Source organism: Salmo trutta, chromosome 29 (genome assembly GCF_901001165.1).
Source record: "Salmo trutta chromosome 29, fSalTru1.1, whole genome shotgun sequence".
Lineage (NCBI taxonomy): Eukaryota > Metazoa > Chordata > Actinopteri > Salmoniformes > Salmonidae > Salmo > Salmo trutta.
The window spans coordinates 34,922,711-35,056,877 of record NC_042985.1 but is presented as its reverse complement, the minus strand read 5'-3'; the positions used below and the strand labels follow the sequence as shown (position 1 = coordinate 35,056,877).

General features: G+C 44.3%; 1 protein-coding gene and 1 long non-coding RNA gene across 7 annotated transcripts; both read left to right on the top strand.

The window, feature by feature from the left end:
• Window positions 1-15,211: 15,211 nt before the first annotated feature.
• Window positions 15,212-106,551, top strand: LOC115167467 (protein MTSS 2). 6 transcript variants are annotated; one of them, XM_029721893.1, is made up of 16 exons: window positions 15,212-15,800; window positions 27,333-27,394; window positions 27,604-27,677; window positions 88,276-88,360; window positions 90,269-90,360; window positions 90,708-90,782; window positions 91,732-91,740; window positions 92,603-92,760; window positions 94,852-94,959; window positions 98,594-98,691; window positions 100,364-100,496; window positions 100,642-100,716; window positions 101,139-101,288; window positions 101,793-101,969; window positions 102,357-102,522; window positions 102,719-106,551. In XM_029721893.1, exons 1-16 carry the CDS (start codon window positions 15,732-15,734, stop codon window positions 103,492-103,494), a joined length of 2,307 nt encoding a protein of 768 aa, XP_029577753.1. In that variant the 5' UTR covers window positions 15,212-15,731; the 3' UTR covers window positions 103,495-106,551. The 6 variants fall into 6 exon arrangements, with proteins under 6 accessions (XP_029577753.1, XP_029577754.1, XP_029577751.1 ...); XM_029721891.1 differs by having other exon boundaries at window positions 15,213-15,800; window positions 100,277-100,496; XM_029721894.1 differs by lacking the exon at window positions 91,732-91,740.
• LOC115167469 (uncharacterized) lies at window positions 42,512-59,878 on the top strand. The gene is made up of 3 exons (XR_003870491.1): window positions 42,512-42,522; window positions 50,443-50,445; window positions 59,779-59,878. It is a non-coding gene; the product is annotated as an uncharacterized LOC115167469 (long non-coding RNA).
• Window positions 106,552-134,167: the final 27,616 nt, after the last annotated feature.

The following is a 134,167-nucleotide window of genomic DNA, read 5'->3' as shown; positions in this document are numbered from 1 at the left end:
TCAAGGCAAAGGGTTGCTACTTTGAAGAATCTCAAGTATATTTTGATTTGTTTAACACTTTTTTGGTTACTACATAATTACATATATGTTATTTCATAGTTTTGATATCTTCACTATTCTTCTACAATGTAGAAAATAGTCAAATAAGAAAAACCCTTGAATGACTACGTGTGTCCAAACTTTTGATTTGTACTGTATAAGTATTGTTTTTATCTAGTCGGATAAACACTCCAAACAGCCTACCCGACACTCGGAGGCGTACGCACGGTCCTAAAGCACATGTTGCCTCGTTTTGTATCACATTCCAATGGTAAAACTGGTAAAAATGCCATTTCAGAATATGGGGGGGCATGTACCCTCCATCCCCAGTGAAACTTGCGCCCCTGTCCATTTCTATTCTCAGAATTGATAAACAGGACTATGACTCACAGGTGTAGCCTACGCATTAAAGATTAGGACAATCAGGAAAGCAGAAAACAGGAAAGGATGTAGGTACTTCAGACTCAGAGAACAACAGCTAGATGGTGTAGTTGATGCAAAGAAAAAGGTGTAATAAGAAATGAGTGAAGAAGGAGAGAGTTTATCTGTCCAATTGTCCCAGGGGACTAGCAGTATGAAGGTGACTCTGCCTCCTGTCCTGTAGAGGGTGTTGTGTCTGTCACCCCCTGGGCTGAGCAAATCTGTTCATTCTTCCTAGTACTCCTCTCCTTGTGAGTCCCTGCCAACCCAGCCCACGACAGGATGGAACCCATAGCGCCACATCTCCTCCGGTGATGTCACTTCCTGTTGTTATCTTAGGGGTCAGATGGACAGATGGTCAGCCATAGCATCTTACTTCAGCCCCTTTCGGTGTGTTTAGAGTACCACTTTCATCGCTTTTAGATGTGTCAAATCATGTAATATCTTCCCCTCAGAGGAATTGTTAAGTCATGGGTTTTGGGGTCAGCTGGCATCTGACCTTTCACCCTCAGTATCTTCACTTGCTGTTTGTCTCGCCCTATAAGGTGACTCTGATGTGAGTTACAGATGTCAACACTGGGTCAGAGGTCAGAGAGTTAATATAGAGATCAAGGTGGCAAAGGTGGTGAATTATTCTAACTGGCCAAGTAGGAGCCCTTCAAGGTCAGTCAAGGTCAATGAGGGGTTTTGTTGCTTGTCTGATTTCAGATTTTTAACTTCAGGTTCAAATATAATGAATGACATTCACTTTCACAATCTTCTGGTACAGACAGATCGTTTGAAGAGCTTTTGAACCTGACCGTGATCTCAAATCCATCATGTTCAATGCATTACTGAAGAATTAATTTTGTTGACAACAGCATGATAACAAAGTAAAAAGCCTGTGTCCTCATTAAGGAAATCCAAAGTGCTTACTTATCCAAAATAAAAAGTAAACTAAATGATTCAGGGTTCCTGGCTGGCAGAGGGAAAGTGGGGGGCTATATTTTCACAAAACATGTTTTGCTCCCATTTCGCAGAAAGACTTAATCCTTTTAGTGCCTTTTATCGTTCACTCTGTGGGACTAGCAGTGGTACTTGTTGAAACAGATATAGTACATCTCATAAGGTGTTATGACACACAAAATGAATTAGAATATACACTCAAACAATTACATAAGGAATCTTTGACATACTGTATCATTTCACTCACAGTGTCGGCATTGGCCTGCACTTTCTGATGAGCTGAGACACGCTGGTTGAGTGACTGACTGAGTTGTTAGAATAAGTCATTGTCTTTATTTCATGGATGTTTTTCCATAGCTGCCTAGTGTTGAAGAATAGCAAACCACTGGTTGTGGGCTTTGGTCTAGTGAGACATAAACATTTGGTGTACAGGCTGTAAATCTGCATTTCTGGTGATGGCTTCTGTGTTGCTCCTGTTTTAACCCCCGCCTTCACTACCACCACCTTCAAACAGGGTTCTGAGGCCATACAGGTCTGAGTTTGATATGGCTAATGTACTGCAATTGTTGGAATTTGGGTGCTAAGAGTAAGGTAATATGGATGCAGTAGTGAAATAGTAATACCACTATTGTCATCACTTATTTTGAACCATAGAATTTACATGAGGTTGAGCATCCCCAGATGATTTCTATGTATACCTAAGACACTATACTTTGTGCATTTTGCTGATCGATTCCATTAGACAGGAAACATAGCGACTGTCTCAATAGAGTGGCCCCTCTGTTGTGGGTTTTACTTGCCACTGAGCCAGGGGGCTGTGGGTTGCTGTGTGTTGTCTGGCTGGCTCTCTAATGCTGCCTCCTCCAGGGATCCACCAAGCCTTAGAGAGAGGAAAGGAGATGGGAGGGGAGAGGAGAGGGCTAGTTGGGTGACTCATCCTGACCCACTTAAAATGGTGAGGTGGGTAAGCTGGGATAATGCTGGAATATGGTAATACAGCCTGTTTCCTACTCATACAGATAGAAGGGAAAAGGAGTTTCCATTCTTCTAAAGTACACATTTTGAGGTGCAACTGACTCACAACCATTCTCTTTTACAACCATTTTCTTCTAAATGGGTGAATGGTTCGAATTTGAAGCCGTTCCTTCTCACCATTGGTTTTGCACATGACACTGTATGTCAGTGTATATCTGAAGCATTCTTAAAGTTCCTAGAGGACCCTTGCTGATTTGGCCTGTCACTTCACTCTCCAAAAATAGGAATTCAAATGTAAACAGAAGAGAGACATGAAGGCAAGAGCAGAGCAAAGACCCTGTCAAAGTGCCATCTTACTGCTCTCGTCACTTGTCCAGAACCACTAATAGGGTTGTGGTAAAACCAGAGAGCAAAAACCATTACATTATAACACATAAACTGCCTCATGAGCACAATAACAATATAATACAGTGCATTCGGCAAATGTATTCAGACCCCTTGACTTTTCCACATTTTATTACGTTACAGCCTTATTCTAAAATGGATTTAAAAAAAATCCTCATCAATCTACCCCACAATGACAAAGCGAAAACAGGTTTTTAGAAATGTTTGCAAATTTATACAAAAAAAAGAGATACCTTATTTACATAGGTGTTCAGACTCTTTGCTATGAGACTCGAAATTGAGCTCAGGTGCATTCTGTTTCCATTGATCATCCTTGAGATGTTTTTACAACTTGATTGGAGACCACCTGTGGTAAATTCAGCTCCGAGAGAGGATTGTGTCGAAGCACAGGGTACCAAAACATTTCTGCAGCATTGAAAGTCCCTATGAACACAGTTGCCTCCATCATTCTTAAATGGAAGAAGTTTGGAACCACCCAGACTCTTCCTAGAGCTAGCCGCCCGGCCAAACTGAGCAATCGGGGAGAAGGGCCTTGGTCAGGGAGGTGACTAAGAAGCCGATGGTCACTCTGACAGAGCTCCAGAGTTCCTTTGTGGAGATGGGAGAATCTTCCAGAAGGACGACCGTCTCTGCAGCACTCCACCAATCTGGCCTTTATGGTAGAGTGGCCAGACGGATGCCACTCCTCAGCAAAAGGCACATGACCGCCTGCTAGGAGTTTGCCAAAAGGCACCTAAAGGACTCAGACCATGAGAAACAAGATTATCTGGTCTGATGAAACCAAGGCCTGAATGCCAAGCATCACTTCTGGAGGAAACCTGGCACCATCCTTACGGTGAAGCATGGTGGTGGCAGCATCATGCTGTGGGGATGTTTTTCAGCGGCAGGGACTGGGAGACTAATCAGGATTGAGGGAAAGATGAACGGAGCAAAATACAGTGAGATTCTCAATGAAAACCTGCTCTGGAGTGCTCAGGGCCTCAGACTGGGGCGAAAGTTCACCTTCCAACAGGACAACGACCCTAAGCACACAGCCAAGAGGATGCAGTATTGGCTTCAGGACAAGTCTCTGAATGTACTTGAGGGGCCCAGCCAGAGCCTGGACTTGAACCCGATCAAACGTCTTTGGAGAGACCTGAAAATAGCTGTGCAACGACGATGCACATCCAGCCTAACAGAGAATGAGAGGATCTGCAGAGAAGAATGGGAGAAACTCCCCAAATACAGGTGTGCCAAGCTTGTAGTGTCATACCCAAGGAGACTCGAGGCTGTAATCGCTACCAAAGGTGCTTCAACATAGTACTGAGTAAACGGTCTGAATACTTATGTAAATGTGATATATTTGTTGCAAAAAAATACAAATAAACATTTTTTGCTTTGTCATTATGGTGTATTGTGTGTAGATTGATGAGGGGAAAAAATTATGTTAAACATTTTTTAATAAGGCTGTAACGTAACAAAATGTAGAAAAAGTCAAGGGATCTGAATACTTTCCGATTGCACTGTAAGTGTTGCTGGGAAATAAGATGGGAGAAATTATCATCATAGCTTGTATGGTATCATATTCCATAAATAGTCTGCTTGCTAGAAGCCAGTCTGTGACCTGTCTGTGTAGTGTCACACAGACTGTGGTAACAACCCTCAAAATGAGACTGAGGTTTGCTTTGGCTCGCTCACATTGAACCGTTTCCCAGAAATACTTGACATATTAAATCGTTTTTATATTACTTTTCCCCATCCTTTTAATGCGGCCTTTTAACGGGTTAGGGACATAGGAATGTTCTGGAGATGGTGTTTTTTGTAGTCACAATTGATCTGATTCAACTCTGAAAACTCTGTTTGTGTGTAAGTGAATATGCGTGATCGATGTGTATGAAAAAGAGACGAGGAGTTCAGTGGATTCTCATGGGATTTAACAAGATAAGTAGATTTCGTGAAGTGATTGGTTATTTGATAGATTCTTGGGAAGACGCTACAAGCAGTCTGTAGATCAGTGTTTCATAATCCTGGTCCTGGGGACTCAAAGGGGTGCACGTTTGTTTGTTTTTTTACCTAGCACTAGACAGCTGGTTTAAATGATCATCTCATCATCAAGGAAAGATGGTGGATAAATGCTGTTTAACATTGGGGAAAAAATCACAGTTCCAGTCTGCTTAAGTTGTGGCTCACTCATAGGCACCAATGCCATAGAAGCTGGGTCTGGTCTGCCTAGTTCTTTTTCCATCAGAAAAAAAGAGCGAGGTAGATGTCTGGCTTCCTCTTCCGTCTCTGCATCAAACTTGATTATTTGAATCAGTTGTGCAGTGCTAGGGCAACATAACAATTGTGCACCCCTTTGGGTCCCCAGGACCAGGATTTAAAAACTCTGCTCTGCAAAATTGTCAAACACACATGCGCATACGCACAAACACACAAACACACACACACACACATATTTTTACAAGATAGTGTGGTCATACATATACACAAAGTTTAGGTCTGAAACCTAAGCCTGCCTTCTGACCTGTGATATTCTAGACACATCTAAATGAAGGGATCACTATTTAAGACGCAGACATTTTTGGCTAAACCATGTTCAAAAAGTGTTTTAAATTGACTGTCTTCATGCCGACAATATCAGTAAAATGTTGATAATTTGATGGATGGAAAACATACAGTACAATGTTGCTTTGTTGTAGTGCATTTTCCCTTCTTAAATCTAATTAGCATGTGATTCATAGTCACAAGTATTTCACTATTGATATAAAGGTTAGGTGTCAGTTCCTGCCTGTTCCAGCACATTCCAACATATTTCTACCACTTGATTAAACATCCATTTAACATCTAGTCCAAATTCATTAGTCAAGAGCTCTCATATTTACCCAGAGCTGAGAGGAACTGGCCTTTCAGGAACTCAATCTTTTAAAATATCCCCTTGAAGAAGCCAATTCACTGTAAAGGAATTCAGAGAGACCTGTGTATATTGATTTATCAAGGTGGGATATTGAGTGTGATACCTGAAGTCTACTTCAACCCTCAAAGTGCTGGTGTTACATTTGGGGGAAAAGAATCCAGATGATGTGTGTGGTTGGCAATTTCCACCTATCATCTCCAAGACATGTTCAGACCAGCAGAACAGCTGGCTGGAGTGTTTACGGACATATTCAATCTCTCCCTATCCCAGTATTTTGTATGTTGTCCCCGCTTTAAAATGTCCACCGTTTTTCCTGTACCCAAGAAAGCGAAGGGACCTGAACTAAATTACTATCGCCCCATAGCACTCACTTCTTTCATCATGAAGTGATTTGAGAGAGTAGTTAAGGATCATATCACCTCCACCTTACCCGACACCCTAGACTCAATAAAATGTGCATACCGCCCCAACAGATCCACAGATGACTGAATCCCCATTGCTCTGCACACTGCCTTGGCGGAGTGGTGCCAGGAAAATAAACTCTACCTCAAGACAACAAAACGAAGGAGCTGATTGTGGGCTACAGGAGATAGCAGAGACTACAGGAGACAGCTGAGAGCGCACGCACCTATCCACATTGACGGGGCTACATTGGAGAAGGTTAAAAGCTTCCAGTTCCGTGGCGTGCACATCATTGAAGACCTGAAATGGTCCCTCCATACCTTCAGTGTGGTGAAGAACCTCAGGAGGCCGAAGAAATTCGGCTTGGTCCATAAGACCCGCACAAACTTCTACAGATGCACCATCGAGAACATTCTGTCATGCTGTATCACCGCCTGGTACGACAACCGCAGGGCTCTCCAGAGGGTGGTGCAGTCAGCCCAACAAATCTCTTGCGTCACACTGCCTGCCCTCCAGGACATATAAAGCACCTGATGTCACAGGAAGTCCAAAATGATCATCAAGTACCTCAGCCATCCGATCCACAACCTGGTCACCCCACTACCATCTAGAAGGCAAACACAGTACAGGTGCATCAATGCATGGTCAGAAAATCGATTGAAACGTTATGAATCGTAGGTTCACAAATGTTTTTTTGCTCAAATGACTTTCTTTCTACCTTCTGAAAATACCCCTCATGTAAGCATGTAATTATATATATTTTGCATGCCTAATAAACCCAGGCAATATCAGTAGCCTAGTCATACTGCACGCTGTGTGCAGCTATTCCTATTCCTGATCTGGCACATCTGTGTGTCACCTTCAGCATTCAAATGTTTGTAAAAATGGCTTGCGCAATATTAAGCTTTATTAGTTGAGAGGCAACCAATGTAATTTGCTCGGTCATTTTTGCTCTTTTGAAAATGGTGTTTTACCGGAATGAAAGTACCCTAAGCTACCGCTGGAGACGCAACTCTAATCTGTCTATACAGGTAGGCTACAAGCTACATTACATTTTATTTTGATTGTTCAGCTTCACCATCAGCAATAGTTTTGATAGTTTTGCTTGAAACAATCAGTATATATAATGGGAAACAATCAGTATGTATTATGGTCATTTTTAGATATGCAGTACATGGTAAAGTTGATCATTTCATAACATTTTACATTTTACATTTTAGTCATTTAGCAGACGCTCTTATCCAGAGCGACTTACAGTAGTGAATGCATACATTTCATTTTCATTTCATACATTTTTTTTTTCTTCGTACTTGGCCCCCCGTGGGAATCGAACCCACAACCCTGGCGTTGCAAACACCATGCTCTACCAACTGAGCTACGGGGAAGGCTATAACGAGGATGGAAATCACTTTTGCAACCGGCATTGCATGGTTGAAGCGAAAGGAGAAGAGAAGCTCACTCCAATTCCATCAACTTCCAAATTGTCTAAACCATTCAACACACAAACACACAAACGCACACACACACACACACACACACACACACACACACACACACACACACACACACACACACACACACACACACACACACACACACACACACACACACGTCAGCTCAGACAGATCCAGCTGAGAGAGGCCCAGCTCATGAGCTCCATCAGCAGCAGATTGTAATTTACAATGGAAAAGGAATGTGTTTATGCAACAAATGTTAGTGAAACTAATTGTATCGCATCGTACCAAATCGCATTGATTCGTTCCTCTTATCAAACCGAATCGCACCGAATCGTTTCAAACAAAAATGTATCGTTCCTGTATCGTATTGGAGCCCATGTATCTAGATACGTATAGAATATTCTTGAAAGGGAAAGATGCACGTCCCTACTGTCCATACTGTCTATACACACTATTTACATATACTCCAGAATTTTGGATTATGTGTGTATTGTTATTGTATTGCTAGATATTACTGCACTGTTGGTTAGAAACGTAAGCATTTCGCTGCACCTGCGATAACATCTGCAAATCAGTGTAAGCGACCAATAAACTTCGATTTGATTTTCAGACAGGCGTAAGTTACTACTATTCTCCCTCTGAATCCCCTGAAGTCTCTATTTGGAGTATGTGACAGTTTTGTCGAAGTGTGCTCATGTTAGTCCCGTTCCTGATTGTGTAATGTCACAGTGCTCGTGTCATCATCTGCTCAAAGGAACAGACATGAGGAAGGACACTTCCTCTTACTCACAGTTTACTGTGACACTGCATGATATCACAGGAACACTCTCCTTTCCTGTGCCGTTCACCAGCTGCTCTGTTGGACTCCTCTATCGCTTTTTAGTTCAATATTATTTTTTACTCTATAAAGCTACAATAGTTGATTAAGTTTAAACATGTTTACCTGCAGGTATCACCATCGTACATGCCACAAATGAGTGGCATGAGTGGCAAAGTCTGGTTCATCCTTGGGAGCAATTTCCAAACGCCTGAAGGTACCACGTTCATCTGTACAAACAGTAGTACGCAAGTATAAACACCATGGGACCACGCAGCCGTCATACCGCTCAGGAAGGAGACGTGTTCTGTCTCCTAGAGATTAATGTACTTTGGTGCGAAAAGTGCAAATCAATCCCAGAACAGCAAAGGACCTTGTGAAGATGCTGGAGAAAACAGGTACAAAAGTATCTAAATCCACAGTAAAACGAGTCCTATTTCGAAATAACCTGAAAGGCCTCTCAGCAAGAAAGAAGCCACTGCTCCAAAACCGCCATAAAACAAAGCCAGACTACGGTTTGCAACTGCACATGGGACAAAGATTTTTGCAGAAATGTCCTCTGGCTGATGAAACAAAAATAGAATTGTTTGACCATGATGACCATCATTATGTTTGGAGGAAAAAGGGGGAGGCTTGCAAGCTGAAGAACACCATCCCAACCGTGAAGCACGGGGGTGACAGCATCATGTTGTGGGGGTGCTTTGCTGCAGGAGGGACTGGTGCACTTCACAAAATAGATGGCATCATGAGGAAGAAAATGGTGTATATATTGAAGCAACATCTCGACATCAGTCAGGAAGATAAAGCTTGGTCGCAAATGGGTCTTCCAAATGGACAATGACCCCAAGCATACTTCCAAAGTTGTGGCCAAATGACTTAAGGACAACAAAGTCAAGGTATTGGAGTGGCCATCACAAAGCCCTGACCTCAATCCCATAGAAAATGTGTGGACAGAACTGAATAAGGGTGTGCGAGCAAGGAGGCCTACAAACCTGACTCAGTTACACAGCTCTGTCAGGAGGAATGGGCCAAAATTCACCCAATTTATTGTGGGAAGCTTGTGGAAGGCTATCTAAAACGTTTGACCTAAGTTAAACAATTTAAAGGCAATGCTACCAAATACCAATTGAGTGTATGTAAACTTCTGACCCACTGGGAATGTGATGAAAGAAATAAAAGCTGAAATAAATAATTCTCTCTACCATTATTCTGACATTTCACATTCTTAAAAAAGAAAGTTGTGATCCTAACTGACCTAAGACAGGGAATTTTAACTAGGACTAAATGTCAGGAATTGTGAAAAACTGAGTTTAAATGTATTTGGCTAAGGTGTATGTAAACTTCCGACTTCAACTGTACATGCATAATCTATGAGCAGAAATACCGTTTTACCTCAAAAAGTCCCTTGCTTTTCTAGAAGCTGTGCTGTGCCATTTTCCCTACATTTCCCCCCATGTGGGCCAGACCCCTAGCAAGTCAAGTTCTAGCCAATGAGCTTCAGCCCCTGCCATTTGAGTGACAGCTAGCAAGATGCACACACAGCAGAGCAAGAGAGCATTGACGTAGTGTACATATCTGCACATGTGTCATAGTAGCAATTTTCAGAGACCACTTTTGGCTCGTGAGTGCTACTTTCATAACTACTGGCTAAAAGGTATACAAAAGTACTGGAGAATCTCTTTCATCTTAGGAGACAGCCTCATCATACTTACAACAGACTGTGCCCAGGTGGCCTGTGACAAGCCTTTACTCATAATTGTCACTTCCTCCCTCTCTCTCTCTCTCTCTCTCTCTCTCTCCCTCTCTCTCTCGCTCTCTCGCTCTCTCTGCCTGTCTTTTTCACTGTCTTGGACCCCTGGTGTGTTATCTGTTAGAAATTTCAATGGAATGTGCAGAATATGTTATCACTTTACCCTCCTCCCTGGCCCTGTCTTTTTCCCTCTGTCCATCTGCTCCCCATAAACATACAGAGAGGGGCAGAACAATGGAAGACTGAAGAGAAAAATAGACTTGGAGAAATGAGAATAAGTGAAGGGTCAAATATATAAGAGACTAAATGGAAACAATAAGAAGTGAAGTAAGGACATGAGACAGGCCGAGCCATGCTTGAGCTGCTGTATGGAGATGTGGATGTTGGATGCTGAAGCTTGTGTTTTTAGGGCATGCTGAGTAATGTGGCAGAGAGAGGAGAGAGCAGGAGGCAGAGAGAGAGAGAGAGAGACCCTGCCAGCTCAGGGGAGAAGGGAGTTCTGTTGGCTCTCAGTGGACATCAGGACGGCCCTACCATCCCTGACTCCTGTCTGTCATTCAGAGTGAGGGCACTCAGTAGGCATGACCCTGTCCTTTAACACTGTATCAGGTGCCCCAGCTTCTGCATACCTTGGCTTTACATCTTGACTGGTCATGGCCAGATCTCATAATGGCGTATCTCATTACAATTTTGACACTGAAATTAAAAATATGAGTCATAGACATAGTAGTAACTCTGAATTCACGGAACTGTTATAGCTTTGTGCTGTGTTGTTTAAAAGGCTATCCCCTTCGACAACCTAGTATACTACTATACCTTTAAACAAATATTTACTGTTCAATTAAATGGCAAAATGATGGCTTAAATACCATGTAGTTAAAATGTATGTTATTACATCTATTTTTATCACACCAATATATTTTCATATAATGGTGTTGGAGGGGATGGCTGCTGTTTTAAGGGCTCCTAACCAACTGTGTTATTCTGTGTGTTTTTTACCATTGTTTGTACATAATGTTTCTGCCACAGTCTCTTATGAACGGAAAGAGTTTCTGGACATCAGAACAGCAATTACTCACCTCGGACTGGACACTTTTTTTGTAAATGAATCAGAGGCAAAAGATTTACGGCTCCTCCCGGTCCAGGCCCAAATCCCTGTCATTCGCATGAAGAGGAGACGCTGATACATTGGCCGCAGATCCGGGTGCTTGGTGAGAATTCGTCAGTGAGTGGATAATCCGCCTTTACAATCCATCCTATTGGCTGTCATGACTGTCCACGAGAATCCAAATAGATCAGATCAGGTTTGCAATGAATAACTTCAATCAGACCCCCTCTCACTTGCAGAGGGGGGAGGAAAGAACCAGACAGGATTAACAACTCACATCCTGTTGTAAATCGAGGGGAGAAGATTCAGGTCTCCCTCTCCAATATTCACTAAAGGAATGTCATTTGTTTCAAGAGACTTTTCCCGCTGAAACTCTAATATGTTCAAAAGCGAATACTGGAACAATATTTCTAACATAGAACGTGGGGAATGGTCAAAGACAATCTATTATGACACTAAGGTCATTTTGTTTGTTATTTTGTGATGTTATTAAAAATGTTATGAAGGAAATACTGTAACTTGGAAAGTATACCACTACATGTATGAAGTTTCCACACTATGTGTTGTGCATGTAATAAGAACAATTATGAAAGTGTTTTTGTTAAGAGAGGGATATGATTTGAGAAACTATAAGAGATACTTATTTTACATAAGTTTGTACAAGTGACAAGTCACGCTCCCGAGTGAGGTCAGAGAGCATGTCAGCCTGACGGAACTGCCCCTTTTGAACAAACTGTATAAATGATGAGTAAAGAAATTAACATACTAGACCAGAAAAGCATTAAACTACAGCTGCACATTTAAAGTGGTTTGAACTTTGAATATCAACACGAGATAGAGACGATAAACTCACCTCCTGGAAAATCACTGGTATGGCTGATTAGATGTCCTAAGTAAAATATCTTTGAAAGCGAATTTAAGTAGGATCATTATACTACTCTGCTCAAGCCACCGTATTAAGCTACTCTCATCACCCTACTGGGAACCATCGGCACGGCTGGCTAGCCTATCTTCAAAAAAGCATCTTCAAGAGTGAATGGAAGGAAAATAAACTCTGTAGTTTTGTTCAGGACTACACAACAAGTCACCGGATACCGGACAACTACAGAGAAGAACAACAGTAGAAGACTTGTTGGAACCCTTTTGGACAATCAGAGCCTTACAAGAGTGCCACGAAAGGCCCAACTCCCTTTTCAAGGCAGCCCTGTCTATCGAAAGAGATCCGGCGAACCAAGGCATTTCATGTAAATAAGTTCATGACTTCTTACTCAAAGCGGGTGGCGGTTCTTGTGCAATATGGTTACTGTAAGTGAGAGTAGTTTCTGAAAGTACCAAAGTTAATGGCACAACGTCTACTGAAGGTGGCTCCTCTCCCTGTTCGGGCAGCGCTCGGCGGTCGTCGTCGCCGGCCTACTAGCTGCCACCGATCCCCTTTTTATTTTTGTTTGGTTTTGTCTGTCTTGTGTTATCACCTGTTTTGAGTTGAGTTCGTTAGTGGGGTATTTAGTCTAGCTTTCTAGGTTTAGGTTTATGCGGGATTGTTTGTGTTTCCTGTCGTTGGGTTTTGGGGATTGTTTTTCGCTCTTGTACTTTGTTGGAAGGACGTTTATCCTGGGCTGTGTCCCGACTCTGTTGACGTGGATTTTTTGCCTAGTTGGGTTTCCTTGTTCCCTGCCTAGTTATAGCATTTTTGGACTCGGGAAAATAAATACGTTCTACTACGCACCTTTGGTCTCCTGCGCCTGATTTCACCCCTCCCTCACTTCTAGTGCATCTTGACAGTTAAGTGTCTCTGTCCCCCTCTCTCCCTCTCCATCTCTTTTGTAACAAGCAGCCATGTTGTTGTCATTCCGCTAGGGACCTGTTTTTTGATGTATTAAGTGTGTATGTTTATCCTGTGTTGCCATTTAATTAGCTAGTAAATAAATAATTAAACCAATTTGTGTAGTACTGTCATGTCTACTCCCGCTCCTCCCCTCCGGCGTTCGCCGTAGCCAGTATACTAACCACAGGTCCTGAGATCCATCATTATGCACACCTGGCATCAATCATTACGCGCACCTGGACGTCATCATCAGGCACACCTGGACTCCATTACCTCACTTATTACCTCCCCTATATCTGGCACTCCCTTAGGTTCTTTCCCCAGTTAGTATTGTTTATGTGTTTATTGTCTATATGCTACTCGTGTTTGTTATAGTTTTTATTTATTTTTGTATTTTAAAATTTTTTATTTATTGAATATTCGAAACATACAATATACTTACAGTGAAGCCGCTCAACAACTGCATGATACCAGTCATCCAACAGATTCCCATTCAGAGCGACACACAGAAGCGTCCAGGGTCAATGCCCTGCTCAAGGGCATGTTGACCTATCTACCACCAGGCCAAAAAACGTGAACCTGAATGCTAAGCTACAGGACTGTTTTGCTACTGTAGCACAGACTGGAATATGTTCTGGGATTCATCTGATGGCATTGAGGAGTTTACCACATCAGTTACTGGCTTCATCAATAAGTGCATCGGCAACGTCGTCCCCACAGATGACTGTACGTACATATCCCAACCAGAAGCCATGGATTACAGGCAACATGAACACTGAGCTAAAGGCTAGAGATGCAGCTTTCAAGGAGTGGGACACTAATCCAGATGCTTAAGAAATCCCGCTATGCTACTTTCTGTAGCCGATGTGAGTAAGACCTTTCAACAGGTCAACATTCCCAAGGCCGCAGGTTCAGACAGATTACCAGGACACGTACTCAGAGCATGCGCTGACCAACAGGCAATTGTCTGACATTTTCAACTTCTCCCTGACCAAGTCTGTAATACCTACCTACATGTTACAAGCAGACCCTGTGCCCAAAAACACCAAGGTAACCTGCCTAAATGGATACTGCCCGGTAGCACTCATGTCTGTAGGCTGGTCATGGCTCACATCAACACCATCATCCAAGAAACCCTACACCCACTACAATTCACATACAACCCCAACAGATCCACAGACGACACAATCTCTATTGCACTCTCTATTGCACCCTTTTTTTACGCTGCTGCTACTTGCTGTTTATTATCTATGCAAAGTCACTTTACCCCTACCTACATGTACATATTACCTAAATTACCTTGACTATCCTGTACCCCCACACATTGACTCCTTACAGTTACCCCTTGTATATAGCTTCATTATTATTTTGTTCCTTTTGTTTATACATGACTTTCTTTTTTTTGCCCCAAATTGCCTTACTTTAAAAAAAATGCATTGTTGGTTAAGGGCTTATAAGTAAGCATTTCACTGTTGTATTCGGCACATGTGACAAATAAAATTGTATTTGATTTTAAATGTCATAAAGGTAGGCAAGAGACCAAATCCATTACCACAATGTCAATGAATGAGGCACAGGGAATGAGTGGAACATTATCTATAATACAGAGGAGGATTGACTGTGTGAATATGCAGAAAAAAGTTCTCTATCCAAGAACGGATGAGATGATTATAATATAGTTACGCAGTGGACTGCATATTAACTCAGATATTACACTGTAGACTAATTAATCAAGGTTTAACGACCAGTCTACAAACGGGTTTGTCTCAGACAGCATATTTTTGTTTGTTTAGGTTTAACAATCCAAAAGGCTATTCAAGGCCCCATTGGTTTTTATATCAAACATAATAGAAAGCATGTTTGTTGATCCTGTAGTGTTGTGTAATAGCCACAGTGTGAAACGCTCTAATTTGAACCACAATTGAGGCATCACAAAGAATTTCCCCTGCGCACAGGCGCATTCGCCATGCGTCTCCATGCCATTGTTTGCTGGTAGCTACATCTATTTGACGTTTCTCCGCTATTGCATTGAAATGTTTGATGGTCTAGTCTGTCTGTCTGTCTGTCTGTGTGTGTGTGTGTGTGCGCGCATGCACCCCCACGGTTAACCCCTCCCTCCAAACACCACCTCCATGTGACAAGAGAGCTGTCCGGCCCCTTTCGATTCCCATAGATCGAATTACTGGCTCTGCTCAATCCGCCGCACAGCCCCACTGCCTCTTCTCCAATCACCGGTAGCCTCGTGCTCCGCGGGTAGGCCTGTTCACCAACCTACTGTCTCACATTTTGATACATCACTCCGGAGCTATTACCTCTCATCAACCCAACTCGATTTTTCCTTGCTATCCGAAGATGAGAGTGTACATCGCGGTGCCCTCTGCATGCTTTACCTCCTAACTCGGGCTCAAGACCCGCAGCTGGGACCAGAGAGAGAGTGACCTCTCTCTTCTCATCATCATCACTCGCTTGGTGTTCTACGGACACGGGGAGCGAGCCGACAGTCGACAACAAGAATTGTACCGGTTTTGTGTATCCTTTCTCTTTTAAACACACGTCCTCATCCTGTCTTTCACGCTGGGCACAGACAGGGAAGGAGAGAAGAACAAGGCTCCGCAATCGCTATTTCTACCGTGGAAATACATTTGGTGGGGTTTTGTGCCCTGTCCGTATTTGGTGAACCCTGGATTTAGTGAACATGGAGACGGTGGAGAAGGAGTGCGGGGCGTTAGGTGGACTATTCCAGGCGATTGTTAATGATATGAAGGTAGGTCGGGCATCATTATTGCTCGCAACATTATTCTTTTTTTGCCTGCATTTGTGAGCTGCTTGTTTTCACCCTCGAGGACATGGAACCGTTATTCTGTCACAGTGCGGCGATAGGCCACCTGATAGTGACTTTCCCCAGCAAGGTTTGCGCATTTGTCGCGTCATTGCTTTGGAAATGTTGTTTTGACAGCTACTATAATTGAATCCAATTGCTCGATCACCGTTGCATGTGCTATGTGTGTGTCAGAGCGTTGGTTTACTCTGCATAGATCAGGTTAAACCTCGTCATCGTGTAGGCTATGACTCCATGTGTGTGTTAGGGTAAGCATGTGTATTCGAACACGATGTGGATTATAACCATATGGAAAATGTATGATTGAATAAATGTGCATGTATTCAGCTTTTATTAACACAAAATAAATTAATGTTAAACTCAGATTTAACCATGCCATCTTCACGTCCCATGCTTTTTTTGTTGCGTGCCGGTAATAAAAACCGCTGTTATGAGCTCTCCCATTTTGTAGAAAGCAGCACCATTGATTTTCTGCCAAGCTGATTTTTTTTTTTTAAAGAGACCGTGTGAGGCAAGCATGAGCACCTCGAAAGCCATCACGCGTCCAGTAGTGCACACCACTGTGTCTGTCTGAATGGCCCATGGTGTAGACCTAGCCTGCTGTATGTTCTGGCCTTCTTCTCTGGGTAGAGCAGCGATGATCCAGATGAGAAGACAGCGAGCCAGACTCCTAGCCACACCCACTGTGACTAACCAACAGATTATTTGGCACACTTAGTATGTGGACAGTCTTACTCTTCGAACAGGAAATCATAGCGCAGACTTGGGACCAGTAACATGACTACCGTTGTTTCCATCTCATCATCCGTGCCTTTTCTTTCCACTGTGTGAGAAATCGTGGGTTTGAAGCTGCATCAAGGGATTTCTATGCCATCCGGGTCCCAGTCTCATGTGAATAAGGATGGAGTAAAGCTGGTGTTCTGAATGCTTATTATTCCTGCACTGACCATCTGTATCTGTGAACATCATAGGGGGTTTGAAGGAGCTAGGGACACGTCAAACTACAACCTCAGATTAACAACATCCTAAAGGAAGAACCGTGACACCCCCCCCCCCCTCTCATGGTTACCTCTCTCTCCCCCACATCCACCATTCTCTCGCTCGCTCTCTCTCTCTCTCTCGCTATTCTCGCTCTGACACACTCATCTCATTCATTATTTTTAAAAACATTTCCCATCATCTGATCTCTTACACCATGATGGAGGACACTAACACATGGGTCAAGTAGTAACTTCCGCAGCGTCCATCCTCCATTGGTCACTTGGCGTCTCAGGTTGGCCATCGCAGTAGTCTTTAGTGGGTGTCCCCACAGCAGAGTGAGATGCCACATGGTAATATCTCGAAGCCACTGGCTGACTGCTGTGCTCTCATGTAACCCCAGACAACCTCATGACAACCTCATGACAACCTCATGTTGTCACTAATGACCCACCTCTCAAAATACTGCTGTTGTTGGTGGCAGAAGAGAGGAAAACACACACACACACACACACACACACACACACACACACACACACACACACACACACACACACACACACACACACACACACACGGAGACCCGAGGATACCCTGTTGTTGGACAGGGATTGTCATGCGAGAGGAGGGCCTCAACTTCTTGTGTCTTTATGGCTGGCTATGCTTAAGATGTTATTTGCGCCGAGTTTAACAGTGTACTCAGTGCTGTCATGCCGTCTCTGAACAAGTATGATCCTCTCCAGCTGATGTGTGCCCCCATGACGGCTCGAGACAAAACATCTCTTCACTGAGCAATGAAATGCAAATACATTGAATGATGCGCTATAGACTTAACACCTTGGGGAATGCATTCCTTACGTGTGACAGGTCACGTTTACATATGCGTGCGATTGATCCATGTCCCGGGTAAAGTGTTTCAACCCGGAGGAGGTTTTTCCCCTCCCTCTGTCCCTCACTATCCCTTTGTTGCAGGGGGGATTGACACCCCCATAGGGCATGCCCAGTCACTTCTCATATGTGTCTCCTCTCCTAGAATCACTGGCTGTTTACCAGGCTTTCCCTTTGTTCACACTGCAGCAGACATGCCCGGTGCAATAGCCGGCAACACAACTGCGCTGAAGACGCAGTCGGCTGCATGCAGGACACCTCTTAATTCTACGGTACGGCGCGACACAGCAGCGTGCCGCCACGAGTGAACCGGAGGCCTCTCTGAAATTAGCATATACGGTACACGAGTCAGATGTTTCACTGAAAAGGAATGCACATTACAACCATAATGACATCAAAGAGACCCCCGTCTCCCCCTCTGTTCTCCAGAGAGAGACCCCCCCCGCCGCCGTATGGTATAATGTGGAAGAGAGAGTGAGTAGTCCTTTGTTTGCACATCTTACTTCATGACTGTATAGGTGGGGTGTGTGTGTGCGCCCCTTTTAAGGAGACAGAGACGGGAATACATGTGTGTGAGGGGGCTGGCTGTCTGGCAGTGTAGGCTACAGCCCTCAGGGCTATGTCTAGTTATTACATGGTTATTATGTGTGGTGACAGAGCAAGGATGGAGGTGATTTTGATTTGAAAGCACAGGGTGTCACATTCATGGTCAGCTTGTCTCTCTATAGGCTGGCCCAGTGTGTGCTGACCACACGCTCAGTGCAGTGCCAGTAGAGACAGACAGAGTCGGGGGGGGGGGGGGGGGGTACCTGGGACTAGAGTGAAGACGGGAGGCAGGAGAAGTCCATGACATGGTCTGTTTGCCAGCTGGACTCATCGTCTGTTTACATTCTCAGGCTCTGCCACACTTCTTTCCAAGGTGTGCATACCAGTCTGTCTCAGACAGGCATGCTGCCTTCACACAACAAGACCCGACCATCTGGCTCAAGAGTGTTTATGTGTGTGTGTGTGTGTGTTTGTGCACCAGACTAGTCTGGAATGATTGCCTTGTCAAGTTGTGTGTCTTTTTGACGATTCCTAGTTTGTGTGTGTGTGTGTGTGTGTGTGTGTGTGTGTGTGTTATTGGTCATGTGGTAGTCAGATGTTTATTTTTCCTCTGATTGTCTTCTTTGTAGCTTGTGAGTGTTTGTCTATGTATAATGTTGTGTCGTCTCGTCTTTGTGTCAGAGTGGCAACAACGTTAACAAACAGATGAATGTGGCATGAACCACAAAGCTTGTGCTTTCCAAAATACATGCAAAGTCTTGACAGTTTCTTCCCATGAATTGAAACAATCCCATGCAAGTGCTGTGTGTGTGTGTGTGTGTGTGTGTGTGTGTGTGTGTGTGTGTGTGTGTGTGTGTGTGTGTGTGTGTGTGTGTGTGTTGTCTGGCTAACCTGGGGAGATCCCACAGCATTTCTCAGAATGCGTGTTAACTGCTGCACGTGTGATCCATTTCTGGACACTGCCTTTGGGCCGAGAGGCAGAGGACCAGAGAGGACAGCCATCCTCGTGACTCATGTGTCCGTGCTCCCCCAAATGATCACCCCTTTGTAGGGGCCATTGATGCCATGACAACGTGCAGGGCCCCGGGTCTGTAAATGAGCATGTGTTCTCTGTCTCTCGTTAGGCTCGTTAGAGATGAATCGACTGGTTTCAGATTGAGAAATCACATTGGGACAGTGCCAGTGGTTCTCAGTGCAGGCTTTGTCGGGCCTGTCAGACTCATCTCATCACATTCATTTGTTGACTGTAAAACCACTCAGCGCATTGATAAGTAAAGAACGGGGGAAAGAAATGGTTTCAAATCAATTTTTTTGCACCGTAAAAAAATACAATCTACCTACTGGAGGAACAAAATCCACTCTCCACTGTTCTCTCATGCAAAAGTATTTAGTGTGGTTTTCCATTCAGTATACCCCTAGATGTTGCTATGGGGCTTACTGACAATGTTTGGGTCCAGGCAAAAAGGAGGATGATGCTGACCCATATCCTCAAGTACACCCCGACCTCCAACAGGACACATCTGCGTTCCTCACTGTCTCTGCATGATGGACAGCCGTCGGCGACCGTCCCCACCAATGAGAGTGTTACAAAATGCTACCTGCTTTTCCATCACAGACCTGTCATGTATTTTAATGCCACGATATACAGTATCTCAGAGTGGTGGCAGTATCTCAGAGTGGACCTCAGTGAAGACTCCCATTTCAATTAGGCTGAGTGGCGCACCCACAGCCACTACACACATGCAACATTGGAGACCTGGGACAACTAGACCTGGGACGGAGAGGGAGAGGGTGAGTTAGGGAGCTAAGATGGACGACTAGAAGAAAGAAGGGAGATGATGGTAAGTAAGGACGAGAGAACATATGAGAGAGAACGAAAGGCCCAAAGTGATACAGAAAGAGACAGATATAGATTGAGAGCGAGACCGGGATGGAGAGAGAGAGAGAGACAGACATGGAGGAAGAAGCTGTGCCTTTTCATATTAAGCGATTTCCATTATTCATTTCTGCAAGGCTGCAGGCTGCTGTGGTAAATGGTGAAGAGGGAGATTACCCCCCCCCCCCTCCATCATTCATTTACACCAGCGAGTGCGATGTACTGCGCGGGTGGGGGTTATGAGATTGAACCAAACTTGCTATTTTTATCAAGCCCCTGGCAGTGCTTGACACTACTGAGACACACTGAGCAGCCCAGGCCCCAGCCAGAGACACCCATAGTCATCAACCTCCACCGGCCATCCCTCCATCTCTCTGGGTAGCTCAGCTCACCTCCACCCTCATCTCCCGTTTTTTTTTTTCATGGCTGAAGAAACAAAAAGCAACGAGAAATTAGTGGGAGCATTGGGTCTCGCCTTATCTGTTTGTGATATCTGAGAAGTATAAGGCCAAGCTCAGGAGAAGGTAGCAAATGCATTCACATATTTCAAAATTCTAAAGACATCAACAGAGACTATGATTAACCTTGTCCCACAGTAGAAAGGCCTGGCAGGATAGTTTGGTTTTTATTACTATGTTTAGATTGGTAAGATCGTCTTCCTCATAAATTATGCAACACGCAATCGTTCTGTTTCATCTGACAACAACTTGCTGCCTGTATCCTGATGTCATTTGAGAGCAATGATTTGCCAACATGATGTAAAGGTAACCTAAGGCGTCTATTTGTGTATCTATCGTCAGGTAAGAACCCAGCAGTGTATTTAGTCGGTGTGGAGCAACAACGGTGGGGACAGAGTCAATAGTATTCACGTACAGTGCAGGGGGATGGAGAAGACTGGATCCAGAGGTTATATTTAGGCAATTTCACAGTAACAGAGTTATGCTTTGACTCAGATTTTTCACTTTAAAATGTAAGCCAAACAAAAACCATCGATTTGAAAGTTTAACAGACCATACCACTCTATGCACCAGGACTACTTTGAACAATTTACACAGAACATTTCACAAAAACACATTTACTGGAAGAACAGTGCAGAAGCAAAGTTCAACCTCAGTTTTCTATGTGACCACATTTTCCAAAAACTCTGTTAAAAACCCAGTGCAGTCAAACATTAGATTTTTACTATGTTTTATATATATATTTCCACACTATGAGGTTTGAATAATATTGTGAAAATGATGATATTTCCCTTTAAATGTAAGAGCTGTTTGAAAAGACCAACTGAAATTTCCTGTTTTGGTGGGTTGGAGTTTTGGCCTACCTGGTGACATCACCAGACAGTACATTTGTTAATTGACCAATAAGAAATATTGTTCTAAACCTCTGCCAATAACAACTAGTTTTCAGTTATACCCTCCCCACTCCCAGACCGTCCTAGCAAAATTCTTGCTTGACACATTGGTCTTTGCTAAGAAGTCATTTTTGTTTATTTTTGACCATTTTAATTGTTACCCAAAAGTTATTTGATATTGAGATAAAAATGTTTACATTTTCAAAGATTACAATTCAGACATGTCTGCGGAAAGAATGGAGTGTTAGCTATGACATGACACCTTGAGTTATTGAACTACAGTAGGTGAAGTGGATTTGCATCCAGGAACAGAATTATGGTAACTCAATTACATCATGGGTCCCTGATGTGTAATATACAGAAATGCATAATTATGGATATGAATAGCATTCGCTTCATGGTGATGTATCCTGAATAGGTATAGAAAGGTAGAAATATGCAATATCCTTCTTTTGCATATTTGGATATTATTCTACAGTCTAGCTATTATTGTACTGTAATGTACTTTTAGTTACTGTACTGTTCTGTTCTCTACTGTGCTCTACTGTACTGTACTGTACTCTCCAAACTTGTGAAACATAGACATCTATGACTGGTTCAGATTTGGTCCTGCCAGGGCGGACTGACCAAAGTTCAGCTACGTTTCAACGTCCGTGGGCGTCCGGTGTCAGTCGGTGTTCAGTGGGTGAGGATGCTTGTTACAGTAAATGGAAAGAGGGCAGGTGGTAGGTGTCAGTCGGTGTTCAGTGGGCGAGGATGCTTGTTACAGTAAATGGAAAGAGGGCAGGTGGTAGGTGTCATGGTAGGTGTCAGTCAGTGTTCAGTGGGCGAGGATGCTTGTTACAGTAAATGGAAAGAGGGCAGGTGGTAGGTGTCATGGTAGGTGTCAGTCGGTGTTCAGTGGGCGAGGATGCTTGTTACAGTAAATGGAAAGAGGGCAGGTGGTAGGTGTCATGGTAGGTGTCAGTCAGTGTTCAGTGGGCGAGGATGCTTGTTACAGTAAATGGAAAGAGGGCAGGTGGTAGGTGTCATGGTAGGTGTCAGTCAGTGTTCAGTGGGCGAGGATGCTTGTTACAGTAAATGGAAAGAGGGCAGGTGGTTGGTGTCATGGTAGGTGTCAGTCAGTGTTCAGTGGGCGAGGATGCTTGTTACAGTAAATGGAAAGAGGGCAGGTGGTAGGTGTCATGGTAGGTGTCAGTCAGTGTTCAGTGGGCGAGGATGCTTGTTACAGTAAATGGAAAGAGGGCAGGTGGTAGGTGTCATGGTAGGTGTCAGTCAGTGTTCAGTGGGCGAGGATGCTTGTTACAGTAAATGGAAAGAGGGCAGGTGGTAGGTGTCATGGTAGGTGTCAGTCAGTGTTCAGTGGGCGAGGATGCTTGTTACAGTAAATGGAAAGAGGGCAGGTGGTAGGTGTCATGGTAGGTGTCAGTCGGTGTTCAGTGGGCGAGGATGCTTGTTACAGTAAATGGAAAGAGGGCAGGTGGTAGGTGTCATGGTAGGTGTCAGTCAGTGTTCAGTGGGCGAGGATGCTTGTTACAGTAAATGGAAAGAGGGCAGGTGGTAGGTGTCATGGTAGGTGTCAGTCAGTGTTCAGTGGGCGAGGATGCTTGTTACAGTAAATGGAAAGAGGGCAGGTGGTAGGTGTCATGGTAGGTGTCAGTCAGTGTTCAGTGGGCGAGGATGCTTGTTACAGTAAATGGAAAGAGGGCAGGTGGTAGGTGTCATGGTAGGTGTCAGTCTGTGTTCAGTGGGCGAGGATGCTTGTTACAGTAAATGGAAAGAGGGCAGGTGGTAGGTGTCATGGTAGGTGTCAGTAAGAGCGGCGAGAGGTGACATTAGCTGGAGAGAGAGGGAGAAGAAAGAGAGAGAGAGAGAGAGAAAGAGTTGGAGACAGGGAAAGTGAGAGGGAGTGGTTGTCCAGACTGTTTTCACAGTTTTGCTTTGAGTACCAGATGTCAGAAAGAGGGAAAAAACCAACAGTTATGAGCTGAACATAAAAGTATGCCAGTGGAAGGGAGGACAGTAGCAGATGACCCAACTGTGGTTTGTGTAATTTTGTTACTTTTTTAATTACTTAATAATTCACAAACAAAACAAAATGTAATAATTTAATAAACAAAATTGGTATCAGTAAAAACACTATAACTAATTCGTAGGTCTACCTTTACTTGTTACTTCTGTGAACTTTATTATCCTCCCTCATGAGGGAGAGAAAAGAGAGAAAATATCTTAAAGATATGCAGGTTTTTGGTAATGGAATTACAAGGGACAAGGCAATGTTTCTTAAAGTTACAGAAGGCGATCAATTTCCCGTAAGAGCAGAGGCACGCAATTGTAGCTCACAGGCACTTTGAGATTCGTCACGGTGTCTATCCTCGGGCAATGTAAAAGTTACTGAGAAAACTCCAATCCAGTGTTTGCGCTGTTCATATCAGTAGCGGAGACATTCTATCTTTTGTCCTGAAACTTGACATAACACTTAGTGCAGTGGAGGCTACTGAGGGGAGGACGGCTCATAATAATGTCTGGAAAGGAGCTAATGGAATGGCATCAAACACATGGAACCCAAGTGTTTGATGTGTTTGACACCATTCCACTGATTCCCGCTCCAGCTACTACCACAAGCCCGTCCTCCCCGATTCAGGTGCCACCAACCTCCTGTGACTTAGTGAACATTTCTGTTCAATCAAACGTGTCATGTGCATTGCCTGCGTCCAGCAGAACACATTTGGTCTGCTGATACGGTAAAGCCCTTGGAGGAGTCTACTTTCCTGGATCTAAGTAGCAGGCGCTCCCCTGATCTGGAGATTACGCAACGCGAGGTAGTAGACGTTGTGGTTGCCCGCGTTTGTACGCGTAGCTCCGCTTCCAATTACTTAATGAAGCTTAGCCGTATGCGTCTATCAGCCCTTCCCTTCCCTGTCTGTGCCCTGTCCTTGTTCCGTCAGCCTGTAAAGGGGCTTCTTAGTAAGCTAGGGAATCACCATTGGTTCCTTGTCTCATATAGTTGCTATGGAGCGAATGTCGACTGTATCCTTTCCAGCACATCCAAAATGGGAACTATTATATTAGCATAAAGAACTGTGAAATTAGCCTCTATTGTGTGGATGGTTTATATCTCTTTAAAAGTCTGAATTGGCCCGATTTTAAAGAGCTGGAATTGGGCTAATCCACGGTTTATGTCATCCTCCAGAGAACAAAGGAACAAAGAGATGAAGCTGTGAGCTTTTCATTTGCTCAAGTAAATATGGTGGGTTCGCTAAAACAACAGGACAGAATTCAAGTCCGCTGAGCACAGATATAGGCCACTGGACTGTAAACTCCCCAGGGAGAGTTCCACAGAGTCCAGCTAGCCCATCATGCAACCTACCACCTTTAACCTTTTTGAGGAGTTAGCGAGAGCTGGTGGAAGGGAGAGTTAATGCGCTGCATGTCTAGGGGTAGTCAGGCATGAGATGTGTTACTATGGAGTTTTCTGTGTGCTGTCACTACTGTGAGGATGTCTTTATGTGCAGAAGAGGAAGTGGTGATGCAATAGCATGTTATCAGTGGCTGAGGGTCCTTTTGAGGAGTGGCAGCCAGCCTGCCCTGGCAGAACACTGTCACTCACTCTAAAGGTTCCATCAACTTTGCAGTTATGTGATGCTACTGTTTGTATGCCTTGACTTCCAGCGACGCAAACAGCAATGCAATGTCAATGTAATGTGATGTGGACCCAGAGTGGCGCAGCGGTCTAAGGCACTGCATCGCAGTGCTAGAGGCGTCACTACAGACCCGTCACTACAGACCCGGCTGTATCACAACCGGCCGTGATCGGGAGGCCCATAGGGGGGCGCACAATTTGGCCCAGCGTCGTCCGGGTTACGGGAGGGTATGGCTGGGGTAGGCTGTCATTGTAAATGAGAATTTGTTCTTAATAAAGGTAAAAAAAAAAATGCAGAAAGATTTGTTTCTTCTTCCTTTTTGTTATCTTTACTCTGCATCATCAGTCTTCCTCTGCCTCTGGATTGTTTTCTTTTTTTTCTGATTAGAGTGCACCTTTTAATGGCTGTTTTTCCACTTGGTTAAGCTAAAGGAAAAATAGCCTGCTCTCTTTACCTGGGAAGCATCCAGGCGGCTGGATGGATGGAGAGAGGTACTTATCCCATTGTTTGTGGGTCATGTTGCAAGTCGAGTAGGAGTGAGTGAGTGATTCATTGAGGAGGATGGGAAATAAAATATCCCCAGGCCTACAATGAACCTAATAAACAATCGTTACACTATCAGGCACCGCCAGGATCCCCTCAATTGGATTAAAATGGCCTAATATGGTAATGAGGGATGGGCTGGTGTGATTGTAATGGAGAGGAGTCGTCGCCCGCTCCGTATCTCCTATCCAGAAGGCCTCTCCTGACAGACGTCAGGCTTGCAACATTGCAAGATTAGAGCACTTCAAACACAGACGGGGGACCGCAGGGAAATGCTGCTCTGATTTCGGACCAAATTAACACCAGGAATGAGACATCAGATCAAAGGGCGAGACGCCCGCTGTCGCCCACTGTAGCCCCCGTGACATCCCTGCTCCTCTGCTCCGGTCGGGTCCTGTCCCTTAAATGCTCCTCTTCATCCTCTCTTTCCTGTCTCCCTCTCATCCATTCTCTTTCCCTTTCCACCATATCCCCCTTTCCCTTCTCTCCGGTCTCTTTTGTCTTTCCCTCCCGCTATCTCCCTGGTTCTTATCCCCTCTCCCCCTCTCTCTCCCTGCATGCTGGGGGTTTGGAGACGGCGGGGGGACTTGGGGGTACTTGCTCATGTAGATCTCCAACCCCCAGCTGTGCAGTGGAGTGAGGCTTATTTCAGCCTTGGACACACAGCGGTCTGATCTGCTGCTCTCAAATCCGGGCCGTAGCGTCTGACAACAAAGGCAGAGAGAGGCGCGGAGGGCTCGAAACACACTCTGCCCTGCAGGTAGAAGAGATGTTATAGTCAACATGTAACACCATGTACTCACAGGAGGTTGGTGGCAGCTTAATTGGGGAGGACGTGTCCGTGGTAATGGCTGGGGCGGAATGGTATCAAACACATGGTTTCCATGTGTTTGATGGATGCCATTCCATTCACTCCGTTCCAGCCATCATTATGAGCTGTCCTCCCTTCAGCAGCCTCCACTGCATTTACTACTATTTACCTTGTGGATCATTTGTGTGTGATAATGGGTGTGAACAAAGAGGAAATGACACCTATATAGGGGGAAAAAAAGAAGAGAACTTCACACGGTCATTTTGGGGTGCAAATATCGTGTTTGATTTGCGTTGCCATTCATTGCTTCCTTTGATATCTGCCGGTGCCGGGGGCTGGTGGAAACAGAGGATGTGTTGCCCAATCACAGACAGTGATGACTCAGACCAGGGAACACAGACATTTTAGCCAGAATATTCTGCTCCTCACGGGAGGTGCAATGCTGCACGTAAAGTGCTTATTTTATATTACACTCTTTGTAAAAAGGGTTCCAAAGGGGTTCTTTGGCTGTCCCCATAGGAGAACCCTTTGAAGAACCATCTACACGGAACCCAAAAGGGTTCCACCTGGAACCGAAATGATTCTACTTGGAACCAAAAATGGTTCTTCAAAGGGTTCTCCTATGGGGACAGCCGAAGAACCCTTTTAGGTTCTAGATAGCACCTTATTTTTCTAAGAGTGTAGTGCGCATACACAGATCTAGAGCATACAATGTGAGTGAAAACGGTCAAAGGTCCTGTTTGATATTTGTACAGATCATGCACCCGTTGCATTGCATAATGTCCTTCTAACGTGTCCCTTTTTATTTATTTATTCCCAGTGTTCATACCCAGTATGGGAAGACTTCAGTGCCAAGGCCACCAAACTGCACTCCCAGCTCAGGTAAGCCCCAGCCACTGTCCTGTGTCTACTAGAGCTGTGCCCGTCAATGAGAATCCCAGCCAGTGCCATTGACAACCATGTAATCCCCCTCTGTCTGTTCTGAAGCGCCAGATCTGCTGACTATGTCTGTTTATGTTGAAATGACTGTGGTTGTGAACCGGTGCCAATCATGTGTCTGTCCTGTCTGCTCTGTCCCGCTCTGCTCTCAGGACCACAGTGCTGGCAGCAGTGGCCTTCCTGGATGCCTTTCAGAAGGTGGCGGACATGGCCACCAACACCAGAGGTACGTGAGCTTCCAGATGTGTGTGTGTGTGTGTGTGTGTGTGTGTGTGTGTGTGTGTGTGTGTGTGTGTGTGTGTGTGTGTGTGTGTGTGAGCGAGCTCGCTCTGAGGACACGGGAGTTGATATGTGTGTGTGTGTGTGTGTGTGTGTGTGTGTGTGTGTGGTGTACGTTTTGAAATCGTCTGTGAGTGTGGGGATGGGGGTATCCCAGCTGATTTGGGTTCATCTTTGAAGGGCAGCCTTTCCAGAGGAGGATAGAGAGACAGATTTGTGATTAGGGGATCACTCCTCCTGTTGTTGTGAGGACAGATTGTCATGCACGCATCTAGTTAAAGATTCCACAGAATGAAGTGTGTGTGTGTGCCTGTGTGTACGTGTTCCTTTAGGTGAGTGAATAACATCAGTTATACTTGGATATGAGTTAAGGGAACAGATCCTCTTAGGTCACACTCCGTGCCAACAGGGATGGGATTTTATTGACAGTCACTTGATAAGATGTTATCAGCTTTAATACATTTGTTCACTGTTTCAAAAGTTGCGTGATACCGTGCGTGAAGTTACATTCTCTGTGAACTTTGAAGAGTTTTCATCCCTGAATTAGCTGTGTTTAGGGAGCAGAGACGGAGATGAATGGAGCATCATCCCACCGGATAATGTGAGGAGCGGAGAACAAAGGCTTGGTTTATGATACAAGAGAGAGAAGATGTGGCAGGCGGCTGGGCAGCAGGGTTCTTTTTGGCTGGGGGCTCTGGGCATTGTTAGGAGACTGTGCTGAGCTCCTTTCAGAAGCCTTACTAGGGGGAACACTCAGCCTTGTTTTATGGCATGAGCAGAGGGACAATACAGACTGTAGGCCTTATAATGAAGCTACATTTTCTAGGGATATGGAATACTGGGCCCTATTTGGTGTGGCTCTTGTACTCTGTGTGTACAGTGTGTGTGTGTGTTTATGGGTGTGTGCCTGTGTGTGTGCGTTTGTGCGTGTTTGCCCCCCCCCCCGCGTGTGCATTTGTGTATGTGTGTGCAAGTGTATGTGATAATACAAGTGTGTGCATTGGTGTGTGTGTGTGTGACCCCACCAGGCGTTGACATTTTTAATGAGCTGACAGGGTTGGTTGCTTCCTGTCTGGCCTGTAAAAACAGTGAGGGGCCACATCCTAGTGATCCTACATCCTCCAGAGACCACAGGGGCCCACCTAGGGCAGGACACATACACACACACACACCGCTGGGGACAGAGGGAGGAAATACACTATAGTGTAGGAGAGGAGATGTAGGAAAGGAGAGAGAGAGAGACAGGAGGTGCTTCAAGGACACAACGAGATGGAACCAGGTATTATGTCAGAGACAAAAGAGGAAGGAGATTGAAGATAATGTCCTTTTTTCCTCTCTCTCTTTTTGCTGTAGTAGAAGAGTGTGAGGATTCAGCAGTAATGTATAGAGTTTAGAAATCTCCAGTGTGTGTGTGTGTGTGTGTGTGTGTGTGTGTGTGTGTGTGTGTGTGTGTGTGTGTGTGTGTGTGTGTGTGTGCGTGTGTGTGTGTCTGTTATTCCTGCCACAGTCCAGTTGTGGCCGTGACTGTGGCAGATGCTAGCTGTGATTATTGGAGATTTGTGGTGGGGACCGTGGGGGCACTGCTGCCCCATCGAATGTAGGTCACAGACCTGTGTGTGTGGGCTCCACATGGCTCATCCATGACCACACATACACACACACACACACACACACACACACACACACACACACACACACACACACACACACACACACACACACACACACACACACACACGCGCACAGCTTCAGCAGACAGGCACATCTGTACCGTATGTTTATCTGCCGCGCATTCCAACACGCTGCATGAGATGTTCTCCCGGTAATGGAAGAGATATGTGGTAACCGCATCATACAGTAGGGTAACCGTTCTCAGTGCAGTGACTCAATACAAACGCACAATTATCCCTCTGACTGCCTCGTGTATTCTAATAGACCTTTCCCATGAACAAAGCCAGTTAGATGGTGTCTCTTAAGTAATTGTCCCTTCTGGCCATTTAGAATATGAATGTCTCTCTGTGTGTGTGTGTGTGAGAGAGAGAGCTTCGTCTGTCTGTCTGTCCCAGCCCCACAGGGCGAAGACGCTCTCTCTCTCCCATGCTCTGTTCTCAGACATACAGTACAGAACATAGAAATAGTTGGTTCTAGTTCCGTGCTACAGAACCAGCCTCTTCTCTCAAGGAGTGGTGATGTTCTGTGGTTTTCTGTTCTAGAACAAAAAAAACTAAAGAAACAAGCCTCAGGTCCATGTGGAGCTGCTGAGCCCAGTTCCCTGCTCCATGGCCATGCTCTTGGCCTAGCTTGTGCTGCTGAGCCCAGTTCCCTGCTCCATGGCCATGCTCTTGGCCTAGCTTGTGCTGCTGAGCCCAGTTCCCTGCTCCATGGCCATGCTCTTGGCCTAGCTTGTGCTGCTGAGCCCAGTTCCCTGCTCCATGGCCATGCTCTTGGCCTAGCTTGTGGCGTAGAGGAAGATGTTATGCTAAACCTGATCTGGATCCCCACAGGTCTAGCTGTAACACATCTAGATGTTCTGTAGAACGCATACAGGTGTTGTGTGGGGATGGCGCTGGAGCGAGCAGGGGCTAACAGAGGTTGCCCATTGGTCAGGGGCCCTATGTAGGCCTCTTCTCTGAGGAGACTGACTGCCAACTAACAGACTGCAGGATCAAACAGGCTAGACTGGACCGCAGACAGGACCTAGAGGGAGGTATGGAATGAGACAGAGGGGTGCGTGTCTGAATGTTGACAGTAGAGAGCGGAGATATGGAGCGAGAGAGGGAGCTATGAGTGAAGGAAAACGTGAGTGTCAACTCCCTGACAAAGGGCAAAGTTGCGGAGAGGAGCTTGTATGTGTGTTCAGATGTGCCCCTCTGCCCTCACTTACCTCACACTTTACCCGGAGCAAACATTGGAGGTGGGAGGGGGGCAAACACACACAAACACAAACCAGGCTTTCATCTTGCTGGTGGGGAGGGCGCTGTGGTCTGGGGTTGGTGGTTTGGGGTAGGGTGGGGCATGCTTCCTGTCTCTAATAACCGGTCCTCTGCCTCTCATTGAGCAGCCTTTTACTACTCATCTTCCTCCTCCTCTTCCTCCACACAGATGCTTTCCCTTTGCACTTTTACTGTTACTTTTCTTCTCTCTCTCACCCACACAGGAATTACTAATTATTTTGAGTGCACATTCTCTTTCTTTTTTTCAAAACAAATTTAATTTGCCAAACCCTCTCGTGGAATGATGGTTATTGAGAGCTATAATATGTGCCAGGGTGAGAGACATGACCACTGAAAGGCTGAATTAACAATGGCCACCACTGAGATTGGAACCAGTGTGTATGGCCCTGTTCGAAGCTGATAGCCTTTTTCTGTCGGATAAAAAGTGAATTCATTTCAGAGAATACAACTGACAAAAGCTTTTTTGGCTCATATTCTGTGCTCTCTGTGTACACATCTCTCTCTCTCTCTCTCTCTCTCCAATTCATTTCAATGGGTTTTATTGGCATGGGAAACATATGTTTACATTGCCAAAGCAATTGAAATAGATCATAAAAGAAAAGTGAAATAAAGAATTAACAGTAAACGTTACACTTACAAAAGTTCCAAAGGAATAGAGACATTTCATATTATGGCTATATACAGTGTTGTAACAATATGCAAATAGTTAAAGTACAGAAGGGAAAATAAATAAACATAAAAATGGGTTGTGTTTACAATGGTGTTTGTTCTTCACTGGTTACCCTTTTCTTCTGGCAACAGGTCATAAATCTTGCTGCTGTGATGGCACACTGGTATTTCACCTAATAGATATGGGAGTTTTTCCAAATTGGATTTATTAAGTCTTTGTGGGTCTGTGTAATTTGAGGGAAATATGTGTCTCTAATATGTTCATACATACATGGGAAGATGGCGCCGGAGAGCAAGGCTGACGTTTTACGTATTCCTAACCAATTGAGTTTTTTTTGGTTTGTTTCTGTGCATTGTTTGTAACTTATTTTTTTACTTATTTTGTACATAATATTGCTGCTACTGTCTCTTATGACTGAAAATAACTTCTGGACATCAGAACTGCGATTTCTCACTGGCAGAATAATTTTTTTCCTTTAACGAGTCCAACGAGCCTGACGTGAATGATATACTGCTTTCCCGGGATAATAAAAATAAAATAGATGACCTACGCGGAAGATTAAACTACCAACAGGACATTCAAAACTGTAATATCTCATGCTTCACGGAGTCGTGGCTGAACGACGACATTATCAACATACGGCTGGCTGGTTATACGCTGTATCGGTAGGACAGAACAGCGGCATCTGGTAAGACAAGGGGCGACAGACTATGTATTTTTGTAAATAACAGCAGGTGCACGATATCTAAGGAAGTCTTGAGGTACGGTATTGCTCGCCTGAGGTAGAGTATCTCATGATAAGCTGTAGACCACACTATCTACCTAGAGAGTTTTCCTCTGTATTTTTTGTAGCTGTCTACATACCACCACAGACTGACGCTGGCACTAAGACCGCACTGAATGAGCTGTATTCCGCCATAAGCAAACAGGAAAACACTCACCCAGAGGTGGCGCTCCAAGTGGCCGGGGACTTTAATGCAGGGAAATTTAAATCAGTCTTACCAAATTTCTATCAGCATGTTAAATTTGCAACCCAAGGGAAAAAACCTCTGGACCACCTTTACTCCACACACAGAGACACGTACAAAGCTCTTCCTCCCCTCCATTTGGCAAATCTGACCATAATTCTATCCTCCTGATTCCTGCTTACAAGCAAAAATGAAAGCAGTGACTTGATCAATAAAAAAGTGGTCAGATGAAGCAGATGCTAAGCTACAGGACTGTTTTGCTAGCACAGACAGGAATATGTTCCGGGATTCTTCCGATGGCATTGAGGAGTACACCACATCAGTCATTGGCTTCATCAATAAGTGCATCGATGATGTCATCCCCACAGTAACCGTAAGCACATACCCCAACCAGAAGCCATGGATTACAAGCAACATCCGCACTGAGCTAAAGGCTAGAGCTGCCGCTTTCAAGGAGCGGGACTCTAACCCGGAAGCTTATAAGAAATCCCGCTATGTCCTCCGACGAACCATCAAAGAGGCAAAGCGTCAATACAGGACTAACATTGAATCGTACTACACTGGCTCTGGCGCTCGTCGGGTGTGGCTGGGTTTGCAAACCTTTACAGACTACAAAGGCAAGCACAGCTGAGAGCTGCCCAGTGACACGAGCCTAACAGACAAGCTAAACTACTTCTATGCTTGCTTCGAGGCAAATAACACTGAAACATGCATGGTAGCACCAGCTGTTCCAGAAGACTGTGTGATCACACTCTCCGCAGCCGATATGAGTAATACCTTTAAACAGGTCACCGTTCACAAGGCCTCAGGGCCAGATGGATTACCAGGACGTGTACTGCGAGCATGCGCTGACCAACTGGCAAGTGTCTTCACTGACATTATCAACCTCTCCCTGTCTGAGTCTGTAATACCAACATGTTTCAAGCAGACCAGCATAGTCCCTGTGCCCAAGAACACTAAGGTAACCTGCCTAAATGACTATCGACCCATAGCACTCACGTCTATAGCCATGAAGTGCTTTGAAAGGTCTGTCATGACTCACATCAACACCATTATCCCAGAAACCCTAGACCCACTCCAATTTGCATACCACCCTAACAGATCCACAGATGATGCAATCTCTATTGCACTCCACACTGCCCTCTCCCACCTGGACAAAAGGAAAACCTATGTGAGAATGCTATTCATTGACTACTACTCAGCATTCAACACCATAGTGCCCTCAAAGCTCATCAATAAGATAAGGACCCTGGAACTAAACACCTCCCTCTGCAACTGGATCCTGGACTTTGTGACGGGCCGTCCCCAGTTGGTAAGTGTAGGTAACAACACATCTGCCACGCTGACCTTCAACACAGGGGCCCCTCGGGGGTGTGTGCTCAGTCCCCTCCTGTACTCCCTGTTCACTCATGACTGGACGGCCAGCCACGACTCCAACACCATCATTAAGTTTTCCGATGACACAAAGTGGTAGGCCTGATCACCAACAACGACGAGACAGCCTATAGGGAGGAGGTCAGAGACCTGGCCGTGTGGTGCCAGGACAACAACCTCTCTTTCAACGTGATCAAGGCAAAAGAGATGATTGTGGGCTACAGGAAAAAGGAGGACCGAGCACGCCCCCATTCTCATCAACAGGACTGTAGTGGAGCAGATTGAGAGCTTCAAGTTCCTTGGTGTCCACATCACCAACAAACTAACATGGTCCAAGCACACCAAGACAGTCGTGAAGAGGGCACGACAAAAACAATTCCCCCTCAGGAGACTGAAAAGATATGGCATGGGTCCTCAGATCCTCAAAAGGTTCTACAGCTGCACCATCGAGAGCATCCTGACTGGTTGGATCACTTCCTGGTATGGCAACTACTCGGCCTCTGACTGCAAGGCACTACAGAGGGTAGTGTGTATGGCCCAGTACATCACTGGGGCCAAGCGTCCTGCCATCCAGGACCTCTATACCAGACGGTGTCAGAGGAAGGCCCTGAATATTGTCAACGACTCCAGCCACCCTAGTCATAGACTGTTATCTCTGCTACCGCACGGCAAGCTGTACCGGAGAGCCAAGTCCAAGAGGCTTCTAAACAGCTTCTACCTCCAAGCTATAAGACTTCTGAACATTGAATCAAATGGCTTTCCGGACTCTTTTACACCGCTGCTATTCTCTGTTGTTATCATTTATGCATTGTCACTTAATAACTCTACCTACATGTACATATTACCCCCACACATTGACTCTGTACTGGTAACCCCCCTGTATATAGTCTCGCTATCCTTATTTTACTGCTGCTCTTTAATTACTTCTTACATTTATTTCTTATTCTTATTCATATTATTTATTTTTATTAAACTGCATTGTTGGTTAGGGGCTCGTAAGTAAGCATTTCACTGTAAGGTCTACACCTGTTGTATTCGGCACATGTGACTAATACATTTTGATTTGGCAGGATGTTAGGAAGTGTAGCTCAGTTTCCACCTTATTTTGTGGGCAATATGAACATAGCCTGTCTTCTCTAGAGAGCCAGGTCTGCCTACGGCGGCCTCTCTCAATAGCAAGGCTATGCTCACTGAATCTGTAGATAGTCAAAGCTTTCCTTCATTTTGGGTCTCTCTCTTTCTCTCTCTCTCTCTCTCTCTCTCTCTCTCTCTCTCTCTCTCTCTCTCTCTCTCTCTCTCTCTCTCTCTCTCTATTTATTTATTCTTGGCCCCCACAGTAGAAGCACTAAAACCTGGGGCTATCCCAAAAGCCTCGCTACCCACAAAGATTGGCAAAGTAGCCTGGTCATAAAGAGTCCACTCAGATGTGCTCAGTGCAAGATGAGCTTGTACACGACTTCATCTGGGTGTTTTATGGCCTGCTTGCATGAGCTGAATGGGAGGGCCTATAATGAACATCATAAATCTGATTCATACACTAGGGGGCAAAATGACTCCCTCTAGAAGGCAGAAAAAACATGGCTGCCAGCTCAGCAAATGGTAACATGGAGCCTAATGGAGGGAATGAGGAGCAAAACGGTGTGTGCCTGTGTGTGTGTGTGTGTGACCTCTAAAGATTGTTATTTGTTTTTATTTGTCTCTCCTGTTCTAACATTGGCTTGTACGCTAAATGCAGGCTGACATTGGACAGTCACTCAACTCGTGAGTATGTAGTCAAAGACATCACATACAATTGGAACAGGTTGTGTTTCTGATTGCTTTAGCAGTTAGACATATCTAATCCCCAAACATTTCAATGTCCAAAGCTGAGTCCCAGTGTAGCTAGGCACCATTATATCTTTCAATAGCGGCTTTATGACTGGAATACACTTAGACTGACATGAAAATGAAGAACACATTCATTTGCAAAGAAAGGGATGATTACAAAAGGCACAGACTGGGTCTGTGCAATTTGATTTGAAGGGAGAAGGCATTTGTCTGCTGCTGTTGCTGCTGCCTCAGATCAAGCCAGAGACGGATGTTGGGTAATTGTTTCTGGGAGAGAACGAGAACATTCTATTGGCTGGAGTCAAGGTCAAGAGGCAACCCTGGAGGTTGTTAGCCTGTGTGTGTGTTGACCGGGGCATGGAGTGTGTGTGTGTGTGCTATCAGGCCATGTTAGAGCCCTGGTGGCCTGTTCCTTCAACACTCCCTCATTAGCCAGTGGAGGGCTGGGCGGGTGTTTGTTCTTCATGTGGGCTACACTAGGACCAGTTAATACCACTGACATGATCACAGTTGTCCTGACTCAGCTCCTCCATGGCACGCCCCTCTAGGGAACACTCGCTCCCCTGTGAGAGGGAGTTGATGCTGGGATCAGCAGTCTGAGACATCTCCCTGGGCAGCTCACCCTATTAACACAACACAATTAAGACGGAGACTAAACACAACCTTGTCATGAACCCACCAGGGTTTATTGTCGCAGCGCCCGGGTAAAGAAGAAACAACATTGTGCACTCTGGGTGAGACAGCTCTCTCATACAGACTAAATAAGCTTTTGTCGTAGATTGGTAGTGTATTAGTGCACTGTGTAGTACTGCTGTCAAAGCAAAAACACATTTCTTTCAGCTCGTTATTTGACTCTTTTTGGACACGTTGTAGCTATACTTTGCACTCTTTCTCACACTATGTTAGCAAGACAGGAGCTTGGTGGCACCTTTATTGGGGAGGACGGGCTCGTGGTAATGGCTGGAGCGGAATCGGTGGAACGGTATCAAACACATCAAACAAATGGTTTCCATGTGTCTGATGCCGTTCCATTTCCTCCGTTCCAGCCATTATTATGAGCCGTCCTCCCCTCAGCAGCCTCCACTGGTTAGCAACTCAGAGGATAGTGAGTGCCATGGGAGGGGATGTGGATATTCTTTAGAGGCCATGATGACCTCGTGATGACCTTTATGGCCTCACGACGACCTTTGAGTCCACGTGGGTCAGACCAGACATGTCCTTGATCTAGCACATAATCCCATAGTGCCTTGTGTCTGTTTGCCTTGGGTGGGCGTTGCCTCGCCTGGGGGGCTAGCTGCCCCTCCATACCGTAGGCACTCTTTTACCTGGAGTAGTCCTCTTTCCGTGGCAAATGTATACTTCTGATTAGCATTACACGACAGAATATGGTTCATAGAAAATATTGTTTTAATAGACATGCTAAGATCCCCCCCCCAGCCTCTGGAAATGGCAGAGGGCAGTAGAGGAATTAGCAAGAATCACAGGATTATAAGGAAAGACCACTGTCCTGTCCCCATAGGTTGATTGACTGTGGCTCCTGGCTTTTGTTAGGAATGATGTAACGTTAGCTGCCGTGAATGTGCCGAGGTGTGTTAAATGTGGGGGAGAACAACGTGTGTTTTTAAGATGGGTGTACACCACACGATTTTGGGACTGATTTAGCTGTCCCAGACAAATTTTTGATATCGGAGACTAAATCCCAATGTCGTTGCCTACTGTCACCGACTCTCATTTAATGTGAGCTGTCACGACTTCCGCCGAAGTCGGTCCCTCTCCTTGTTCGGGCGGCGTTCGGCGGTCGACGTCACCGGCCTTCTAGCCATCGCCGATCCACTTTTCATTTTCCATTTGTTTTGTCTTTGTCTTACACACCTGGTTTCAATCCCCCAATTACTTGTTCATTATTTAACCCTCGGTTCACCCATGTTTGTTTGTGAGTAATTGTTCATTGTATATCGGTCCGTTTTTGTGGGCTCGCTATCTTGCTTTGTATTTGTGTATTTTGAGTAAAATACGTTGATTACTCATATCTGCTGTCCTGCCCCTTGACTTTCTACACCAGCTACACACAGGACCATTACACGAGCGGGTCAGAGACGCAATCTGAGGGCTACCGATCCCGTCTTTGAGCCGTCCTGATAGTTTCAAACGTGTTTGGATTTTATCGGCAAAACATCTGCAATGCCCTTGTAGTGTGAGGTGTGCAACGACAAGTTTTGAGATCGGTGATCATCAGCGACAGCCAATGAGAGCTCGCCAGAGAAGAAGCCAGTGAGATGATGACGTTGTATCACATCACCCAGAATGTGTCTCCTGCAGGAGCCATGACTACTACTAGTATGCATTTCTACTTGCCTTTAACCAAAGCCAAAGTGTCAAATCATTACAGCTCTGAAGTTAACAAGCAATGTTACTCAATTCAAAATGTATTGGCTAGATATTTCAAACATTGCCAAAGCAAGTGAAATAGATGATAAACAAAAGTGAAATAAAAAATGAACAGGAAACATTACACTTCCAAAAGTTCCAAAAGAATAAAGACATTTCAGATGTCATATTATGCATATATACAGTGTTGTAATGAAGTGCAAATAGTTAAAGTACAAAAGGGAAAATAAATAAACATAAATATAGGTTGTATTTACAATGGTGTTTGTTCTTCACTGGTTGCCCTTTTCTTGTCGCGACAGGTCACAAATCTTGCTTCTGTGATTGCACACTGTGGTATTTCACCCAAAATTGGATTTGGTTTTTGAATTCTTCGTGGCTCTGTGTAATCTGAGGGAAATATGTGTCTCTAATATGGTCATACATTTGGCAGGAGGTTAGGAAGTGCAGCTCAGTTTCCACCTCATTTTGTGGGCAGTGTGCACATAGCCTGTCTTCTCTTGAGAGCCAGGTCTGCCATCGGCAGCCTTTCTCAAATCAAGTCAAACTTTATTTGTTACATGCGCCGAATACAGCGAGTGTAGACTTGTGTAGGCTTACTTACAAGCCCTTAACCAACAGTGCAGTTCAAGAAGAGTTAAGAAAATATTTACCAAAATAAAAAGTTATAATAAAAAGTAGCACAATAAGAATAACGAGGATTTATATTTATTTAACCTTTATTTAACTAGGCAAGTCAGTTAAGAACAAATTCTTATTTACAATGACGGTCTAGGAACAGTGGGTTAACTGCCTTGTTCAGGGGCAGAACGACAGATTTTTACCTTGTCAGCTCTGGGATTCGATCTAGTAACCTTTCGGTTACTGGCCCAACGCGCTAACCACTAGGCTACCTGCCACCCCAGGGGGCACAGGTACTGAGTCAGTGTATGGGGGTACAGGTTAGTTGAGGTAATTTGTACATGTAGGTGGGGGTGAAATGACTATGCATAGATAGTAAACAGCGAGTAGCAGCAGTGTACAAAAGGGAGGTGCGGGTCAATGTAAATTGTCCGGTAGCGATTTTATTAAGAATTGTTCAGCAGTCTTATGGCTTGGGGGTAGAAGCTGTTGAGGAGTCTTTTGGTCCTAGACTTGGCACTCAGATACCGCTTGCCGTGCGCTAGCATTACAAAATAGTCTATAACTTGGGTGACTGGAGTCTCTGGCAATTTTATGGGCTTTCCTCTGACACCGCCTATTATATAGGTCCTGGATGGCAGGAAGCTTGGCCCCAGTGATGTACTGGGCTGTTCGCACTACCGTTCGCAAGGCTATGCTCACTGAGTCTGTCTCTCTCTCTCTCTCTCTCTCTCTCTCTCTCTCTCTCTCTCTCTCTCTCTCTCTCTCTCTGACCACCCCCCCATCTCTGTCTGTTTCATTCCCCATCTTTCTCTCTCTTCATCTACTTCACTGTCTGTTTTCCACCCTCTATATCTAATGCTATCTTGCTGAACGATTTTGACAGCACAATATGGCCAGCATGCTTGTTATAACACATTCATCCCTGTCGGATGAGGGAGGCGGGGCAAGGACTTGGCAATGGCAACTGAAACATGCATGGCCAATCCTTACTCTCTCTCCTCTCTTCTCCCCTCTCTCTCTCTTTCTCTCTCTCTCTCTCTCTCTCTCTCTCTTTCTCTCTCTCTCTCTCGCTCTCTCTTTCTGCTTTCAATCAACCAACCAGAGAAGAGGTGGATCGCAGGCCCAGTTGCCAAGCAACAAAGCCTGAGAGTGATGGCAGAAAAATAGCTGTGTTGCCAAGTGAGAGGAGTAATTTGAGAGATGACATACAGTATTTTAGAAAGAATAGGTCGGCCGTGGTGAATTGTAGAATTCTGAAGCGATATGGAATTAGGATTACGATGGTCGGTCTGAATACAAGGTTCTTGATTACGGGGTGTTTATGGATAGTAACCTCCAAGGCTCCATCCTCAGTGTGTACAACCTGCATATAGCACCCTTTTTTTAGTCATAGGCTTTGTTTTAGTGCCTTTACTGATTGTCCGTTGCCTAAGAAGAGAAAGGCAGGCTGAGGCTGAGCCTGGGGGCTGGTGGGGGGAGATGTGGGAGGAGGACGTGTGGCTTGTCCCCAAACAGCTCTCTGTCTCTCTCCTGCCCTCTCCTATCCCTCTCTCTCTCTCTCGCTCAGCAGCAGTCTCTTCTCATTAAGAGGAGACTTGGCCCTGGCATGGAGACTCAGTGTTCTCTGTTTCCCACATACATAGAGCTGGCCTTGTGCTGGCCGCCTGAGGGACAAAGGAGGACTGTGACACCCGGAAGTGTCCTCACAGAGCGGCCAAAGGCACAGGGGTGGGAGGGAGAGAGGGAGGGAGGGAGAGAGGGAGAAATAGATGACCATTGTGACTGTGGCTTAATTAAAGACAATAATGTTGTTTTTGTACCACTCTCTCCAAAACAAAAGGCAATCTCAGGAAGGTGGAGATGGCCTAATTAGTATGGGGAGAGAGAGAAGACACAGCGAGAAAGAAAGAGTTGTTGTGTGTGAGGTCTGTTTGATGCTGTGTTTTTGTCTCCCCATGTGACAGTGTGTGTTATAAAGCACAGCCCCTTGTCCCTGACAAGGTGACCCAGGTTGAGCAGCCTTTAGGCAGGGCGTGATTGGTTGTGATCCCAGGTTGATGGAGGTTGTTACCCTGTCTGGTTTTATATGGTTGGTGCTGTTAGCTCCTCTCAGATCCACAGTTAATACAGGGCTGAAAGGGTCAAAGGCCACAACGATACTCAGGCCATGTTTATTATCAATCTTGACCTCTTTAAATTGATTGACAACCACTTATTTTTTGTGGGCTCCCAGAACCTTTATGCTGAATAATGCCAAAAAAACATAATTTGAAGAAAAATAACCTTGAATTGCGTTTCGGATCAAGCCAATGAGGTCATTGCAGAGAGAGACTATCTATTGTGTTTGTGAGGCATGAACATTGCCTCATCAATCTGTCATACATCCATATCAGCTTGATCAGTGGAATATAAAGTGTTCAGTGTTCAGTCATGCCTGAGGGTGCCCTAGCCCAGCCCTGCCTAGGACAGACCAGACCAGACCAGGCTAGCCAAGCGGCAGCTTCCCAGCCTATGTGGGTTATGGTGGCTGGCTGGACAGGGAGGGGGTAGGAGTAGGGTGTGTGTGCATGCTTGTGTGTGTGTGTGTGAGTGTACATGCGTCCATGTGTACGTGCGTGTCTGTGTGAAGGATCAGACAGGCCAGGCCAGGACCAGGGTAATCCAGGGTATTAAGTGTTAGCAATCAGGCGTGATCTCCCAACTGCTGCTGCTGCTGGCTCAGCTGGTGCTATCATCACACATTTCATTAACCCTGCTGTCTCTGGCTGCCTGCACTCTCTCTGTCTGTCTGTCTGTCTGTCTGTCTGTCTGTCTGTCCGTCTGCCTGCCACACTCACTCCGCTCCTTTCTCCCCCTCTGCCTTTCACCCCTGCTCCTTACCTCCTGTTCCCTCGACGATGAACCACGTCTGTAACACACATACACTGTTTACGCCCTCTCGTTTTTCTCTATTCCATGTTTTACACACAGAGGCTGGGCGTTGGTTCGGAGGCGCTCCTCTCTGCCCATAAAGGGAGATTTTAGAGATGAAGGCCAGTTGTGCCTATCGTCCTTCAGCCCAGGCAGTCCCTGAGGCCTCTGGGGAAAGGGAAGGGGGACCAGACCACACTAGTACAGAGCGCTGTCCATAAACGTCTGAATATACTATAAACAGTCTGAGCGATGCCCCATGCCAGACATATACGTTTATGGCATCAGGGGTTTCTCTTAGGCGGCCACAGAGAGAGGAAATGGTTTCTGTAAGAGGGCTGTATTTTGGGGAGTGAAGGGATTAGTTGGTGGGTATACATACAGTATGAAAGATGGCGTAAGTGTTTAGACGGGGGTACCGCCTGTTACACAGTATCTCCTTCTATAGCTCTGTCTCAGTCCCGGCTCTCTTCTCTGTCCCTAAGGACAATGTTTACAGCTGCTTGATCTCCCAAGTGGCTGTCTGTTTTTCTCTCCTCCCTCTTCTTTTTTTTTTATGTCAACCAACACTCCATCTTGGTCTCCACTCCTGCTGTTTTCACCCTATCGTTCTTCCCCTCTGTTTCCCTTTCTTATCCACCCTTCTCTCCGGTTCTCTCTCTCCCTCCCTTCCTCACTCCTCCCCTCTGCTCGTTTTAAAGACAGCGTGGGCTCACGTCTATGTAGCTGTTCCTCTGGGTGTGTTGACATAGCAACCGTGGCTGTATTTTATGATGCAGATGTAGTGGCTGGGTATGCTCTGTCTCTTACGTCTTTCTGACGTCTTTCTGGGAACCTTTGTTTCCATTTGTGACACAGCGTTTGTCATAATATGCATTTGCTCTTTTTTTTTGTGTGCACTGTGATTCATTTTGGCACTGTGTTTTTTTGGTTCTTACCGATTGAACCAAATATAGCAGTAGGCCTGTCTTGTTCTCTTGTCTCTCGTGTCCTTTCTAAGCTCTGCATACCAGTCCTTAGTCATCATTGCAGAGGGCTAATTGCAGTCTTCCTGCTCTTCATGCTCTAGTCCAGTCTGTCCTCGCTGGTCTGTGTGGAAAGAGAGCGAAGCAGACTCACAGTGTGGGGGCTTTGCTCTTACAGGGGACTGTTTGATATGTGCTGGTTGTTTGGGAGAGAGATTTTAACTAAGCTGTGGGTGTTGGTAACCCCTCTCACACCCTCAGGGCTTCAGTGGAGTCAGGGAACTCCTGAAGTGGAGATGTGGAGGAGTTGGGATGCGATACAGATTCTTCCTCCAGGGCGGTGAGGAGGGCCGGAAAGGCCCTCTTTTCTCACTCCTGGTGTGTTGCCATTGTCCCGCAGTGCTTTAAACGCAGAACACGAAAGGTCAGAGGGAGCTGCTGTTCTTCAGGCCTGATGAAATGATTAGACTGGTATGGAGTGTTAAGCTGTTTCCCACAGCCTGTAGAAAGACTCTGGAGGGCAGCCAGCCAGGGGCTGCTTTAAGCAGGTCTGTTCTCAGGGAAGCTGCCTGGCCCCCTGACCTATCACAGGGGAGCTGTGAGGGGGCGGAGCTAAGGGTTCTATTCTGCTTGTTTGGGATGATGTTTTGGGGCCTTTCTCTCTGACTGCTGGATGTTCTGGTGAGAACTGTTACTAAAGCGCCTGCTCTCTCTCTCTCTCTCTCGCTCTCTCTGAGGGGAGTCAGCTGGGATCTGCTCCTGCTTGACTTACAGTTCCAATTTTCTAGTTCATTTTCTCATTCCTCTTTCTCTGTCTCTCTCTCTTTCTCTCTCATCTCTGCTCTGCCAAGAACAGCCGCTCTCTGCTCCTTGTCCATGTGTGACAGGAAGAGTGCTGGAGACCCTAACCCAAACGTCCGTCATCTTCCCATAATTCCCCAGTGCCCCTGCCACAGTGTGGCATGACGCATGCTGGATGCCTGAGGTGACACCAAGGGTCGTGAGGTCATGGGCCTACAGAGACCTACACAGAGGACACAGGATGAAGAAACTATCCAGGAAACCAGCAATTATTAGCTCTGCAGTAGATGATACAGCATAGCTTTGTTTATGTGTTTTGCTCATGTGTGCGATAGTCCAGGTTTTGACTGTTTCGTTAATGCACTCCCTACCCATTCTCTCTGCAAAAATGTGTCTATGATACAGAGGAAAAAGTGCAACGATGTCTCAATGCAGTCTTTGATCAAGCTCTGTAATCCAGCCTTACGCTGTGATGGTGAAACGAGATGCGGCTTGTGTGCGTCTACAGTGGAAGTGATGTGTCAAAGATGTGCCAGTGAGTGTGGAAGCGAATGGAAAGTTGGACCGACAATGTTAGTATTGCTCCTTGGCACGGTGCCCCATGTAAGCGCTTCCTTAGACTCCGGCTGAGGCTGTCCTTGGCCAGGCTTACATCCTGTATTATGCTACTGTGTTATCCAAGAGTGTCTGGGCCCTGGGCCCTGGGCCGGGTCAGCCAAACACCCACCCACTACAGTACTGCCACTCCCTGCATCACCCTGTGCGAGCGAGCTTGTGTTTGTGTGTACCAGTCCTGAACATGTGTGAATCCATGAGGTATTCAGGTGTTGTTTGGGTGTTTGGGTCATGGAACGATTACACAAGGTTTATGGCAGATTATGAGAGGGTTAATGGTGGGATTTACCATAGCGCTAGGGTGGTAGTTGTAGTGAAGAGTGTGTGTAAGTGTGTATTGTTTGTGTGTAATCCTTTTCCGAGTTTCCTGTAGTGAAGAGTGTGTGTGTGTGTGGTCTGTTTTTACTATCCTTGTGGGGACCAGAAGTCCTCACAGGGATAGTAAAACAAGTTAAATTTGGACGGTCCACACAAGGAAAAAGGTTATTTTAGGCTTTGGGGTTAGGTTTGAGGTTAGGGTTACAATTAGGGTTAGATTTAAGGATAGGGTTAGGTTTAGTTTTAGGGTTTGGGGTTAGGGTTAAGGTTAGGTTAAGGTGTAGGGTTAGGGAAAATATGATTTTGAATAGGGATACATTTTTCGGTCCCCACAAGGATAGTAAAACAAACGTGTGTGTGTGTGTGTGTGTGTGTGTGTGGAGAGGGCGGGGCATCACGCCTGTAAGCTGCTCTCGTGCTCCTGCAGGGCAGATGGCATGTTACCGTAGGAACCATCTGTACAGGGCGTAGTATTGTGTGTGTGTGTGTGTGTGTGTGTGTGTGTGTGTGTGTGCAAGCATGTGGATGTGATGTAGATGAACACGTACGTGCTGCCATCCATGAATGCAACACGCTACCTGTATTTAAAATGCAGAGAGAGCGAAGGTCTGCCACGAACTGTATTTTTTTTGTTAGTATGTTGTCTCGAGCGTGAGCTAACGTTGGTAGACATCCGCGAACTATTCCCCTCGTTGAACATGCCTTAGGCTACAGCTTTCTGCCTGTGTCTGTTTTTGTTTCCCACCCAACATTTCATTTCTAAAACGTTTTTGCACTTCTGTCCCTGTCCTGTTGCATAACGCACCATGAGAGTGTGATATGCAGCATGTTTGTCCCCTGCCCCTTTTCTGCTCCTACAGAGATCTAGCCCTGGCTTCACACCACAGACTAGGTTAGCGTTGACTGAGTGGCATTAGCCAGGTAATACATGTGTTCTCTCCCTCTTGCACCGCCAGAGGCTTGTGTTTGTCTCTGTGAAGGGCCATAGAGAACAGTTTTGACACTCTACTCTGAGCTGTCTACATATGTAATACTTGCCTGCAGATTGTCACCTTGGAAGCACGTGTTAAAACTCAGGGGAGGGAGGGAGGGGGGGGCTGTTTATGGAATGTAGATTTTAGGGTGAATGACCACTGTTTGAACTTGATGTACCCGTTATCCTTTATTAAGTAACTTTGAGTTAGCTGATTTGAGGGCCTTCATATGGCTAGATTGGCTCATATCGGCTCTGCTCAGCCCATACAGAACCACCCCACTGGATACAAACTGGTTAAATCGACGTTGTTTCCAAGTAATTTCAACCCCAAAAATCTATGTTATGATGTTGAGTCAACGTGGAGAACTTATATCATCAACATAAGGGCATTTCGTCTTTTTTTCCCACCCAACTTTTAACCTAAATCCAATGACATGGTGAAATGTCTTGTTGATTTCAGGTTAGTTGACAACTCAACCAAATGTCAATCAAAACTAGACGTTGAACTGACGTCTGTGCCCAGTGGGAAGTCTCTTCTCATAGGTCTGATTATTTCAGAGCCATTCTTATGGGGCCAGCGGGTTGTCATTCTTTTCCACACGGTCAGCACTTCTCTTGTCCAGGTGGTCTGGTCGCAGACAGACGTTTCCACACTTCCCCCCCTGAGCAGCAACTTGGGAATCCTAGTGTAAATCAAGTTCAAGGCCTGGATTGTCTGGAGAGAGGAAAGCACGAAAGCAGCCCCCCTCTTCCTGTTGGAGGGTTTTCTCCCCCACCCACCCAACCTCGGGGACCTTGAGAGGAGAGGAGGAGGAGAAGATAGGAGAGGAGAAGATAGGAGAGGAGAAGAGGGGAGAGGAAAGGAGTAGAGAGGAGAGGGGAAGAGAATAGAAGAGGGGAGTAGGAGGTAGGGCAGTGATGGGTGGAGATGCATCAAAGTAGCAGGACTAGAACTGCTGATCTGTACAGGAAGTGGACAGGCTAATAATCAGTCCCATTAGCTTCCACTCAGAGCAGAGCAGAGCGGCTCATGTGTCTGGACTGTCTCTTATCTTGTGTGGCATTGCAGTATGGATACTGAGACCAAACCCATCAGACCAGGTCTTACTAACATTGGCATGTTCCTTGGTGTCAAAATATACCTTCCTGGTAATATAGGTCTAATTGATCAGAAAACATGTGCGGTTGGCATAGTAAACACGTGAAGTAAGATACTATTTGAGTTGGGTAGCGGTAACAGTGGTCTTTAAGGAGTTGGTACTGACTATAATTCCCGGTACTGACTACTGAATAAAACTCTCCTGCTCTAGTTAGTATTGTGTACCCCACTAACTAAGTGGTGGCGGACCCAGTGGCCTTCACAGTTGTGGAGTGACCTTCTCAGCTTGTAAATCCGGAAGGTGTGTGTTGAGTGTGTGCTTAGTCACAGCAATGTAGTTACCGTACATAGCAGGCACACACACACTCAAACATACACATTCACAAACTATATACACACTCCGAGTGGAGTGTATAAACGCAGTTGATCACATATCTAGCCCACACACAAGCTATATTATCTTGCCACTGTTAGACACTGGCGAATCATTTAGTGTACCTGTCACGGCAGTGAGTGTCTCAGTGTTACTTAGAGATCATGTGTTGTCTGAAGCCAGAGCGGAGCGTACAGTTAAATCATTACACAGTGTCCTGGGGCCAACGCTCACATTGAACTGTGTTCGCGGTGTTCACTTGGGGCGGCAGGTAGCCTAGTGGTTAGAGCGTTGGATTAGTAACTGAAAGGTTGCAAGATCGAATCCCCGAGCTGACAAGGTAAAAATGTTGTTCTGCCGCTGAACAAGGCAGTTAACCCACTGTTCCTAGGCCGTCATTGTAAATAAGAATTTGTTCTTAACTTACTTGCCTAGAGACGGGATTGCTAGCAAGGCTGGAAATTCAAAACATCAAAAATCTAATAATTTCAATTTCTCAAACAATCAACTATTTTACACCATTTAAAAGATAAACATCTCCTTAATCTAACCACATTGTTCGATTTTCAAAGAGGCTTTACGGCAAAAGCATAAAGTTAGATTATGTTAGGACAGTACATAGCCACAAAAGTACAAACATCCATTTTCAATTCAAGGTCAGGCGTCACCAAAAGCAGAAACCAGCTAAAATTATGCACCAACCTTTGACAATCTCCATCAGATGACACTCCTAGGACATTATGTTATACAATACATGCATTTTTTGTTCCATCAAGTTCATATTTATATCCAAAAACAGCATTTTACAGTAGCGGTGAAATTCAGATTTTTTTCTTCTCTGAAATGCTTCCGGTGAACAACGTTACAATTTACAAAATTACTATTCGAAAACATTGGTAAATTATAATATTGTCATTCAAATAATTATAGTTTAACATTTCGTAAATGCTACTGTATTGCCAGATTTCAAAATAACTTTACTGGGAAATCACAAGTTGCAATAAACCGGGTGCTGTGCTAAGAACAATAGGCTAGGCTATATAGGTTAGCATCATCTTGTAACCATGTAATATCAATAATACTATTGTCAATAATCCCTTACCTTTGATTATCTTCATACATTGGCACTTCCAGGAATCCCAGGACCACAACAAATGTGGTTTCTTTTGACAAAGTTCATAATTGATGTCCAAATAACTCCAAGTTGTTGTTAGTGCTTCGGTGGCTACTAAAAAGTAGCGCGGGGGAATGTGAAGTCACGGCGAAAAGTTAAAAAAATAATCTATTTACGTTTGTTCAAACATGTCAAAAGTTGTTTAGCATCAATCTTTAGAGCCATTTTTAATGTGAAACATCAGTAATGTTTCAACCCGACCTCTCCTGTATCTAGAAAAACGTTTTTGAAAAATGTCTCGTGTCTCATGATTGCGCAGGTGCAGGCAATAATGGAAGTGACGACATCCCAGGGACGTCAACTTCCCTGCATTCTAATTCGATCTCTGTTCATCATAGACGCTTCAAACAACTTTATAAAGATCGCTGACATCTAGTGGACGCCGTAGGAGTTTCGAAATGAATCCTTTCTCACTGTGGTATCTATTAAACAATGACTCAAAAAAATAGTACAGCCACAAAATAATTTTTTTCTCTCAGGTTTTCTCAGGTTTTTGCCTGCCATATGAGTTTTGTTATACTTACAGACACCATTCAAACAGTTTTAGAAAATTCAGAGTGTTTTCTATCCAAATCTGGTAATAATATGCATATCCTAGCTTCTGAGTTGGTGTAGGTGGCAGTTAAAAATGGGCACATATTTTTTTCAAATTTCTCAATACTGTCCCCTAGCCCCAACAGGTTAAATAAAGGTTAAATAAAAATAAACTGACATCAGAGATGTAAAAAGGGACTAGTTACAGGGAAAAACAAGGTTTTAAAATCATTTCAGCGTTGTTAAGAGTGCTTTACTGATGTGGAATTAGTTTGGAATGATGAAAAGTGAGAATAAAAGGGGGAGAAAGAAGTATGCTGTGGTAAGAGAGATTGAAATGAATCTGTATTTATTTGATTATTTCTTTGACATAAAAGGCGGCGGAAAACAGTAAAGTCCCCCTCCTATCATGGGAGTGGGTGAGTTCCAGGGGAAGTATTGTTTGGGAAACATTTCAGCAGCATTGTGGAGGCGATAAGATCAGCAGCCTGTGAGTTTGGTGCTTTCTTTGGGATGGAGATAGTGAGATCACGTCCTGTGGGCCTTGTTTATGTAGCCTACTGTACACGGACAGGGCTCTAGCCATGAAGTCAGCGGCTTTCCATAAATACCGTGGCAACCATCCGTGACGAGAGACGCAGAGAGAGAGAGAATGCGAGGGAGTGAGCTAGAGTCCCGTTGATTGTTCTGTAGTCGCTGTAAGGGGATAGCTTTCCTCTCGCTTTCTTTTCTTTATCCTTCTTCTTTTCTGGTTGTAATGAATAGCCCACTTGGTTGGTCAGTGGCAGTATTGGGGTATTTTTAGCAGTAATACTGTCCCCTGCCAGGAACTTCCTTTTTAGCGTAAATATGGAGGGTATTTAGCTCAGTCTTCTCCCAATCCTCCCTCAGACCCAGGAGACGCTTTAAATGCTCTTTAATCAAACCCAGAGAATGTCATGCTTTCTTATTATCCTCCCTGCTGATTGGTCCACGGATCGAAGAATGTTGGCAATGCACCAATGGACTTCCTCTGCTCTTGGTTTTTTAACGTTGTTACGCTAGCTCTTTGAAGTGATGGCCGCCAGCCAAGCGGCCTCCACTGCCCTCCGGATTGTGTTCAGCTGCCCGGCAGGTATCCTCTCTGACACACTTCAGGGGAACTGTGGGGAGCTGTGCTGCTCTGGACGTGTGAACAGGGCCAGCCAGTCACACAGCATGTTTGGTCAGGGAGCCAATGATGTGTCTTCATTAGTCAGCCTTCCTTAAGCCACGGTGTAACCAGATCATCGTCTGACCCTTAACCCCTGACCCCACAGCGTCAGTCATGTTGTGTCTTCCTCTCTGTCAGCTAGAGAAACAAAAAACACTGAGGCAATCATCTCTCCGGGGTGAGGGTACAGCTTGGTTAGGAAACAAGGGTCTGACTCTACAGTGACTCTAACCTGTTTCCCATAGACCGGCTTTCTCCTAAGAGAAGTCATGCTCTAATCAGCATTCTGCTTCCACAGTTTTGGTTTGGGTGAGATGAGCTTTTGGGGAGCATTTGTTTTGCCTCCGCGGAAATGGCCTTTCAATGAACTGGCATCCATTAGGCCATCTCTGAGCTGACCCTCTAATGAAATGATCTCATGTTGGAACCATAATTCAGTGAAATACACTTCATCCCGTAAAGAATCCTAATTTAGGACCTGTGAATACACAAGTAGTTGCGGCATGATAGTGGAGTGTAGGCCTATCACGTTGTTAGTGAGCAGGCTATGTATGTCAACCCATCTTGGACTTGTATGTAGTATTGGTTGGCCATGTCTAGCCCTGTTCTCTTCCCCTTCACCTATCAATATTTCATGTGTGAGATGGTTTTGGCTCAGTGAGTGATTCAGAGAGTAGGGCTCTGACCCACTTACAGCCTGGTCCCTGGTAGAGACTCTGCTCTCTCCAGCCAGGCCTGGCAGCTATTTCATCCCAAGGTTTGGGGCCTTTTGGGTGGGTGGTCAACAGGGGATGTAGCCCTACCTCTTCCCCCTTACTGAGTCCTCTGGCTGGGTGGGGGGGTTGACAACACGTGTTGTATCCCCACTGTAGATTCCTGTCCTGTTAATGATGTCTGTTTTGTGAGGGACTGATGGTCCGTGTCCTGGTAATTGGACTGTGTGGGTGGAGCTGGTGCCCAGCATCTCAATTGATAGTGATCTCAGGACAGGCATCTAGGCCACTGTCCTCATCACGCAGGGTGGTACGTGGGACTACAAGATAGGGGTGTAATGCTACACCTCAGTTCGGTCCGCACTGTGAACCCGATTGAATACCTTAAAAATAAATAAACATGCTGAGTTGCCTCTTGAGTAAATCTGAGTTGAAAAAACGTTGTAGGCTATTCCGTTAAAACAACTCGAGCCTATGCGCACGTTGTAATCAAAATTCGAATCTTAACTGCCGCATTTCATGCTATCCTTTTGTGAGGAGCAGCTGGAAACTAGTTCTGTACGATGTTGAGTGGTAGGGTTGATAAACCAGAATTGGAGGATCCTCCATCATCGTTCAAATCTCCAGTTTGGCTGGAGATTTTGACTTCACAGTAGATTACAATGGCGATGGACAGAGAGTTGTGGATATAACCATTAACAGTATGTCGCCACTGCTTAACGAAAATAGCCAATGCAGGCGCGTGTAGCTTGTTGTTGTCGGCCAATCACAAGTCATCAACGCGGTACTACAGTCATAGAGCCTCCGTGTGTGGCAAAGCAAGTTAGGAGATGATCTACTAAATGGAAGATGGAATTCAATTATGGAATTAAAAGTTAAATTAGAAATATATGTTACAATTACCAAGAGCCAACTGGTAGGTTGCTACAGTGGTTCCTCCTTTAAAAGTTGCTAGCTTGCACCGCGGGACTTAAAGGTACCCAGCGTCACGGCTTCATTGCTCCAGACCACAACAAAGGGGAGGTTAGAACACTCATTATGCATTTGGGTCCCAAGGTTTTTATATAACCAATCATATTGAGTGGTTCCAATGATGAATTTGACGCCAGCCACCCGTTCCTGGGTGAAGATGGCTGACAAAACATTACGGTGGAACCAAATGTAAGTAGTTATAACGTCATAACGAGTCAAGCAAAAAAAAATGCAATTGTCAGGAATATGTTCGTTAATGTAGAAACAAAAGTTTGTGCATATTTTTTTGGTCCTAAAGTTAATTTACAAAAATCGCTATTTAGCAATGTATTTGACTAGCTACCATTAGCCAGCTAGCTAGCTAGTGTTATGACAGGAGAATGAATTTGTAATTTGTGTTGTTTAATGTTTTAGTTACTCCTGACAAAACCAGCAAACCAGGCTGTCGTCTTGTGAAACAGTGGATGTTAAGAATCTGGCTGGCTAAAGCATTTACTGCAAATTGAATGTACAATTGTCTAAGCTTGCCTTGCAATGCAGCTGAAGAAACATAGCTAGCTAACTATTTACTTTCTTATTGTGTAGTTGAGGATAAAAATAACCGTATACCTATGGATGTGTAGCCAATCTGTGTATGGACCCTAAAACGTTAGGTTCTGAACTAATATTCATACCAATCTATGAACCTCAGCTATTATAGTTGTTGTATCAACTTTAAGTCTGAATGGAATTAATGAAGCCTATGGATAGAGTAGAATATAATAACTTTATTGTGCCAAGGATGCAAGTCCTATATACATGTACTGTAGTTATTACCATGCATGAGATCCCCACATTGTAGCCTGTACATTGAATATATTCACTGATCATGTACTCTTCCTTGGCAAATAAAGGTGTGGTTCAGGTATGAATCTCTGAGACATTCTTTTTCAGTCATATCAAACTCCATTATTTTAATAATGCTGTGTCTGCATGTATGTATTACAATTATACACTTCTATATTGTTTACCACTCCTGCTCGTGGGACATCAATGATTACGTATTGTAACTATGCAATAGACTAGAAACATGATTTAAGTAAAGGCTGATTTGTAATTCATATATACAGAATGAAAACTATGCATATCTAACTCCCTTCATCTGCATTATTAATCTGAGGATTCTCCGCTGGTTGAAATTAAGTATCTCATTGAAATACTATCCTGTGGGATAGTATTTCAATGAGATACTTAGTTTCAACCAGCGGAGAATGTGAAACGCTTTATTGAAAGAAGTTCATTATCCAGGTGTTATAAATACATAATACATGCATTATAATTATGATAATTGTAATATTATATTATAAATACAAGTTCAATCTGTACTTCAATGCACATATGGTGTGCATTATAAAACGAGGAAGAAAGACGAGGTGGAGAGAGAGGTGTCGAAGACAGAAAGGGAAAGAGGTTAGAACAGCAGACAGCATATGAATAATGAATTACAGTGCTACCCTAATATTCTCTCAGTTCATCACAATTGCGGTGTCTCCTAACCAGCCTTGGGCCCCCAGTTGGCCTGAAGGTTATGTTAAGATCGGGTGAGGTGGCAATGACGGGACTGGCTTCCTCTCTCACATCAAAACATACCTGCAGATGAGAGACAGATGGATAGAGAGAGAGCATGATTAAGCCTTGTTTTTTTATTCTAACACCGTCAGTCATCATAATCATCACGAGGTGAAATGCAAAATTGACCTTGGATCATTAACTCTGGGACTACTACATCTCTGTCTGTATTTCAATGTAAAGCATCTCTTTAATAATACTTCCTGTTGACCCGACCAAGTGACCTCTCACCTATGATCAATCATGCTGTGCCCTCTGTGTCAGCCAGTTCACCAAAACAGCTGATATAACCTAGAGGATTTAGGGAGAAGGGGGAGAGGGATGAAGTGAAGAAGAGAGACTGTTATTGTGTGTGTGTGGTCTCACCTGGTGTCCACACTAAGTGGCTACAGAGTACTTTATGCTGAAAAACAGACACGTGAGGACAAACAATAGAAGATAATGTCAGTAGAAGATACTGTATGTGACGCAGACAACTATCGGAGTGTACCTGAAACATTTACATATAGAGGGCTATGTGTCTCACCACTTGGTTATTGCAAGGCTAACCCCCAGGGAAATCATGACTTGGCAGCAACAGATAGTCCAGTGAAAATGTCTGTGTTTATGTGGTGTAAATCTGAAAATTAGCAGCTGATATCTTAACGTTTTTTTAATTAATGCATGTGAGACAGGTTCCATGTACAACAAGACATGCATAGATGAAGAGAAAAAGAACACAGAACAGTTTAATTACCTCTGGTTATGGACACTTTTGCCAGCAATAAAGCTTCCACGGCCTGTTCCTCGGACAGTGAACATTTGGCAATATCTAAATTTTCGACCCCTTGATCAGCTCGCACTCTGAAAGTAAAGAAAATAGCTTATTTTTTGTAGATATGAAAACAACGGACCGATATGACCGTTCAATCTAAAGCAGCAGATGTCATTTTCAGGATACGGCAATACAGCACAGAAAGCTTAACACCAGACTGGTATTGTGGTTGTTCATTAGGTGATGGGAAATATGCAATGATACCTGCACCATCTACAAGCTGCAAAGACTCCCTAAATATTTGTGACAGACATATTGTGTTCTTTCATCCTTCTGTAAAAAAAGCTAACCGTTACTGTCATGAAATATGATTATACATCGACTATGAAACAAATATGACATGAGTTGCCATGAAAGAAAGTTAGATTAATTTGACTGAAAATGAGAACAGGCGTTCGTAGCTAAATGCTTTTGGTTAGCTTGAGAATAATAATTGCATGATTTATCATTCTATGGTATGTATGTATGTATGTATGTAATATAGTACAATGTTATGAACTAATATAGTAGAATGATATGAACCAGCACTGAATTGTAGGAGCTAATTACTAGCTATGTAAAAGTTGGACAGAAGAACGCCCTTTGCTGCTTACCTGAGGTGCCATCATCACGCAGTCCTTCTTCGTAGGTGTCCGCTCTGATTTCGTTTGTGTCGGAAAAAAAGTTGCTTTCAGAACAATTTATTTTTGAAAAAAAAAAAAGAAAAGTTTGACAAAAAGACACAAATGTAACTCCGTAGCATATAACAATTGGCCTGTGAATAACCACACCTTCATACAAACGTGCAGAATTATTGACGCACAACCGAAGATGCTGCCATATCCTGCCAGCACACCCACAAGCGAGCCAATCAGGGGCAGAATGATGACGCGTGGAAGAGGGAAAGGAACGAGATTGGAACAACAACAATTTGTTGCAAGTTGGGGAGGGGGGCTAATAGCTGAACAATAGACTATTCAACCTTTACTAAAGAATAGTCTAATAGCCGAGCTAGGTGTGAAAATCCCCCCTCCTATCACAGACCAAATTTGCCTTAACAACCAAGGGGTAGCTTGCTACTAAATGTAATAAAGTAATGACTTTTCAATTAAGTTACCTTACACGTTATGTTGGCTAACAATTTGTTAGCTACGCTGTCCTGACGAACCACATAGCATATCATTACAGCAGTATGTACCGGTATGTTAGCTAGCTACTTAACATTAGTAGTTATACATCAAACTTGCCAGTATATTAACTATAGGCTATCTAACTACTCAATGTTTATTGACTTGATCATTCCAGTCATTCTTAGCTTAGCTAAATGGTATCATTGTTGTGCGTTCTCAATGGACATTTGGGTGCTTTCGTAAATGTGCTCTGGCTATCTACACAGATTGCAGAGCACTCTCGTCTGAGTGTACCAGAGTGCAGAATAATGAATTTACAAGCGCTTAACACGTTGAATATGGCCGGTGTCAGTAAACATCGGCAAAAAAGCGTAATTAAATTGTTTCCAACAGCACAGTTACAGTCACCAACGCTCTGTTTAACACGAAAACTGCCTAACCAGCTCTGCTAGGGCGAGTAAAATGGTCAGAGTGGTCTCATTTGTGTCTGGAAGTAGCTAGCAAGCTAGCCAACATTTACATGGGTGCTTGACTGCCGTTGTAAGGCCAGAATGCTCAAATCAACCCTACTCCTTGGCCCGAACGTTCAGTGTGCACTCCGAGAGCGAAATGGTCTGAATTTATGAACTGACAATCTGACAATGCTCTGAATTTATGAGTGTTGTTGTACAGCACCATATTTTCTGTTCCATCCTAACAGAAACCCAGAGGGTTTTTCATTTTTCATGGAATAGAAACACCATAATATTAATCAAATTATTTAAGCATGTACCAGTCAAAAGTTTGGACACACCTACTCATTCCAGGATTGTTCTTTATTTTTACTATTTTCTACATTGTAGAATAATAGTGAAAACATCACAACTATGAAATAACACCGGTCTCCCACGTGCCCTGCATTCTGTAGTACAGACATGGCCTGCTCTCCCTTGTGTAAGGAATTCCCATGTTTACTACAATATGTATTGTAGACTGCACATTAGCCTAATAAACAAATAAACACATTTCGTTAATACAATAATGATACAAAAATACTCTTTCAAATTGCAGATGTTGATTTAGTTATGGATCCATAACAAATTACTATGGTAATAAATATCACTGATTTACAGAAATATTGGAACAAAGTTGTCTATTGAAGGCAAACAATTTAGAATCCTCCAATCCTGTAGCCTACTCCCGACCGTCACGTTGTACAGCGCCATATTTTCCATTCCATCCTAACGGAAACCCTGAGGGTTTCGTTTCTCATTTTTCTCTGAATAGAAACTCCATAATATTAAGCAAATTAATTAAGCCAAATTTCTTAAAATCAATCCCAAAAACACTGTTATTACAAAAAAGGTTTTAAATTCTCTGGTAATGCCAATACGGAATACTATCAAATGGTGGTCAAACTAGCAATAACTTGCAGTAACAGAAAAATGACAATTTGAATGATGTGCCACATAATTCTGCGGCAGCGCGCAAGGTGTGCCGCAGTATGACGCAGCTTTTAAAGGAGGAACCACTGTACTTAATAATCTGAATGGAGGTGTTGCTATTTGTAACTGTAGGACAGGGAGAAACCGCATGCAGCCTCAATTAGCCTAGCTAGCTAGCTAATATAGCTAGTTTAGTTAACGAGCTTCTCTTTGTTTGATGCAGTCAAGACAGGTACTACGTAATCATATTGGATGATAAATAGCCAAGCTACTAGCTATGACAACCTAGAAGTTAGTCTACTCGCGTGAGTCGGCTTGGATCGTTGGTTGCTATCTGTCTGTCTTGCCCTCCCTCCTCCTTGCTCCCCGTGTCACTCACTCACGGTACACACACTGCAAGACCCCTCCTCCACCTGCTAGAGTATCTCTCCCTCGTTCTTTATCAGCTCTGGTTAATAAAAGTAGCTTACAAATGGACTTTTCTGCTTCTTCTCTCACTCGGATCAGGCCGGGTCTGGATCCGACCTGGTCTATACGTAACTAGTCTAGATGTCCTTGGATCTTTTCGGAATGGGTCTCTATATTTAGAAATACATTTATGCATATCGGGTTAGGTTGGGAAAGCCCCAGGTCCATTTCAAAAGGACCCATGAAGATTTCTACTTGAGAGGCTCAACATAACAATCCCTGTCACAACAGACAATTCCAGGAACATTGTGAATGCTGTCACAGAAGCTGGACTTGGGCAACAAATAGGGTGCTTTTTAGTTTTGCGTCTTTTGACAAATAAACAAAAAATGTACTAAAGTAACTGTTGGCATTTGATTTTCCCGCTATACCGTAACCGAACTGAACCGTGACCCCAAAACCGCAATATGTACCAAACCGTGGGTTTGGTGAACAGTTACTCCCCTTCTACTATTGCATTCATGTGAGTATGTATGTGAGTATGCAAGTATGAGTGCATATGTGATGTCAGCGTGTCATCTCCATATGATAAATCAAGTGGATGATAAGAAGAAAAAAACTATGTGCTGCTGCTCAGCTAAATACACTCTCACCCACTGCCTACCGTCCACCATTCTCACACAGCATGTGATCCCAGGTAGCCAATGGCGTCACCCTCTACCACTGTCTCCATGGGAATGCTGTGATAAGCTTTATCACCAGTGTTGACTGGTGACAGGAAGTGACATTTCCCTAGCCTTGGCCTCTGTGTTTACATTTGAGTCATTTAGCAGACTTAGCGTGGGGTCCGTGGCGTAGTCGGCCACCACGCAGTATGGATGGTGTTGTGACTCATGAGTCACGCCGTGAGTCACGCCTGACTCCGAGGCTGACCTCACAGCCTCACAGCCCAGCAGGAACATAGTACACAACCAGTCAACACTCAGTTATGGGACTCTACTTCTCTGTATCACTACTTCTGCTTTCAATTCACAATTTTCCTAAAAAATAATAATAATCGGTTACTCCATGATACGTGACTTTTCCGGATGCTGATTTTCAAAAGGGTAGTATTTTAGCCACTACTACTCACATAACACTATCAAATACCTTGTAGGTATAGCCCCATGTGGACTAATAATGTTTATATCTGCTGCATATGGTGGACGATGCAGCTATACGTTTATCACGATGGACTCTGGGATCTTGGACTACTTACTTCCAGGAGAAGAGGTTAATAAGAGACTTGTGTCAGAAGAAAATGTATTTAGTAATACCCTTGTTTACAAAAAAGGGTGCACAACTTAGTGAGGAACAGTTTACTTCCAATAGAAGAATTGCAATTGTGAGTCCACGTAGAAAGAGCTATTAGACACTTAAACGTTTTCAAAATCTTATCACAAGTGGTGCCAATAAATCTTGTTCCAAAAGTAGGCAAGATTCTAAGAATATGTACTGCTCTTGTAAATTTGAGGGGTGAGCTCATTCGTGGCTGACCAGTAATTAAATGCAGGATATAACATGAAATGCATGACAACCAAGCGGGTTCAATGAGATCCTACAACAAACTGATACTGATGATACTGTTCGGGGGGTTATGAAGAGTGTGATGAAAAGGAATGAAAACAAACATGTGATATTGGCAATTGTTATGCATTTTATTAAACTTTGAGACAGTTCATTGTTATTGATTTAAATCCATTAACAAAACATGGGAATTGTAACATGTAGATACATGTAAACTTACTCTCTCCTAGCAAGATCTAGAATTTTTTGGGACTTTGTACATGTCAATTCACTACTTGAACACAACACACACTGACAATAGCTCTTTGTGTGTATTGTTCTTACCTTATGTTGTATGACTGTTCACATTTGACCTTTAATCAATTTAGCAGAAAATCTGTAATTTGCTCAGCTCTTTGCCATCTAGAGAAGTTGCCTATAGCTCTGATGCACAACTCACTTGTTCAGGTCTTTACAGTCTGTGTTAATACCAACACATGCTCTACACTTTCTTCACAATCTCAGCATGTCTGTGTCATTGCGCTTAAGCCGCCCCCCCCAATGAATTCATCAAGAAGTTGAGGCAACATGCATGAAAAGTAAAAAACTCTCAACCGATTCACCTGCTCCCTTAGAAATATCTAATCAAACGGCACAATAAGTACCACGTTCTCATCTGGTGTCCAGATCATCAATCTGGCTGTCTTCAGACCTGTACAAAACATGTGAAGTTCAATTTGCGTGTAATACCCTTTGCTACCATTTTTCTGCAGCTTAATCTGTCCATCCACTACTTTGAAATCATTGAATTTCTAAGACAACCGGTCGTTGAGTGAGTGGTGTTTTTTGTTTCGGACAGGGCTATTTATATCTAGGAACTCGCTAGAGTCAATGATTCGACCTGGACTGGCTGATAGCCAAGGTTCTTGGACATTTACAACTGTACCCTTGTGTGTAATGTTTATTCTCTGCTTTTTGAGTTAATTGCAGGCTGTCAGCTCTTTTTCTTTTCCATAGTTGGTGGCATAGTTGGTCCTCACACAAGAATTTGTCACTATTTTTGTCTGCACGTACATGCACCTTTTTTGCTGAGTTTACTGTAATTCTAATCTTCCCTGAACTGTGCCACAAATCAGATGCACTTTGCTTCCTTGTGTTCAATTATTTATTTTATTTAACCTTTATTTAACCAGGAAAAGCCCCTTTAGACCCCAACTCTCTTTTTCAAGGGAGACCTGGCCAAGAAGGCAGCAACAATCAATACATTACAGAATTAAAACATACAACAACATGATCCAGCCTAAAAAAAGCAGTCTCTCCCATCAATATTTTAAATTCATTCAGTGGCACTAACATATCTAGATGAAGCATGCATTGTAGATTATTCCATGCGTCTTGTGCACAAGAAGAGAAGGCAGTCTTGCCTAATACTGTGAATGTCCTGGGGACTTTAAGTAGCAACCACCTAGCAGACCGGGTTTGGTAACTGCTGGTGGTGAAGGAGACCAGACTACAGAGGTAAAGAGGGAGTTTACCCAAAAGGGCTTTGTAGATGAACACATACAAATGTATCTTTCTGAGCATATAAAGTGAGGTCCAACCTACCATTTGGTACAATGTGAAATGGTGGGTGAGTGACTTGGCGTTTGTAATAAAGCACAAGGATGCATGATAAACAGAGTGATAAACAGAGTAAGACGGAGGAGGTTGCATGCGTATACAACAAGTCACCGTAATCAATTACAGAGAGAAAAGTGGCCTGAACAAGCTTCTTTTTAGCCATAAGCGGGAAGCAAGCATTATTACGAAAATAAAAACCCAATTTCAATTTAAGCTTTGTCACAATATTATCCACATGAACTTTAAAGTACAACTTTTCATCCAACCAAATACCTAGGTATTTGTGGGATGACACTTTTTCCATGGATAAGCCACAAGATGTGACAATGCTAACGTTCTCTGGCAGAGTTCTAGCTCTGGTAAATGTCATGAATTTAGTTTTTTCCATATTCAAGACCAGTTTGAGACCATAAAGGGAGGCCTGCAGTGACTGAAAAGCAGTCTGGAGCTCTTCAACAGCCTGAACCAGAGAAGGAGCACATGTATATATAACTGTATCATCTGCGTATAGATGTAACTGCTGGCTGCATCCTATTTCCCAAATCATTAATACAAATTGAGAACAACACAGGAGCTAAAATGGAACCCTGGGGCACACCTCTATTAATCTCAAGAAAGCTAGACTTGTGATTGCCAGTATATACACATTGTGTTCTGTCAGAAAGATAGTTCCTGAACCAATTTACTGTCCTTTCACTGAGACGAATGTTTCTGAGTCTAGCTAGCAACAATTCATGGTCAACTGGCCTTTGATAAATCCACAAACAGAGCAGCACAATGTTTATTTTTATCAAGTGCATTAATGATGTCGTTTGCCACTGCCATAGCTGCAGATGTGGTGCTGCGCCCTGATCGAAAGCCAGACTGAACCCCACTCAGTATGTTCTTTTCAATTAAGATGTTTTTTAACTGTGAGTTCACTAGGGATTCATAGACTTTGGCCAGGATAGGGAGTTTAGAGAGAGGACGATAGTTATTAGCATCTGAGGGATCTCCACCCTTTAGTAGTGGGAGGACATAAGCTGATTTCCAAATGCTGGGTATGGAATTGGTCAAGAGACTCAATTTGAAAATGTGAGCCACAGGTTCAGTAATAATACCAGCTGCTATCTTTAACCTTTCTGGGAAGGGGGTTCCGCTAGTGGAACACCTGGCCTACAGCCAGTGAAATTGCAGGGTGCCAAATTCAAACAACAGAAATCTCATAATTAAAATTCCTCAAACATACAAGTATTATACACCATTTTAAAGATAAACTTCTCTTTAATCCAACCACAGTGTCCGATTTCAAAAAGGCTTTACGGTGAAAGCACACCATGCGATTATGTTAGGTCAGTGCCTAGCCACAAAAAACCATACAGCCATTTTCCAAAGAAGGAGAGGTGTCACAAAAGTTAGAAATAGCGTTAAAATGAATCACTAACCTTTGATGATCTTCATCTGGTGGCACTCCCAGGTTTCCATGTTAGACAATAAATGTTTGTTTTGTTCGATAAAGTTAATCTTTATGTCCAAAAACCTCATTTTGAAATTGCCGTGTTATGTTCAGAAATGCATTGTCTCAAACAAACATCCGGTGAAAATGCAGAGAGCCACATCAAATTACAGAAATACTCATCATAAACATTGATAAGATACAAGTGTTATACATACGATTAAAGATACACTTCTTGTTAATCCAGCCGCTGTGTCCGATTTCAAAAAGGCTTTACGGTGAAAGCACACCATGCAATTATGTTAGGTCAGCGCCTAGCCACAAAAACCATACAGCCATTTTCCAACCAAGTAGAGGTGTCACAAAAGTCAGAAATAGCATTAAAATTAATCACTTACCTTTGATGATCTTCATCTGATGGCACTCCCAGGTCTCCATGTTAGACAATAAATGTTTGTTTTGTTCAATAAAGTTCATCTTTATGTCCAAATACCTCCTTTTTGTTCGCGCGTTTAGTCCAGCAATCCAAATGCACAAAGCGCGGGCACTAAGTCTAGACGAAAAGTCAAAAAAGTTCCATTTGAGTTCGTAGAAACATGTCAAATGATGTTTCTAATCAATCCTTAGGGTGTTTTTATCATAAATATTCAATAATGTTTCAACCGGACAATACTGTTTTCATTAGAAAGGAAAGGAAAGGGAACGGAGCTCGCGCTCACGCGCGTGACTACACTAAAGACTTTCACCTGGGCCATCTGCTTAGAGTACTCTTATTCGCTCCCCTTTCACAATAGAAGCCAGGAACAACTTCTAAAGACGGTCAGGATGCTCTCGATGTTGCAGCTGTACAACCTTTTGACGATCTCAGGATCCATGCCAAATCTTTTTCGTTTCCTGAGGGGGAATAGGCTTTGTTGTGCCCTCCTCACGACTGTCTTGATGTGTTTGGACCATTCTAATTTGTTGTTGATGTGGACACCAAGGAATTTGAAGCTCTCAACCTGCTCCACTACAGCCCCATTGCTGAGAATGGGGACGTGCTCAGTGCTCCTTTTCCTGTAGTCCACAATCATCTCCTTAGTCTTGGTTACGTTGAGGGATAGGTTGTTATTCTGGCACCACCCGGCCAGGTCTCTGACCTCCTCCCTATAGACTGTCTCGTCGTTGTCGGTGATCAGGCCTACCACTGTTGTGTCATCAGCAAACTTAATTATGGTGTTGGAGTCGTGCCTGGCAATGCAGTCATGGGTGAACAGGGAGTACAGGAGGGGACTGAGCACGCACCACTGGGGAGCTCCAGTTTGAGGATCAGTGTGGCAGATGTGTTGCTACTTACCCTCACCACCTGGGGGCGGCCTGTCAGGAAGTCCAGGATCCAGTTGCAGAGGGAGGTGTTTAGTCCCAGGTTCCTTAGCTTAGTGATGAGCTTTGAGGGTACTATGGTGTTGAACGCTGAGTAGTAGTCAATGAATAGCATTCTCACATAGGTGTTATTTTTGTCCAGGTGGGAAAGGGCAGTGTGGAGTGCAATAGAGATTGCATCATCTGTGGATCTGTTTGGGCGGTATGCAAATTGGAGTGGGTCTAGGGTTTCTGGGATAATGCTGTTGATGTGAGCCATTACCAGCCTTTCAAAGCACTTCATGGCTATAGACAAGAGTGCTACGGGTCTGTAGTCATTTAGGCAGGTTGCCTTTGTGTTCTTGGGCACATGGACTATGGTGGTCTGCTTGAAGCATGTTGGTATTACAGACTCAATCAGGGACATGTTGAAAATGTCAGTGAAGACACCTGCCAGTTGGTCAGCACATGCCCGGAGCACACGTCCTAGTAATCCATCTGGCCCCGCAGCCTTGTGAATGTTGACCTCTTTAAAGGTCTTACTCACGTCGGCTATGGAGAGCGTGATCACACAGTTGTCCGGAACAGCTGATGCTCTCATGCATGCTTCAGTGTTGCTTGCCTCAAAGCGAGCATAGAAGTGATTTAGCTCGTCTGGTAGGCTCGTGTCACTGGGCAGCTCGCGGCTGTGCTTCCCTTTGTAGTCTGTAATAGTTTGCAAGCCCTGTCACATCCAATGAGTGTCGGAGACAGTGTAGTATGATTCAATCTTAGCCCTGTATTGATGCTTTGCCTGTTTGATGGTTCGTCGCAGGGCATAGCGGGATTTCTTGTAAGCTTCCGGGTTAGAGTCTTGCACCTTGAAAGCTGCAGCTCTACCCTTTAGCTCAGTGCGAATGTTGCCTGTAATCCATGGCTTCTGGTTGGGGGTATGTACGTACAGTCACTGTGGGGACATCGTCCTCAATGCACTTATTGATAAAGCCAGTGACTGATGTGGGGTATTCCTCAATGTCATCGGAAGAATCCCGGAACATGTTCCAGTCTGTGATAGCAAAACAGTCCTGTAGTTTAGCATCTGCTTCATCTGACCATTTTTTTATAGACCGAGTCACTGATGCTTCCTGCTTTAATTTTTGCTTGTAAGCAGGAATCAGGAGGATAGAGTTGTGGTCGGATTTACCAAATGGAGGCCGAGGGAGAGCTTTGTACGCGTCTCTGTGTGTGGAGTACAGGTGATCTAAAAAAATGTTTCCCTCTGGTTGCACATTTAACATGTTGATAGTGATTTGGTAGAACTGATTTATGTTTCCCTGCATTAAAGTCTCCGGCCACTAGGAGTGCCGCCTCTGGGTGAGTTGTTTCCTGTTTGCTTATTTCCTTATACAGCTGGCTGAGTGCAGTCTTAGTGCCGGCATCTGTCTGTGGTGGTAAATAAACAGCCACGAAAAGTATAGCTGAGAACTCTCTAGGCAAGTGGTGTGGCCTGCAATTTATCACAATATACTCTACTTCAGGCGAGCAAAATCTAGAGACTTCCTTAGATTCCGTGCACCAGCTGTTGTTTACAAATATGCACAGACCGCCACCCCTCGTCTTACCGGAGTGTGCAGTTCTATCCTGCCGGTGCAGCGTATATCCCGCTAGCTGAATATCCATGTCATCATTCAGCCACGATTCCATGAAACATAGGATATTACAGTTTTTGATGTCCCGTTGGTAGGATATGATCGTACCTCGTCTAGTTTATTGTCCAATGATTGCACGTTGGCGAGTAATATTGACGGTAACGGCAGCTTTCCTAGTTGCCTTCTGCGGGTCCGGATGAGGCATCCGGCTCTTCTTCCTCTGCGTCGCTTCCTTTTGCGACTAATTGGGATGTCTGCCCTGTGGGGTGTTTGGAGAATATCGTGTGAGTCCTGCTTGCTGCTGTTGTTGTTGAAAAAAATCTTCGTCTAATCTGAGGTGAGTGATTGCTGTCCCGTTATCTAGAAGCTCTTTTCTGCCGTAAAATATGGTTGCAGAAACATTATGTACAAAATGATTTACAAATATTGTGAAAAAAACCCACGTAATAGCACAATTGGTTAGGAGACCGTAAAACGGCAGCCATCTCCTCCGGTGTCATTTTTTTCCTTTAAAGAGTTAAGAGGTAGGGGTCCAGGTTGTCTGGACCTGCAGACTTTTTAGTGTCTATTGCCTTTAGTGCTTTATAGACCTCAGTATAAGAAACAGGCTCAAAGTTAAAATGATTCACGAGGGCCTATATCATAGTTGACTGTAACAGAGCTTACATTAGAGGCCTGGGCCCCACCATTATCAAAAACTGAACCAGCAGATATGAAGTGCTTGTTAAAAACCCCTCTAGTCTGCCAGCTTGTTCACCATGAATCTCAATGTAAGCCTGGTAGAATGCCTTGTATTTTTCACAACACAGATCATCATCACGGTTTTGTTGTGGCTGAGAGATCCTACGATCAACTGCACTATTTCCCCTGCTCTGTTCTGCTGTTGGAGAGGCATTGTAACACTTCTCCAGTAAAGTGTTTTTGAGGAGAAAGAGGGGTTTAGTAGGAGCCTTGACCACACTCTAAAGGCTTGAGACAGATGATGTGGTGTTTTTGGAAGTGATGGACTACCAACAGCCCTGGAACTGCTCTCATACTCATCCTCTGCCTTGTAGTGCCTGAAGTTTATCTGACTTAGACATTTAGGCTCAAGGTTCTTGGATGTCCCTGCTAATAATAATCATGTTTATTTTAGCACCTTATCTCAAACTCAGGGTAACTTTACGTCATAAAAAGTCTGGACAAGTAACGTTACACAAGTTCATGAAAACAACACATGCAAAATGTCTCAAATAGATTTTTTTGCAATTGCATCTCTGCTTTTATGGTTGTAAATACAATTGCTAGACACTCTAATACCTTCCACAAGATAGCTGCTGCATGGCTACAGGACTTCCCTAACCCTGCAAAACATGAGCAACCAACTGTTTTGACGATGCCACTGCCTCTCACGATTACCCAAGCCGTCTGTTTTGGTCTGTTAACACTCTGAACGGGCTCAACCAACCTCTGCTCTCTCTGCATGTCTCTTGCACAAAACTTTGCCGGTTTTATTACACAGGCTTCTGTGCTTTATGATTTCTTAGTTCTTTGCCGTCAACACCCTCGGAGAGAACGAAGTAGTTAACAATGTCTGTGTAGCGAATGTCAGGCCATCGCTGTCATGTCATCTACCCATTCCGTTAGCTTCAACGGATGTGGATCTGTCACAAAACGGTTGTCATTGCTTGTTAAATAATACTTTTTTGTGCAAATGAATCTGAACTTTTACCTGCTAGCTACTACAGCTAGCTATCTCCTGGCTCCATTGTAAACAAAGCTTAACTGGAAAACGGAAACCGCCTTCTGCTATGAATGACAAGAAAGGTCATAGTTCATGAAAGTGGTGAGTAGAATAACACCTAAGGATATGCTTTTAGTGTACAGTGTGTACAGTTTAAACTCATGACCTCTACATGGCTCAGAGATGTCCTGTCACGGTAGTCTGGCTGACACCTAACTTGAAGTCCTCCAGGCTATTGTCGCGGTACACCCAGAATGGAAAATGAACCCTGACACACAGGAGGAAGCCTTGGAGACGCCAGTCTATATATATTCAAATTTACATGAGTAACCAGTCATGGCTGTGTGAACTGACCTAGGACCAGATGCTAAGACAGAGGCTCCTCCTGTTCTCTGCTCATTCTTCAGCTACTGATTGACCTAGGGTCAGTAGCAGAAGCTTAACAATCTGGGTGTCCCATGTCACCCTGACTATGTTCTCAGCCTGCTCTCCATTCCTAGAATACAGCCATTCCATGCCATGCCATTCCATCTCCATTTAAATAGAGTGCACATTCCCAGATCTCCACTGGCTTTTAATAATTGAATAGTGCAGATCAGAGGGTAGGACTTGCTGGCCTGCTATTCAGCACAGACAGACCTGGCCTTGGTAGTCCACTACTGGTGCTGTGTATTCAATCTAACTTGAAGTTCTTGGTCTCACGCTCTATCAGTGAAGTTAGACATTACCCACCCATTTAGCACATAACGTTCTGAAAACCATAAGTTTGTTAGAGCTTGGTGTGGTTGTCCTATGGTTATTTTGCATACAACTGTCCCACAACTTTTTGGGAATGGTGCCGGATAGTTGCTTGGCTTGGCTTCTCTGTCCCTGGAATTAGTCTAATGCGCCTCCAGGATGGAGCTAGCATGTTTTGTTTTACACATACAAAGTTGTTTATTTTAGTCTATTTGAACAGACTCCATTTCAAAGGAAAAAAGCTCTCATTAAGATCAGCCAACACACCTGAACACATTTAACAAGATAGATGATAGAGTTTTGCTGATGCTGAGAAAATGATGTATGTAAGTGATAATGCCCTCGAAGCCGGTGTTTGGAGGATATATTGGCACGGGTGTTGTTTAACCTTGCCAATATATCCTCCAAACACCGTATTCGAGGGCATTATCACTGTTATACAGCGGGTTACCAACATATTCAATTAAGGATTGACATATTTTCATAAACTTTATTTTGATGAATTTATTCATACTATTTCATCCTTCCAAAAGAGGATATAGTCCGCACAAATATAGGGTTGCTACCCAAGCCGGCTGATCGTTCGTTCTATCGGTTCGGTTGCCAGAGACGTGACACGGTCATTCAGTCTTTTTGTTCTCAGTCGTTTGTTCTAAATGTTCTATTGCCATACTGGGTGGCAACGATCTTATCCCTTGCTTGCTAGCTAGCCAACTACGCCTAACTTACAGTTATGTAAAACAGTGAAGCCAGGATAACAACAGTAGTTGCATTTGTTTAAGCTGTTCTCTAGTGACATTTATTTGGATACATGCATAACAATGAGCTAATGAGGCGCGATTTCGCCTAGCATAGAAAATGTGCTCTCTCATCAGGACACTGTTGTTCAGAGGAGCTAGCCAACAACACAGCTAAAACAATCACTTCAAACTGAAGCCGGAAAGACTGCACACTAGCTGCATTTCATTTAGTTTTACCTTTTTTCAATTTACATTTCTTTGTATATATCCATAAAAACGATGCGAGCTGATTCATGATTTCGACTGGCTGAGAAACGTTGCCTGCCTGTCTCGTCCCGACTCCCGACACATTCATTACTATGGGACAGCTGTAGAATATTGAAACAATGTTGCAAATGTCGGAGAGACAGACAGCAAGGTTTATACAAATCTCCGCTGTTAAAAACAAAATGTTAGTCTAAAAGAAATGTGAGATAATGTCTAGATGCGTTTTTATAGTGGATATCAAGTTTATATATTGCCTGGCTGGGCTGATGAGACAGTGGATTGCGCTGTCAGATGGAACAGAGTAAATAGGCATTTTAACGTCACAGATTTAACCGGTGGTAACTTGTGGAAAAGACACCAGCTGGAATGTAGTTTTAACCAATCAGCATTCAGGATTAGACCCACCCAGTGCATAAATGTATTTAAATAACATTCTTAGAACGTTCTCTGAACATTACTAAAGTTTTCTGGTGTTTTTTATAGAATGTTTTCTTAACATTGTCAGAACAATTTGATAACTTTACTTTAAAAAGAACCATGAGGAAACCTGTGGGAAACGTTATGCTGAAGTACTGAAATTCCCAAAGAAGAACGTTGTTCCTGAAGTTTCTTAACTCTTTGAGAGCATTCCTAATATCAAACCGGTTAGAGAACATTCCTAGAACATGACCAACATTTTAATTAAATGTAGCCATGTTTAAACTTTTAGGAAACCTTCTGTTAAAGTAATGAAATAGCAACAAATAGTTTTTTTTGTCAGGTTCCTTAAATGTTCTGAGAATGTTCCAAAGCCAAGCACCTATCCGGCACCATTCCCAAAAAGTTGTGGGAAGGTTGCATACAAAATAACTATAGGACTAATACGCTCTCACCAAGCTTTAAGAAACATATGGTTCTCAGAACATTATGAGCTAGCTGGGTACTGTGAAACTCTCTCATCATTGCACTGATTGCATTCATACTCTATTATTTAGGCTTCAAGGCTACTGCATGTATGCAGTGAGTCTGTGTTCCCTGTGCAAGTTGTGCAGGTCTGTGTAATGTCTGCTGCAGTGTCAATCATTCTTTTATTTCCACGCTGCGGTGCTACTAGTGATTTCTGCATTTTGTCGATCCTCCATTTTCTGCTGCATTGTGTGTGGTTCAGGCTGTATTCTATCTACTGCAGTACAGGAACATGTTATCCATGTTTCAGTATCTTGCGTCGCAGTATGCATGAATCCAGTCTGGTGTGTAATGACGGTGGTGCTGTGTTTTTGGGCCGAGGCTCACAGGCGGCTCAAAGGCATGGACACACGCTGGGATAGGAATCCAGGCCTTCATAAATAATTCTGTTTTATGTTTTGTTGCTGCAGTCTCTCTCGCTCGCTTTTTCGGTCTTGCTCTCTCTGTCTCGTGTTCTCTGTCTCTCTCACTTTATCTCTATTTATTTATCTGTCTACTCCCCCCTCTCTCTTTTTCTCTTCCCTCTCACATTGTTGCTATGTCGTGGGCTGATCTCTCTCTGCCGCAGACGGCTGTAACCCTGGCAACCACAGTCGCACCTGCCATGGCGATACCCTCCTCTCCTCATTATCCCACTCAAGCCCAAAAGCTCTGTCATCCCTCCTCTCTGTCTTCCCTCCTCCTCCACTTCCCTTCACCCCTTTCCTATCTTCTTAATTTCCCTTTGTGCCCTACTCTGCCTCTCTGGATGGGAGGGGTGTCCATGTGTAAGACACACAAGGGCCAGCCACTAGCAAGACATGCCATGCCCGTGTTTCTGTCTTCTCTATGGGAGACTGACTATCTAAACAACATTGTGCCCATTTGAAACATGACCCAAGGAATGCTGTAGTACAGTAGTATGGAAGTGCAGGGACCTGTCTCTGCAGGGGCAGGCAGTGTGTTTTCTCCAGGAGCAGGCAGTGTGCGATTTATGGCACAGATACACTGTATATATACGAAGGTATGTGGACACCCCTTCATTGCTGACAGCTGTATAATATCGAGCACACAGCCATGCAATCACCATAGACAAACATTGACAGTAGAATGGCAATGAAGAGCTCAGTGACTTTCAACGTGGCACTGTCATAGGATGCCACCCTTCCAACAAGTCAGTTCATCAAATATCTGCCCTGCTAGAGCTGCCCCGGTCAACTGTAAGTGCTGTTATTGTGAAGTGGAAACGTCTAGGAGCAACAACGGCTCAACTGCGAAGTGGTAGGCCACACAAGCTCACCGAACAGGACCGCCGAGTGATGAAACGCGTCACGCAGTGGCATATTTAGGTATAGGCAACATGGGGGCGGCACGGGGCGCCCACACAAAACAATTTAAAATGGTGACATTTGCGCGATCGGTTTTCTATTGCTCATTTGCACATCCCGTCAATGATATCATGTCACCGTGTGGGACTGTGGGTCAATTAACCTTGTCAGAGTGGGCGCCCTGATTCTAGTTTGTGAGCTAGGCAGGCTACTGTCTGGGAAGGTCTCCCACTCAGAAGTACAAGATGGGGAGGGGGGCACGGGTAGGTTGACCTCAGGTCTCCCCACTGGAAGCCCGAGGTAGGGAGAGAGGGGGAATCTATCAAATAGCGCACCTCTAACTTTGTACAGTACGAATGCAATTTGTAAAATCAGTCACAATACGAAATGCTACCAAATAACCACAATTCATTCATAATACTGTGAATATATAGTTTCACAGACATATTGTTGCATTTTTTTCTGGTTTGTGCGAAATCGTTAAGAGTAATTTATAACCAGTCTGCACACCACCAAGCTGAATTGGTTTAGTCTTGACTCTTGCTTGACAGTGTTGGGGGAAGGGTAATGTATTGATGCTCGAGTTCCAAATCAACACAAATTTGTTTCTATTTGTCTTTGTTACTTCTTTTTGTATATATTTTTTTATATTTATATAGTTTTAATTGTTATGATTATTTATTTGGGTTGTTCCAAATGTCTGAATAAAATGACAGTTAGTGCAGAATGGTGCTTTTTTTGTTGTTGCGGGGGGGCTGCTGAAGGGGGGGTTCGCCCAGGGAACCATACAAGCTAGAACTGCCACTAAGCGCGTGGCAGGTAAAAATCGTCTGTCCTCGGTTGCAACACTCACTACCGAGTTCCAAACTAGAAGTAACGTCAGCACAGTAACCGTTCGTCGGGAGCTTAACCTCTCTGGGACATGTGGGAGCTAGCTAGCACCCGTGGGACACACTGCCAACAGCCAGTGAAATAGCAGGGCGGCAAATTCAAAACAACAAAAATCTCATAATTCAAATTTCTCAAACATACAACTATTATATCCCATTTTAAAGATACACTTCTCGTTAATCTAACCACATTGTCCAATTTCAAAAAGGCTTTAACGCGAAAGCATAACATCAGATTATGTTAGGACAGCGCCTAAACAAGAAAAACCACACAGCCATTTTCCAAGCAAGGAGAGGCGTCACAAAAACCAGAAATACAGCTAAAATTAACCACTAACCTTTGATGATCTTCATCAGATGACACTCCCAGGACTCAATGTTACACAATACATGTATGTTTTGTTCGATAAAGTTCATATTTATGTCCCAATTATTTTTTTTCGAGATCGATGTGGAAGACCTTGACTGGCCTACACAGAGTCCTGACCTCAACCCCATCGAACAACTTTGGGATGAATTGGAACGCTGACTGCGAGCCAGACCTAATCGCCCAAAATCAGTGCCCAACCTCACTAATGCTCTTGGCTGAATGGAAGCGTCACCGCAGCAATGTTCCCACATCTAGTGGAAAGGCTTCCCAGAAGAGTGGAGGCTGTTATAGCAGCAAAGGGGGGACTAACTCCACATTAATGCCCATGATTTTGGAATGAAATGTTCGACGAGCACACACTTATGGTCATGTAGTGTATGTTCTAATCCTGTGTTTACACATCTCGTCTCCTCATCTGTCCATCTCTTTGATCTGGGCCAATGCCTCAAGACTCTGGACTTTTTATATGTGGGCCATTGTGGGTATTACAGATCATGATCTGTGTGTGTTTGTGTACATTTTAGCTCAGATTGACCAGGGATTAAAAGGCTATACAGTACAGTATGGTGGATGAGGAAGGTGCTTAGTTTATCCTCTCTGGGGTATGTGGGACGAACTCGTCCCACCTACGTAACAGCTACTGAAATTCCAGTGGCGCGATTTTTGAATCGTTAGAAATACTATTACTTCAATTTCTCAAACATATGACTATTTTACAGCTATTTAAAGACAAGAATCTCGTTAATCTAACCCCACTGTCCGATTTCAAAAAGGCTTTACAACGAAAGCAAAACATTAGATTATGTCAGCAGAGTGCCCAGCCAGAAAAAATCAGACACCCATTTTTCAAGCTAGCATATCATGTCACATAAACCCAAACCACAGCTAAATGCAGCACTAACCTTTGATGATCTTCATCAGATGACACACCTAGGACATTGTGTTATACAATACATGCATGTCTGTTCAATCAAGTTCATATTTATATCAAAAAACAGCTTTTTGCATTAGCATGTGACGTTCAGAAAAAGCATAACCCCCGCAAACTTCCGGGGAATTTACTAACAGTTTGCTAAATTACTCACGATAAACGTTCACAAAAAGCATAACAATTATTTTAAGAATTATAGATACATTACTCCTCTATGCACTCGATATGTCCGATTTTAAAATAGCTTTTCGGATGAAGCACATTTTGCAATAATCTAAGTACATAGCCCGGCATTACAGGGCTAGCTATTTAGATACCCACCCAGGTCAGCCTCCACCAAAATCACATTTCCTATAAGAAAAATGTTCTTACCTTGCTTGTTCTTCATCAGAATACACTGCCAGGACTTCTACTTCAATAACAAATGTTGGTTTGGTCCCAAATAATCCATCGTTATATCCAAACAGCGACGTTTTGTTCGTGAGTTCTAGACACTATCAGAATGCTTCTTCACGGTCCCGCGCATGGCGCATTGGCGTGTCAAAAATGTCTAAATATTCCATTACCGTACTTCGAAGCATGTCAACCGCTGTTTAAAACCAATTTTTATGCCATTTAACTCGTAGATAAGTGATAATATTCCGACCGGGAGTATGCATTGAGCCTAAACAGCCGAATAAAATTTCTCCTCAGGAGCGACTCGTGCACGCGCCTCATTCAAAGGTCCTCGGAGCAGCCACTTACAAAAGGTGATAATGTGTTTCAGCCTGAGGCTCCCTCGTAAACCTTCAGTTATTTCCCGGGCTCTGAGAGCCTATCGGAGCCCTGGGAATTGTCACGTTACAGCTAAGATCCTTACTTTTCAATAAAAAGATGCAAGACGCACGACTCCTTGTCAGACAGGGTACTTCCTGCTTGAAACCTTGTCAGGTTTTTGCCTGCCATAGGAGTTCTGTTATACTCACAGACACCATTCAAACAGTTTTAGAAAATTCAGAGTGTTTTCTATCCAAACCTGAACAATAATATGCATATTCTAGCTTCTGAGTTGGTGTAGGAGGCAGTTAAAAATGGGAACATATTTTTTCCAAAATTCTCAATACTGCCCCCTAGCCCAGACAGGTTATTGTATGTGTAAGCAGTTTTATGGAAATATGTATCTGTCTGTGTATTGCAAGACTCTTCAGCTGCACCATCGAGAGCATCCTGACTGGTTGCATCACTGCCTGGTATGGCAACTGCTTAGCCTCCGACCGCAAGGCACTACAGAGGGTAGTGCGAACGGCCCAGTACATCACTGGGCCCAAGCTTCCTGCCATCCAGGACCTCTATACCAGGCGGTGTCAGAGGAAGGCCCTAAAATTTGTCAAAGATTCCAGCCACCCTAGTCATAGACTGTTCTCCCCCCCCACCCCCCCTATTTTACACCGCTGCTACTCACTGTTGTTATCATCTATCATCTAGTCTCTTTAATAACTCTACCTACATGTACATATTACCTCATTAACCGGTGCCCCTGCACATTGAATCTGTACCGGTACCCCCCTGTATATGGTCTCACAAAAATATCAAAAAAATTGTTATTTTATTGTTGCTCTTTAGTTACTTGTTACTTTTATTTCTTATTGTTATCTGTATTTTTTTTAAGCTGCATTGTTGGTTAGGGGCTCATAAGTAAGCATTTCACTGTTGTATTCGGCGCATGTGACTAATAACATTTGATTTGAACATATGAGTGTGCGTCGCATGTTTGTGTGTGTGTGTGTGTGTTTATGTGCGCTCACTATCCCCTTGCGGGTGAGTTGGCTCCAGTCCATGGGCCAGTCATGTCAGCGTTGTGATTGTTTAAACAGGGAGTGGCCAGTCTGCTCTGCCCTGCCTTGGTGCTATGTTTGGACTGCTGAAAGTGGGACAGTGCTTTGTCTGACCCAACCACCATTGTCAAATTTCAATGTCCAGATCAACGTGCGTAAGTCCGCTGCTGCGCACATCCATGCATGTGGGTACAATGTGGTGTGTGTGTCTGTATTGGTCCTCGTGTGTGCCTGTGTGTGCCTGTGTGTGTGTGTGTGTGTGTGTGTGTGTGTGTGTGTGTGTGTGTGTGTGTGTGTGTGTGTGTGTGTGTGTGTGTGTGTGTGTAGAGGTTATGCTGGCAGGGCATCCGGGATGCTCAGTCACTTGCGTTAAGGCTGATGTGAGTCTTGGTGAAGCCCTGATGAAGCCGTGTGGGCCTCAGAGGGGTATTGTGGGATATTCTGGGCCTGCCTGCCTGTGAACTAGGCCAGACTGTTATTAACAGATATTCCACTGGGACATGCCTAGCCAACAATAAGGGACAGAGATGCACTTTGTCTGACTGAGACCCCACACAAATACACACAAACACAAATACATAAAAACACACACACAAACTAGGTGATGAAAGGGCAGAGATAGTTTAGATTGCCTCGGCAGCTGGGTCATAATTCCTGTGATTTCCTTATTCCCACGTTGAGGGTTTAGAGATTCATAATGTATTTAGTAATGTAAACATTATGAGGCAGCTGTCTGCATTTCTAAATCTGTCAGTGTGTACAAGTATGTAATGTATCTGGTGTGCGTACTTCCGTGCATGCATGTGTGCAGTGGTGGAAAAAGTACCCAACTGTCATACTTGAGTAAAACTAAAAATACCTTAATAGAAAATGACTCAAGTAAAAGTAAGTCACCCAGTAAAATTCTACTTGAGTTAGTCTTAAAGTATTTGGTTTAAAATATACTTAAGTATCAAAAGTAGACGTATAAAACATTTCAAATTCCTTGTATTAAACAAACCAGATGGCGCCATTTTCTTTTTTTACATTTTATTTACGGAAAGCCACGGACACACTCCAATGTTCAGACATCATTTACAAACAAAGCGTGTGTATTTAGTGAGTCCGCCAAATCAGAGGCAGTAGGGATGACCAGGGATGTTCGGTTGATAAGTGCTTGAATTTGACTATTTTCTTGTCCTGCTAAGCTTTCAAAATGTAACGAGTACTTTTGAGTGTCAAGGAAAATGTATGGAGTAAAAAGTACAATATTTTATTAAGGAATGTAGTGAAGTAAAAGTAATCAAAAATATATACAGTAAGGTAAACTACAGATGACTTAAGTCAAAAAAGACTTAAGTAAAAATACTTTAAAGTAGTACTTAAGTACTTTGCACCACTGCTTGTCTGTATGTGTCTGTGCATGAGTGTGTGTGTGCGCGCGTGTGTGTGCGTGTGTAGGGTCTCTCAGTACCAGTGTAATTCCCAGCATGATTGTAACTCATAAAACAGGACTATTAAAAGTCTCCTAATCCTCCAGAGGCAGGCTGGGTATAATTAGTACCAGAGCAGAGCGCCCCAACTCTCTCATTCATTAATACCCTCGAAATGGTATTTACCAAACGACTGACTCTCTCTCTCTCTCACACACACGAAACACACACTCGCTCCTTAGATACAGGAAGTAAAAGGAGGTACAGTGGATGAGTCCGTCAGCTGATTCCTCTGGGGAGATCACAGGTGTGATCTGTTTTTTAATTGTGTGTGCATGTGTGTGTGAAGGGTGCAGTAGAGAGAGGGAAAGGGGCTGGCGGATCCCCCTGCAGATTTCATCGCCCCGTTGCCATGGAGATGCTCTGGTAGGAAGGCCACAAAGCCTGAGGCACAGAGAAAAGGGGAATGCTCGTGTGAGTCAGAGAGAGAGAGAGAGAGAGAGAGAGAGAGAGAGAGAGAAAGTGGTGATGGTGGACTATTATTACTGAGCAGAAAGTCTAAAGAGGCTCATTGATATTCTCTGGGAAAGGAAAGCAGCCCTTGCTGGGTGTGTTCGTGATAAACAGGCCTGCTAGAGGAGCTCTGTCTATCCTCTGTCAGTCAGTCCATCTGTCTGTCTGCCCCTCTTTCTCTATCTCTCTTTCCCTCCCTCTCTCTGTCTCTCTCTCTCTCTCTCTCTCTCCCTCTCTCACTCAAACACTTGTTTTTTCTCTCTCCCTCTCTCTGAGTGAAGGGGTTTGTTCGGGGGTGATGGGACATGCACACCGCTCTCCACCCCGCTGCACTAGCCCCTCATTCTGGGGAAATCAGCCACCCTGTAAATATCGAAATAAACACCTGAAACCACATCACTCCCTCCTTCACGTCTGGACAGCCCTAGTGTGAATTGATAGGACTATATGGGAGAGGAAAAAGGCTGTGTATAACTCTCCCATGACCGCATGTGTGAAAGCCTTCCTACTCTGTGAAGTCTTAGCCCAGTGGAGGGAGAGATGGGCTGGGTGAAAATGCTTAGGGCCTGTGAGTCTGGCCCAGATGTGTGCGCTAAAGAGCTATTTTCTGCCCATGCGGTAATCACTAAATGATGAATGTTGAGTTTATGATACAGTATGCTGCAGTCACGGCATGGGTGTGCAGGTGTGTGTGTGGGGGGGGGGGGGGGTGTAAGCTGTATGTGTGCTGTGAGTGAGCGCTCATGCAGTCTGTGTGTGTCAGTGTGTATTACGTATGTTTATATGTTGGTGTGTGCGCCTGGCATGTATTTGTGTGTGTGACCTATTTTCTCCATCTCTCTCTCTCTCATACCCGGAAAGGCCTATTGGGGTGTACTGTCAGCAGCAGTGTGTGTGTGTGTCCCTATAGAGCTGTGCAGACGTTGACTGGGTTAGTGTGCAAACGAGGGGAGGAGGGCTGACACAAGGGAAGGGTCAGTCACAATGACAGGCTGGGCCATCCTCTCTGATCTGATCTGTCACACAAACTTCTCCTTGATGGGATAAAGATAGAGCCTGAAATAAGACTCTGCATCATATCCAGGGATTGAAAATGGAATTGACAGCATTTGAACTACTTTGCAAATATGAAACAAACATACAATCATAAAACCAGTCAAGAATGTTTAATTCCCAGTTTATGCTACAAAACCAACTTCATAAGGGGTTTTAAAAATAGGTTCTATTTGACTCAGCATTCCATGACGTACACTAAGGCATTGTTGGCTGAATAGATGGATGCAGTTCAATGCATGATGAATACATTTCTTGTAAGTACGAAAAATATCAGGTTGAAAATCACAGCTGGCCTGGTACATTGTTTGCTGCCTCTTTTCAGGATGCCCTGTTTCAGTTCCAATGACTCAATATTTTGGACAAAAATGGACTAAGGCTGGGAATGTCAATACAATCAAACTAGCAAGGGCAATGATCACAAGTCAGTCATAACGTGGCTAATATGCTAGCATATCTATTTATGTAGCAAGCTAAAAACACAGAGCCTAACGTTAGCTAGATAGATAGCTAGCTAGCTGCTAGGAGGACGTCGATGGAGGAGTGGGTGACTGACTTTTTCCCCTCGTATCACTTTTCGGTCCCTTCACAACCAGAGATGCAGGTGTCATTTGGTTAGCTAGCAAGGAGTTGTGAATGACCTTGTTAGCTAGCTAGCTATGCTAAACTACTGTTATACAGTTAGTACATCTCTTGTGTTCGTAAATTCACTCTGGCTAGCTATCTACTCCGATTTTAGAGCACTCTTGTCTAAGTGTTAAATTTACGAATGCACAACACCCGTTGAATATGACCAGTGTCAGTATACGTAGGCAAACAAAGTAATAGTTAATCATGGACTCGCTATATAACATGATAACGACCTAAACAGCTCTGCTAGGCAGAGTAAAATGGTCAGTGAGGTGTTCTCTCGTTTGTATCTGGAAGTAGCTAGCAAGCTAGCCAACTTTAGTCAGTTAGCTTGGGGCTTGGTTGGGATAAGCAAACATTGGCAGGGAAGCTGCAGAAGGACAAGCAGGCTATTCCCCATCGTGTACCAGTGCAATTTTGACGGTCAACTTGCTGAAAAAGGTTTGATCTGGCTATCATTAGTTGTTGATCTCGTTGTTGTTGATGTGCATGTAGGGAAAGAGCCTTTTTATGGTTGTTTGATCAATAGGACTGTAAAGTTCCCAAATGTAAGAGGACTCCTGTGGTATTTATCTACATATATGCAGAAATCCAATCAAGTGTATATTTTGTGGCTTTTGCCGAATGCATTCTAGTTATCTAACATCACACTGTTGCAACTGCCTGTAAACACACAGTCTAGTTTAAAGTGAATGATGGCAGGCCCTTGTGGCAAATGGATGTTTGCATATAGGCCTACGGTAGCTCTAAATGGCTATGGATTAGAGGTCGACCGATTATGATTTTTCAACAAAAAATAGCCGATACCGATTAATCGGACGATTTCTTATATATATATATATATATATATATAATGTATATATGTATATATGTATATGTGTATATATATATATTTGTAATAATGACAATTACAACAATACTGAATTAACACTTTTATTTTAACTTAATACATCAATAAAATCTATTTAGTCTCAAATAAATAATGAATCATGTTCAGTTTGGTTTAAATAATGCAAAAACAAAGTGTTGGAGAAGAAAGTAAAAGTGCAATATTTGCCATGTAAAAAAGCTAATGTTTAAGTTCCTTGCTCAGAACATGAGAACATATGAAAGCCGGTAGTTCCTTTTAACATGAGTCTTCAATATTCCCAGGTAAGAAGTTTTAGGTTGTAGTTCTCTACAGTTCGCTACGAGCCAGGCAGCCCAAACTGCTGCATATACCCTGACTCTGCTTGCACAGAATGCAAGAGAAGTGACACAATTTCCCTAGTTAAAAGAAATTCATGCTAGCAGGCAATATTAACAAAATATGCAGGTTTAAAAATATATACATGTGTATTGATTTTAAGAAAGGCATTGATGTTTATGGTTAAGTACACATTGGTGCAACGACAGTGCTTTTTTTGTGAATGCGCTTGTTAAATCATCACACATTTGGCAAAGTAGGCTGTGATTCGATGATAAATTAACAGGTACCGCATCGATTATATGCAACGCAGGACAAGCAAGATGAACTAGTAATATCATCAATCATATGTAGTTAACTAGTGATCATGTTAAGATTGATTGTTTTTTATAAGATACATTTAATGCTAGCTAGCAACTTACCTTGGCTCTTGCTGCACTCGCATAAAAGGTAGTCAGCCTGCCACGCAGTCTCCTCGTGGAGTGCATTGTAATCGGCCATAATCGGTGTCCAAAAATGCCGATTACCGATCGTTATGAAAACTTAAAATCAGCCCTAATTAATTGGCCATTCCGATTAATCGGTCAACCTCTACTATGGATCACCGGTTTACGTAGACTATGATCCTGGACGAGACAGATGTTTTTCTTCGTTTTTGTTTTGCTGCGGTGTCTATTAACTGTCCAAATGCACGTCCGCTTTCTCACTCTTAACTGCTATAGAATTGTCACAAATGCCTTAGAATACAGTTGAAGTCGGAAGTTTACATACACCTTAGCCAAATACATTTAAAATCAGTTTTTCACAATTCCTGACATTTAATCCTAGTAAGAATTCCCTGTCTTAGGTCAGTTAGGATCACCACTTTATTTTAAGAATGTGGAATGTCGGAATAATAGTACAGCGAATTATTTATTTCAGCTTTTATTTCTTTCATCCCATTCCCAGTGGGTCAGAAGTTTACATACACTTAATTAGTAATTGGTAGCATTGCCTTTAAATTGTTTAACTTGGGTCAAACATTTCGGGTAGCCTTCCACAAGCTTCCCACAATAAGTTGGGTGAATTTTCACCCATTCCTCCTGACAGAGCTGGTGTAACTGAGTTAGGTTTGTAGGCCTCCTTGCTCGTACACGCTTTTTCAGTTCTGCCCACAAACTTTCTGTGGGATTGAGGTCAGGGCTTTGTGATGGCCACTCCAATACCTTGACTTTGTTGTCCTTAAGCCATTTTGCCACAACTTTGGAAGTTTGCTTGGGGTCATTGTCCATTTGGAAGACCCATTTGCGACCATGCTTTAACTTCCTGACTGACGTCTTGAGATGTTGCTTCAATATATCCACATAATTGTACTTCCCCATGATGCCATCTATTTTTGAAGTGCACCAGTCCCTCCTGCAGCAAAGCACCCCCAGAACATGATGCTGCCACCCCCGTGCTTCACGGTTGGGATGGTGTTTTTCGGCTTGCAAGCCTCCCCATTTTCCTCCAAACATAACTATGCTCATTATGGCCAAACAGTTCAATTTTTGTTTCATCAGACCAGAGGACATTTCTCCAAAAAGTACGATCTTTGTCCCCATGTGCAGTTGAAAACCATAGTCTGGCTTTTTTTATGACGGTTTTGGAGCAGTGGCTTGTTCCTTGCTGAGCGGCCTTTCAGGTTATGTCGATATAGGACTCGTTTTACTGTGGATATAGATCGTTTTGTACCTGTTTCCTCCAGCATTTTCACAAGGTCCTTTGCTGTTGTTCTGGGATTGATTTGCACTTTTCGCACCAAAGTACGTTCATCTCTAGGAGACAGAATGTGTCTCCTTCCTGAGCGGTATGACGGCTGCGTGGTCCCATGGTGTTTATACTTGCGTACTATTGTTTGTACAGATGAACATGGTTCCTTCAGGCGTTTGGAAATTGCTCCCAAGGATGAACCAGACTTGTTGAGGTCTACAATTTGTTTTCTGAGGTCTTGGCTGATTTCTTTTGATTTTCCCATGATGTCAAGCAAAGAGGCACTGAGTTTGAAGGTAGGCCTTGAAATACATCCACAGGTACACCTCCAATTGATTCAAATGATGTCAATCAGCCTAACAGAAGCTTCTAAAGCCATGACATCATTTTCTGTTATTTTCCAAGCTGTTTAAAGACATAGTCAACTTAGTGTATGTAAACTTTTGACCCACTGGAATTGTGATACAGTGAATTATAAGTGAAATAATCTGTCTGTAAGCAATTGTTGGAAAAATTACTTGTGTCATGCACAAAGTAGATGTCCTCACCGACTTGCCAAAACTATAGTTTGTTAACAAGATATTTGTGGAGTGGTTGAAAAACAAGTTTTAATGACTCCAACCTAAGTGTATGTATACTTCCGACTTCAACTGTATGTAATTTCCAAACATTCTAAGAATTTATGAAAACATGACAATGACAACTTATCATCAAAAATAAAAAATAAAGTGTAATTCTTCCTGGGTGTGTATAGTGCGTTCGGAAAGTATTCAGACCACTTTACTTTTCCACATTTTGTTACGTTACAGCCTTAATCTAAAATTGATTAAATAATTTGTTTTCCTCATCAATCTACACACAATACACCATAATGACAAAGCGATAACGGGTATTTAGAATTGTTTGCAAATGTATTAAAAATAGAAATGTGCATAAGTATTCAGACCCTTTGCTATGAGACTTGAAATTGAGGTGCATCCTGTTTCCATTGATCATCCTGGAGATGTTTCTACAACTTGATTGGAGTCCACCTGTTGTAAATTCAATTGATTTGACATGATTTGGAAAGGCACACACCTGTCTATGTAAGGTCCCATAGTTCACAGGGCATGTCAGAGCAAAAACCAAGTCATGAGGTCGAAGGAATTGTCCGTAGAGCTCTGAGACAGGATTGTGTCGAGGCAACGATCTGGGGAAGGTTAGCAATAAATGTCTGCAGCATTTAAGGTCCCCAACACAATGGCCTCCATCATTCTTAAATAGAAGAAGTTTGGAACCACCAAGACTCTTCCTAGAGCTGGCCAAACTGAGCAATCGGGGGAGAAGGGCCTTGGTCACAGAGGTGACCAAGAACCCGATGGTCACTGACATAGCTCCAGAGTTCCCCTGTGGAGATGGGAGAACCTTCCAGAAGGACAACTATCTCTGCAGCACTCCACCAATCAGGCCTTTATGGTAGAGTGGCCAGACGGATGCCTCTCCTCAGTAAAAGGCACATCACAGCCCGCTTGAAATTTTCCAAAAGGGACCTAAAGGGCTCTCAGACCATGAGAAACAAGATTCTCTGGTCTGATGAAACCAAGATTGAACTCTTTGGCCTGAATGTCAAGCGTCAAGTCTGGAGGAAACCTGGCACCATCCCTAGGGTGAAGCATGGTGGTGGCAGCATCATGCTGTGGGGATTTCTTTCAGCGGGAGGGACTGGGAGACTAGTCGGGATTGAGGCAAAGATGAGCGGAGCAAAGTACAGAGATATCCTTGATGAAAACCTGCTCCAGAGCACTCAGGACCTCAGACTGGGCCGAAGGTTCACCTTCATATAGGACAATGACCCTAAACACATAGCCAAGACAATGTAGGAGTGGCTTCGGGACAAGTCACTGAATGTCCTTGAGTGGCATTGAACATCGATCGAGCATCTCTGGAGAGACCTGAAAATAGCTGTGCAGCGATGATCCCCGTCCAACCTGACGGAGCTTGAGAGGATCTGCAGAGAAAAATTGGAGAAACTCTCCAAATACAGGTGTGCCAAGCTTGTAGTGTCTTATCCAAGAAGTCTCGAGGCTGTGATCGCTGCCAAAGGTGCTTCGACACAGTACTGAGTAAAGGGTCTGAATACTTATGTAAATTTGATATTTCCGTTTTTTCTGTTTTTAGTACATTTGCAAAAAAAATCAAAAAGGTGAAGGGGTCTGAATACTTTCTGAATGCACTGTATATGAACAGATTTTAATAAGAGTTGATGTTGCTAAAATGCTGTCAGTTCCACTTTAAGTCTCTGCTAAGGCACTATAATGTTCAGTGTGTGCTATCAGTTGTCCTAGAGGTGGTTTTCTTCGCGGCACAGTCCCCGTCTCCTTTTCCCAATGGAACGCTTGAAGCTATATTCTGGTCAGATGCTCTGAGTGTTGTGACTTGCATGTGAAGTGGCGATGAAGGAATACTGTGGCGGAGGTATGCTCGAGTTCAATATTAGCTGTGGGCCTACTGCTGCGCCCGAAAGCCTCCTTGACAGCTATTCATTTCCGGGAGCCCCATAAAGAGTCATGGGATAGCATGTGAAACCACAGCCGTCCACCTTGTGACAGAGCAGAAAATGGCTGGATGATGTTGTGACTGAGGAAATAGAGGAAGGGAGGGGGAGGAAGAGGTGAAAGAGATACACCCAGTGATCGAGGAAGAAATAAACAATCCAGCACTGATAAGCAACAGTCTATTAATCCTTTGCCAAACTGATACTCTGATACGGATGTGAATGTAGGATTATCCTCATACAGTATACTCTTTAGAGTGACTAGTGTTAGATAGGTACTATTATATTAGGTAGAGAGGAGTGGAAGTTAAAAGAATGTTCTGCCAGTGTGACCTTAGCAACAGACAGACCCACCGCAGTCACGAGGAGCGCCAGGTCTGCGCTGTCACGGCAACCAGCAGCACTGTCAGTCTGAGGGGTGGTGATTGATTTGGAAAGGGAACGAGGGCAGGGAACGAGGGGTCTGTGGGTTCTAGTCAAAGCTCTACTTTTCTGTGTCTCTCCAATGAGAGGAATGGGAAAAACACTGTTCTTGTGCATTAACCACACACTCCTATCTGCATTGCCGTCCTCACACTGAACCCACCTGCCAGAAAGGCCTAATTGGGCTTTAGCTAGTGAACACTATTAGGATCTCGCCGGGCAACTGGCAGAGTTTATCCACTTAGGTTATTTCCTAAAGTTCATCAACAGTGCAGACCGAATGAAAATGAGGGTCTCTCTACAGTTTTTCATTTGTTTTCTCACTTGTTCCCTCACCGTCTCTCAAAGACTGATGAATAGGAACATTTCACACAGCGGACAGGATAGTGTGTATAGCTAACACGTCAATGTGTTTGGGTGTTTTACTAGTGGGCACACTCAGACAAAACTGGCACCACCTATAATGCAGCCTAGGCTGTGTCCCTCCCGTGTCCCAGAGTGGAAGAATGGCAGAAAGGCAGAGCGAGGGAGGAGAGTAAATAGAGGAATATCACGTGGGGCATCCCCTCCTTCTCCCTTCAGGAGAGAGAAGAGGAGGGTGGGGCGCCCCCACAGGGGCTGTATTAATGACACCTTTACTGTCCACACACACACACGCATGCACGCACACACACACACTACTTTTCATCTTTGAGTCTTTTGGGTGCGTGTTAAGGCTGGCATGTGAAATAGATGCAGTATGAACTTAGTAGGCTGCATGCTTTATGGCAGTGGGATATGGACCTGCTCAATTCATGAATCATTCTCCACGCCGCCACTCAGCCCTGTCCGTGTGTGTTTTGATCTACTGCTCTCCACCCAGTGACTTCATCAGGGCATTAATAAAAATCCATAAATATGCAGCGCAGACTGGCTTGGCCTCCTCTCCCCGCCTCGTGCTGTGTTGCTCTGTGCTTCACCTACCATGGGGAAAGGTTATAGTGTTTATGAGACCGGAGATATGTCTGCGTTAGTGAGTTGTGGACTGGCAGTGGTGTATTCTATCAGATGGTGTGTGTGTGTGTGGTATGTTTGGAGTGGTTGCATACTGCAGTATTTTACAGGAAGCTGTGAATGTGGGGGGGCTGTCTGTGTGTCTGCGTGTGTTGGGGCGGTGGGTTGGGCAGAGACTAGCAACAGTGGCTGGGTTGGTTGTCTGCTTCCGCGGTCGGCACACAGGCCTTATCTCCAGGAAATACACTTGAGGAGATCTTGGAAACCACTAGCAGCTGTCCCACAGAACAGATGAAAAGACAGGGTCAGGAATCAGCATGTACGATTAGCGACTGGGATTTCACATTCACACACTTTCCTACTGCTACGGAGAACACGCGGCTGGAGGTCTGATGTGTGGTTGTCTGTGTAGTATTGAATCCTGTTGAGTCCTATCGCTGTTTGTTTAGGCCTGAGTGTTGATTCCATAGGTCGGAGTCTGCAGGGGCATGTGGATGTTAGCTGTTAGCACCACTGTGTGTGTGTGTGTGTTTGAACAGCTGCCACTCCACTCCATCTCAGTGGAGACTTGGCCTATTCTCTCTTATCTGCAAGGAAATGCTCAAGGCTGTCTTGACCCCGACTTTCCCGCTTTGATAAATCAGTAAAGAAAAAAAGTCACATTCTCTACTTCTACAGTTAGATTGACGGGGGTGGGGGAGGGTGGGGGGGGGGGGCCTGCAGCCTGACAGGATGTGCGGCTGAGGAAATCGGGTAGGGAGCAAGAGATGGAGGGAACACTAATGACTGATCACTCCGTCCCTGCCTGTCATTCTCCATGTTACCTTCTCTGTCACCCTGCTCTATCGCTCTTTCCCTTTCCCTGTGTCTCCCTCTCTCTCCCACTCCCTCTCCCACTCCCTCTCACATCCACCCAATGCACCCGCTCCTTGCTCTCTCTTTCTCTCCCTCCCCCTTTCTCGCTGTCATATCAGCCTGTTCCCTCACCATGGTGTTGGTGACTAAATGTCATGGGAAAAAATCAATATGTGCCTGCTTCCTGTGGGTTCCTTGTGGGAGGGGAGTGTTGCAGGGAGGAGGGTTACGGGCAGGGAGGCTAACAGTAAACACAGACTGGCTGTGCTGTGCTGGGGCGAGGGCAGGAGCAGATGGGGACGACAGCAGACTACACAGAGGAGAGGAGCTCCTTTCAGGATTAGTTCACTAGCTGTCTCTCTATGAGGGGATGACCTATAGCTGAACAGGGTATAGTGACTGAGCTATAGGTTGCCCATACTTTACAAATACAGTGTGTGCTGGGGAGGAGGGTGACTTTAATCCTCACAGACTGTCAGATTAAACTTGCTTCTTTTTACTCAAGTTCCTCACCCTTCTAAGACAAGCACACACAGACATAGGTACACACACAAATAGCTACACGCATAGCTAGACATACGCTGGCCTAATTTGTTGCCCAGATGTGAGCCTGGAGTTTTTTTCTCCCTCCTCATCTTGTTGTTGATCTCTTGCGGATGTTGTTAGGAGAGCGAGGGAGGAAGTTAATAAGAATATAAAACAGGAAGGGAATATATTAAAAGGAGCGAACACACACGCGCACACACACACACACACACACACACACACACACACACACACACACACACACAGGCTGTTACACTCTCCCCCCAGCAGTCAGCTCATTAGAATGTGTGAGGAGATCCCTCTCAGCACTGCCTCTCTCTCTTTCTCTCACTTTCCCTTTTCCCTGTCTCTCTCTTACTCTCTCTCCCTTTCTCCCCTGTCTCTCTCTTTCACTGTCTCTCACTTGCTCCCCTCTCTTTTTGTCACTATGTATGCACCTCTCTCCCCCAGTCTCTTTCTCTCTCTCCTGCGCTCTCTCAATTTTCAATTTCAAGGTACTTTATTGGCATGACATTAGACACTATTTCAAAGTGAGGTTAGAAAACGCCCCCTCTCATTCCGTATGTGTGTGTGCGTGTTGTGTGTTGGGGTGTGTGGGGGAGGGTAGAGGGTAGCTGTGGTGTAGGGGTAGGGGGTGTTGCCCTGGATTAATGAATGGTTGCTGGGTAATTATGAATACAGCTTCTCTGTATCTTAACTGTGTGTGTTCACGGAGACTGGCATTTTAGTGTCTCTCTGTCTCTCTCTCTCTCTCTCTCTCTCTCTCTCTCTCTCTCTCTCTCTCTCTCTCTCTGTCTCTCTGTCTCTCTGTCTCTTTGTGTGTGCTACTGTGCAGTAGTCACTGATTTGACTTTAGGCATCCAAGTGAAGGATGGGCCAGCAATACAGAAGGCTGACTGCTTCACCAGCATTGCCAATAATAAGATCTGTCCTTACTGTGTCAGCAATGACCATTACTAGTCAAAAATGACTGTCACAAATGAACAAGTACCCCCCCTTTCTCATTTAACACTCTCTGTGTGTAATCAATGTGTATACATGTATATACTAGGAGCCCGTCTCTCTCATCAGTCCTATAGGTATGACTTCACCAAGATTAGGACAGGGTGACAGGAGCCCCAGATCTCTCATTATGACATGTGCCAGGTTGATGGCTGTAACGATGGGGTGGACCCGGGGCCAGGGGGCTTGATGCTCGGATTGACTCGGATCGGATCCTGCTGTCTCACAGCTCAGGTCACACCCACACACAGTGTAAATGAGCCATTGGGAGACAGGAAATAGTAATATGATGATATTAGGTTCAGGTGAAGGAGCTGGCTTCTCTGCACTTATCTGATGTGGAAGGGTCTGCTTGTCCAACAGGAGTAATCACATAGTTCGGATAATCCCTCTCCCTGCCCTCCCACTCCCACTGGGGCACGAGTAGGGATAGGGGTGTAGTTCGAGCCACCCCCAGGTAGAGAGAGAGAGAGGGGTGTGGACAGGGTGGTGTAAACCCCTTGTGTTGTGTCCAGAGATCTGAATTCAGCGCTCTAGAGTCCCTAATTTTTAGTTACCAGTCAGCAGAGTGGAAAGTAGCTGGGCTCAGGAGAAGGAGGCTGGTTGTAATCCTCTACATCGCCCCCTGTTGATCGTCCCTGTTAAACCCCTAATACCCTGTCTGTCGTTGTCTCTCTCCCATTCTGATCATGACAGGCTCATACCTCTGTCACCACTGGTGAGATTTAACCCTGATGTGAGAGGTTATCAGACTAAGAGATTGTGTGTATTAGATACTAAAACTCCAGCTGTGTCTCTTCCCACTCACATATTAACATAATACCGATCCTGTTGCCTAGTCACTTTAACCTTACTAAATGTACATAGCTGTCTCAATTACCTCGTACCCCTGCACATCGACTCGGTACTGCTATTCCCTGTATATAGCCATGTTATTTTTACTCATTGTTTATATATATATATATATATATTTTTTTTTTTTATATATATATATATATATATACTTTTTTTATCTTTAACTCTGCGTTGTAAGTAAGCATTTCACAGTTAGTCTAGTTGTTTAGGAAGCATGTGACAAATAATATTTGTCCTTAATATACTCTCTGAGGCACTTTTTAAGCCAGTAACACCAGTGGTATAGAACTCTAGGGTTGCTTGGCTCACCTTCTTTAGGAGCAAGTGAAGTGGCACACTCAGATTCACAGGTCAGCTTTTTCCCCAAATGAACTTTCTCAGCTATAAATAGCCTGATGTTTATCAGAGTTACAGGTTACTCACTCACAGTCTCACGTACACTGTACACATACTGTACACTACCCACACACACACACACACACTGCGTAGGCCTCTAAAAAGGATCTCCTTAATATCTTTATTTGGACTAGGGCAGGAGTGTGTATATTACCTCCAGGTTGCTGCTGTCTGTTGGAGTGAATATTAAACAGACCTCAGTGGGCAGTCGGTTTGGTGGTCTGTCTGGCTTGTCGGTCTGCAGTATACATTACTCTGACTGGATGTTTTCCAAATGTTTCCCTAACCACCTCTGTGTTGTGATCTCTTTCAGGCGCCACCAGAGACATTGGATCAGCTCTTACCAGGATGTGCATGCGGCATCGCAGCATCGAGGCCAAACTGCGCCATTTCACCAAGTAAGTCCCGCTCTCTTACGCAGGCATCCTCCTATAGGCCTAGCTCTGTCCCTGCCATCACTCCATTAGTGGGGATTGGTCCCATGAACTGTCAGTCACTGCTCTGTGTAAACCATATCTTTGACGATGGTAGCCAACAGTAATGAGTAGTAGCTGTCATCCCATCCATGCTCCTTGGCTGACCTTCTGAAAGTCTGTGGTAAGCTTTGGACACACTGTGACCCTTGATTTTGTTCAGAGGCTACAACGGTAGGGACATGAGAATAGGTGCTAGGCTTACATTTCGGTCATTTAGCAGACACTCTTATCCAGAGGGACTTACAGGACCAATTAGGGTTAAGTGCCTTGCTCAAGGGCACATCAGTAGATTTTTCACCTAGTTGGCGCTGTGATTTGAATCGGCGACCTTTCGGTTACTGGGCCACCACTCTTAACCGCTATGTTACCTGCTGCCCAGACTCTCTTTATGCTAGAAGAGTGAATTCACACGTGTCATCCTCCACTGAGTGAGGTACCAGTCATGGGTTTTCCATGTAAGTCTATCCCAGTGTTTGGGTCGGGTCTGTGGTAATGTGGAAATAGCAGGGCAGGAACACTTGTGCATGTGGGATTTAGACACAAGATCACCTCAGACGGGTTATTCCACACACTATGTAGACTGGAACATTCTCTCCCTAAAATGTATGATGCAGACAGGAGACGGAGGGAGGGGAAAACAGAATGTGAGGACGAACACGCTCCATTTCCCCCTCCGCTCCACTCCTCCATCTTCCCTCCCTCCCTCCCCAAATCCCAAGCACCTCATTATAGGACATCTGTAGACGATTCTCTCAGACACTTAGGCTAAATGAATGGCACCACCGGCAGCAGCCTGCTCTGTTCTAGACCACACAGTAAACTTAAAGAAAGGAATCCATTCTATTTGGTTTGTAGTCTCTAATGACTTTTCCAAATCAGAGGCTATTACCATGATGATGATAATGATGATGGTGGTGTCTGTGGTGATGAGGATGATGATGACCAAGATGATGATGATGATGATGATGGTGTCTGTGATGATGATGATGGTGGTGTCTTGTTGGGGTGTTTACTTTCCTTACAAAGCATTTCTGGGAACAAAAGTTTCCTCACCCTGTGGTGGCACATCAAAACCGGTCTCCTAACCCGTTTACATTGCGCCACACTATAAACAGGGATGAAGCACACATCAGCACTGTGCTTTTAGTCTGTGAGTGGTCGACCTGGGAGGCTGCAGTTTCCACACTCCACCATGGGACTCCCAGCTCATCCTGTAGTGACAGGGGTGTGCAGATGTGCAACATACCACAAATAGTGAAGTGGGACGAACCACAAAGGGAAATTTATATAACCGCTTTCCCTTTCCAAAGATCTTATATCTTAGAGCTTATATTTTCCATGGTTTCATAAGAAACCATATCATTTTTTGAGTTCATCATGGCAAAGACTCATGTTGTCCACGTGTTCCATATGATGTATACCAGATGAAGCCAAATTGTTACATTTAAATGGAAAAGAAGATCATTGTAGCCTCCCGAGTGACGCAGCGGTCTAAGGCACTGCATGACAGTGCTTGAGGCGTCACTACAGACCTGGGTTCGATCCCGGGCTGTGACCGGGAGTCCCATAGGGCGGCGCACAATTGGCCCAGCGCCGTCCGGGTTAGGGGAGGGTTCGACTCATGACTCGACCTTCGCGTCTCCCGATCCTGTTTGGGAGTTGCAGCGTTGAGACAAGATTGTAATTGGATCACAATTGGATATCACGCAATTGGGGAGAAAAAGCAGGTTAAATACAACAACAACAAAAATATATAGTAAATCATTATTATAACCATTAATTAACACACCCATTGTCCCCCGCTCTTTCTCTTTCCCTCTGTCCTCCCAGTGCCCTGATGGAGAGCTTGATCACTCCTCTCCAGGACAGGATTGAGGATTGGAAGAAGACAGCCAACCAGCTGGACAAGGACCATGCCAAAGGTGAATAATAATAATAACAATATTGGATTGGATTTCCATAGTGCCTTTCTACCAGCTGAGGTACTCAAAGAGCTTTGCATAGTAAGCGGGAAACTCACCTCATCCACCACCAATGTGTGGCACCCACCTGGGTGATGCACGGCAACCATTGTTGTGCCAGAACGCTCACCACACATCAGCGAGCATGGTGGAGAGGTGAGGAGTGATATATGCCAAGTAGGAATGAGGGGGATGACTAGGTGGCCATGATGAAGACATCATGATGGGGGTGAGACACACACAGGGTACCTCAATCATATTCTCCTGGGCCAATATGGATGACGTTCTGTCCCCGCTCTCTCCTCCAGAGTACAAGAGATCTCGTCATGAGATCAAGAAGAAGTCCTCAGACACCATGAAACTGCAGAAGAAGGCCCGGAAAGGTAGGCTGCTCCTCTTCTCTCTCTCTCTCTCTCTCTCTCTCTCTCTCTCTCTCTCTCTCTCTCTCTCTCCGACTGACAGCTAGCATGGCTGAATACTTCTAAACTGCCCTCTCCGGCTATCCAGCGCTCTGAAACCACAGCAGGTTTTGCATTTTGTTTGGGCTGTATAACTATAGGTTAACCCGGACATTCTCTGTAATGTAACGGTCTCAGCTGCTTCTCCCCTTCAGCATGATATTACAGTAGTAGTAGTAGTAGTGCTGAAAATGTCAAGGTCAAATCCTCAAGGTGAGATCCTTTGCCAAGGCATTGTAGCTGGTTGACGATTACAGTTTGGTCTTTAAAAGGGCCTCAAATCACTTGAGTGGGGGGGTGAAATGAGGGAAGCCGCAGTGAGGGAGAACATAGCTCCACTGACTGTTAGTGAAGACTGAGGTTATAGTGCAACACTCTCCCCTGGTGGTCAGGATGATAATGACAGGCCTTCCCTCATTCGCGATGATGCAGTTCACTCTGATCCAGCAGCCAATAAATACCGTTGTCTATTTAAGGCTATTTCTAGACAGTTGCCAGGCAGATGCAAGAACCTAAAATGATGAACTGAGGTGTATTTCATCTTAAAACCGGTGGAACATTGATGCTTGGGTTGCTTTACCAGATTGAATTGCTTTTGATTTTGGCAACAGTGTTTTTGCTCTAACCGTGCGCACTTTGGCCGTGAACTGAGCTGTGATGGCTTCCTTGTACTAACCCTAACGATGAGCTCAACGATCTCTGCTCTCTCTCCTTTACCTCTGTCAACCCTCTGACCCCCTGTATGTCCCCCAAATCCTCCTCTCAACCCATCTTTGTTGTCCCTTCCTTACTATTTTTCTCTCCCCTCCCCTCCTCTCCTCACTCCCTCTCTCTCTCGCTCTCTCTCTGTCTGTGGTTGATTTCCCTTCTGTAGAAATCCAGGGTAAGTATGTGCTTCTCGTCCCACAACACTGCTATGCTATGCTACATCTTCTTCTTCACATGTATTCTGTGTAGAGGGGTTTTCCCATGCCCAAAACAATTACTATTGGGAGATAGTAAAAAGCTAAGTGATTTACATCACTGTCATACATTTGGCCTGATTCACTCATCTTCAGCTAGTTAGGCCTACTAGCTGTAACCTACTAGCTGTAACCGTCTTCTTTCTGAGGCCTCTGGAATGCTGTCCTGTGACCTTTGTGACTCCTGCATGACTTGTTGTTCTAAAGCTCTTTCTGCTCACAGCACTGGTTGCTGTTGACTAAGGTTCCCCCTATCTTCTCTATCATGGCCGTCTCTGACTCTACTCCCTGCTGCATGACTTAACATTTCAAGACATTTTGAAGACGTACTCTTTTTGTTCATTTTCCATTATTACTTCTGTAGATGTCAGTCTGTTTAGTGTCTGTATGCATTTCTGTTTAGCTCATGTAGATACAGTACCAGTATAGAGTTTGTAGATCATTCTGTCCTGTGTTCATGGTGTCTGTCATTGGCTTGGGGGACCGAGAAGGGAGGGATGAGAGGAAGGGAGGGGTGAGATTTGTCCCTTCAAGCCCAGACACACCACACATTTGTAATCTTTTCTTTCTCTCCTTCTCCTCTCTCTTTTGTGTCACGCTTTGGTTTTTCCTTGTGACCTCTCTGTTACCCTCTTCTCCTCCTTTTGTCCTTCCTTGTCTCGCTACCTGCATTCTCTCTACATACCCAATCCCCCACTCCCTGTATACTATGCCCTTTGCCCTCTGTTTCCCTTTCCCTGCTCCTTGTCCCTGTCCCCTGTGCTCTTCCTCCTGGCTCAACAGGCCGAGGGGACCTGCAGCCCCAGCTGGATAGTGCCATGCATGATGTGAATGACATGTACCTGCTAATGGAGGAGACAGAGAAGCAGGCGGTGCGCAGAGCTCTGGTGGAGGAGAGGGGACGCTTCTGCACCTTCATCGGCTTCCTGCAGCCTGTAGTGGTAAGACTGGAGGAGGGGAGGCAGGGGCTGTATGGGGAGGGGAAACACCAGGGAGCTGGGGTGAGACATGGGGCCAATCCCTAATCGTCCCTTAAGCCCTACGCTTTATGCACTTGTGGTGATCTGAGAGGATTTGATTGGTATAAGCAATATGGTAAAACTTCCATCTAGCCTATCAGAGGGCGAGGTGGAGCTATTACCAGGTTGCTCATACCAATCAAATCCTATCAAGTCTCCAAAAGGGCACATGATGAAGGGTTTAGGGGATGATTTGGGATCGGGCCAGAGTGAACATGAAACAGGAGGAGGAGAGACTTGTCAGGGGCTGAAACCTAACTTGGGGGGGGGGGGGGGGGAGTCAATAAGCCACCAGCTAAAATATGTTGACATTGCCCTCTAGTGTTGAGTCAAAGCCGAACAGTTGCAGTCATTCACATAAGGCCAGTGCTATTGCCATATATACTGCTAAAAAAAATAAAGGGAACACTTAAACAACGCAATGTAACTCCAAGTCAATCACACTTCTGTGAAATCAAACTGTCCACTTAGGAAGCAACACTGATTGACAATAAATTTCACATGCTGTTGTGCAAATGGAATAGACAACAGGTGGAAATTATAGGCAATTAGCAAGACACCCCCAATAAAGGAGTGGTTCTGCAGGTGGTAACCACAGACCACTTCTCAGTTCCTATGCTTCCTGGCTGATGTTTTGGTCACTTTTGAATGCTGGCGGTGCTTTCACTCTAGTGGTAGCATGAGACGGAGTCTACAACCCACACAAGTGGCTCAAGTAGTGCAGCTCATCCAGGATGGCACATCAATGCGAGCTGTGGCAAGAAGGTTTGCTGTGTCTGTCAGCGTAGTGTCCAGAGCATGGAGGCGCTACCAGGAGACAGGCCAGTACATCAGGAGACGTGGAGGAGGCCGTAGGAGGGCAACAACCCAGCAGCAGGACCGCTACCTCCGCCTTTGTGCAAGGAGGAGCAGGAGGAGCACTGCCAGAGCCCTGCAAAATGACATCCAGCAGGCCACAAATGTGCATGTGTCTGCTCAAACGGTCAGAAACAGACTCCATGAGGGTGGTATGAGGGCCCGACGTCCACAGGTGGGGGTTGTGCTTACAGCCCAACACCGTGCAGGACGTTTGGCATTTGCCAGAGAACACCAAGATTGGCAAATTCGCCACTGGCGCCCTGTGCTCTTCACAGATGAAAGCAGGTTCACACTGAGCACATGTGACTGACGTGACAGAGTCTTGAGACGCCGTGGAGAACGTTCTGCTGCCTGCAACATCCTCCAGCATGACCGGTTTGGCGGTGGGTCAGTCATGGTGTGGGGTGGCATTTCTTTGGGGGGCCACACTGCCCTCCATGTGCTCGCCAGAGGTAGCCTGACTGCCATTAGGTACCGAGATGAGATCCTCAGACCCCTTGTGAGACCATATGCTGGTGCGGTTGGCCCTGGGTTCCTCCTAATGCAAGACAATGCTAGACCTCATGTGGCTGGAGTGTGTCAGCAGTTCCTGCAAGAGGGAGGCATTGATGCTATGGACTGGCCCGCCCGTTCCCCAGACCTGAATCCAATTGAGCACATCTTGGACATCATGTCTCGCTCCATCCACCAACGCCACGTTGCACCACAGACTATCCAGGAGTTGGCGGATGCTTTAGTCCAGGTCTGGGAGGAGATCACTCAGGAGACCATCCGCCACCTCATCAGGAGCATGCCCAGGCGTTGTAGGGAGGTCATACAGGCACGTGGAGGCCACACACACTACTGAGCCTCATTTTGACTTGTTTTAAGGACATTACATCAAAGTTCGATCAGCCTGTAGTGTGGTTTTCCACTTTAATTTTGAGTGTGACTCCAAATCCAGACCTCTATGGGTTGATAAATTGGATTTCCAGTCATTATTTTTGTGTGATTTTGTTGTCAGCACATTCAACTATGTAAAGAAAAAAGTATTTAATAAGATTATTTCATTCATTCAGATCTAGGATGTGTTATTTTAGTGTTCCCTTTATTTTTTTGAGCAGTGTATAATAACACTAACTAACTAACTGAAATGAGTCTCGTTGTTTTGACCAGAATGGAGAGATTGCCATGCTGGGAGAGATCACTCACCTCCAGGCCATTATTGATGACCTCACTGTGCTGACCACTGATCCCCACAAACTGCCCCCCGCCAGCGAGCAGGTACCGACACTCTCTTCTAAGATATTTGTATTATTTTTAGTCTAGTATTTTAGTATAATGCACCATCTCTCAGTCCCATCGTCTAGACAGAGGTCATTAGATGCTGGATGGAACAGTGCTTGTGTGATAGAGTGAAATGTGCAATAACAAGAATAGCATCATAATGTGCACCAGCAAGCAATATGCTATTCATTTATCCGAATGTGATAATATGACCAGTGTGCTCTATTGATGTCTGTTTGTACAGAGTTTGATTAGTAATGCCTAGGAGTTCCTATAAGGGAAGCATGCAGTTTACCAGCTCGTTCATTACAACTGAAGCTAATGCTACATGTCCATGTGAATCATTCTCATATTTCCCCCCTTTCAGGCAAAAAACCGTAACTGAATTGTTTCCAGCAGCACAGTTACAGTCACCAACGCTCTGGTTAACACGAAAACTGCTTAACCAGCTCAGCTAGGGCGAGTAAAATGGTCAGAGGGGTCTCATTTGTGTCTGGAAGTAGCTAGCAAGCTAGCCAATATTAGCTTGGGTGCTTGACTGTTGTTGTAAGGCCAGAACGCTCAAATCAACCCTACTCCTCGGCCCGAACGTCCAGTGTGCGCTCCGAGAGCGAAACGGTCAGAATTTACACACTGACAATCTGACAATGCTCTGAATTTATGAGCGTCACATTGTACAGCGCCATATTTTCTATTCCATCCTAACGGAAACCCTGAGGGTTTTTCGTTTTTATGGAATAGAAACACCATAATATTAATCAAATTAATTAACTTCTTACGGATCATTGAGGCGCTAGCGTCCCACCTCGACAACATCCGGTGAAATTACAGAGTGCCAAATTTAAATGACAGAAATCATAATATTAAACATTCATGAAAATACAAGTGTCATACATTATTTAAAAGCTTAACTTCTTGTTAATCCAGCCGCTTTGCCAGATTTCAAAAAGGCTTTACGGCAAAAGCACACCATGCGATTATCTAAGGACAGCGCCCCGCACCCAAAAGCTTTACATACATTTTCCAACCAAGCAGAGGCTACAGGAAAGTCAGAAATAGCGATAAAATAAATCACTTACCTTTGAAGATCTTCATCTGGTTGCAATCACAAGGGTCCCAGCTACATAACAAATGGTCCTTTTGTTCGATAAAGTCCTTCTTTATATCCCAAAAAAGTATGTTTCATTGGAGCGCTTGACTCAGTAATCCACCGGTTTCCCTCGTTCAAAATGCATACAAATGAATCCCGTAAGTTACCAATAAACTCCTTCCAAACATATCAAACAACATTCCTAATCAATCCTCAGCTACCCTAATATGTAAATAAACTATAAAATTTAAGATGGAGAATACCAGAGACCATTACCGGAGATAAATAACGAAGTGCACGCCCTCACTGGAACGCGCAGCAAACATTACAGCCAAAATGGGAGCCACTTTGAAAAACTACAAATTCGAACTAATTTTTCAAAAAACAAGCCTGAAACTCTTTCTAAACACTGTTGACATCTAGTGGAAGCCCTACGAACTGCAATCTGGGAGGTCTTCCTTTTATATTCCCATTGACAGCCATTGTAATAAGTGGTGAGATGAAAAAAATTAATTCTGGATGGATTGTCCTCGGGTTTTCGCCTGCCATATCAGTTCTGTTATACTCACAGACATTATTTTAACCGTTTTGGAAACTATCCAATACTACCAATTATATGCATTTTCTAGCTTCTGGGCCTGAGTAACAGGCAGTTTACTTTGGGCACCTCATTCATCCAAACTTCCGAATACTGCCCCCCAGCCCGAAGAAGTCAATCAAGTACCAGTCAAAAGTTTGGACACAGCTGCTCATTCCAGGATTTTTCTATATTTTGACTATTTTCTACATTGTAGAATAATAGTGAATCAATCAAATTTCAATCAAATGTATTTATAAAGCCCTTCTTATGTCAGCTGATGTCACAAAGTGCTGTACAGAAACCCAGCCTAAAACCCCAAACAGTAAGCAATGCAGGTGTAGAAGCACGGTGGCTAGGAAAAACTCCCTTGAAAGGCCAGAACCTAGGAAGAAACCTAGAGAGGAACCAGGCTATGAGGGGTGGCCAGTCCTCTTCTGGCTGTGCCAGGTGGGGATTATAACAGAACATGGCCAAGATGTTCAAATGTTCATAGATGACCAGCAGGGTCAAATAATAATAATCACAGTGGTTGTAGAGGGTGCAACAGGTCAGCACCTCAGGAGTAAATGTCACTTGGCTTTTCATAGCCGTTCATTCAGAGTATCTCTACCGCTCCTGCTGTCTCTAGAGAGCAGGTCAGCGTTCCATAGCCGCAGGCAGAACAGTTGAAACTGGAGCAGCAGCACGACCAGGTGGACTGGGGACAGCAAGGAGTCATTGGCCAGGCAGTCCTGAGGCATATGTCCTAGTGCTCAGGTCCTCCGAGAGAGAGAAAGAAAGAAAGAAAAAGAAAGAGAAAGGGAATTAGAGAGAGCATACTTAAATTCACACAGGACACCGGATAATACAGGCAAAATACTCCAGATATAACAGACTGACCCTAGCCCCCCGACACATAAACTATTGCATCATAAATACTGGAGGCTGAGACAGGAGGGGTCAGGAGAAACTGGCCCCGTCCGACGATACCCTCGGACAGGGCCAACCAGGCAGGATATAACCCCACCCACTTTGCCAAAGCACAGCCCCCACACTAGAGGGATATCTCCAACCACCAACTTACCATCCTGAGACAAGGCCGAGTATAGCCCACAAAGATCTCGCCCACGGCACAACCCAGGGGGGGCGCCAACCCGGACAGGAAGATCACGTCAGTGACTCAACCCACTCAAGTGACGCACCTCTCCTAGGGATGGCATGGAAGAGCACCAGTAAGCCAGTGACTCAGCCTCTGTAATGGGGTTTGAGGCAGAGAATCCCAGTGGAGAGAGGTGAACCGGCCAGGCAGAGACAGCAAGGGCGGTTCGTTGCTCCAGTGCCTTTCCGTTCACCTTCACACTCCTGGGCCAGACTACACTCAATCATAGGACCTACTGAAAATATGAGTCTTCAATAAAGACTTAAAGATTGAGACTGAGTCTGCGTCTCTCACATCGATAGGCAGACCATTCCATTAAAATGGAGCTCTATAGGAGAAAGCTCTGCCTCCAGCTGTTTGCTTAGAAATTCTAGGGACAATAAGGAGGCCTGTGTCTTGTGACCGTAGCGTACGTGTAGGTATGTACGGCAGGACCAAATCGGAAAGATAGGTAGGAGCAAGCCCATGTAATGCTTTGTAGGTTAGCAGTAAAACCTTGAAATCAGCCCTTGTGAAGACATCACAACTATGAAATAGCACATATGGAATCAGTTAAGAACTAATTCTTATTTACAAGGACAGCCTACGGTCTCCCACGTGCCTGCAATATAGAAGACCATAAAATGCTTCTCAAAGATGCCCTCTGGTGGTCAAACTAGCAATAACTTGCATTAACAGAAAAAAAATGGCTGACAAATAGATAAAGTGCCACAGAATGCTGCGTTAGCCCTCAAGGTGTGCCGCAGTATGACACAACTTTTAAAGGAGGAGCCACTGTATAACACTTATATGGTGCCAATCGGATTGACTCTCTCTCTCCCAGGTGATTAAAGACCTGAAGGGTTCAGACTACAGCTGGTCCTACCAGACTCCTCCCTCCTCCCCCAGCAGTTCTGGCTCCAGGAAGAGCAGCATGTGCAGGTACGAACCAGAGGGAGACAGGACACATGGGCAAGAAATACAGACATTTGTATTGACTTGGGTTCATTTGATTTGATCAACGAAAGGGGGATTCTTTGTTTTTGTTTTGAGCCTAGGTGTGTGTGGATGATATGTTGTAGACTTTGTGAGTGTGAACATGCAAGTATGTCTGACAATAAAAGTGACAGCGAAAGTGTGTCAGTGAGAGGTGCTGTTCAGATAAGTGTCGTATCTTAGAAAAAAAGGCGCCCCTGCATGTCTGGGCATGTCTGTCTGTATGCGTGTCTACTGAGCGTCTGTCTGCTGGTCCATATGTCTGTTATGTCGTCTGTCCTCACAGAGTTTTATCACAGATGGCACCATATGGCATGCAACACTCAGAGCACTAAACGTTTTTTTCCCCGTATTTTTTCACTTAGTGGTGAAAATCACAACTTTATTTCAACTTAAAACAGACTTGTTTGATGATAACAAATAGCACATGACATGTATATTACAATGTTATGGAGTGTTTTTCAAAATAATCCCTGTTTCCATGTGTGATGAAGTAGGACACTTGTTAGGTCTGAAGTGGTGTCCTCTATTCTGAAGAAGTATCTCTCAGGCTTGTCACGGCAGTGCTCTGATGTGGTGACATGGTCTATGTGTCTGTGTGTTTATATGTGTGTGTGTGTCGCTTGTGTCACTGTCTGGGAGGCCATGTCTCTTTGGGCATGCCAGCTACCCTGCCTTGTACCCTGTGTGTCTAATCTACCCATGCTTGGTTCTCACATGTTCTCACACTCTCTTAACTTGTCTTTTCCATGTTTCCTCCTCCTCTCCCTCCCCAACTCTCTACCTCTGACCCCCCTCCACGCTCAACATGTCTATCCCCATCCCTGCATGTGTGTGTGTGTCTCCCAACCTCTCCACTCTACATTACCCTTGGTGTTCTGTGTGTTTGGCCTCTTCTCTATTTCCTGTGGTTTGATCACTTCCTATTCCTCTGTATTTGCACGGCCTCTTTCTCTTCCTGTGTGTTTGGCTTCTCTACTCTCTGTGCCTCTTTCCCCCCTATTCTGGTTGGGTTCCCCTCTTTCACTGCTGATGCTCTCTACTTTCAACTCCAAATTGGGAATGTCCTCATCTTAACCTCTACACATCATATAAAACTACCTATCTCTCTTACATGAACTCTACCCATTATATTAACTACCCATCTCTCTTATATGAACTCTACCCATCATATAAACAACCCGTCTCTATCATATGAACTCTGCCCATCATATAAACTACCCGTCTCTCTTATATGAACTCTGCCCCTCATATAAACTACCCGTCTCTCTCATATGAACTCTACCCATCGCTTTCTCTGCTCCTCTGGCCCATTCTTCACTGTACCTCGCTAACCTTTTTCATTTCACTTCATCACTCTCTCCCATATCCATCGCTACACATCCTCATTCAATCTCACACCTTCTCCACCTCTTACTTCATAAATGTGGTTTATATGATATCACCCTCCCTTGAATACTTCCCTTCACCCTGCCTGACCCTATTCCCTGCCACCTCACCACCCTCTCACCCTGGCCCCACCCCCCTGCAGCAGTGTGAACAGCGCCCACAGTAGTGCCTCCCGCTCCTCCGGAGGCTCTCAGACTCACTCACCCAGTTCGTCCTATCGCTACCGCAGCCTGGCCCACCCGCCACCGGGGAACGCTCACCGCCTCAGCAGCGTCTCCTCCCACGATTCAGGCTTCATATCGCAGGACGCCAACGTCTACTCCAAGCCTCCCTCGCCGATGCCCTCTGACATCACCAGCCAGGTAGGACTGCCGTCACAGATGTCGCTGCAGTGCTGAAACGCAGCTCCGCCCCCTCCTTGGTTTTATTTCCTCGACTCTTCTGCCCTGAAGTCTCTTGGTTTTGCGTTCATTCCGTCTCTTTTTTGACCTCTGTTTCCTACTGCAGAAGTCATCAAGCTCTGCATCCTCAGAGGCATCCGAGACCTGCCAGCCAGTCAGTGAGTGCAGCTCTCCCACAACAGTAAGTACAACAGCTACCTCGCACTCCTGTCCTAACGGGTGCAGCCATATTGGAATACATGATCCACATAGCCATGCTCGTTTTAGTCGTCTGTGTATCGCATACTGTAATGTTGTACTGTATATGTGTATGAGAGAAGCTGGTAAAACTGACCGGCAGGATGGTCTCCCTAAGTATGTGTTCTTCATCAGTCCAGGTCAACTTGTGGTCATCTGCTCTGCCGCCGCTGGTCTCTTGTCTTTGCCCTCTTTTCTTCTGCTACTCATACAGTTTGTGTATGCGTGTGTTTGGGAGTGCACGTACTTGCGTGCATGTACAGTATGTCTCTGTGACCCAGAGGTCACATCACAAAGGCTCCTCCCGTAAGCCTTTGGCGTTGATGGACGCTCTGACGATCACGATCTTGTCTCTCCGTTCCGCAGTTTGGCTCGTCCTTCGCTACCTTCCGCCCTGCTCTCTCTCACACTGGCTCCATCAGGCCTCTCTCTGTCATACTTCCTGCGTCCCCACCCTATAACTACTCCCCTGGATCCAACACTACCTCTCCCACATCAAAGGTTCCTTGCTGGAAGGTTTGTTTTCATCTGTACACTTTTCTTTGCAGCTTTTGGTTATTTTTTTATTTTTATTTTTTAATTTGTGCTTCTTGAGTTAACGCTTATTCACCAGGTTTTTCTTTTCATTTCACCATCTGCTTAACTCATTCATGACTTCGTTACTTTGCTCCCTAACCTGTGTGCCTTTTCTGTTGTAGTTGGCCATCAGTCTCACATCCCTGGTTTCAAATCTCCTGTGTGGTGATTTGCTAAACTGAGCAGGCCATGGGGGGCACCCATTTCACCTTTCGAAGTCTCACAAACTCAAAAGGCTTCAAACCAATAAACCCACTCATCGACTTGGCCCAATACCAAACACTCACACACACACGATGAGGAATCCCCCCCCCCCAAACTACCCCCACACTGTACCCAGATGAAAGGCGTCAAACTGCTGGATAGTGGACGGGTCTCTCTCATTGGAGAGTTCGCTCTGTTGCTTTTCTCACTGCTTCTTATTAATCACACCCACCGCTTCAGGATTGGTCCAAGGCAGGTTCTTATGAGCAGCCATTGGCTGCCACGCTTCAGCGGAGGAAGGAGCCTCTGGATAGGCTGAAGGAGAGCGAGGCATCCCCGGGCTCCCAGGGATATGCTGGTGCTCACCCAGACGATGTCCAGAGGTCCCGAATGAACCCCGCCACCATCGCTGCCAAGGTAACGAGAGAATATGCAGATTTACCTCGCAATGGTGGTGAATACAAGACACATGCTGCTATAACACAACTGTTGGATTTTAACCCCTGATTGGAGTTTGGTGGTTATAGTCTGTCCGTTGTGCTTGGTAGTGGTCCTGTGCTCCTACCATGTGATAAGTGTTTGCTAAGGCTATTGATTGCGATACGGTTAGATCCTTAGTCATCATCCTAATCATGTGTTAGTCCTGTGTTAGTCCACTAGTCCCGTGTAGCTCTGTTGGTAGAGCATTCGATTCCCACGGGGGACCAGTATGACAAAAGTATTAAAATGTATGCACTCGTAAGTCGCATTGGATAAGAGTGTCTTCTTAATGACTAAAAACAATGTGTTGTCGCTTCCTCCCAGCACGGTGAAGAGGTGTCTCCAGCAGCCAGTGACCTGGCCATGGTCCTGACCCGTGGTCTCAGCATAGAGCAGCAGAAGAGCAACAGGGACTCCCTGCAGTACTCTAGTGGTTACAGTACCCAGACCACCACTCCCTCCTGCTCCGAGGACACTATCCCCTCTCAGGGTACCACTCTGACAAGTACACTCCTTCGCTCGTAGAGTAAACACCAATACATACAGAAGTCAACCTCACTTACATTAACCAACAGAGAATGCACTCGCTGTCCTCGCTCAAGGAAACCGTCCCCAACAGCATAATGCATGCAATACTATTCCTCTGAATAACACAGCACACCCCTCTATCTCTCTCTCTCCCCCAGGGTCGGATTATGACTGCTACTCTGTGAATGGAGATGCCGAAGGTGAGGCGTCAACTGACTTTGACAAGTCCTCCACCATCCCCCGCCACAGCAACATCGGCCAGAACTACCGCCGTATGATCCAGACCAAGAGGCCGGCCAGCACCGCTGGTCTGCCCAGTGGGGCCCAGGGTGGAATGCCTGGAGGGGGAGGGGGCATTGGGACCCCTGGGACTGCCACCATCCGCCGAACCCCATCCACCAAGCCGGGTGTGAGACGCACCCTGTCCAACGCGGGCCCCATCCCCATCCGCCCGCCCATAGTGCCAGTGAAGACACCCACGGTGCCTGATGCTCCTGGGGGGTACCCCGGGCCTCCGGTACGTGTGGGCAGTGAGGAGTGTGTGTTCTACGTGGCGGATGACTCCTCCCCCAACGCGTTGGAGTATGTGAAGGCCTCTCCCAAGCGTCTGAGCCTGCCCAACACAGCGTGGGGGTCTGGGGGAGCGATGGAGATGAGTGTGTATGTTCAGCACGGCTCTGAGGAGGACCAGATGATAGCCGCTAACCGCCACAGCCTGGTGGAGAAGATAGGAGAGCTGGTGGCCAGTGCCCATGCCCTTGGGGAGGGACAGTTCCCCTTCGCCAACCTCCCTGATGACCCCCCGCCTGGCCCGGCCCCCCAGCACGACCCCCAGGCCCCCGGGTCAGGCACCGACGTGCTGGTGTCCATCCGCAGGGGCGTGCGTCTCCGCAAGACCGTCTCCAACGACAGGTCAGCGCCCAGGATTTTGTGATGGCCCACAACGGAGCGGAGGGAGCGCAGCCTGCACCCACCGAGGTGCCCCAACTACTACATACAGTACTGACTCTGTAGTAAAGAAGTAAATATGACAACAGAAGATTACAAAAAAAAAGTTTAATTAGAAGTAAATGATAAATAACAATAATAATGCTGATAATGAAAAAGTAAATCATGAATAATAATGACAGGCTCTGGCCACTATAACTCTATCGTGTCTGGGCGCATGTTTGTTTAATTAGCACCACCATCACCAGGGGGTCCTCAGACTGTATATAGAGACTCTGTCTGGACTGGACTGACTGCTGAGAGAGAGAGGGACTGTTTATAGGGACCTGGACTTCCAGCCACCCTCTCCACCTCCTCCCGCAACCCCCCACTCCTCACTCAACCTCTTACCCCCTCCCACCCCCCACCCCCCCATTCTAGTGTAAAGCAGAGGGAAGCAGGTGGCAGAGAGACAGATGAAAAGTGGGGTCAATGGGGGCTCCATCTCTCCCTCTCCCTTTGGCTCAGGCCACAAGGCTCTGACAACGCACTGTTAGCTTTAAACCATGGCTAACAGTGTGTGTGCATGTGTGCGCGCGTGTGCGTGTAAGAGGTGGGCAGAGTTCTGCTGCAGGTCAGCTGGTTGTATTTGAGAGTGGGGCTTCTCCCCTCTGTGTCGTTTTGTTGTAACCCTTCACACTGGGCACACACTAGCTAAATCAACGTTGTTTCCGCGTAAGTTTAATGAAATTACTTTGCACCAACGTGGAATAGACATTGAATGGACGCCTGTGCCCAGTGGACTGTTTTTTATTGTGACATTTGATTTCCTGTTACCACTGTATGAGAAACGACAAAATGAAGCCAGGCGTATATATTTTCTAAATCCAGAGAGAACATTTTAATAGGAAATGGAGCAATAAATGCGTTTTATTTTCTGCCTCCGGAGTGGAGGAGAAACAGAAGCTGTTATCTTAGGTTTAGGTTCTCTTTTTTTAACTCGCAGGCAATCATCAGGCATGCTCAAGTACACGTGAGAATTGCTGTCTAACTTTGGCCCTGGACTTTTCTCAAGTCCTAGCCTGATGTGTTTAAAAAAAAAGAAGAAAAATGATAGAAAACTGAAGCACTTTGAAGGTTAATTTCTAGTGTGACCACTAGGAGTCAGTGTGGTCACGCTATGTGATGAGACGAGGGTGCTGGGGGGGAGTGAGACAGTTGGTTGCCATGCGGTGTGCTGAGTGCCTGCCACGGACCAGTGAGCGAAGCAGTTCGATTGGTGAGAGAATAGGAAGATGGAAAAAAGGAAGTGATAAAGAAAGGTGGGAAATGGAAACGGAAGGATACGGGATTGGGGGAATGATTATGTACAATGGGTCCGTGCTGAAAAATGTTGAATTCCAAAAACGGATTTATAATGGAGATCATAACATTTATGTAAAGTGGGGGATGGTAAGCTGCTGTACTTGTCATCACCTGTTGTGAGTCTCAAACATGAGATCCATAGCTAATTTGAACCTTGTGCAGCCCTAAGAGGTTGCCAGATTGGGAGGAAGAAGGGGGGTATTTATGTTTACAGAGTTAGCTGGAAGAGAGTTGATGCAGCGGAGAGAGATGGAATGAGTATTTCACTGCCTGTTCATACAGTACGCCCGAGTTAAGAGTCAGACGCACAGGAGGAAGTCAAGACTAGAAACTGTATGAAAATAGAGTAACCTTTCAGAAAATTATGTTGCCATATTTTTGCAATAATGTTATGCTGTAGTCTTGCTTTTATCAATAAAAAAAAAATCTAAAAAATCATCTTCAGAGAACAGTATATCACAGCAGGCAGAGAGAGCATAATTCTGACCGTTGTACTGTAGGGTAGTGATGAACTTCATGGGTTAGTCCATGCTCCCTAGCAGTGACTGTTGATGTCCTCACCTCGACAACAATGGCCATTACAAAATGTATCTCAATGCTTATTTATTTATTTGGCCTAAACAGAGCACCGTTTTAGAAATGCCTGTGGCTGTTTTAAAGCGAGGATCTGCTTTGAGAAGGTGAGAGAAACACCCGCTGTTGTAGAATATCGCTCCTCTGCTGGAGAGAACTTTTCTCATGAACTCAGAAATAGTACTTCAGCGAGGGGGCTGAAGAGGGTATGTGTGTGGGAGTAGGTGAGTGTGGGTGTGACAGGGTGGGGGCGGAGTGGCGGAGGAAGGGGAGGGACCAGCAGTGTGGTTGGAAGTGACCAGAGGATGCTCATCCAGAGAATTTCTGCAAAGCACAGGTCATAACGATGTATATGTATATATACATATATACATGCACATATTGTATAAGAAGGTGAACACACGCTAGAATTTTTAAAAAGGAGTTCAACTCACATTATTTCGCATTACTGAATTAAAAAAGGCAAATGTCAAATGTACAGTGTATGACAGCAATATGGGAGTGTGTTTATTAGCCAATTTAACAATACAACTTCTTATCTAACAAAAAGGTAAACATGTTTACTGTCTTTTTAAATGTGCAGATGTAACTCTGGCAATTATTCTGTTCCAATTTCTTGTCATGCTTGGATTACTCTGCTTCATTCTGATTGTGTGTGATGCTCCTTACCGTTCCCGAGAACCCAACTCTGTAACCGTCACTTTTATCAGAGCATTAGAGCGAGAGAAAGACAGGATGTGGCACAGAGACAAGACAGGGTGAGGGAGACAGGGCTGTTGTGGTGAGTGTGTGTTAGGCTGAGACTGAGAGGACCCCTACAGGGGAAACTACAGGGATGTCAGTCTCAGTTGTGTCTCTCTGTCTGGGATGAAGTGACACTCTCCCTAGACACCATGGCGAATGACTAGCAGTCACCTCACTCCCTCACACTCCCGCGGCTGGGCTGTCTCTGGGTCCAGACTCTCTTTCCCTCTTTCCTCACTATCACTTGGTTCTCGCCATCCTCCCGCTGGGCACAGACGTCAGTTTAACGTCTCGTTTTGATTTACGTTTGGTTGAGTTGTCATCTAACAAGGATTCAATATGAAATCCCCCCCAAAATATTGCGATGTCATTGGATTAAGGTTAAAAGGTGGGCGAAAAAAAGACGGAAGGCCCTTACGTTGAGGACTTCTTGCAGATTCAATTCGTTTTCCACGTTGATTAAACGTCATCACTTAGATTGAAATGGGTTGAAATGACGTGGAAACAACGTTGACTAGATTTTGCCCAGTGGGCTACCCCCCGCTTATACTCAATGAATGAACTTGTTTCCTTTAAACCTCTTATCCACCCATCCACCACAACCCCAACTCCTACTAGCAGCTCACTCCATAGGCTGCCTCAGCATCAGCTCTTAAACCAGAGCCTAATCCAAACCCCCAACAGGACTTTGACTGAAGCACTTTCCCGCTGGGGCTAATGCAAGGACAGGGAATAACTGTGTCGTCACAATAAAAGGCTAGTTTCACATTAAAAGGACAACACTTCCTTGAGAACAAGATATGATGACTCATGCTGGCTGGATTATAGCTAATGAAATCATTTTAATTAAGCCTTAACTTCACTCGAAGTGAGTGTTCATTTGCGATAAGTGCCCATTTGACTTATCTCTCTCTCAAATCGGGTGAGTTGTTTGTCTGCGTATCCTGTTGTGCTAGCCACGGGTGGCGTGTCCATGGTGTTAGCGCTGTCGTTGTGGGGAATGGAGCAAATGGGTTGATGGGAGTGTTGGAGCATAATATACTTTTCTTTTCATGTTGAGAGAAGGTTACACAGTGCTGTGTAGAGATGTATTTTTCACTTCTTTGTCTCTGCAATACAGCCTCGGTCGCAAATTCCGCTCATTTAAATAGCTTTTTGAATACACTTATACAGACCTCTCACAATTTCAATAGAGAAAATGTGCTTTCATTGCCTTTTGAGTTTCACTGTGTGCGATTTAATACCTTTCCCCCCGCTAAGCTATGTAGAAATAACAATGGAACTCATTCATAATGTGGGATACTGAATATGTAACAGCAGTCTATGGGTCTCATTGGTCTCCATGATGCCTTGCCTAACACAACACTCTTAGTCCTGGATAAGAGCTTGGTTAATCAGCCTTATTACTGTAAGAACATTTAGAAAGAGTGTGTGACTGTCAGGAAAACCTCGGGACTATAGTCATTCTGGCCAACATAGACCGTAACACTGTATGCCTTTATAGTCTAGGCTGGTGTTAATGTGCCACCAGTAGACACACAGCCGTACTGTGACCTTGCAAATCGCTTTGCGCCGTTATAAGATGGCCAAAAAGCCCAAACCCTTTTCCCTTTAACTAGCTTATAATTACTATCTTTTAAGCATATGTGAGGGCGGAGATTGAATCAAGCTGGGCAGCTATGGGGTGTAGGTCCTGCATGGAGGTTATACTGTACGTGGTCTAGGAGTAGTTTGTTTACATTGTCTACAGGCGTTGCGTCGGTGTGTCTTCGTGCTCGTGAAGTCTGCCCTGACGTATGTTGAGGATCTTTGACACTGATGGAAAAACATAGACTCTCGACACACGGTGGCTACACGCCCACTCTCCCACCCACACACAGCCTGTCCCCGTCTATTTAAAAGGCCAATAAAGTCACGCCACAACGATGTCACCATCCGTTAACTCAACACTGTCAGCTCCTGAGATGTAGTCAGGCAGGGAGGAGGTGACTCGCGTTTCCAGGTGCCATGGTAACAGAACTGAATGTCTTATCACTTGTGGATTCTCTGTGGTTTCTTCTCTCTTCCCCTTCCTCTTCCCAAAGCCCAATCCAATATGAAAGCTAAACCACTGCGACTATGAACTTGACCCTTGCCACAGTTTTTATGAAGGTCATTATTTTCATTACAGTATTGTGAAGAGATATGATGTGTGCATATGTTTTTGTACAAAAACCCCTCCCTCCAATGGAGTCACGTAACGCTACAGGTGCTGTTGTCTGTCCTTTACTTTCTCTCCTTCTCTTCTTCTTTAATTTATTGTGCCCTTTTTTTCCCAAGGCTGTTTTGCCTCTGTTGCTGATGACAAGTTTTTCTTTTTGTAATATTAATCCTTTTAATTTTGTTAACTTTAGTCACTGCTAATGTAACAAAACGCACTGTGATGATTCCAGTATTAATAAAAGTTGTACTTAAACTGTGCACGGGTTTGAGAGACAAGAGTCCTTCATTTGGCGTTTTAAAATGTGTTTTAGTGGCATTGACAGCTCTCAGTGTTAAGCTAGAGGGTGAGAGTTGATACAGTAGTTAGAGCCAAGCGTTTGTTCTGTGTTTGGTTGACAGGGGGCGCCAGAGATCTGCTAGGACTAACACCGAGGACGCTTAAGAACTCAGCAAGACAGATTCTGATTCCAGGAGGGGGATTGTCTGTCGGTAGTGCCAATTGATGCGTGCATCTCACCCAAAACTTCAATTAAGTTCAGCAGTAAGTCTAGCCTCCTGTGCCAACCCCGCGCTCGGTGTAGCTTGAAATTTCAGATTGACCAGAGGGACGGAATACTGAAGTGTTGGTCTGTCTGGTTTATTTGCTCTATATGTCACCCTAATGCTACTGCTAGGAGATCATGCAGAAGTCCGTCCTGGACTCCACACAACGGGTTAGTGACGTCAGTACACGGAAAACCTGTCTGTCTTCATTAAACCACTGACGGAACAAGGACGCGTTCCCTTTACTTAATGTCATCTCCCCAGCCACAATTTAAACCACACAAAGGAAACTTTAATTAAAAATAAGTGGGGCACAATTAAGCTGAGAACGCCTGACGTTGAAACTCATGGGGACTTGGGGGCCTCCGCCTGAGTGAGACTGTATGGGTAAGGCAGGGGTTTTCATTTCAGCTGTTCTTTGCTTCCCGTTTTGTTGAAACTAATGAAATGTTTAAAGGTACAAGTTGAGCTCCACTAATAGCAAGCTGGTGGAGGAGATATTGAATGAGGTATTTTGTTGTTGTAGTTGAAGACCATGAGAGGGGTAGTAATTGTGGGGTGTAGGGTAGGATGCTTTATTGCAAGTTGGCCTAGACTACTTCCTCATCCGAACATCATCCGAACCCATATTACTCCTCCCTCCAGTGTGTTTAAGTGAGCATCCCATCACACTCTTTAGAATGATCTGTTGGGGTGTGTCTCAATAGTCTAGCATTATCTTCTCCTCATCTCCTTTACCTGTTTTGCAATGACCTGAAAGACATGAGGATAGGTGAAACAAATTTGACGGAAGACTGCCAATGGGTTTGCTTTCCCATGTCTTTCAGAATGGTAAAGATGGAGGACAGGAGAAGAGGAAAGGAAGCCACTTTTTGGACTATTGAGATGCCTCTTTCTCAATAGGGCACCCTTTTATCTTACAGACTCCGTCACCCCAAACTAATGTCTATTTGGGAAGGCTGTATCAGGACAATTTAGAGTTGTGAAATCAACGCTGCATTTGTGAAAATAGATTATTTGCCCCGAAATGTTTTAAAATGTTACAACTACTGTACATTTAAAGTTAGTTTGAGATAACAGCCTTTTTTTTTACCAGACTTCAAACTTACGTCTAGCCTACTACTTCAAGTCCACCACTTGGGGAACTTAGCAGAACAATTCAGAGTTCAAAAAATCAATGCTGCGTTGTGTCATGCTTATCACTAATACACCCCACATCCCGCATCTACAACATCTAGTCACATGTTGATGTCTTTCAGAAGCAAACCTGATCAAGCGAGACACTTTGTTGCTCACTTATTTTGTTAATCAGAAGAACAGCAGAAGACGAACTTAAGTCGTATGCTACCTTGCCAACTGGGAGGGCATCGGCATTGAGAAATGCTATTTTTTTACTTCAACGGATAGCGTTCCTACTTTGGATCAACGTCTCGTGAGTACAGAGCACTAAAAACAGTTTCTTACTTGAGACGATAGTTTAGATGCCTCGTCTTGTAGACATACGCATACCTAACCTCTCCACACAGTTGCAACGTGAATAATGTCTCTGAGCTCCAGACAGACATTCACAATGTCATAAACCAGATAACAATATAGTATCTCTTCATAATAACACCCTGCCCTACAGGCGGCTCTGGCTATGGAATGATAAGAGGCTAAATTAAACTCCCAGTTTCTCTTAGTGGTTGGCTCTCGGTGCTCTCTTAAGTTGTTGTCAGTTCTTTCAGTGCCTGCCTGTCTCTCTGATGTGGAAGGCAGTTTCATCTATACAGTATGTCTCTCACATTGTCCATTAAAGCACTTCATATTTCAACCCATTTGAGACACACACACACACACAGACACTTTTATCATCCTGATAAAATGAATACCAACTGGACCAGCCACAAGGCCACAAAATGACATGGTGGTTTGGGACTTATTATAATGATTCAGGAGGAATTCATGTATAAACGTCCACTACCGTTCAAAAGTTTGGGGTCACTTAGGAATTTCCTTGTTTTTGAAAGAAAAGCAACTTTTTTGTCAATTTAAAATGACATCAAACTGATCAGAAATACAGTGTAGACATTGTTAATGTTGTAAATTACTATTGCAGCTGGAAACGGCTGATCTTTAATGGAATATCTACATAGAGGCCCATTATCAGCAACCACAAATGGCAGCTTCATTAAATAGTACCGCAAAACACCAGTCTCAACGTCAACAGTGAAGAGGCGACTCTGGGATGCTGGCCTTCTAGGCAGAGTTCCTCTGTCCAAGGTCTGTGTTCCTTTGCCCATCTTAATCTTTTATTTTTCTTGACCAGTTTGAGATATGGCTTTTTCTTTGCAACTCTGCCTAGAAGGCCAGCATCCCAGAGTCGCCTCTTCACTGTTGACGTTGAGGCTGGTGTTTTGCAGGTACTATTTAATGAAGCTGCCAGTTGAGGACTTGTGAGCCGTCTGTTTCTCAAACTAGACACTAATGTACTTATCCTCTTGCTCAGTTGTGCACCGGGGCCTCCCACTCCTCTTTCTATTCTGGTTAGAGCCCGTGTGTGCTGTTCTGTGAAGGGAGTAGTACACAGTGTTGTACAAGATCTTCAGTTTCTTGGCAATTTCTCGTATGGAATAGCCTTCATTTCTCAGAACAAAAATGGACTGACGAGTTTCAGAAGAAAGTTCTTTGTTTCTGGCCATTTTGAGCCTGTAATCGATGATCCAGATACTCAACTAGTCTAAAGAAGGCCAGTTTTATTGCTTCTTTAATCAGGACAACATTGTTTAGCTGTGCTAACATAACTGCAAAAGGGTTTTCTTATGTTCAATTAGCCTTTAAAATTATAAACTTGGATTAGCTAACACAACGGGCCATTGGTACACAGGAGTGACGGTTGCTGATAATAGGCCTATGTACATATTCCATAAAAAAATCTGCCGTTTCCAGCTACAATAGTCATTTACAACATTAACAATGTCTACACTGTATTTCAGATCAATTTCATGTAATTTTAATGAACGAAAAAAAATGCTTTTCTTTTAAGAACAAGGACATTTCTAAGTGGCCCCAAACTTTTGAACGGTTGCATACACATTATTGAGGAAGAAAAGAGAGAGAAAGCAAGGTTGAGAGTTGAAAGGAAACCTTGAGTGTGAAAATCAGAAAAGATGACAGAAAAATGTCAGCCACTTTTCTGCCTTTTTTGTTTGTCACAACACAGTTGTCATGCTAGCAGAGATTGGTGGCTGTTTGCCCTGCAAGTCTTTAAAATATTAAGAAGAAGAGAAAAAAAAGAATATATTGGCTCACTGCGAAACTAGCAATATGCCTTATCTTACTGAAAGTCTTGAAGAGAAGATGGGAGAGAGCAAGGAGAAAGGGTGTGAACTGTGTACATCGGTTGTGCATCACAGGGAGACTAACTGAATTGTATAGGGAGGGAATGTAGGCCAGTATGTGAAAGGTAGAGCGGTTTAGATACGGATGGAAGTAGAGAGAAAAGAGAGAGGCAGAGGTATAGAAAGGTTGTGTTCAGTTAGATAGCGGAGGAAGCCCCCGGGGCTAAGCTACGGCTGCCAGTCTGAAGACAGAGAAATGAGTGCGCTGACATCCCATCATCACCTTCCTCTCTTTGCTTTGCTGGCTCCAGCTGTCGTGAGGCTCGGAATGGGAAGAAAACGGTTTTGTGTATTTGGAAATAAGAGGCCTCCTCACTGGATATAGTTGAGATACCCTTGCTCTGTGTCTGGTGAGTGTGGAGGGGGTGGACATCTCCTTTTTAAGTAGCTCTCTGTGCGTGTGTGACTCTGACCTCTTGTCACTGTCTTATCGAGAGCATTGCCTTGGAAGGAAGTCAGTGTCAGCTGGTCAGATCTCTCAGGTGTGACTTGCCACCACCTCAGGACTGAGCAGTCAAAACATCTCTCTTCTCACCTCTACCTATTGTCCACAGGCAATACACTCGTGTTCAACCTTATCCTCCCTTTCTCGCCTTGCTACACAATTCCGTCCTTTCTTGTCAACGTCTCTGTCTCTGTCTCTCTGTATCTCTCTCGCTCTATCTTTCTTTGCCGTCTCGCTTCCTTTCATTCCGTCTCTCTTCCACAGTGTTTGTTCTTCTTCCCCTCCCTTCATCAGTCCCAGCCTACATGGTTTCATGTGCATCTCTTGTCTCCAGATAAACAGCTTGGCCGGTCTGACTGCCAGCACAGCGGCACACAGCAGCCTGCCTCTAATTAATTGCAGCTAATGAGTAGCAGTATTTGCATATCAATACTCCCTCCCTGTCCTGTCCACACCACACCGTGTGTCCCTGGTCACTATGCAGCTAGCGCAGCTCACCTCTCAGCGAGGAAGAGAAACCCCAGTGATGTGACACCCAAGCGCCTTTAATTAGATTCTGCAACTAATAAGGTGAAATTTCTCTTTAACTCTTCTATTCCATTCCTGTGCTTATTTTCTTTGTTTGGTTGGCTCAGCATTGGTTTTGACTACACATGGGCTTTTAATATTCCTTGAAACATTGATTTCCCATAGAGTACGCTACATTGGCTATGCGATGCCGTCTCCCTCGTGGAGAACCCACTGTCAGTAGCACCGAGCCAAGGCTGCAAGGGAGCAGCTGATCAACCGGCCGTAATCTCTGTCTGTGAGTGCTGTTCTGCTCTACACCCTAGCCTTGGGGTTAATGGCCGAGTGTAGCCACAGCTGCTGTTACAGTGCGATTATGAGATGAGCAGATCTGAGGTCTCAGCCTCTTTAAAGCTGACGAGCAGTGGGAGACCTCTTATTGGATGAGCAACGTTTTCCCAAGGTACCAGTGAATGCTGGGAGACTGAGGCCAATGGGCTCTCATTGCACTCTTGAGGAATGTAGGGTGTTGCTGGAGTGACATGACTTTTTTCCACTGATATCTATCAAAACAGGAGAAAGGACTGCCAAACCCACTCAACTACAGAGGCTGACCTCTTGTCTGGCAGAAGTATAGGACCTGTCATTCTTTTAGTTCTGGTTTTCTGGGAGAACATAATGAAAAATGGACTTAATTAGCCTCTTATTAATTGCGACTTATCCAAGACTTGTTTTCTGTGAGTGTACTTAAGAAGTGTTTATTTGGACACGGTTTACTTTTCAAGTAGGTAACAAGGCTAATTGGAATTATATTTAAGTTGTGCACACTGTAATTATGTGTTATTTTTCAGTCTCAGAAGTGTGAAAGTTGCCATCTCCAATTACAGACTTGAGATAAAATTAAATGCAATAATAACACTAAAACGACCATTGAAACCGAAGTGGGAAGACATTTAGAATTGTTGCACAATGAATGGGTTTATAAACACACATTTTACTCCAGCAGCAACAAGCTGAGGAGCTTTAGGAGAAATCCCGCTCAAAATAGGCTCTGTATACTGTGCACGTGTGACAGTTGGATAAATAAGATACATGATGACTAACGAAAATATACACAGGCCAATTTAATTCCACTAAATTATGCAAATTAACCTATAGCCCAATAAGCATGACAGTCAAATGTATTTCATCTGGTATTTCCATCAATGATTAAAAAGCATTATTTTGCAATGGGATTTTTATTCTCCCAGCCATTTTGGCCGACAACAGTTCTATTTTCCAGGCTATTGCTTGCTAACAAAAACCCTGATGATAACTAGTACAGTCGTGGCCAAAAGTTTTGAGAATGACACAATTATTAATTTTCACAAAGTCTGCTGCCTCAGTTTGTATGATGGCAATTTGCATATACTCCAGAATGTTATGAAGAGTGATCAGATGAATTGCAATTAATTGCAAAGTCCCTCTTTGCCATGCAAATGAACTGAATCCCCCCAAAAACATTTCCACTGCATTTCAGCCCTGCCACAAAAGGACCAGCTGACATCATGTCAGTGATTCTCTCTTTAACACAGGTGTGAGCGTTGATGAGGACTAGGCTGGAGATCACTCTGTCATGCTGATTGAGTTCGAATAACAGACTGGAAGCTTCAAAAGGAGGGTGGTGCTTGGAGTCATTGTTCTTCCTCTGTCAACCATGCTTTCCTGCAAGGAAACACGCGCCGTCATCATTGCTTTGCACAAAAAGGGCTTCACAGGCAAGGATATTGCTGCCAGTAAGATTAAATCAACCATTTATCGGATCATCAAGAACTTCCAAGGAGAGCGGTTCAATTGTTGTGAAGAAGGCTTCAGGGCGCCCAAGAAAGTCCAGCAAGCGCCAGGACCGTCTCCTAAAGTTGATTCAGCTGCGTGACTGGGGCACCACCAGTACAGAGCTTGCTCAGGAATGGCAGCAGGCAGGTGTGAGTGCATCTGCACACACAGTGAGGGGAAGACTTTTGGAGGATGGCCTGGTGTCAAGAAGGGAAGCAAAGAAGCCACTTCTCTCCAGGAAAAACATCAGTGACAGACTGATATTCTGCAAAAGGTACAGGGATTGGACTGCTGAGGACTGGGGTAAAGTAATTTTCTCTGATGAATCCCCTTTCCGATTGTTTGGGGCATCCGGAAAAAAGCTTGTCCGGAGAAGACAAGGTGAGCGCTACCATCAGTCCTGTGTCATGACAACAGTAAAGCATCCTGAGACCATTCATGTGTGGGGTTGCTTCTCAGCCAAGGGAGTGGGCTCACTCACAATTTTGCCTAAGAACACAGCCATGAATAAAGAATGGTACCAACACATCCTCCGAGAGCAACTTCTCCCAACCATCCAGGAACAGTTTGGTGACGAACAACGCCTTTTCAGCATGATGGAGCACCTTGCCATGAGGCAAAAGTGATAACTAAGTGGCTCGGGGAACAAAACATTGATATTTTGGGTCCATAGCCAGGAAACTCCCCAGACCTTAATCCCATTGAGAACTTGTGGTCAATCCTCAAGAGGCAGGTGGACAAATTCTGACAAACTCCAAGCATTGAATATGCAAGAATGGGTTGCCATCAGTCAGGATGTGGCCCAGAAGTTAATTGACAGCATTCCAGGGCGGATTGCAGAGGTCTTGAAAAAGAAGGGTCAACACTGCAAATATTGATTCTTTTCATCAACTTCATGTAATTATCAATAAAAGCCTTTGACACTTATGAAATGCTTGTAATTATACTTCAGTATTCCATAGTAACGTCTGACAAAAATATCTAAAGACACTGAAGCAGCAAATGCTTACAACAAAGAAACGGATGAAAGCAGAGACAGAGTTGTCGATTTCCATTATTACTTGTAATGTTAAAACGAAACAAAAGGACAATCCTGTTCTTCTAATTGAACTATCTAGATGACTACTCACCACCACTAGAATAGTTATTTTTATGTTATTGAGTAGGCCTATATATTTGTTGAATCCAATTAATCCAATTATAAATCTAACAATAAAAATCCTTGTAATTTTGAAAAAATATTAGGTATTTTTTACATGTTGCAATAAAGTTGACTAAAGCCAGGTGTACCCTACACGACTTTCAAAATCCTAACCTCGCTGAGCCTCTCACATTAAACGATCGTCTTTCCTGTAGTTTCTTTCTCTTGCCAACGTGGTGCGCACACTAAATGATGTTTCACAGACGGGGTCACACACTACAAGATTCTTCACTTGGTCGTGAGGATTGTTGATACCACGCTGTCTCGCGAAAACATGGATATGATGATGTCTTTAGATTGTTAACGTAGCTAAAACGAGCTCAAAGCAGCCTCATAATGTTTTCAGTCAGACATTCACGCTTGCCATACAGAGTTAAAATGTCTAGCCAAGATTTTGAATTGAATAACATTCAATAACATTCAAAGCTTGTAAACTTTAGAGCTGTAACGATTTGATGCTTTGGTTAAAAGCAAGTACAAATGTATACTGTCGTGGAAATTCTAATCGAAAGGAAGAGAACAACTTGAAAACAACAACTTTTTATTATTGAATTTACAAATCTGGAGCTGGTTAATAAAAATCCACTCAACAGTGAAGAGTTAAGAGCCCAACAAACAAGAGTTGGGTCTCAGCCTTTATAGGAAAATGCAACCTGTCTGCGTGGCTGTTTAGCAGGTATGTGAGATCATGGTGGGAACATAGCTGGTGATATCACCAGTTTTGTTACTCCTTTCTGTTGATAGAATTGTCGCTGTTGCTCAAGCTAGCCTCTGTTCTCTTCATATCTCCACACAGCTGTGCCCTTGAAAGCTACGAAAAGAACAGGACCAAAAACTGTGGTCACTCTCAGAGGCTCTTTGTCTTTGGCCGCGTGACCAAGTTACTCAGAAACAAGATGAAAAACACTGGCTTCTTACGTGAGAGAAACAGACAGTGGAAAAGTACAGGTTTTAAGGCTCATGTGCATAACAAAGTTTGTCATTTTGCCACTATAATACTAGTAGTAGTCATCGCTCCTGCTGGAGACACATTCTGGGTGATGCGAAACAACGTCATCATCTCAATGGCTTCTTCTCTGGCGAGCTCTCATTGGCTATTGCTGATCACCGTACTCAAAAAGTATCGTTGCACATCTCACACTACAAGAGCATTGCAGATTTTGTGCCGATAAAATCAAACGTTTGAAAATATCGGGATGGGAGAAGCTCATCTTTTGTTTGTAGGTATTTTCACTTGGTAACGAGTAGCAAGTACTTATATAGAAATTGATCACAGGTTGCTTCAAAGTTACACTTTAGATAGCTAAGTCCTGCGTTACAACTAGCGACTACCTTGTACTTATGCAGACATTACAGATATGTACTCTGTGGTATATGAGTGTGTTTATTTACTCACTTGGATGGCGTTTTCTGAAGCTGACTATTAGATTGTCAAGATGGGTAGCATACTTTGTAGGTACACAATAATTACAAGTAACTACCCCTCAAGATATGCTTAAAAATGTTAACTAGCTAAATCCTGTGTAACACCTAGTAATTACAATAGTAATTACAATGTGTGTATGCAGATCTTACAAGTACTCCGTGGTGTACTAGTGTGTTTATATTGTCTCACTTGGATGGTGCTTCTAGAACAGGTGTTCCCCCAGGGGTTTGTGCAATGCCGTCGGGGGTACGCCAAATAAAAATGTGATTCACATTTATTTTTTTTGTGTTAAAAAATAATTCACATTTTCAAACAGTCCATTTATGTTTTCCAAAGGGGCTGTACATTTGGGTGCGTTTTTTTCCCTCGCCTGAGTAGCCTCGTTTCTGTCAAGTGTGCTCCCTCTCTGGCCTCTAGGTCACCAGGCTGCTCGTTATGGCGCACACCTGTCACCATCGTTACGCGCATCAGCACATTATGACACTCACCTGGACTCCATTACCTCCTTAATTACCTGCCCTATGTATGTCACTCCCTTTGGTTCCTTACCCAGGCGTCATTGTTTCTGTGTCATGTCTGTGCGTTGTTTGTGTTTTCTTGTTTTGTATTATGTTACGTTTATTTATTAAAACACTCACTCCCTGAACTTGCTTCCCGACTCTCAGTGCACATCGTTACAGTTTCACTGCCAAAAATAAAATTGAACCATCTAGTGTTCAGCGAAATAACAACACAATGTCAAATAAAGGTAGCCAAATAATTAACATCCAATCACATTAACTGTTACTCCACTAATGGTCCGTATGTAGCCAAATGTAGCTGTTGCTCATTCCGTTTGCTCGAAAATTGATAAATGGTTAAAAAAAAGTAAGGCCCACGTCCATAGAGACACATAACAGCTCTACTGGTAGTACTGCTACTACCAGCAGAACAACTTGTGTCGTCGACAGGTGCAGACCTGTCGACGACACAAGTTGTTCTGCTTCCACGTGCACGTCCAATGCTAGCATCAGTAATTCTACATTTGTTGTTAGCCCAGCTAGCATGGACACCGACAGTTCCTGGTATATGTCCATTATGTTTATGGGGGGTCAATTAAGGAAGACATCCTCTTCTGCAAACCACTGGAAACAGGACAAGAGGAGATTATATTTTTTAAAGTACTGGACAGATTTGTGAAATCAAATGGAATTTGGTGGTCAAGATGTGTTGGTATCTGTACTGATGGCGCAAAAGCCATGACAGGGAGACATAGTGGAGTGGTAATGCGCGTGCAATCAGTTGCTCCCGACGCCACTTGGGTACACTGTAGCATCCACCGAGAGGCACTTGCTGCCAAAGGAATGCCTGACAGCTTGAAAGATGTTTTGGTCACTACAGTGAAAATGGTTAACTTTATTAAAGCAAGGCTCCTGAACTCTCGTGTATTTTCTGCATTATGCAGTGATATGGGCAGCGACCATGTAACGCTTCTACAACATACAGAAAGAAGTGCGCTGGTTATCAAGGGGCAAAGTGTTGACACGTTTGTTTTTAATTGAGAGACGAGCTTAAAGTTTTCTTTACTGACCATCATTTTCACTTGTCTGACAGGTTGCATGATGATGAGTTTCTCACACGACTGGCCTGTCTGGGTGCTGTTTTTTCTCACCTGAATGATCTGAATCTAGGATTACAGGGACTCTACGCAACTATATTCAGTGTGCGGGAGAAAATTGAGGCTATGATTAAGAAGTTGGAGCTCTTCTCTGTCTGCACAACACACATGTTTTTCCATCATGGTATGAGTTTTTTGTGTGCAAATTAAGTTTACAGACAATGTCAAATGTGATATAGTGAAGCACCTAAGTGAGTTGGGTGAGCAATTACGCAGGTACTTTTCCCGAAACAGATGACACAAACAACTGGTTTCGTTATCCTTTTCATGCCCTGCCTCCAGTCCACTTACCGATATGTGAACAAGAGAGCCCCATCGAAATTGCAACAAGCGGTTCTGTAAAAATTGAATTTAATCAGAAGCCATTGCCAGATTTCTGGATTGCGCTGCACTTAGAGTATTCTGCCTTGGCAAATCGCATTGTTAAGACACTGATGCCCTTTGCAACCACGTACCTATGTGAGAGTGGATTCTCGGCCCTCACCAGCATGAAAACTAAATACAGGCACAGACTGTGTGGAAAATGATATAAGACTGAGACTCTTCAATACAACCCAACATTGCAGAGTTATGAGCATCCTTTCAAGCACACCATTCTCATTAACCTGTGGTGAGTTATTCACAACTTTCGATGAACAAATAAGGTTTTATATGTAAGATGGCTAAATAAAGAGCAAAATTATTAATGATTATTATTATATTATTATTTGTGCCCTGGTCCTATAAGAGGTCTTTGTCACTTCCCACGAGCCGGGTTGTGACAAAAACTCACACTCACTCTTATGTTTAATAAATGTATCGTATAGTGTGTGTGGTAGGCTTACAATGATGTCAAAAAACAACATTTGAGAGTGCGCTGACCCTGGTGCTAGAGGGGATACGCAGCAGGAGGTTGAATGTTTGAAGGGGTACGGGACTATAACAAGTTTGGGAACCACTGGTCTACAAGCTTTCAAATTAGGGCCAGGTTGTCAGGATGGGTAATGTACTATATAAGTATACTTTAATTACAAGCATGTACCCCTCAAGAGACACATCATTTGACCTCGCTAAATCCTATGTAACACCTTGTAATTGCATTATACTTATGCAGATTTTACATGTAACTCTGTGGTGTACCTCCCACTTGAGCATGACACACACTTGAGGAGGACACCGTATAGAAGAACCCAGTCAGTGAGGTTGACCCACATATTTGTTTTGTAAACTCAACCCAGATGGTACCTATTTTGGGGGCAGGTGCTAGCAACAACATTGAGTGTACATTTTAAAGTATGCATTCACAGGTAGGTAATCTTGGGACACCCAGTGCATCTGTCCACACGAGATGACAACCTTGTGACCGTTATTACTGAATCGGATGCAGCTGAGAAGAAACCAAACGCTAACTTGGTGAATTTAGTGGAAACTTGCCCATTGGTAACAAACATGGTTGTTGTTACACCTCTGTAATTACATATTGCAATTACCACCAGTTACATGTTGTTATTACAATGTAACTGAATTATTACGATTAACTACAATGCTTGTTACAGTGTAATTACACATGTAATTGCACTGTAATAAAGACTCCTTACCGTTAAGCGTCACCGAAACACCTTCAAGGTATCATCTCCTGAACCTAAAGTTAATGGAGGATATGTCTCGGAATTTAAACTGCAGCTCAAGTCTCTGAATGCTTAACTTAGAGAAAGTTTAAGGGCACCCAAATCAACCATTTGATGTAAATCTCAGTAAAATATCCCGTATCTGTGATAGTTGTGATAGCAACTGTTAAGCTTTGAACAACTCATTTTAAATATCATTGCTGGTCTTTTTTTTATAAATCTTTTTTTCTTTTTCGCGCTTTGCCTCATCGTCTGTTCTTTTTCTGTTTTGGGAAAAGCTTTGAAAAGATATCGTCCCATCCGATCTGTCACTCTGATAGGGAGCAGACTGCTAGGATAATTGTTACCACGGTAATGAGAAGCCATGCTCAGACAAGATAGGGAACTTTATTAACAGTTGCCATGAAAATTTATTAGCCTCAAATGGCCACAAATAATTTGTTGAAATAGTGAAATGATATTGAGAAGCTGATAGAGAATGAGTCATGTTTTCACTGACAGTTTGCTATGTTTTATTTGTGGTATTTCATTGTTTCATGAGGAGTGACAGCTTGTGATTAATTACAATTAATTGGGAGAAAGTTCAACTTGGTAAGACCTCATTAAGTTTAGTTGAAGTGTGTACAATGGAGCCAGAGATGCAATCAGAATCATCCCCCTTTACAGTCTTATCATTCTTATACGCTTTCTTTCCCCAGCCTGAAACTTCATATAATAATCCTGCTCCTGTTTTCTTTCCTCCCCTTTATCCTTTTTTCTCATCTCGTTCTTTTTCTCCTCCCTGTTTTCTCTCTGCTCTCACCTGATTGCCTTATTTCGCTCCACCCACCTCATCCCTCTCTTTTCCTCTTCCTCTTCCTCTCCGCCTACTCTCTTTGGTGTAAAGCCCTCTATGCCACTTTAGAGCAGCCTCCGTTGATCTTTTTAATCTTCTTATCCAATTTGCATATTCTCGCTGTAATTTTATTCAACACATTTCTCCCAGGTTGCATTTAAATAATACAAATCCATTCTATATTTGTCAACTGTGAGATGATATTATATTTATGAATATAATTGAATAGATTCCAGCCCTTGGAAGATGGAGCCAGAAGGCATTGGAACAAGAGAAACATCTGGAGTCCCACTTTTCAACTCTTTATTAATCAGTCTGTTCAAAAGAGTGCAGCCCCATCTCAGACCAAAAGTTCAACTTTTCAGCCCTTGTCGACCGCTGCCTCTCTACTTCTAACGGGGTCACATTCACAATTAATGAGAGACTGCAATCGTGTTCTCTCATTTGATAATGCTAATCATAAAGGTGATAAATCAATCAAAGTGCTGTAACCTATTTGAGATAAGAATGTCAGTAAAATGGGAAGGAATCTGACAGAGAGAAGAGAGAATAATATCTATGTAGAAAGCGTGGCCTTTGGAAACCGATATCAGACTTGTGCTCTTTGACACAGTGCGGTGCTTAATACTGGGGTAATTCATCCTTTACTTTGAATCCTGTATTACTTACTCTTCACGGGTGGAACTTTTTATGGCATAGTGACGCCTGGTATCCATAGATTGAAAAACTTCATCTGGTATAGGCTTTTGAAGTCTATGCTGAATTATCAGGCAATCATTACCCTCTCACACTGAATGAGAGACCCCAATCTATAGCAGCAACACCCCCTCACCCTTCCTTCATATAGCCAAGATCACAGCAATACTGCAGTACCTTCTAGCCTGATACACAACTCTCACTTTATTGAGTGAATGATCAAGGGATTGTCGTTCTGATGAGCTAGTAATTCTCCTCAGTTTCATTGATTTGTGTGATTGGTTACTCATCCTCATGTAAGAAAAGTAATCTTCACCAAAGCAAGGTAGATGTGTCTTTGACCAGAGATTGAGGATAGGTTACAGTTTAAATGGAAGAGATAGCTTTCATCTAAGTAAAGGAAGCTGTTTGATTCATGATATAGAGTAAAAATGTATTTTTATTCAATAAGACAGGCCAGAATGGATCACATCATACAGTATAGGCCTAGTGCCCCACATGAACAAATAGTACAGTTTACTATAGAATACGACAGTACTAACTATAGAATTCTATAGTATACTGTAGTATACTGTAGAATACAATATCACACACTGTAGTGTCCTTCGATCATGTGTAGTACTTACTATATAATGCTGTAGTATACTGTAGAATACTTCAGTAAATACTACAGTATTATTTCTGTTTTTTATTTTTAATACATTTGCAAACATTTCTAAAAACCTGTTTTGGCTTTGTCATTATGGGGTATTGTGGATAGATTAATGAGGAAAAAATTAATTTAATACATTTTAGAATAAGGCTGTAACGTAACAAAATGTAGAAAAAGTCAAGGGGTCTGAATACTTTCCGAATCAAATCAAAATCAAATCAAATTTTATTTGTCACATGCCTCGAAATTCTTACTTACAAGCCCTTAACCAACAATGCAATTTTAAGAAACAACCAAAAAAATGTAAGAGATACAAGTAACAAATAATTAAAGAGCAGCAGTAAAATAACAATAGCGAGGCTATATACAGGGGGTACCGGTGTCGAGGTAATTGAGGTAATATGTACATGTACACTACTGCTCAAACGTTTGGGGTCACTTAGAAATGTCCATGTTTTTGAAAGAAAAGCCAATTTTTTTGTCCATTAAAATAACATCAAATTGATCCGGATTAATCAAGCTTGTCGTCTTGATTACTTTCTTATGTCATTCTCTCTGTCACCAAAAGTTTAAAAAGTGTTGATATGATGTCGAATCATCACATAATTGGTATATATATTACTCTTACAGAATTTCAACGTGGGCGAGGATATTGGAAATTGTATCAAAGCCTACTGAATGATAACTTGTTTACAACTAGGACAGAAGAATTTAAAACGTACTTTTTCCAACATAACATATAGATACAGCAGATCCCCTTATTGTATGGGACACTTTTGAATGTGCAATTCAGTACTCATCTATAAAACAAAAGCAATTTAGGTCAAAAGAGTCCATATTAACAAAGGAAATTGAAGGATGAACAGTACAGTACAGTTAGGTTAAAACGGTACCATAGAGGCACAGAATGTCACGTCCTGACCAGGTAAAGAGGTCAGTAAAATAGTCAGGGCGTGGCAGGAGGTTGTTTTGTGTGGGTTTTGGGGTTTTCTGTTTCTATGTGGGAGTGTTCTAGTTTTCTATTTCTATGTGTTGTTTTTCCATGTTTGGCCTGGTATGGTTTCCAATCAGAGGCAGGTGTCTTTCGTTGTCTCTGATTGGAAGCCATACTTAGGCAGCCTGTTTTCCTTTGGGGTTTGTGGGTAGTTGTTTCCGTTTATTCTTGTGTACCTGGCGGGACTGTTATCGGTCGTTTGTTGTTTTTTGTTGAGGTGTATTCATTAAAGAAAAAGAATGAGCACTTTACACGCTGCGCCTTGGTCTCCATTCAACGACCCCTGTGACAGAACTACCCACCATAAAAGGACCAAGCAGCGTGAGAGGAGGTACCTGGAGTCATGGACATGGGAATAAATCCTAGATGGAAAGAGACCCTGGAGCCAGGCTGGGGAGTACCAGCGCCCGAAGGAGGAACTGGAAGAAGCGAGGAGGGAAATACGGTATTATGAGGCGTTGTATTCTCCAATTGAGGAGGTGAAGAGGCAGCCCCAAAAAATGTTTGGGGGGGGGCATAAGGAGAGTTTGGCTAGGTCAGGGGGGAGCCCTGACCTAACTTCCCGGGCATTTCGGAGAGAGCCATGGAGGAAACCAGTACCAGTAGGGGAATCAAGAGCGGAGTACGACGCTAGATTCCTGAGAGAGGGACTGGCGGAAAGGGCACGATGGAGCAAGCGTGCAGAGGGGCGAGCAATGCGCACTATGTCGCCCATACGCACTCATAGTCCGGTGCGGTCGATACAGGCTCCTCAACGTTGTCGTGTGACAGTTAGCCGGCAGCCAGGTAAAAGTGCGCCGGCTCAACGCATCTGGCCTCCAGTGCGGCTCCTCGGCCCAGGATATCCTACGCCTGCTCCACGCATGATTACCCCGCATTCCCCAGCACAGCCCAGTTCGTCCTGTGCCAGCGCTTCGCCCTTGCCGGGCTAGAGTCAGCATTGAGCCAGGACGGGTTATGCTAGCTGTAAGCATCAGACCTCCAGTGAGAATCCTTGGCCCAGTATATCCTACGCCTGCTCCACGCACGGTACCCCGCATTCTCCAGCACAGCCCAGTTCGTCCTGTGCCGACGCTCCGCCCTTGCCGGGCTAGCGTCAGCATCGAGCCAGAATGGGTTGTGCTAGCCACACGCACCAGACCTCCAGTAAGCCTCCATGGCCCAGTACGTCCGGTGCCGGGTCCGCGCACTCGTCCCCCAGTGCGCCCTCCACTCCTCAGCTCGGAGCCTCCAGCAACGTTCCTCAGCCCGGAGCCTCCAGCGACGCTCCTCAGCCCGGAGCCTCCAGCGACGCTCCTCAGCCCGGAGCCTCCACCGACGCTCCTCAGCCCGGAGCCTCCAGCGACGCTCCTCAGCCCGGAGCCTCCAGCAATGCTCCTCAGCCCGGAGCCTCCAGCGACGCTTCTCAGACCGGAGCCTCCAGCAACGCTCCTTAGCTCGGAGCCTCTAGCGACGCTTCTCAGCCCGGAGTCTCCAGCGACGCTCATCAGTCCGGAGTCTCCAGCGACGCTCATCAGTCCGGAGCCTCCGGTGTCGCCTCCCAGTCTCTGCAACTCAGAGCCTTCAGCGGTGGTCTGCAACCCAGAGCCATCAGCGGTGGTCTGCAGCCCAGAGCATTCAGCGGTGGTCTGCAGCCCAGAGCATTCAGCGGTGGTCTGCAACCCAGAGCCTTCAGCAGTGGTCTGCAACCCAGAGCCTTCAGCGGTGGTTGGCAGCGCAGAACCTCTGGTAATGATCCACAGGTCAGGGTTCCAGAAGCAGAGAGATCTGCAGGCAGAACGGGGGCTACGCCCGGAGCCGGAGCCACCTCCGTAGCTGGACGATTGCCGGGTCGGGGGGGGGGGGGGGGGGGGGGTACTGTCATGTCCTGACCAGGTAAAGAGGTCATTTGCCATTGTAAAATGGTCAGGGTGTGGGTTTTTGGGTTTTCTGTTTCTATGTGGGAGTGTTCTAGTTTACTATTTCTATGTGTTGTTTTTAGTAAATAGTACAGTAATGCCCGCAATAACACTACAGTAAATATTACAGTATAGTACAGTCCGCAAAACACTACATTAATTACTAATGTATATACAGTTTTCTTTTACTACAATAGTTATACTATAGTTAACTGTAAATATTACAGTATACTACAGTAAATACTACAGTATTCACTGCAGTGTTTTTGCAGACTTCAGTGAATACTGTCTGCAAAAACACTACTGTGAGTAATATACAGTGAGGAAAAAAAGTATTTGATCCCCTGCTGATTTTGTACATTTGCCCACTGACAAAGAAATTATCAGTCTATAATTTTAATGGTAGGTTTATTTGAACAGTGAGAGACAGAATAACAACAAAAAAATCCATAAAAACCCATGTAAAAAATGTTATAAAATGATTTGCATTTTAATGAGGGAAATAAGTATTTGACCCATCTGCAAAACATGACTTAGTACTTGGTGGCAAAACCCTTGTTGGCAACTCGAACCTTCAGCTTCCTCCACAGATTTTCTATGAGATTAAGGTCTGGAGACTGGCTAGGCCACTCCAGGACCTTAACCTGTGCTTCTTCTTGAGCCACTCCTTTGTTGCCTTGGCCGTGTGTTTTGGGTCATTGTCATGCTAGAATACCCATCCACGACCCATTTTCAATGCCCTGGCTGAGGGAAGGAGGTTCTCTCCCAAGATTTGACGGTACATGGCCCTGTCCATCGTCCCTGTGATGCGGTGAAGTTGTCCTGTCCCCTTAGCAGAAAAACACCCCCAAAGCATAATGTTTCCACCTCCATGTTTGACGGTGGGGATGGTGTTCTTGGGGTCATAGGCAGCATTCCTCCTCCTCCAAACACGGCGAGTTGAGGTGATGCCAAAGAGCTGCATTTTGGTCTCATCTGACCACAACACTTTCACCCAGTTGTCCTCTGAATCATTCAGATGTTCATTGGCAAACTTCAGACGGGCATGTATATGTGCTTTCTTGAGCAGGGGGACCTTGCGGGCACTGCAGGATTTCAGTACTTCACGGCGTAGTGTTACCAATTGTTTTCTTGGTGACTATGGGCCCAGCTGCCTTGAGATCATTGACAAGATTCTCCCGTGTAGTTCTGGGCTGATTCCTCACCGTTCTCATGATCATTGCAACTCCACGAGGTGAGATCTTGCATGGAGCCCCAGGCTGAGGGAGATTGACAGTTCTTTTGTGTTTCTTCCATTTGCGAATAATCACACCAACTGTTGTCACCTTCTCACCAAGCTGCTTGGCGATGGTCTTATAGCCCATTCCAGCCTTGTGTAGGTCTACAATCTTGTCCCTGACATCCTTGGAGAGCTCTTTGGTCTTGGCCATGGTGGAGAGTTTGGAATCTGATTGACTGATTGCTTCTGTGGACAGGTGTCTTTTATACAGGTAACAAATTGAGATTAGGAGCACTCCCTTTAAGAGTGTGCTCCTAATCTTAGCTCGTTACCTGTATAAAAGACACCTGGGAGCCAAGAAATCTTTCTGATTGAGAGGGGGTCAAATACTTATTTCCCTCATTAAAATGCAAATCAATTGATAACATTTTTGACATGCGTTTTTCTGGATTTTTTTGTTGTTATTCTGTCTCTCACTGTTCAAATAAACCTAACATTAAAATTGTAGACTGATAATTTCTTTGTCAGTGGGCAAACATACAAAATCAGCAGGGGATCAAATACTTTTTTCCCTCACTGTAGTATTTTTTCATGTAGGTGTAGTAGCTGACCAGTAAGCCTGTGGTCTGCAGTGACTACTTTATAACATGGTGAATATGCAATGGGGAAGAGGATTGTAGTTTCCTGCTGGCCACACTTAGTCTGTACAGTTAAAGTGCAAATTACTCTGTTGTTAATGGTACAGTGATAACCTGTCAAATCTGTAATGTAGAGATTACCCAGGGATAACATGACAGAAGCCATTTCCTGTCTCCCCTCTGCTCAGCGGACAGCCCAGTCAGATAGGCATGGGCTTATTACTACTACATCACTACTGCTGGCAGATGTTGGTCAGTAAGACTGCTGGAACGTAACACACATGAGAGGGCGATTACAGAGCCTTGATACGCCAGTGACCCTGAAAGTACGCGGGCCTCGGTCACCCACCCAGTGGACCCCGTTCCTCTGCCGTTCGCTGCTCACAGTATAGTGGTGCGGAAACATCATGCAGATTCACACAGAGCTGGATCCACAGTGATGCCCAGGTTCAGGTCAAAGACCTATGACAAACTGGCTGGAGAAATAGAAGAAGCTCATCCACAACTCACTATGCTGTGCACCCCAATTGGCATGATAATTGACTCTCTACTTTATTCTGTGGCCTGCAGTTATGGTGCCATGGGATAATGATGAAATGTGCAAGGTTGTGAGGAAAGTGCCTGTATGGACATATTCATTTAAAAAGATACATTATTACACTTGCTGTTGCTTCAGTCTTGCATGTTTGATCGTGAACACTTGGAGCTATGGTGTTATATGGACCTCAGGGGTTTGAGAATGTAGCCTGGAGGAGTTGGTGGTTGAGACACTGCATTATGAAAGAGAGATCTGGAGATAGGAGAATACCTGGTGGGGGGGATTCTCCTCTTTCCTTTCTATTCGTACTGACCAAAGTGATTTCAGGCTGTTTGAATTTCAACAGCAGGAAGAGCAGCCCAATTCCCAGAGCCTGCACACTAGAGGGACATGGGAATCCAAGGAGAAAGACTGGGAAGGAAGTCCAAGGAGAGACTACTGATATGAAAGGTACGACAAAGCATGGGGTGGGTTGAAAGATGCAAGAAGAGACAGTACAAAATGTGGAAGTGTAGTGAGTAAGGACAGATGTATGGAATGGCGGAGGGAGGAGTAAGGATGGAGGGAGGATGGTAGAGATGGGGAGGGAGGGAAGGGGGGGTATATTTTCTGTCAGATGTGATGAAATGGAATTCAACGCCTCATTCTGTAGCCTCATTCTATCTGAGACTGTTTGATTGTTGGGTTATTATAGGCAGAGCTTCCTTCACTCCTGGTGACAGGGGATTCAACACAGATGTCGAAGAATGAAAATGTTATGCTTGTGTGTGTGTGTGTGTGTGTGTGTGTGTGTGTGTGTGTGTGTGTGTGTGTGTGTGTGTGTGTGTGTGTGTGTGTGTGTGTGTGTGTGTGTGTGTGAGCCCGCATCTGTGTGTATTTCTATTTGTATGAGAGCTTTTGTGAAGCTCTGAGGTTTGGCTCCAGCATGCCTCAGTGCTTGGACAATTTTTAAACAGTCTAATCTCTCTGATTTGACATTGTGTCACACAAAGGAGCAGTCGACTAGTCAGTGTAGCACTGAGAACAGTGGGGGTGGGGGGTGGCTGTGTCTGTGTGCTCACGGGCATCTGTGTGTGTGTGCCTGCAGGCTGTGTTGTCTGTGTTATGGTGTGTTGTGTATATAGTCCTTTAAAGCAGCCCCCCCCCCCTGTTTTAGGTCTCTGATTATTTAAAAACAATTTAAGAACTCAGTCAGGGTCTCAACTGTAAGTTGAGAGTTAGAATAGTAGAATACACAAGGTGCAATTTCAAAATGTGGTCAGTCACTGACAGTCACTCAATTAGTCCGTGTCAGCTAACATTTTTTAGATTGGTAAATTCATCTAGCCTAAATTTATAGCAATCATGGTCGAATTACCGACTGGGTGACCCCCATTAATTCTCACTCAGATATCAGATAAAAAAAATTGCAGGAAATGAACTCTAAAATGTCAATGTTTTCTCTATACTGTCAAGGGGGGACCAATAAAATGTTTCACTTAGGGCCCCCAGAAGGCTAGGGTCGGCTCTGACTACATACGTGGGTATGGATGTGGTTACGTAGACCCGCGAGCCACTGCAGCCCCTCATGATGAGTTCAGATACTGCGTTTCATATTATTGTGTGTTTTAGATTGTACACACACACTCACACACTATCTTTAAAAGGGAACCATGGGGACTGTGAGCGGGGCTATACTTGATCACAGAGCTGAGGGGCTGAAGGCACACACGTGTGAAGCCATTCCAGTGCTCATTTCCAGAGTGAGTCAGTGTGTGTCTGTCTCAAAGACCATGCGAGTACACTAACTCAGCACGCTTCATCAGCCACAACACACGCCAGCTCACATCTAAATCTTGTACATACTGTGTGTGTGTGTGTGTGTGTGTCCAGCGCACTAATGCCCCACTTTGTTCCTTCAAAGAGTGTTATTAAAGGTGTCGGTGGTAAGTTGCATAAAGGAGCAGGCTGTGCATTATCATAATAGTAATTAATATGACAGTATGTTTATCGGCTCTATTTATGTTCCCTTTTGATCCATACAGACTCATCTTCAGAGAGACCTATGGATGAAATAAATAATTCAACAATACTTCTGACGTTTAGTTCTGCACTATTTACATATCACAAGTGCGCTTTGATGTTCAGTGCACAGATGTGATGCTCACTCATAGTCTCGTCAGCAAATAGGGAATCTGTTTATAGTGAGGGAGATAGACAGAGCGAGGGAGAGAGTGAGATGGTTAGAGAGAGAGCGAGAGAGAGAGAGAGAGGGGATAGAGAGAGAGAGAGCGAGGGAAAGAAAGAGAGAGAGAGCGAGGGGATAGAGCGAGAGAGAGAGAGAGAGAGAGGGAAAGAAAGAGAGAGAGAGCGAGGGGATAGAGAGAGCGAGGGGATAGAGAGAGAGAGAGAGAGAGAGAGAGGGAAAGAAAGAGAGAGAGAGCGAGGGGATAGAGAGAGAGAGAGGGAAAGAAAGAGAGAGAGAGAGAGCGAGGGGATAGAGAGAGAGAGAGAGAGAGAGAGAGGGAAAGAAAGAGAGATAAAGAGAGAGAGGGGGGGTAGTGAGGGATAGAGAGAGACACACCTATTGTACTAGAATTTACTTGTTCAATGAAAAGGAATATTTAACAGAATAACAGAATAAATGTTAGCTGATATCCTGTTTATCTCACTCTTAACAACTTATTAGTTAATCGTTACTGTATTTCTGACTGCTACTCTTTCTTTTTGCAACATGAAATCACTATCAGTTAGCATGTGGAACATTCAGGGTCTAAACTCATCAACCTTTGGTCTGAAGAGTTTAGCACTGGAGTTCAACAAAAATCTGAAAGATGTTGACGTCATCATTCTGCAGGAGACATGGTGTAAGGCTGACGTTGTCACTCACTGTCCCACAGGCTACAGAGAGGTCATTGTGCCATCACAGAAACACAGCTCTGTCAATAGAGGCAGAGACTCTGGAGGATTGATCATTTGGTACAAATCCGAACTACAAAATCTAATTGATCCCCTCAAAATTGGCAAATACCACATTTGGTTAAAACTAAAAAAAGAACTTGTACTGACAGAAAAAGATGTGTTCCTTTGCGCAATATATATCCCCCCCTCAGAATCCCCATATTACTCAGAGGAGATCTTCCCCACCCTCGAGGAAGAGACGTGCCATTTCCAGGCCCAGGGAAATGTGCTCATCTGTGGGGACACAAATGCGCGCACAGGAACACTACCTGATCTAACGAGCACACGAGGGGACAGCTTTATTACAGGCCATACTGTTTCTAACTATCTTAATCTCCCCCATAGAAACAACAGTGACAGCACCGTCAACAAAAACGGAAGGGATCTTTTGCAGCTCTGTAGAAGCCTGGGTCTGTACTTTGTCAATGGTAGGTTACGGGGGGACTCTTTGGGGAGATTCACCTATTGCTCACCTCTTGGCCACAGTACAGTAGACTATATGATCACAGACATGGACCCTTTCTCTCTCAGCTCATTCACTGTCAAGCCACTAACACCTCTGTCTGATCACAGCCAAATTACGTTGTTCCTCAAAAGAACAGACCTGGAAACAACCACACATTCACAGCCCAGTAAGCTGTACAACATCAGAAATTCATACAGATGGGCCCAAAACAGCACAGAAGAATACCAGAAAGCAACCTGGAACCAAAATATCCAAACACTCTTAGATAACTTTCTGGATACCACATTCACTCACAGTAAAGAAGGCATCAATCTAGCAGTACGAAACATCAACTATATATTCAGGCAAACGGCAAAAGAAGCACAATTGAAATTGATAAAAAACAAAACTAAAAAAATCACAGATGACAACTGGTTTGATGCAGATTGTAAAATTAACTGGAAAAAACTTAGAACACTATCCAACCAAAAGCACAGAGACCCAAATAATGGTGAATTACGCCTTCATTACTGTGAGACTTTAAAACTCTATAAACGTACACTCAGAACCAAAAAAGCACAGTACAACAGCAAGCAGCTGACACTAATTGAGGAGTCCATAAACACAAACAACTTTTGGCAAAATTGGAAAAAACTAAAAAAATCTAAACAAGAGGAATTAGCAATACAAAATGGTGACATATGGACAACCCATTTCAAAACACTCTACAACACCATTCAAATTGACACAAACGCAGAACAACGCCAAATCCATGAGAAGTTGAATGGATTAGAAAAAGCTATAAAGGACAATCAAAACCCATTGGACTCCCCAATTACTGACCAGGAGCTCTATAAGAAACTTCAGGCTCTCAAATTTAAAAAAGCCTGCGGACCTGATGGCATCCTAAATGAGATGCTCAAACTCACTAGTGCAAAATTTCAATTGGCTATATTAAAATTGTTTAATTTGATCCTGAGTGTAGGTTATTTCCCTGACATCTGGAATCAAGGACTCATAACCCCAATCTTTAAGAATGGAGACAAATTTGACCCTAACAATTACAGAGGCATTTGTGTGAACAGTAACCTGGGGAAGGTTTTCTGTAGTATCATCAATGTAAGAGTTCTAAACTTCCTTAATAAGCACAATGTCTTGAGTAAAAGCCAAATTGGATTTATACCAAAACATCGCACAACTGATCATATTTACACCTTACACACCCTGATAGATAAACATGTCCACCAAAATAATACCAAAATATACACTTGCTTTATCGACTTCCAAAAAGCATTTGATTCTTTTTGGCATACAGGACTGTTCTACAAAGTTATTGAAAGTGGTGTAGGGGGTAAAACATATGACATAATTAAATCAATGTATACTGGCAATACGTGCAGCATTAAAATTGGTAAGAAAAGGACAGAATTCTTTAACCAGGGGCGGGGCCTTCGTCAGGGTTGCAATCTGAGCCCTGCACTCTTCAATATTTACATTAACGAATTGGCCACTATTCTAGAAAAATCCTCAGCCCCTGGTGTTAGTCTCCACAATTCAGAAGTTAAATGCCTACTCTTCGCAGATGACCTATGCCTGCTGTCACCCACAGCACCTGGCCTACAGCAGAGCCTGGACCTGCTAGAGCAGTACTGCCAGACCTGGGCCCTGGCAGTAAACCCCAAAAAGACTAAAATAATGATTTTCCAGAGAAGATCCAGATCTCAGGGAATTAGACCAAAGTTCTCAATTGGTACAAAATATATAGAGTACTGTACACACTACAATTACTTAGGTTTAAAAATAAGCTCAACTGGACACCTTAATGAGGCAGTGAATGAACTGAGAGAGAAAGCATGCAGGGCATTCTACGCCATTAAAAAGCAAATTCAAATTGAAATACCTATTAAAATTTGGCTAAAACTAATTGAATATGTCATTGAACCAATTGCACTTTATGGCAGCGAGGTGTGGGGTCCACTTGCAAAACAAGATTTCATCAAATGGGACAAACACCCCATTGAAACCCTACATGCAGAGTTCTGTAAGATTCTCCTACGTGTCCAGAGGAAAACTACAAACAATGCATGCAGGGCAGAATTAGGCCAATATCCACTAATAATAAAAACTCAAAAAAGAGCAATTAAGTTTTGGAAACATCTAAAATACAGTGACCCCCTCTCATATCATTACCAAGCCCTGCAATGCCAAGAGCTGAGCAAAGAAAAGAGTCCCCTCATCCAGCTGGTCCTGGGGCTGAGTTCACAAACCTGTTCTACTAACACACTGAAGCCTCAGGACCAGAACATCCAATCAATCAGAATAAACCAAATTACAACACAGTCAAAACAAAACTACATTGC

Coding starts and splice junctions, on each gene's coding strand:
- LOC115167467 (XM_029721891.1), top strand. CDS start 15,732: ATGGAGACGGTGGAGAAGGAGTGCGGGGCGTTAGGTGGACTATTCCAG. Junction 98,692..100,276: donor AGGAAGAGCAGCATGTGCAG/GTACGAACCAGA, acceptor ACCCCCCTGCAG/CAGTGTGAACAGCGCCCACA. Junction 101,970..102,356: donor CCGCCACCATCGCTGCCAAG/GTAACGAGAGAA, acceptor GCTTCCTCCCAG/CACGGTGAAGAGGTGTCTCC.